The sequence below is a fragment of the Tachypleus tridentatus genome, chromosome 7, assembly GCF_004210375.1.
Source record: "Tachypleus tridentatus isolate NWPU-2018 chromosome 7, ASM421037v1, whole genome shotgun sequence".
Classification (NCBI taxonomy): domain Eukaryota; kingdom Metazoa; phylum Arthropoda; class Merostomata; order Xiphosura; family Limulidae; genus Tachypleus; species Tachypleus tridentatus.
In genome coordinates, this window is record NC_134831.1 from 54,033,897 (window position 1) to 54,178,075 (window position 144,179).

Genomic DNA, 144,179 nt, shown 5'->3' on the forward strand with positions numbered 1-144,179 from the left:
TTACAATAATTAAGTTTACATACGTACAAAGATAAATCGATTTAACGTAACAAAGACAGTTGCGCGAGAATAATTTTTTATAATATGGCTATCAAATTACATTAAAATACTTCAAAAACATTCTGTGGTCAAATAATCTATAATAAAACTACATTATTACATCACTAGCAACCAGGTGGCAATGTTTGTGTCTAAAGGAACTCAATGGTTGATAATTTATTTCATTTCTTCGTTCTGTAATTATTAAGTGACACAAATATTGTTTCATATTTAATGCTATAAAGTAATAACAAAATTCTATATTTGTACAGGAAAGTTTATAACAGCAAATAAAGAAGATTAGGTGTTATTGGAAAACCCAGTAAAATTTTAATTATGTTTTTCATGAGCTAATTTTTAGTGAACATGACCTCAGTGCACCGTAGTGAATTGCATTGCTTTCTAGCTGAAGAATACGTTGAGTTGTTTAAAATCTCTCACTTTTGTTTTTCTAAACATTTATTTTCTCTATGAATAGTTATAATGTTCTGGCTCATGTTTAGCTGCATAGGAAGTACATCAAAAATGTAATCAGACATAACTTCACACATTGTAAGCATAATATCTTGCACTGGGCAGAAAATGATATTACAATATATTCCCGCATTGTAAACCATAATATGTTACACGGGATAGAGGATGGTACTGCAATAATCTCACGTATTGTATGTTAAAATATGCTCCAGTGGGAAGAGAATGGCGCTATGATCTCTTCACATATTGTATATCGTAATATATTACAAGGGATAGAGGATGGTACTACAATAACCTCACATATTGAATATTATAATAGTAGAGGAAGGTAGTACAATAATTTCAGAACGCTAGAGCAAGGATACTTATAAATATTGTGTATCAAAGTTTCTTCCCTTGTTTAACTTTGTGAAAAATAGTTTAAACTTATATTTTTCTCTAGGATCGCTTATCTTATAATTTTACACTTATTAAATACTATACGTTTTTATACTGTCGTTTAATGTAAAGGTTAATGTTAGTTCAAGTTTAATATCATAATAACCCCTATAAAACAAATATAAAACTTATGTATTTATATCATCTACATATTAAAATATTATACTAATCAAAATTACAGACAACGAGTAGAATAAATTAGTTGTTTTTTTCCACACACATTGAATAAACAGTTACAAATTACTTATCACAATGTGCTCGTATGATAATATAGCTTACATTATCTAAACAGCTAGTATCTTGGTACTTTTTACAGGATTTGTGCCGATACTTGTTTCTTACTTTTATGTGACCCTGACAGTTTGATCCACAGTTTGAAATACTATCTACGTTTGTAGATGAATTAGCTGAAAAAAATGGAAGTCATCATCATCTGATTCAGTAGCAGTACCAGAATTAAACACACACACATATATATATTAAACACCTTCTTCACTCTTGGCCTAACAAGTAAACTATGTGGTAAGACATAATAATAAACCAAGATAATTCTCGTCAATAATTATTAACCTGACCTGAAAGCAGCTAATACGAATACACAGATAGCAAGATTTAAACTTCGATTATGACTTGAGTGTAGAAAAAAAGTGAGAAATTTTTGTTTGTTTTGAATTTCGCGCAAAGCTACATGAGGGCTATCTATACTAGCCGTCCCTAATCTAGCAGTGTAAAACTAGAGGGAAGGCAGCTAGTCATCACCACCCACCGCCAACTCTTGGGCTACTCTTTTACCAACGGAGAGTGGGATTAACCGTCACATTATAACGCCCCCACGGCTGAAAGGGCGATCATGTTTGGTGCGACCGGGATTCGAACCCGCGGCCCTCAGATTACGAACCGAACGCCTTAACCCACCTGGCCATGCCGGGCCAAAGAAAGAAATAAAACTCAAAATGCGTTAACAACAAGTAATGAAAGGAAATTAAACAAGTGGAAAATTAGAAAGAGAAATATGAGAGAAAGGAAGAAGAGATGAATATAGACGACCCTGTATCGTCTGGACAAGAACTGTACAGCCAGATTCTTTTATTTTTCATTTAAAATGAGTAAACATACGGGATTTGTCATTAAACTTTGAAATTATGTGATATTTAACATTGTCAGTTTGATTGACGGTAAATTATAATCACTTCAGACAGTAGAATTGCGTGTTTTCGTTGCAATAGTGAGTGCAATTATCTTCGCGTTGAATACTTCGTTAATTTGATTCTCATATTCACAAGTGTTTCGCTTATATATTTCTACAATCACTTCAGAAACACAGCCAACTGATTTTTCTGTTTTACAGTTGTTCCACTAAGTCCTTATTATGCAACAAATTTGAATTTTCACGGTTAAAGTTAAACGAAAAAACTTTTTTCTAATGAAACAATACGATCATTCAGTTCTTTTAAGCCGTACTCCTGGGCCAGATGTTTCCTCAAACTACTGTTCAGTAAACCTAAACCCTTCTTCCCTCCTTTTACACAGTTGGAATCTAGCCAAATCTGATTGGCTGAGAATCAGGGTGCTTGCCAAATAAGCTTGGAAGCAGACATTGTAGCGCTTTCCGAGAATTTATCGACATTGAGGTTTAGTTTGTCTTACTGTTCGGAGCGAGAGACGTCTAAAACGTAAAGTGAAATGAAGTGACAGTTTTACGTATACTTGAGTTTCTTTCGTTTCTGTATCAAGTCGAGTATTGTGTATGTAATTTTGATTTGTTTCACTTATAGCTGAGAAGGTACGACAACGCAGAGATATAGCGTGAGTATTATATAGCATCGTATTACATTAATAAATATAGACACTTAAAAGTTGAAAGGACTAAAACGCTTTTAGTTCAGTACTACACTAACTTTGGGCAGAAAGACCAGTATTATTAAAGGGTCTATCTCATGTATTAATATTCATACTCGGCGTGTTTAGATAGGGCCTAACTGTATTATTGAAACATAAAATAAACACAAAGTTTCGGTATCAGGAATTACTATCTTTTTTTATTTTCCTCGATAACTCTCAAACTTGGTAAACCTTTTACAAATTTAAATACAATAAGATAAATTCTTAAATTTTCTAATGGTACGAATTGAGTAACTAGGCGGGTGACTTGAGAAGTCAGCTGTTGTTTAGTTGTCATTCTCAGTAACATCACAGTGGTCAAACTGTAACGCGAGTTTCAACTAAAAAAAAGTGCGCAAACAACTACAGTTATCGATCTAAATAACTGTCGAAGGAGCCATAATGTAGTTGTGTATTATAAGATTTTTAATGTGTTATTTACATCGATAATGTAGAAAGTCACGCATTGATTAATTTAAAAATAATACTAACAATAATTTTTACAATGGACAAGTTCGTATTTCAATACAACGTTTTGATCCATAATGTTAATTCTCACCAAATAAAAGTTACATTTAAAATAGATAGATTCTAACAACCTTTATTTTTTCAGTAATTATTAAGCCCAGTAGGTTTCTCGTTAAACATTAATTCATGTATTGATTATTCAGGAGGTATAAATCTATATTGTTGTGGTTTTCTTTTTTCGAAAGCGTTGTTGAAAATTGAAATAGTAAAGAACAAAAATTTGGTTTTGTCCTGAGCCTCCAGTATGTATAATTTTTTTCGTTTTATTAATTTGACTAGATAGCTCGTTTTAAACAGAAGCTGGTTAATCAATGAGAATACATTTATGTCATGAAGTTTGAGTAATGTTTCCCAATAAGGCACTGACAATAATAATAGTTAACTTTTCAGGCTTTTAACGTGAGTACTCTTACTTGTATAAAGTAATTATTTGGATTATGACCACGTTTGTTTAGATTTTTTAACGCACAAGATTTCCACGCAATTATCTAAGCCTTCTAATCGAGCCGAAAGTTTGTACGTTAAAAACAAACGGGGCTACAGTTAAAATAAATTATTTAATACAATGACTCTTATCCACTTGAGAGTATAAACTTCAAATAAAATAATATGTCAGCAGGAGGTTAAAATAAAATAAATAAATAAGAACGAACACTATGGGTTTTCAACAATATTCTCTTATAAGAACTTGCTTCGGGAGCTAGAAGGCCTGAGTTCAAGTCACTGTTATGGAGTTTGGTTGCGCATTTATCGATTTTTTTTTTTTACTTAAATGTTTAAAATTAATTATTACGAGAAATAAAAATAACAAAGAAATATTAAACGTGTATTTTTACTCACTTATGTAATAATATGTCTATAACAAATCTTACAACAGGAATAAAATAAATTACTTTGTTTTTTTAATTTTGCGCAAAGCTACACGAGAGATCTCTGCGCTAGCCATCCCTAATTTAGCAGCGTAAGACTAGAGGGAAGGCAGATAGTCATCACCACCCACCGCCAACTCCTGGGCCACTCTTTTACCAACGAATAGTGAGATTGGCCGTCACATTATAATACTCTCACGGCTGAAAGAGCGCACATATGTGATGCGACGGAGATTCAAACCCGCGACCCTCGAATTACGAGTCGAACGCCTTAACCAACCTAGCCATGCCGGGCCGTTTTAAGAAGAAGAATGTAAAAATAATGAGTTGTAACCCATTGTGGCACGTGATTTTTATAATAGATTTATTCCACATGTTATGTGTTCGTAATATAACAGTCAATTGGAATTAAACATAAATACATACACAGCTTTTATGTACGAATTATTACTAATATATAATAACAAGAAAAACAAAAAGTAACAAATGAATTATCTGATATGGAATATATTTAAACTGAGAAAGAAGTATGCATTTAAAGTCAGGTTGCTCTCGACTCGTAATCTGAAGGTGGCGGGTTCGAATCCCCGTCGCACCAAACATGCTTGCCCTTTCAGCCGTGGGGGCGTTATAATGTGACGGTCAATTCCAGTGTTCGTTGGTAAAAGAGTAGCTCAAAAGTTGGCGGTGGGTGGTGATGACTAGCTACCTTCCTTTTAGTCTTTCTTACACTGCTAAATTAGGGACGGCTAGCGCAGATATCCTTCGTGTAGCTTTGCGCAAAATTCATAAAACAAACAAACAAAGGTCGTCGGAAAGGTTGTTATGTGTGCTCATTTTGTAATTTCTGGTAATATAAGTTCAAGGTTTTCTACACTAGGAAAATTTCCAGTCGAAAATACAGCTGATGAAGTCCCTAAATAAGCTTAACCAAACTGGTTTTTAAGAGATTTTGCTTCCTAATCGGCAAACGAACTTATTCAGTTAAGGGTGAATGAGTAGGAAAATAGTAAATCAATTAATAAGTGAAGATTCTCATGCTAAACATAAAAAAAAACTAGTTTATGGTAGCAACAATTATCTTATAGAATGTAGCAAGAAACAAACAGACGCTGTGAATAAAACATTAGAATAACCATGCTTGTTATTTTGTTATTGTTTTCTGTTGTCAAATGAACAACATTTGTCAAGCGTATTTGTATCGGTAACTGTTTTGCTTGCTTTAGTCGTACTAAAAATTGTATCTGCTTGCATGTTAGAGACGTACAAAGACAATGAGGAATAGAGTAGTGACAACTCAGATATTTGTCATCCTGACGTCACACAATCAACAAGTTCTTAAGTTATAAAATAGCACCGTGTGTATTTATTCACCCCATGTATCCATTCATTGTGTTATGTGAAACCTATAGACGCGTATATATATGTGTGTGTGTGTTGAATAATAAATACTTTTGTTTTCCTTAAAGTTGTAAATCATGGGTCTTTTAGGGCAGATAACGTTTTTAGATAAAGGAGTCATCTTTGATCACATGTGCTTTCTCATTAGTGGTGGTTCTCCGTATTTGTGTTCGGACAGACAATTTAGTCTAAACATTACTGTCAACAGGGGTTACTGCGCTCTTTGTTGGAGGAAATTCGGAGAGTATTCAGCGCTCAGTATCGGGTTTCGATATCAGCTGTGGCTATAGCTAACATGACCCATTGTGTGGTTTTAAGGTTTATAATAAACAAATATCTGTTTCAACTTGTAGAATATTTGGACGAAAAGAATAACAATAATCCCATTATAAAACTAGAAATATCTGATAAGAAACACATGATTTTAACTCAAGCTAAATATGTTTTTGTCCAACCCAAACAGAATGTGTTTTTATCATTATGAAGTCCTAGTAACTTTATATTGCTTTCTGTTGCCATTCCTAATATGAAAACTTCTGCAGCTGGTTAGCAGCAATGGAATGACTGTTTCACTTAATTAAACAAATCCATCATTTAAAGTGTTTTAGGTGAAAAGTTACAAAATGTTTGTTGTTTAAGACATTCATTTAAGTGCATTTTTTTTCGTTTGATAACTTTGAAAATATGCATTCAGAAGGCTATAAAAATAAACGTCTAAGAGCTTGTTGTTTTTAATCATCATTTAAATGTATTTTTTGGTATTTTCTGTTATTTTAACAGTGGTGAACATATAAATTTAGATATTATAAATGGCAGTATTTAAGAAAGTTTATTATTTGTGAATTTCATTAAAGTATTTTTTTCTGTATAATAGCAGTGAAAATATGCTTTTAAAAGGTTGTAGATATAAAAAGCTGTGTTTTGAAAATTTGTAGAAATTTATTCTTTATCATCTAACAGCGATTAAATATTTTAAACATTTCAAAACTTTTTTGTTAAGAATGGGGCTCTATTTAAATATATTTTATTTTTCGTTCTTCAATAGTAACAGCATGAGGTTTAAAGTTATTTAAAATTATTTCTATTTCTGCGACCTTCATTTAAATGTGATATAAGAGGGATTTAGTTTCGTTACGACGGTAACTTTCGAAATCGAAAAGTGTAGTACATAGTTTGAAAGGTTTTATATTATTTTTGCTTTCAAAAAGTTTATAATTTCAGTAAAATAGCGGAGAGGAATAGCAGCGTCCAATGAGCGACGTCACGTAACTAAAATTGCTTATGATTATCACGAAGTTCACCGAATGACTAATTGGTGCTTAGCTGCAGTCCGCTTGAGGGCTGAATGCGTAGTTCATTATTTTATTTGACAACGTGAGCAATAAAGACACTAATTAACGTGAACTTTGCATACAACGATGAAAGTATTATGTATTTTCTATAATTCATAGACTTTTCTCATCTGTCATGGTAAACATATTAAATATGACGTTAGCAATATCTACGTTGCACGAACTATAGTCACTGAAATAACGAGAACGTCAAAACATCTTACCTTCATTATTTTTATTTTGATATTATATATCTACATTGGTTGTATTTATAATAAGGCCCTTTTAGTAGCTAGAAATGTTTGTTAATATATTATTCACACTATATATTTGTACAACGCATATTTCAGAAGTTCTAGCCTAAACTTGTGATTTTGACTTCATAATAATTAATTTCCTCTACCGGTTTCTTCTTTTTTTCTCGCACAATTCTACGGGACAGTTAAATTTGTTGCGAGATATTACAATATTTCATTAATAAACTTATGGTTTTAACATTGTCTGTGAAGCAGTGTAAACAACGTGACTATATACTCTTGCCTAAAACATATCATTCGTTATGAACTTCTATAATTTTTTATATGGTTTGTTTCGAAAATTCTTGCAAAGCTACATACGGGTTATCTATGACAGTAATTCTTAAATGATAACTTATATATAAGGCTATGAGATAATAGCATCCATCGCTATCTTTTTGGCTATTCTCGTAAAATATTGTCTTGACCGTTCCAAAGTGCAGAGCTCACTTTTGCGGAAACGGGTCATGAACCATGGATCCTCAAATTCTTTCATTAATTTATTTTTTGGTCATTAAAGTATACAGTTCATAAAAATCAGAAAATGATGAAACAGATGTGAATAGTTCCGAAAGTTGATAAAGTTCTAGTTTTTTATGTAATGTAGTTTATTGTGCTATACATATTTTGTTTATCATATTCCCTCAGGTAATCAATTTTTCTATTATGAAAATACTATTTGGACTTGTGAAACCCTTATTTGTTTTCTCAACGACTTTTTTGTACTTTTGGATAACGCAAAATATTATGTGGAAACTTTTTCTCAAATCTCATAAATTCACCTTACATTTCTTCCTATCAAACTCCGACTCGTAATCTGAGGGTTGCGGATTCGAATCCCCGTCACGCCAAACATGCTTGCTCTTCCAGCCGTGGGAGCGTTATAATGTGACGGTCAATTCTACTATTTGCTGGTAAAAGAGTAGCCCAAGAGTTGGCGGTGGGGGGTGATGACTGGCTGCTTTCCCTCTAGTCTTACACTATTAAATTAGGGATGACTAGTGCAGATGGCCCTCGTGTAGCTTTGCACGAAATTCAAAAAAATAAACAAACCTATCAAACTCTGTTATTTTAATTTATTCAGCAGTATTGTCATCTGTCGGGTTTAATTTTATGCTGCTTGTATATGCATTTCGTACACTAAGGCTGTCATCGTCCTTAATTTTTAACTATTAATCAGAGGGAATACACAGAATTAACGGCATTCTTCCACTCAACACCAACGTTAAGGTATCGACTGCCACTCTTATAAAGCTTAAAATACTTAGAATATTTGTGGTATTGCACGGATTCGAAACAGGCCCGAAAGCTAGAAATCTGGAGCTTTACCATAGGACAAAATCGCGCCCTTTATGATGGTTATTTTTATTTAAAGATGCAGGTTTTTCTGACATAATATATAGGACATTAAAATCAAGCAAATAATTTATGGCTACACTATGCTTGAGAAGGAGCGAGAGAGATGCATCTGTAAGCTTATATTTATCAATGTGAAACATGCAGAAAAGAAAGTCAGTGAAAAACGTATAAAGTAATTTGAAAGAAAATAAAATAAACAATAATAAAAATAACAAACAGTCGAATAGCATGTTTCAAAGTGAAATTTAACATTCTTATTATACTCGTCACACAATACAGGCAACGTGTACTGTACGTTAAAGGAAGTATATAAATAAGTATTACGCAAAAATGTAACATTAAAGAATAGGGTTCAGATGGGTGGTCGTTCGAGCTACGAAGATCACGCACTCGGAGGGGGTCTAGACTGCAGAAATTTCAAAAGAACATAAACTTGGTAGGGTGTTCTCGATTCATTGAAACTAGTCAAAAGCGGACAAAATATTATACCTTCTTTCCTTCTGTCCAACTACTGTGAAGGATTTTTTTTAAAGTACAAATTTAGCAAAAACTACAAGAGATTAAATTTTCTAGTTTATTTAGTGTACTGTAAGATTAGTACTAATGTCAAAAAGATCTTAGCCATGTGGCTAATTTGTCTTAATATCAGTTAGCCACGAAAGATAACATGCATTTATTATGTTATCGCAGTGACTAATTTCCACGAAAAGGGCCGTAGGTCGTCTGAAGGGGTCATCTGTTTTAATCAGTCGCACCACTGCAAGGTAGTTTGTTAGTTGTCAGTCGGACAGTAGAGTGACGTTACATAATGGCCGCTTAACGTTACTGTTTGTACTGTAGTAACATCAGTAAAACGTGCACATACCATGAATCACGAGAAGAATTATGTGCTCCGAAGGTTACAAGACTGCATGACATATGAACTTTAAAAGCAAGAAATAAAAATATTTGTTATTCTTAAGTTTGGTTTTACTTAATCTTGAAACATAACACTTTCAGGTTCCCTGCAAAAGTGCATCTAGTAATATATATGCATATTTATTATTTATCTATGTGCGTAACTTACGCACTTGCTTTTAGTTTTGAAGATAATATTTAGAAAATACGAGGAAGAATTCTGGAAGATTTTCATTTCTTTAGATACACTCATACAACTAAGTGCACACAAACGAATAAGGGTGAACTTGTAGTAAATTAAATTTACAGGATGTAAGTTTGATGCTATATTTTAACCTTCGTTCGTACATTTTCTATTACTTCAAAAATCAGTTTACACGGAAGGGCTTTCACACACACAAATAAACGAACCTCAGTTTCGTAGACATAAACAGTCCTTCTGTCAATACATTTCACCAAATAATCGTATGTATGTAACTATTGCCATGAGCTGTGAGTGTCAGCGTGATAATCTTGTATTTTCAGGACTGTAAGAAAAACCAACAGAGTTACGGAGAAGTAAGACATATATTTTAAATATTAGGATGGTGTATGTATGGCCCTAAGTGATTTATTTTATTAATAACTAATTGTAATACTATTAAGATATTTTATGTTCTTATACGTGAAGAGAATATTTGGAATAAATCAATTTATATTTTAATGAAATTCTTGGTTTTTAAAAATAAAAACGCCTTGGGATCTGATATGTGTATATATTTATATAGTTGTGTGTGTGTGTGTGTGTGTATATATATATATATATATAATTCTTCCGTTTCTTACATTCATTTACAATGGTCAGTCTCATATACAAACACAGGACAAGTCTTTTTATATTTACAAGAACACTTGCTGCAGTTGCTTGTACTGAATTGCCAAAAGATCTCAAACAAGGGTTCCCTGAAACTGGAATATTTTCATGGTCCAGACTCTCCTTGTGCACAGGATATTTATTGTTATTGCGTCTGATCTATTAGGTAAAATTTAAAAAAAAAAATGTGTGTGTGTTATGGAATACTATAAGAACTTTGAATATTTAGATTGACTTCCTTAACATTAATAAAACAGCTTACTGAAACAAACTTATAGGTTTACAGCTGCACACGCAAATATATTTATTTATATAAGATTATTTGTAAACAAGATATTCTAAAAAGGACCAACTTTGAACTGGATATACGCTTACATATTTTGTTTCACGTAACTTCTGTGTTATGAATAAATGTTTTTCAATGTCTTCCAAGCTATCGTTTGGTAACTTTCTAGGGGCTTCTACTGCTACTTGGATGTAGAATCTTTGTATTTAGTTGTGAATTAATCTTACCTCAAATGAAGGACGAATTAAAACAAAGTGACTTTAGAAGCAAACATTAAAAGTGGTTTCTATTTCATTTTTCAATCAAACTAATAAAGAAAACAATTTATGAGCAACAGTTATAATCACCATAATCGATATGTAATAGTCATAAATCTCGAAATTCAAATTTAAAAAGAAACGGGCATGTCAAATTAAAAATCTTTTTATATGCTGTAGATCAAGAAATTACACCGTACAGCAACGACCGTTCTTCGTCTTTATGTAAAATTGGTATTAAAGCAGTAAATAGTTTTCTTCATCTCTGTATAATTCAACTTTGAAGTGTATAAAGAAACAAGAACGAAAATGCGTTTTCTCAACCTTAATGTGCGGATTTTACCTTAGTTAATATAACGCACTTTCTAAGCTGTATTATTAACGTAATGCTAGTCGCCAACTATCTTTTATTGGTCCGAATGAGAGCCCTTATTGGACGAAGGATTTGTAAATGCTTAGATTCACTGTACGACAAGCTCGATATTTATTAAAATTTACCTTCGTTTTGATATTCAAAAAGCGTATTTTGGTTTCTTTATCTAAACCACTGCGTGTTTTCATCTGGGCTTTAAAACTAAACTGTTGATATGAACAACGATATATAAATATACGGGAATAATGAAGTATGAAGTACGTAGTTTGTAACATGTAAATCTAGTTAGTTTTGTGCTCTGTTTAATAATATATATAAATGAAGTTAGCAAAGCGAGAGGGCGTTTTGAATTGTCTTATTTTATTTCTCTTAATTCAACCAAGCTGTAATCTTGTTTAACCTTCTTTATTTTCATATAAGCCCATAAACCCGCAATTTTATTTTTACCGCCAGGCGTCATTTCACCACATGATTGTGATTAGTGTCTTCAGGGGTGTAATACTGCACCGAGGACTCGCTCGTGCACCTACAACTCAAGCTGGATCCTGAAACTTCAAAACTAAAAATATGTAAATGAAAATAAGCTTACACTAAAAATTGAGTGTGTTTTATAACCAAACTTATAGAGATTAAGACAACACTGGCTATTTGTGATCATTCTCTATTTTTGGGACTACCCAACACACTGTCACGTCTCTCAGAAGGCGATTGGAATCATGTGACCATTTTTGTTCAGGAACATTAAAATGATGACTGTTTTGTTTGTTTGTTTTTTCATATGTAAAATAGCCATTAATATACACAAATACATTATTCAAATACCTGAGCCTCGTCTTACAATTATACTGCGTGTGTTTGCATCCGGCAGTTCAGCAGCAAGTCTGAAAGCTTACTACATTAAAATCTGGGTTTCGATAACAGTGATGGGCAGGGCACAGATAGCCTACACTGTAGCTTTGCGCTTAACGACAACCGAACCTAACTAAGTATATTGTTTGCTTAAAATGTATACATTTTTAAAACCTTATTATTTACATATTATATAACGAAAATCACTTTTTTTTAGTTATTTGTATTGGTTTGTTTTGATTCTTCTGAATTTCGCGCAAAGTTACTCAAGGGCTATTTGCGCTAGCCGTCCCTAATTCAGCAGTGTAAGACAAGATGGAAGGCAGCTAGTCATCATCACCCACTGCCATCTCTTGGGCTACTCTTTTACCAACGGATAGTAGGGTTAACCGTCACATTATAACGCCTCCACGGCTGAAAGGGCGAGCATGTTTGGTGCGACCGAGATTCGAACCCACGACCATCAATTTACGAGTCGAACTCCTTAACCCACCTAACCATGCCGAGCCATTTGTATTGGAAATACAGGAAGTTGGCGACACCTTATAAAAGTAAAAGGTTGTAATACTGTAATGCAATTAGCAATGTAGTAAATGAATACGATATGCATTTTAAAACTTATTTTAATGTTAGTATTTTTTTACTTTCGCTAACTCTCTGCAAAAAATTGCTTCCTGTATTATTTCTTATAATTCGAAATAACTCATACGGGATTATGTCATCTTTCGCATTTTTGAAAATGTTAGCTTTCACTCTTGAACGCACCATAAAAAGTATAAGTAGGAACAAAATATAAGTACGTGACGACATCATCTTTACGTAAATGTCATGAGGTGTGCTAATATAACTTCGAATCGTGACAGTCAGTTGTTTTTCCCTTGCTTCTCCATTTAAAGGAAGTTAAGTTGCGTGTTTTCTCTCGATAATATGTGCGAATTCAATTTATTGGTAACCTAAGTAGTCTCCAATAATTAGTGTTGCATATATTTTCTTTATTTAAAATGGACTTATAAAAACAGAAACTAAGTTTCGAATATGATATCTTTACCCAAACGGTGACTTTACGTGTCTCACAAATTTTGGCAGAACTCTGGCGTCATAAATTTTAGCACTGCACCACCGACTGTTTTGTTAGAAGATAAATCGCTATCCAATAGGTTGTTCCAGAAGGAATAACACGATGGATAAGAATCTGCTTGTACCTATAAGCAGTGAGCTTATCATCAGGTTTATATAGACCTTCACCATCATTGGCTGAGAGGCAGCCCACAGTTATATTGGTCCTACAGTATATTTCACCGTAGAGACTCCACACTTACTTACTGTATCTCTTTTTCTTAGCTGCCTTAATTACTTTTATTTGATTTGTGCTCTGGTTTATCCCTCGATTTCATGTATAAGAAAGAGACAGGAATTCCACAATGTTGCTATTTCCGCATTTGTTCCCTTCCAAAATGTTAACCTTTTCTACATCACGTATAATTATGAGCTTTTTTTCCCTTATTGTTATCGTATGATTTCTCTCTCTACCGTTCTATAAAGCTGATAAGTATCAACCCTAACAGTTGATGTATATCTGACAAATAGGTATGATATATTTTGTATTTAGATCTTACGAATAACATAATTGTTGGGCTATAAATATAAACATATATTTATGGATGCTGATGTGCTTGTCCTTTGCCAATTGTGTCAACTACGTATACTTATAGAATATACATATTTTTCAGTGTGTGTCAATTACGTATACTTATAGAAGACACGTATATTTTAATGTGTGTCAACTACGTTTACTTGTAGAAGACACGTAAGTTTCAGAGTGTGCCAACTACGTATACTTACAGAAGACACGTATGTTTCAATGTGTGTCAACTACGTATACTTATAGAAGACACGTATGTTTCAATGTGTTTCAACTACGTATACTTATAGAAGATACGTATGTTTCAGTGTGTGCCAACTATTTATACTTATAGAAGGCACGTACGTTTCAGTGTGTGTCAACTATGTATACTTGTCTCTTACCACTCTCTTCCTAGACAGAGACAAAAAGGAAACTCGCAAGATGTCACTTTTTATTTAACTTTCGCTACATACAGTTTGAGAGTCGACCTCATGGAATGGGATATTCTACACTTCCTTAAAATCACGCTGTTTACAGTACCACGCCTCCAAGTACTTGTATAACGGAAGTCCCGGACGTCTATTTGTTCGCCTGTGTTTTATTCTTAATAATATTTTGTAAAACACATAACCTTTAATTTATTTTGAAGTTTAGAAATAATAACAATGCGAAGAATTACACTTCTCAATTCGTTACTGAAACTTTATTAAAGCTGTGAAAAAATCTCCAAATTAATATTGGTAGCTTGTTATTAGAATCACACGTACACACACATATACTGTTTAAACAAAGTGTATACACATAATATGTGTATAATAAAGGTACTGGCCAGCAGTGCCAGGCTTAAACAAAGTAATGCTGTAAACTGGAGCGTGGACTGCCTCATTCCATTATTTTGAAGCGAAGTATACAAACCGTTTGTCCGATGGAAAGATACTCGTGCTGCTCGCGGCATTAAACGTCATGAAATAAATGAAGGACCTTAAAAGTTTGTTTTGTAAATGAATTAATAATTTATAATAATTACAATTCACTTACATAACATAGTTCACACCATAACAGTTGTCATAAAGTTGATGACAGAAATAGTGTCTAGACAGCTACTATGTCTGTTGTATCACACTTGGCCTCATGAACCGAAATATTGAGCGAAAAACCTCATCGGCACTGAATAAGGAAAAAATAGTATTTGACGAATTATAACATGTTCTTTACTTTTACTATCGATTTTGTTACTTACTAGAGTTTTAATTCGCTGCATTAAGGCGGTAAAATAGGAAAACTATTGGATAAAAATCACCTTTAAAACCTATGTGAGTAATTTATTTACTTAGCGACGTTTTGAGTAAAAACGCTCTTTATAAATCCCGAGTCAAAACGTTGTAATTATTCCCGCGTATATATTATACACTTAGAATAGGTTTTTCACGCAGACTGCATTCTGACTCTCATGAAACATAGACATGAGTTAATGCTATCTCGTAAGTTTTGTGATTGTGTTAAATATTATATACATAACGATGAATATGTGACTATTCTTAGTAGTTTTATTTGCTGTTAGGGTTACGCCAAACCATCTCACTGAAGTCTAATACTAGCTTCAGAGTGGTCATTTCGGTGATCACATGTTCAACCAATGATTCACTTGTTTTATATAATTTTTCTAACTATTTGCATGCAATTAATTTTCTCCATTAGGGAGTTGTATCTTAACAAAAATTTATATGTAGTACAGAAAGGAAGTGCATTTTCTTCATAAAATTGCAGGCTTAATAAGGCAGAGGACATCTTTCCTAAAACTACCATTTCATTCTGTTTGAAAATTTTTCTAGTGCAGCGATTTTCAAAGGTTTGCTTGATATTGAGGATTATACCTAAAAGGGTATATCTGAAATAATATATTCATTTACAATGATACATTAAAATAAAATGTAAGTATTTACTTACGGATGATAAGAGACTTGTTGGAAAGTGGAGTATTTTTGTTTTCACTGGTGGGTGTCATTGTACCTGTCACTTTCTGTTGCATTATATTCATAATTTTACTTCACAATTAGTTACTTTGTTCAAATAGCTCAAACTTTTCATGCATTTACTTATGGTTACGCTTCACAAGTCTCTGATAACCCAGTGGTGAAGAATCATTACTCTAACAATATATGAAACTGGAACGAACACTGTCTTGTTGTGCGGGTACTTATACCGATTTAATGCAATTATTGGTTCATAAGAATATTTGAAAGCTTTTATGAATTGTTTCTGATAGCTTTGGATTGTTTGAGCGTTGCATGAGTGTTAGAGTGTTCCGATTTTGAATTTTAGGGTGCGTGGGTTCAAAGTAACTGCCACGAAAGCTTTCCCTGTGTTTTGAACCAAGGACTAGGTGGTTTCAGCCGCCTCTTCTCAGCTTTTAATTAAAAATAAATTAATACTTGTTACAAAATTTAAGTTTAAGTAGCTCACAGGTGTAGTTTTTAATAATCGGATATTCATCTAGTTATATAAAGTATACATGTCAAATCCATTATTCAGGTAGGCATAAAATGACAGCCAGTAGTGTTGACTAGTTTCCCTTACTTCTAGCTTCTCAGTTTAGAGTTAGGGATGGTTACAAAAATGTTATAAAACGACAATAAAACCAAATCAGTTCCAGATTTTCTTTTTTCCGGATTATGAAATGATTAGTTTTGAACTGTACCAATGACAAAATGTCGTAACAAAATTCTGTCTCAGTTTTCAGTTTTTTAGCCAAAAGCAAAAATATTAAGTTTCAACAAAGCGAAAAAAACTGTATTATCATTAAAGACTATTTGAGAAAAAAATTGGGTGATTAAACAGTTTTGATTGTAGACTTGCAGGTTTGAGGATCTCTCGTCATAGTAGTTTGTTTGTTTGTCATTTTTAATTTCGCGCAAAGTTGCATGAGGGTTATCTGCGCTAGCCATTTCTAATTTAGCCGTGTAGGACTAGAGGGAAGGTAACTAGTCATCACTACCCACCGCTAACTCTTGGACTACTCTTTAACCAACGAATGTAGGATTGACCATTACATTATAAAACCCCTACGGCTTCAGATTACGAGCTGCGCGCCCTAACCACCTGTCCATGCTGGGCGTCATCATAGTAATGTTGTGGAGACTCTCCAGTAATCCACTCCAGCAAAATACCATAGTTATTTAACTTCCTAATTAATATTAATTTAAATATATTCAGCACAGTAATTTCTGTAAAGTTAATTTCTTGATATTCATTAAATTATTATATTGCAGGTACGTTGAATTATCGTTTCGTTATGGCAAGTTAAGTTTCATGTACTACCTTTTAATAAGTGAACACTACGCAGTTTTGGGATTGCTTCGTTTTAATTACTTTGGTCTCTGTTTTTCTCTTACACACTTGTGCTCTTTTCCTTCTAAACTTGTGTATTATAGGACAATCCCGCACTTTGTATAAATATAAAACAAGACTTCAAATGATAAAGAAAATAAAGCAAACGGTTTTAGTTTACTCATCAATTTACTGTGAAGGATGAGCCGGAGCTATGGATAAGATGAAATTCATTTTTGAATGTTGAAATGTTAACGTAGTAGCTTTCTCTTCTTAACAGTAAATACCAACAGCTGAGATAAATTTGCAACATCTGTGGTTTTATCAAATTGTGTAGCACATTTCGGATTGTTAGGAAACATGTTATCGATGGCATTTTCACTTTGGCAGATGTCATATGTATTTAAATGCCTGGTGTTTGTGGTGGGACAGACATAGAGACTCCATCATACCCCTCTCCTTGCATGATCTCACACATTTTCATGGCAACAGAAAGATATAATGTATTTCATATTGTGTGACTACATGCTCTTCCCAATCAAATAAGGAGCTTCTAAACAAGCTTTTGATGGAACATTGGACTGTTTTCTAAACAAAATAGAAGCTCGATGGTTTTACCCAGTTGCACAGAATATTTGTTTCCTAAAAGCCGTGTAAGTTTATTTGGCTTATTCTCTCAAACGTTAATATCAAACAACTGGCAGAAGGACAGCAGGGGGTCTAGAATACAGTCGTCTCCAAGTTTTGTTATCCAGGTCAACCTTGAAGAGAATATGGAATATCCATTTAACCAAGCTCAAGGCTCGAGAGAGGACTAGAACCAAGAACACAGCGGCCTATATGAGCAATTTACAAATCCTGCGATGACAACAGTAGGTGAAGAGGGTATTTTTGGACACTTTTGTCTAGGAACTTCTATATGAAGCCAGGAAGCATCACGTGGATGTGAAAAATATTCTCACCTTAACAAAGACAGTATCAGTTATTACGTTATAAGAAGTTGTAACTATAGAATGATTGTTAGAGAAGAAAAAGCCTCCAGTGTCAGCCTAGAACAACATTCTCAGATATGCCAACAGTTCACATTAGAATTGTAGCAAGGATTGTACCAACCAGCTGCTCACGCATAACAGCACCGCAATACCACAACACTGGTTTGTAGTGAATGGATAAAGTTGTATAAGTCAATTTGTTGGGTACATTCCACAACCAATGCCATTGTTTCTGGAACCTGGACATTTTCCAGAAGAGGAGCAGCAAATAATCTGCTTCACTTGTAAACTGGTATTGCACTGACAGATGGGCTTTACATACTTTGCTGATCAGCAAAGACAGTAGAGCTATTGATTTTAGCTGAGCAAGCAAGGTTATTGATAGTGCTTGATAGTTCAGTAAATTCAGGACAACAAGCAGCAATGCTATCACAAAGTTCTGGAAAAATAATAGATCCCAATTCGGATCTAGCCATAATGGTTAGAGTGAGCATAACAGATTGCTTGCAAAATGGAATTTAGTGGTTAGCCCAAATCTTTCAAGGCTGGTTGGAGTTTGTATACTTTTGAAGAAAAAAGGATTAAATATTGTGTTCTGAGTCAAAAGAAGAGCAGCTAGAACACTAGTAGATCTTACAATATATCAAGTTCTCTAAGTGAATACTAAATTTCCTAATAAAATATGGTAGACGAGTCAATAGAAAAGAGGTAACTTTATAACTGTCCAGAAAATGTCGTTAACATTATGAAGATAGTCAGATCCAACCTTCGATCTAGTATTGATACACTCAGAATGGGTGTACGATATAAATTATCTGCCACTTTCTCCTGTGTAACAGCTGATGTGATACAACACAGGAAAGATACCATATACCAGACGAGTTAAATCCAGGAACAGTTGACTGTATGAATCTATGTAGTAAAGGGAATAATGTTTTATCTATACATACAGGTAGTGTTCCATGGTTTACTGCAGTTGAAGTATATTGTGTTGGTACCCTTTTAATGCAGTTATAGAAGCCATGCATGAAATTAATTGTTTTCTCTCCAGAAAGTAGGAAACATTAGCTCCGACTGTCAACTGACTGACGAGAAATGAGGTCACATTGTTTGGTAATTATGTACACTGGAATGGTTGTATATAGGCATTATTAGCTGGATGAACTTAGCCAATCAAGATAACATCATCATTGTTTGCTTTCGTAAAAAGCAAAATGCACATTGAGAAAAATGAAAAATGTGACCCAGTATTCCAATCCCCGTAGAGTGCTTTAGTGGATGCTCCAGTGCTAACATATTCATAGCAAGGCTGCAAGCTCCTGTTGTATACTAATAACAGTGTCAACACAATTTCAATGATGTTATTGTAGTTGCGGTACAGAGAATAACGTGCAATCATATACTTATAGCTATCAAATGCAAATACAGTACAACGAAGAAAACTGCTTGCAGGTATGGTTTTCATAAAGCACTATCACTTCTACTAGTATGATAGTGGCTGCCTTTGGACTGACCATGTTTCATTGATAGTGGCTAATGAGCTTTAAAATTTGGAAGTAGTGGTAACATGTTGGGTAGCAATGTTGCAAAAATATGGCTTTGTTATAGTGCAGTGCACATATCCACTACAAAGAAATGCAAATAGACTAATTAGTCTTATGGCAATACCTTGTCCATTCGTAGAATACTCTAATCCTGGACACAATGTGTGAGTTTAAAAAGTAATTTCTGCTAATGCAAAGGAAATCCATTGGGTAGGAAGTTTAATGGTTTGATGGATATCAAGATTAACACGTTAGGTGCTCTGGAAAGAGTAAACAAAGGAGTCCGGAAGGAAAGCAAAGTAAGTAACAAACAAAAACCAATAGAGAAGTATATGCACAGACGTATCGCCAATGACATGTTTGTGGTTAGTTGCAACTGTGCTGCACCATTGCTATGAATCACCGGTCTATGTTTCTCGAACTTCGCTGCAGCCAGTGGTTCTCAGGGTACACTATGGCAAGGGTTTTTAATATTATGCGTCATGTGTGAATATTGTTTAGTTGATGACACTCGGAGATAGCCTATATAGTGTGGCATTTTTTGTAATGTAGCAAAGTAAAACCCAAACAACACAAATAGAAGATCATTGCACGGACACATATCATATGGCATTTGTATAGTCAGTTACAACTGCAGAAAGGTCTGCTGTTCCATTACTATATATCACAATTCTATGCTTCTCCAACTGTTCTGTTTAGTTACTTCTATTGTGAATAGTCTTGGGTATCGCCGGTCTTTTCTTGGAGAATGAGTGAAGACATGAGTAAATACTCATTGCTATCCATTATTTCATAGATTTGGTCGATCCTTATCCGTTAGGGGATATATTGGAGTAGCTCATAGTTGATTTGTTAGTAGAGAACAAGAAGAAAGCTAAATGGATAAGGAAGCCAATTTCAACAATCAACTATTTGTTGTATAATGTGTTGGATATGGGAAAATGTATGTACACTTTACTACCACCAATGTGATCGTTTGGCAGAATGGGTAATAGAGACTACCAAGCAGATGCCTTGACATTTGTTAATCTTGATCAAACTGGTTTGAACAAATACTTGCCATACATAATGATGGTGTGAAGAGCAATGCAGCAGGGATCTACAGATTGTTCACTGAACAAAATACATGTGGGTTTATCAACAGGAAACAGAACAGACTGTTCCAGGACATAAGTGCTATGACAAAGTGGTAATATAATGGACGTATCACTATGGAAATTGTGGCCTGATTGTGGTACATGTCAAAGTCATCGAAATAACTTGAATTTAGCTCGACTGGTTTCTTCCTTATACTGCAATAAATTGGTGTCCATTTAAAGTACACTGGTTAACTAGCTTAATCAGAAATTTAAGGATGAAATGAACAAGTTGGAGGAGAACGAAGATGCTGTCTCGAGTCTTACCAATTGAAGAAAAATCTGAAGATACTTATCTGACTGTCCAGGATGAGCAAGACGACTAACTGCTGGGAATAAAGGCAAAAGACAACACTTACTGTTGGTTTGGCTTCTGATATGGGTGAGGTGAATCAGCTGCATGTGCTATGACAAGCATTAGGTTGAGAAACCAATGACTGAAAGGAAGTAGTGTTCCTTGTTCTCTAAGCTATTAGGTGGTACTGACAGGTGCAATGCATGCACCAGATTATTGGTTACCATTTGACTACCGTAAACTACGACAGTCAATATGGTCTGCCACCAAAGATTAAAATGGCTTTGTAACCATAGTTTCCCAAGTTCTCAAGCATAATTTCACTAGATGAAATATACTCCAGATATCAGATGATAGCTACTTAAAAATAAGCTGGAACAATCAGTAAATTGATCAATCAATAATTGAAAGAAAGGACGCCATAATTTCCAATATCCACAGCTAGGACATTTATTTGGTCGAGAACCAATGGCTGAAAGGATATCGTGACCCTTGCATTTTGAGGTGATGACATAAAATTCTTGATAACTTCAGTTAGGTATACACTATATCGTGTAATTATCATTTCATCAGCAGAAATCAACAACTGAAATGCTGTTGGTACACCCATGCACTTAGTAATCATGGGACACTTTCCAATCACAAGAGATACTAATACCTTAGAAACTTCAGGGTTAACCCAACAAGAACTGTCAAGTTTCCTCATGTCCGGAACACTGGTAAACAATAAACTTTAATTTATGGGTTCAGCCACAGTAAACTACAGTGGTCATACCTTTTGCGATGGTAGATGATTCCAGTCTGCAGGTGGCCCAGCAGCTTCCTATTCTACCTTTTCTGATGCCACTAAAAGAAAATCCAGTGGTTGACATAAGAATGAATGGGGATTGCTAGTCAGATGTTTCTTTGGAGGGTGCGCCATCACTTACCAAGGATGGCCCTAGATGTGTTATTGCCTTAAACCTAAGAAAATCTCTCCAAAGATTGAATATTCTCAAGAGCCAGATATGAGGAAACCAGATACAGGACATGTTTCCTGGCAATTCTGGCTGCCAAAATCTCCTCTACTATCACTATAGCTACAGTTGCATATGAATCATCTGACTCAGGGGTCGCCAAGAATATCTGCAATATCTCATTGAATGTTTGAGGTTAATGAGAAAACCTCAACTTCGAGGGCAGGAGTATAAATGAAGAAAAGGATAAGAATCTATATCTCAGCATCTTCCAGTGCCCCACTAAGCAACTATCACGGGGAGCAGGCTCAGGGGAGGTTGTGGGTAAAACTTTTAACGTAACCACTTAAGTTTTTTTATGAACCGAACTAGCCTACATTATAAGAGAAATGGCCACCAACTGAAACGAAACTTGGGCTTTCTGCAACAGACGAAGATAAGGTGCAGTAGAGGGCAACACTTCCAGTGCAGACGGAAAAAGTGTAACATCTACAGATCAGGCTAGCTTATACAAAGAGAGCATTCCCAAAGCTTAAGATGATAATAAATCCCTGATAGCAATTCTAGAGAACTTGTTACTGAAGTAAAGATGATGATGAGCTAGATCTTGACATGTTATTGGTAAACCGAGTGTGTACGTGTGTGTATATATATATATATATCAATTTAAGTGTATATTAGGCATTTTTCTTTTCCTTACTTTAATTTATAGGTCTCATATATACACTTAAATTGCATTTATATATATATATATATATACACACACATACACAGGCAGTATTTGTAAAAGTTTCTATGCACGTCATCATTGTTGCTAGAAAAATATATATATATATGTGTGTGTGTATGTAAACATGTATATTTTCTACATTAAAGGTTATTTTTATCAAATCATTAACAAAAGGCTATTACTGTGATATATTTTCATTGCTACAGGGGATTGATTTGCTTGTAATTAACCACAAAGCTGTATAGTGGGCTATCTGGGCTTTGACCACTACAGGTACTGAAACACGAATTCTAGCATTGTAAGTCTGCAGATATACCGATCTTGCACTGGTGGGGGACGCAAGAACATAATAGGCTATCATCGCCTGGTATTTCCTGATGGTCACCCTTCCAAATGTTAAACAGGCCCGACATTAGGTACTAAAGTAAGATAAGTAAGCTTATTAGTTTTTTTACTGACACATCACATAAAATTGGGTTAAAAATACAAGAGATTGAAACAATTTCATTAAAATCAGTATTACAAAATTATCAATGTTTTAACTTTTTGTTTTTTAAACGTAATTTTGTCTTTGTTTGTTTTTGAATTTTGCACAAAAGCTACTCGAGGGCTATCTGCACTAGCCGTCCCTAATTTAGCAGTGTAAGACTAGATGGAAGGCAGCTAGTCATCACCACCCACCGCCAACTCTTGGGCTACTCTTTTACCAGCGAATAGTGGGATTGACTGTCACATTATAACGCCCCCACGGCTGGGAGGGCGAGCATGTTTGGCGCGACGGGGATGCGTCAGATTACGAGTCGCACGCCTTAACACACTTGGCCATGCCGGGCCATGCAGAAAGCTACTGGAGGGCTATCTGTGCTAGCTGTCCCTAATTTAGTAGTGTAAGACTAGAAGGAAGGCAGCTAGTCATCACCACCTACCGCCTTTACCTTATTTTACTGATATTGAAAATTTAAATAATTTTCGCTTCGTCAATTTTTATTTAGTTTTGACATGAACATCACAAAGCCACTGAATTGTCTTGTTCTAGATGCATTTGCATCTTTGTTCTAGAGAAGTTTGTATCTACTTTGTCTACTCGGATGTTGCTGTAACTTTTTACATCGTATAGAAATAATTCAATGACAGCAATGCCCCAAACTCGCAAAGTAGATAATAACTTAGATGTTTCAGGCTTTTTATTTGTGCGAGAATGACCAGCCATATCGTATCGTATAGGCTTATGAGTAAAATTGAGAATATTTTGAATTGACTTTGCTTAGTTATCGACATGTATAGTTCAATGGATATCCATAGTGAGAGATGATAATGTTAAAAAAGTAACAGATCTCGTAAGAGTGATGTTGTCCAGTGTGTTATAAAAGTATCTACACTGTTTTTTTATTTTAAATATAGTAGAGATTGTTGTTTACTTTGCATCACATGTCCAGTTGTTTATTCTTTTATATTCAATCTCAATTATTTAGACAAATTCGAAGATGCTCTGTGACTATTATGCACGAATCTCTCATTATAAAACGAACCTATCTGATACTTACGCGGAAATCACTTAGCCTGAAAATGTCATAAGTGAATAATCGTGAAGTTCATCACTTTTCTAGCAAATAAAAATGGTTGTAGTAAGTAATTCTTTGTAAATTTGACTATAGAACGAGGCATATATACAAATATATAGATAAAAGTATTGATTCAAATGGTAGTGGTATACTTTTAAAACCAGTATATAGGGTATGTCACATGATGATATCATTTGCATTAATTAATCACTTGTGAGTTACGCACTATAAATTAGATACAATAATGTTTCTCAATTTTAGAATGGTGGAAGAAAAAAAGCTCTATGATTCCCCAGAAGAAAACAAGGAAGATATGTCGGAAGATGACAAAGAGAAAATGGTGTCCAGTTATCTGGCTACCCACCCAAACTTTGTTAGGGAATGGTTTATCAATTTTGCACCAGGTGATTTGGTGCAAGAGTTGATGAAAACACAAGAATCTATTGGTCAGGATGAAGAACTCATACTGACTAATACTCAGATGGCACGCGTAGGCCGGAACTCTGTTACTTCAGAACTGTTTCGAGACATGCTAGCAGGACCGCGAAAGAGAAAGGTGAGTCAAGATATGAAAAATAAGGTGATTTTAAAACACCAGTTGAGGACTTTAGATGAAAACGAGTTGTTAATGGAACTCATAAGAGATATCGCCAACGAATTGGACATTGAAACACTTTGCCATAAGATACTCGTCAACGTTTCTATCTTGACTGATAGTGACAGAAGTAGTCTCTTCCTTGCTAAAGGGAGTAGGGGACAGCGCTACCTTGTGGCAAAACTGTTTGACGTAACAGCAAATTCCGTTTTGGAAGATGCACTTTCAGCAGCAGTAGAAGACGCTAAAATTCCCCCCATTCCCTTTGGAGTTGGAATAGCTGGCCATGTGGCAAGGACCAAAGAAACTGTGAATATCAAAGACGCCTATCAAGTAAGATAGCTTAGGTGTAATTTGCTTTTTTAAACCAATGTATAAAGTAGTTACGATAAAATTATTCGCTATTAATCTTATTAAAACTTGAGGAAAGAACAGGATGTCGTAAAACATTATTAAATTAATTTATTTTCCGGTATGTAGAGGAATTTATTGAAAGGAACATTTTATCGTGTGAAGTGGGAAGTCTGCCTACACACAGAATAAAGCTTCGTTGGCTAGCTATTAAGTTTTATTATCGTACCATTTTTTAATGTTTCGACGCCACTACTAGACAAGCAATTTTTTTCCATTTAAGAATAACTGTCCCGTTCATGATTATGTTGTAAAAGTCCAGAAAAAATATTTTTTAAAAGCGTTACTTTAAGTAAATTTATCTAACAATAATTAAACATACGATAAATCTCGTTGAAGAGTTTTTCTAAAGGATATTGATAAAATATGTTATTGGGAAAATCGTAAAACACTTGAGTTGCTTAATGGTTGAAAGATTTAATATTTTTGTGCAATTTGTTAGTGAGTATTGTTTATGCGATGCATTATAAACAATATTATTTTTGATTGTATCAACCTTATTTTGTAGTGCATCTGCTATGCCACTAAAGGTGAAAAACATAAACTTTTGTACCACGTGTAACACCATGGAATGTGCGCGTGTATTTCTTTTGCCCACACATAATTATAGGTGTCTCTCGAACAAACAGTACATGAGAAAAGAGAATCATGTTCCGACTTTGAAATGAACAGAAGTCCAACAGTTGCAAAAAGGATGTTAATTAACTTAGAAAAAATCAAAAAAATTGATTTATTTTGTTAGGATTGCAGCAGTGGCACAAAGGGTAAAAACGATAAACTGCTTTGTGGCTTAATCTGCAAGTGTGAAGCAGAAGAGATTACAATTTCAACAGATGTTTTTGAATTTAGAAACAAGAAAGAGATAGAAGTAAAATTGCTGCGTAATCTTTAAAGCGTGTTTTTCTGTTTTGCCACAGAAGATTATTTGTTAACATTGTTGATCTTTCTTGCCAACAGTGTAATACAAATAAAACACCGAACTAATGGGCTGTAGTGGCATTTACACCGTTGCCACGTGTTCTCCATGACATGAGATTTCTGTGTGATTGTGGTTGTTTATCCTTTTAGTTTCCAAAGGGCCCGGCATGGCCAGGTGGTTAAAGCGCTCGACTCGTAATCCAAGGGTCGCGGGTTCGAATCCCCGTCACACGAAACATGCTCGCCCTTACAGCCGTGGGGACGTTATAATGTGACGGTCAATCCCACTATTCGCTGGTAAAAGAGTAACTCGAGAGTTGGCGGTGGGTGGTGATGACTAGCTGCCTTCTCTTTAGTCTTACACTGCTAAATTAGGGACGGCTAGCGCAGATATCCTTCGTGTAACTTTGCGCGAAATTAAAAAAACAAACAAACAGTTTCCAAAGGCTCCCAGTGGCATAGCGGCATGTCTCCAAACTCACACCGCTAAAAACCTGGTTCCGATACCAGAGGTGGGCAAAGCACAGACAGCCTATTGTGTAGCTTTGTGCTAAATTCAAAACAAACCAAAAGTTTCTAGAGACAGCATTTTAAACTTTATATTAGATTTACGTAATCCGTTAAGATAGTAATTACTACCACGCCTCCAATGGCTAAGTTGTATGTCTACTGACTTACAACGGTAGAAACTGGGTTTCAATACCTGTGGTAGAGAGAGCACAGATAACTCTGTGCTTAACTTTAGGAAAACAAGTAAAACAATAACCACTACAGTTCAGGAATACACTGTAAATTACTTGTATTACAGCAAGTACTGTTTTTTCTTTCTTTAAGTCTACGGGGTCGAAAGCACTCCAGTGGTTAGCGAGCTACACTGTGGATCAGTGACTCCATGGTTAGCGCTCTGTTAAGTTGTAAAAATGACACTCAAATCCCACTATCTGATTAGAATAGCCCACAAATTGGTAGCGGGTAGTAAGACAGTCAATGGGTTATATGAAGTGCTATCAAAATGCCCTATCCGATTTTATTAGTACAAGTTATGTTTGTAGGCGTATTTCCTTTAGTCTGTCACTTCAAACTAAAGGAAGCCTAGGCTAGAACATATAGCTCTCGACTAACTTGTGCGAAATTCAACAACAGTCTGGATTTCTGTTTTGTTGGTTTTAACCTTCTATTCTAATAACATATTTGATGGTATGAACTACAGTAAATTTTAAAGATGAATGTGACTTGAAAAATTTATATATCTACGAAAAAACGTTGAACTGCCTCTTCAAGTTCTGTTGTATATGGCTGTGGAACAAGCCTGTTGTGCATATGTATAAACTCTTAATAAAAATTGTTTTAAACTAGTATGGGCCCTGTTGTTCGCTTAGCCCTGATTCATGTAAACAACATTTGAAATTACTTTTGCTCTGGTTCTTCTAGAGAAAATAAAATGTTGTTGAAAACGGGAAAGAAATTCAGCAAATTATAGGATTCTTCAATATTCTAAAACTTCAGTTCAAAATTTGGTTTTGTTTTTTTTTGTTTCTGTAAAACTAAACATAATCTTTTATCTTAGTATTCAGAAATACAAAAAGTTGTTTTTAAAAAATTAATTTCTTAAACATGAATATGTGTATGTTTTTACATATAAAATATGTGACATGCAAAGATTATATTAAAAACTACATCAGTAAACTGTAAACACACTGTTTGTTCCTACTGAAAGAACTTACTGAAAAAAAAAACAACCAATGATGCAGCGGTATATCTGGGAACTTACAACGCTAGAAACCAAGTTTCGATACTCGTGGTAGCAGAGCACAAATAGCCCATTGTGTAGTTTTATTGTGGTTAACTTCAAAACAAACGATACTGAAATAAAGATTATTTCCAACCAAAACATCGGTATCTTTTATTAAACTCACTCCAACTTAGGGCGTACTGGAGTGAATTCTCAGTTTTCCCGTCCTTTTTACTCTCGTGTTTAGTGTTTCCAATTACATTTGAAGTTAATGAAAAAGACTGGAGAACTTGATTAAGAGTATTAAGTGGCTGAATATAGATCTAATGGTAAAAAAAAATAGTTTGAAACTGTGTGAATTTGTTTCTTAAACACCTTTAACAACATTGTTCAGCATCATTCATTAAAACTGATGAAAATTCCTGAAACGGATGGAAAACTAAACTATCTCTATTAAAAATTGGATGTGGTATTTCAGTTAGCAGGGCGTAAATCCTCTTCTTCTTCTTCTTTTTTAATTAAAGTATATTTTAAAATCTTGTGCCTGGTTGCTTATGCCTTAAGGCAAAATCAATAAGCATGCATTAGAGTATTTTAGCAATGTTTGACAGAAATGTCAATATATAAAAAAATATTAAAGTATAAAAATGAAAGTGAAAATCTTCTTCCAAAGATTTAGCAGTATTAGACACGAGCCGAGTGGCACAGTGGCACAGTGGTTTGTCTACGGAATTAAAACGCTAAAAATCGGGTTTCGATACCCGCGGTAGGCAGAGAACAGATAGCCCTTCGTGGGGCTTTGTACTTACTTACAAACAATAATCACACAGAAATGAATGCAAGTACTTTGCCTTTGTCGCTTTTCTTTACTTAAAGGCATGTTAATTACAATGTATAATAATATTTTATCCTTTCATAGCTAATGTAGGACTCTATTTGTATGTATGGTCAAAGATTGCTTCTAACTTCCGTGAAGGTGTTCTGCGTCTAATTATGGCATACTTGTTACTAGGTTTACGCTGGTGGTCGCATACTAGTTGTAGTGTATATATACTACAACGATTATTCTATAGGGCTTCTAGTTGTTGGATCTGTTTCTATTTCATGCCCTCTGAAGCGTATGGAATTGGACTCATCTTAAGGGACGGTACAGAACTTGTACAAGTTAGTATGAGCTGGGGGTGTTCTTGAATGTGTTTTATCGGAATGATCATTGATGTAGGTAATCTAAAGATATTTGAATATCGCATTAGGACATTTTTCCGGACTTAAAAGTAGGATATTTGTAGATGATTCTAGATATTTTGATTTCTGCCTTTCTCTAGAATTGCATTCTACAATGTATTAAAAAGTCAACCAGTTGGTTGAATAAAGATTATGTTTAACTTAACAAAGATAATGCTTGCCTAACAGTAGTAACCATGTTTTGATGAGGGAAAAAGACAGAATGAAAATTCTTTCGTCATTTTTATCATAAGTTAATTTATTGTACAACATATCAACCAGAGGTCCACCTTAGCACAGCTTAACGATGACAGAGCTAGTTTATTTGTTTTTCTTTTATATCGTCAAATCAATAATTGTGTTACTTGTATGCGTATATTTCCTTTGCTGTCTATGCTAGAAATCATTCTCTGTGTATTAATCCCAGAAATTGCATTGTGAAGATACTTGACACTTTTACGTAGAATATCAACGTGCTTTTACACCGTATGTCGTATAATACTGTTTCAAAAACGAATCAATTAATTAATTTCTGAGTAGTTCCTGGTACGTGAAGCCCCTCTTCACGCTGCGATTTTGTTCCATCACAGCAACGGCTGTGACGATTATACGATTAACCGGTTACGGTTCGGTTACTGCTCTTAACCGGTTACGGATTTCCTAACCGGTTAATCTAAGATTTTTTCAGAGAAAAATAAACGAGGGAAAACAATACGATTATCGACATTTGCGTGTAAATATTCCATTATTTGACCTTGACATTGGTATGTTTGCCTATCGCGATTTTACGAACTGCTTGCCTTTTTGTGTGGTTGAATTTTCGTTGTTGTTGAAAGCCTTTAGAGTTTTTGTTAACGTTCGGTGCGGCCGTCACGCGCAAATTCCTAGGGCTGTGACGATTACACGATTAACCGGTTACGGTTCGGTTACGAGTCAAAGATTAACCGGTTACAAAAGCCCGTAATCGTCGCAGCCCTAGTCACAGCTTCACCCCACTCTGGTATTACACTCTTTATTGCATCATATTAGTCAGACTCCTTAGCGCTCCTTTCTTATTATTATCATAGAAAATAGCTAAGTTAAGCTTTTTACAAAAATAGAACTTAATATTTCGAAACCTCCCAACTAAGTTCCAATAGATAAGTATCAGTTTGCTCTGAGTTACGAATCGGTCACTATAATTGAATACTTGCTGGACCAATCACTAACTAGGCTCTTCCTTAGTGATAATTTTATGGCGATGGCTAGCCTCAGGGGCGTAGACAATATTAAAGAGTGGGGTGTTTTCCATAAATATATGAGCCTCTTCTTTCGACCCGGCATGGCCAGGTGGTTAAGGCGCTCGACTCGTAAACTGAGAGTGGCGGGTTCGAATACCTGTCACACAAAACATGCTAGTCGTTTCAGCTGTGGGAGCGTTAATAAAGTGACAATCAATCCCACTATTCGTTAGTAAAAGAGTAGCCCAGGAGTTGGCGGTGAGTGGTGATGACTAACTGCCTTCTCTCTAGTCTTACACTGCTAAATTAGGGACGGCTAGTGCAGATAGCCCTCGAGTAACTTTGCGCGAAATTCAAAATCAAAACCTCATCTTTTATTGAAATAATTAAGTGATTTACATAAAAATCAAGTGATTACTAGAGCTTAGTTAATTGTGGACTTTTAAGGGCTATTTTTTTTTAATTGGGGTAGTTGTTCGCGCCTACCCATCTACGCCGTTGGGCCTTAGAAAACGAAAAAGCTTAACTACATTACCTTCATATACATCGAAAGAGGAATACATATAATTGAATGCGACTAGTGATTTGTTAAGGGAGGAGAAAACAGTTTCAAATATTTTTTTCACCGGTTTTTATGTCGCGCTGTCAATGAATATCGCACTTTGGGTGTTTTAAATAAAAATAATTCATTGTAAAATGATCGATAGAGTTTTTTTATCCAAGTAGACTCTCTGTATTGAACAATATAACTACTGTTTAATTTACCAACGCCCCTCGGTGGGTTTTAACAGATAGCCTGATGTGGCTTTCCCATAAGAAACACACACACACACAAAATTTATCAACGTTTACTGTTTATTTGCCTATCTCCCAATCCGATCGATTTTTTGAAATAATCCACCTGTTTTTTGTTAGCTCACTCAGGTTATATAAAATACCAGAAATAAAGGCATGAAATATAACTTAAAGCTACATACTAATGCTTAAAACCATGTTATGCTTTAAGAAGACATCTAAGCATAGAAATTAATATAATCAGCTACAAAATACGTTTCGACTAGTATCTTCAAACTGAATTTATAGTAGAAAATATAAAGAGATAAAGAATGATGTCAGATAGTTTTGTTGTTGTTGTTTTCGGTCAGAAAAATGTTACACATTTTCCAAATCTACTTTTAGTTTACAAGATTTACTTGAAGCATAAATAATTTTTCGCAGCATGTGATTTGTTTTTCGATGTTAATGCAAAACTATTCAACGATTATCTTCGCTAGCCGTCCCTAAATTTGAACTGATAGACGAGAGGAAAAGGTAGTTAATCAATAGTAGTCATCGCTAACTTTAGTCTACTCGTTTAACAGTCACTTTATTGACGTACACCTTAGGCCTAAAAGTACACAGCGGGATTATTTTATTTTAGTAGTCTGACACGTTAATTACTGAGCGTTGTGTATAGAAAATGCAGATCAGTCAACAAATTCCAAGATTCTGTATATGAGTTGCTACCGATGTATTGTGCTTCGTATTATAGTAGTGTGTCGAAAAAAAATTCCTTTTCGTTTTGAAACATCCAAGTCTTCGTATTTGCAATCTAATTAAGCCTTAATACTATGGCTGGGGATTATGGGGGTGGATATAGCTAATATTCAAAGAATTTCACAATATGAACTATTCATACACTTTTATCAGCTTAGTCAACATGCAGGACGTATATTACACATAAACACTTCTTCACTAAGACTATAGTAACACTCCTCTTTCATTAGTTTTCCTCACCAGGGAAAGCCTTCAATAAAATAAACTTCAGATTATTGTTTACAAGTCTCGTAGGATACTTGAATACTGTTTACTTAATAACGGATTGTGTTCGGTAGAGATATAAGTAAGCTTATAAAAAATGAAACTTAAAACCTAAACGTATAGCTGATGAAACAGTCGTGTGAACTGATTTAGTAAATCTATGTTATAAATTGATTCATGCGTTAAAGAAAGACCGTAGTGTAGGTGTACTAAATAAACTTGAGAATAATAATCATAATAAACTGAAAGGAAACTAAACTGTAGCCATACAAGTAATCCTGTAGCTGAGTAAACAGTATCCTACCAAGGTCGATGCATGCTTCCAAAGAAACCGTGTTTACATATTAAGCTAAAGATGTCTGCACACTTTCATCGAACCACACGTTGTGCTATTTTCTCTTCAACCTGTCCCGGTAGGGAAATACTTTCTCCAAGACCTTCAAAGTAAAGTTGTCTCCCCCACCCTTCTACTATTGTGCCCTTCAATAGCTCAGCAGCATGTTCGTGGATGTACAACCTTAAAATAAAGGTTTCGATACTCGCGGTGGGCACAGCACGGATAGCCCCTTGTGTAGCTTTGCGCTTTGTTTGTTTTTTAAAATCTGTCAAGTAAACTTCTTAGTCTGTGCCAACGGCAGCCAGTCTTGTGGCACTTGTGGCACACATGAGCAAAATTATAACACGCCTATCATTTAGATATTTAATTCGTTTATTGTATTTTATGTAAAGTTACTTGAGGGTTTATGATGAAGTGATAGACTAGAGGAAACAGATAACTAGTCAACGCCAGCCATCGTGAATTATTAGGCTACTCTTTGCCAAGTGGATTTGTCGTCACATTATAAATCCTTACGGCTGATAGAGCAATAAATTTCGGCGACATGTTTCGACCCAGTGACCCACAAATTGCGTATTGATCGCCTTAACTACACAACGGAAATTATACTAAATTATGTCTTACATTATTAACAATTTCACTTAATTGGATTGCTTGAAGGCCGCTCCCCATTTATCCTCCGGTGGAACAAGGGTAAGTCTACAGATTTACAACGCTGAAATCAAGGGTCTGGTTCCTCTTGGTGGACACAGCAAACAGCCCAATATGACTTGTTTATAAGAAACATAAACATTCCCATCCCGATGGACTTTGGGTTTGGAATGTTATAACGAATCAGCGGCATCAAAACCAAAAGTTAACATATATACTCAAACATTTGGCTACTCGTAATCTGTGAGGTATTTAACAACTTACGTATGTAAAACACAATATAGTGAGATGGCGAATCATCCAACAAATATACTATTTTCTTAGATAAAAAAACAAAAAAGTCTCCATTAATGCAGTGATTTTTTAAAATTTCAATATCCACTTAAAATAAATCTCAAAAAGTATTTGATCATATTTTATCTCAACACTTATCATTGTTTGTTGGTGTTTTTTTAACTAACCAGTCTAAAGAAAAAAGACTATTGTGCATCTTAGGTAAGAGATAATCCAGTTGGACAAAAATCTAACATAGTGAAGCAGCTATCTGTGGTTCCAGGACTAATTAACAACTCAAATTCACTGAAATTATAAATATGCTTTAAACAAGGTCCCTTGAGATAAATAAAACCTAAATTCAACTTTGCATTGATAGATGTTAATCAAGTACAAAGAGAAAGTATCTGACTATTAAATAACTCAGGTAACAAGTTTTACTTACTCCTGACTCAACTTTTAAACACTTGTGTTTAGTTGGTTGGTGGTCGTAAATACCTGTACGGTTTGAAAGATTTATGAATGGGAAGATGAATTTATAGTTGGATTAATCAATTAACAAGTATAATAATTTTTTTATTTTATTAAGACAAGTATGGATCGATATACATTTAACCTTGTTACCTGGTAATACTGAAAGTTTTAATCCTGAAAAAAGGTATCGAAACAAAAAAGTCGTTGTAGTTATGTTAGTCTGTTGTTTTTGTAATTAGGCGCAAAGATACACAAGCAACTATCTGTGCTCTGCCCTTCACGGGTATCGAAACCCAGATTATAGCGTTGTAAGTCCGCAAATACACTGCTGTGCCACTGGGATGACCCATTCTGTAGCTTTATATTTAACTTCAAAAAACAAATAAAATGACCCAAAGTAGGTTTGTTGTTTCAGGCAACTCAGTTTTTCTACTTTTCACTTTCTTTTAATACCATTTGTAGGATAAAACTTTACATTACCATAGCTATCTAGATTACACATATGTCGATCCCAGTTGTCTTTATAAGAGTGTGTTTTCTTATAGTAAAGCCAATTCTGGCTATCTGCTGAGCCCACCGAAGGGTCTTTATAAAAATAAAACAAGTTATTATTGTTTATTTCCCTTTTGTTTGTTTTGAATTTCGCACAAAGCTACGCGAGGGCTATCTGTGCTAACTGCCCCTAATTTAACAGTGTAAGACTAGAGGGAAGACAGCTAGTCATCACCACCCACCGCCAACCCTTGGGCTACTCTTTTACCAACAAATAGTGGGATTGTCAGTAACATTATAATGCCCTCACGGCTGAAAGGGCGAGCATGTTTGGTGCGACGGTGATTCGAACCCGCGACCCTCAGATCATGAGTCGAACGCTTTAACCCACCTCGCAACGCCGGGCCGATTTCCCTTTTATTAGCTATATTTTTATGCACCAGCAACACTAAGCAGCGCAGACAGCCGTCTTGTAGCTTTGCGCGAAATTCAAAAACAAACAAATACTAAGCATTAGGCATGTTTATCCGATTAGATTTTATTACTCATCACGGTCTTTACTAACCTACCCTTAAATGTAATTGTGAGCCTAAAGTAGCGCATCGTCCGTCTTATATATATATATCTTAGCAACCACTTGGTATGAAAAGAAGGATCCATATAGATCTCGGATGGAAGAGTGATATGTAGGAATTAGAGCGATAAGGTTCATTAATTTCTCTGTATGCTTGTCTGTGAATATCATTTATTTATTTAGATGAAAATTTGTTGATATTGTGAAATTTTGATTCTCCATGTATATAGCGGTTTAGATGGTTTTATAAGTATAATAACCTTTAGTTTTGCTCAGCCAGAACTGTGAAAAGGGCAATTTTGATATTTGGATAATTTTAAAGGTGTTGTTAAACGGAGATTTTTATGGTTGCTATTTTATAAATTTCATCACGATCTCTATTATTAATGACAAATGAACGAGATGAGAAAACCTCAACATACTTTAATTAGCTATTTTCTGGTCAAAATGTGAGTGATTTGCATGTATTTATTATTAACCGTCCATTATTCAGGTACGGATTATATAATTCAAATCGTAACAGTTCATTATTTTATTCATGCTCTAGCTGTTGCAATTTTTTTATTTACTTAAAATCCTCTATAATTTTTATGTATAATATATTGAGTTAAGGGTTTTCGACTTTATTAAACTCTACGCGTAAGTGAGCGACTTGTATGTTTATATACCTCGATGAAAGTAACTGTATGTTTACACTTCTGACTAATAAAAAGATTCAACCTGCCCATTTGAACAACTCTGAGAAAAGTTGACCACGACAATAAATGACATTCTGTATTTCAGTTGAAAAAAGTTATAAATTCATTTCAGGTAATTTAATGACCATCGTCAGGCCTTTTTTTTTGTTATTTTCACTTTTTTTATAGGAAATGAAAAAACAAAATCTAAGAAAATTCCACTGTCACTCAACGTGTGTAAGTGGTGTTCGTTCGTGATGTAATTAGTTCAAAATGTTTTGCTGGCTCGTGTGTGTGTTCAGTCTGTAGCGGTAGAGCGATGTATTAGGTTTGAATGAGTGACAACATTGAAATTAACATAAGACATAAATGTTTTACGTCAATCTGGTGAAGGGCTAACTAGCTACTTTCAATGCTTGATTTTATTTTTAAAAATATTTCACGAGTTTTGGGATCAAGACCAGAGCTTTTTATTTTATTAAAATAGAGATAACAACATTTCTTTGATTGGGGAAGAAATAGGAATTGAGATAGAGGGCATATCTTGAATATTTTAAGGTGACAGTCGTCCCTGGAGACGGTTCCATTGGTGACAGCTGTCGAAGAAGAATGTAATTCTTATATAACGTAGTTCACTCAACCCACGTTCATACTTACCGCATACCCAGTCTCGACTTGAAATATATAGCGAGATTATTCTACAAATCTTGTACGCTGTTGACAGAAGATAGCGTCAGATTATTTGTGTTTGTCTGGATATTTTTGAAATCTTAACGTAAAACGAAAAACCTGCTAGTTTGTAGTCGGCGTTGTTTTCACCAGGTGGTTCTCGTTATGGTGGTGTGTCTGTTTTCATGTTCTCACAAAGACACATGAGGGCTATCTGAGCTGGTCATCAGCTATTTTTGATGTACTAGAGGGGAGGCAGTTAGACAATAGTACCAAACGCCAAATTTTGGGTTGATCTAATAGAATATTACTACCACTTTTATAAAGCACTCACGGTCTCAAAATGCGGGATGCGATTTTACGGCAAGGTGACGCCAATTGTGGATAATTGAATTTCGAGTCCGGCATGGTACGCCTAACCCTTTATTTTGTGTATTGAGTATATACGAGTGGAAATAATTTATAAAGTTATTTAATAAAGAACATTAGTTCTGCCATCAGTTTTTCAATTGTTTATTAATACATAGATATATGTCAAGCGTAACAATGTATGGAGTAGTTAATTTTCCTATATTCCAGACTTACTAGTGTTGTATAACAACTATTTATTTCTAAATTATATTTGAGACAAACAATGCGTGTTAGTTTGCATCGATACCCAAGTATAGATTAATTTCACTGTGATATTTCGGATTGATTAAAATGTTTTTGAACGTATACCTTTATTGAATTTTTCATATCATAGTACGTTACAAATGTAAAGGTATTAAAAAAAATTGTCAAATTGAGAAAGGCAAACAATTTGCAGAATGAAGCCACAGTTAGCGGTTATGAAGACCTGGCGTTGCTGTAGATTAGGACATCTAAGTTTCATTACATGATTCCGTGGCTATGCTTAACTCTTTTAAAAGTAGGTGCATAATATAAGTGACAAGCAATCCCATTTTCCGGTTCAAAGGCACATACTTGTTTTGTTGTGGAGTGTACTGCAGAGTGGTTGGTTTTCAACTGGCCAGTCGTTCTAATTAGGGATAGAATATACGAACTCTAGGGGTCTGACTTTTCCGTTTCTGACAGTTTGTATATCCCAATGAATCCAGTGAACCTCTATACCAAATATGGTAAATCCATCCACAGGAAGTAAGAAAAAGAAGCCCCCCAGTGGCACAGCGGTATGTCTGCGGACATACAACGCTAAAAACCGGGTTTCGATACCCGTGGTGGGCAGAGCACAGATAGCCCATTGTGTAGCTTTGTGCTTAATTCAATACAACAAAACAACAACAAGAAAAAAGAAAATCCGTAAAAATGCAGAACTGAAAATTTGTTTATATTTATCCATGGATCTAATGAACTTTCATACTAAAGTTGGTGAAAATACATCCACAGGAGGTGTGGTAGAGGTAAAAAACGGAAAAACGCTAATAAAAATCTCAGAAAGCGAAATTGAAAATTTGTATATACCTCTGCATAGACTTAATGAGCCTCCATACCAATTTTGATGAAGAACCATGTGAAGATTTTACAAAGTAGGACAACAGGCTGTTCTATTATATTTATATAGATTTCTTTACACAATGTTATGTGTTTACCTAGTGTTTTTTATACAATGTTGTTGAAGTCCCTGTATCATATGTTCGGCTACAGCTTTACGTTGACGTTAGTGATGGAAACTACGTAATATACGACCACAAGCCTTAAATATTTAAAAGGGTAAAAATCTGAGGATATACATGCGTATTACATTAGGTTAATAGAAATTGCATTTGTAACTTCCTCTGTTTCTTAACGCTTTTTACCGCGACAGTAAAAATTTATGATTAATACACATTTCATGTAAAAATAATAAAGCTCAACGTATATTGTGACAGCTTCCCTGACCATCGAAGGCTATGGACTGAGCTTTTAATGTTTTCCGTGTGTTTTTATCAATTTGTATTAGAAAATTATGCGTTTTTAGGGCATACGAAAGAGCCAAGTCTACGACACACTGACTTTATAAAACTAGAACAGCAACCGAATGAAACAGTTTTTCAAATTTGAATTTTAATGACAAATGTGTATCTCTTTTAAATTCAATGCTATTATAGTTATGTCAGATTTGTACATAGATAAATAACTATGTAAACACACAAGTTTTCTTCTTCCATTACAGTATAAAAGTTCTACACAGATTATTCATAATAATAACTCACAGACTGACACTCAGTGAAGGTAAATGCACTAATGATCATATGTTTATAGGGCTCTCCAGTCGTGTGTACTAATTATAAACAACACAAAAAATAATAATCTGCATATCACGTGACATGATGCTCCTACGTGTATATTTCAACATTAAAAAAATGTTACTTGAAAGGTGAATGAACGTCAGAAAAACGAACAACTTGTCATCATTTTCCCCTCGTTGCTATGCAATAGAGGTAGAAGTAATACCACAAAGTTCTTTTTTTGTCTTGTGTCTGTACAGCTATTCTGTAAAGGGTAGGCGTTTCTCTTATTTTTTTTTTTTTTCGTAAACGCAATATCGATATTTATAACTAACATTGATAGTTCTGGTAGTCTGTGAGGAACGTCTGATCATCATTAGTGTTTATTACTATAATACAGACGTAACATTGACCGAAAGGCAATACTTTTAACAAATCTTATTAATAATAAGAAATTCTTAGTGAAGGTAAAGTAGAGTATAATAATACACCAACCACACCATGTCTGCTACATTCAATACCAAAAAGGTATTTTGCCTATTTCCAGAATTTTTCATTTCGGTTAGGATACAACAGGTATTTAATGGTTGAGACGCTATTTCATATTGGCAAATTGCTTGAAAACACATTTTTCAGTGTGAATTGGTTAAGTTAATGAAATGTGTAATTTTTCGTTTTATTTATGTCACAATACATCAGCATCAGTTTAGAGATTATTTAATACTATGTTGTTTATTTTAATACCATTTTTACACTCTGCCTCTTCGAACTACCTTGTGCAAGCTGTACCATAGGACATGGTGGAGGAGTGGGGGCTCAAACATAAGACTTCCTGTGGAAAACAAAAACAACAAAGATAAGTTGTTTCTGGCAGCCAGGCGTTGTGATTCTTTGTACGAAACCAGTTTTCTTGTTAACAAAAATTGTTCTTTATTACAAAAATATTGGTTAAAATTCTTTTTCTAATTTGTGCATGATAAAATGAAAGAACGTGCGGTCCTTCTACCAAGGAGAATTGTGGAAATGTGACCATCGCTGAGTGATCCCACTTTGGGAAGCGGTGTGGGTAACCTTTTAGCAGGGCGTAGGAATAAAACACTACTTGGGCTTCATTGCAGCATTGTATGATACAGCTCATTTGTTGGACCTGAACCCGTGAATGTTCGATTCTTGTTAGGTTTTATTAATGTACTGTGTCGAAGGGCTGTCATATATTTACAGAATAGGCTGTGTCAATATTCGACCAACAATAAGCTTAATGGTAACTAATTTAACAGTTTTTTTCAATTGCATTTTGTTTCCTTGTTTTGGATATTCAAGTAAAGTTGCACAAAGGTTATTTTTGCCAATCGCTCTTAATTTTCAATTGATAGACTAAAAAGTTCGTTTGTTTCGTTGACCTTCTCTCAAAGATTGGTTTGGTTTATTTTGAATTTCGTGCAAAACTACTCGAGGGCTATTTGCGTTAGCCGTCCCTGATTTAGCAGTGTAGGACTAGAGGGAAGACAGCTAGTCATCACCACCCACAGCCAACTCTTAAGCTACTCTTTTACCAACGAATAGTGGGATTGACCGTCACATTATAACGCCCACCACGTTTGAAAAAGCTAGCATGTGTGGTGTGACGGAGATTCGATCCTGCGATACTCGGATCACGAGTCGAGTGCCTTAACCACCTGGCCATGCCGGGCCCTCTCAAAGATACTCGAGAATTATCTTCTTTAGTCATTCCTAATTTAGAAGTGTTAGATGAGAAGAAAGGCAGCTAATTAACATCATCTACCATCAACTGTTGAGCTACTCTGATCGAATAGTAGGATTAACCATTGTATTATAACGCCCGCACGACTGAAAGAGCTACCATGGTCAGCGATGTAATTTAAACCCACGATCTGTAGATTACGAGTCGAGTATCTCAACTGCCAATACCAAACTGTAATAAGTCTGGATAAGGGGGTTGCCAACGGTATTCGTCATTAACAATTAGTCACCATTCTGATAGGTTAGGTAAGTTATGACTACCATCTTTACAACGCGCCTAGGTCAAACAGTTCGGACTGCATTTTCCAGAAATGGGACGCGTACCATGGACCCTCGGATTCACAGTCTGGCTCTCGCATAACTAGTTCACGCTCAGTCCAATTACTTTAAGGATTGTTTGTGAACCATTAGTATTAATTAGGGTATTGTCATTTGGATCGATATGCAACATGTTTATGAGGATGCTAATTGTGACTTTTATTTCAAGTGATGGGAGGAGGGGAATGATAGCACTTCGAAAGTTATGTTGATGTTCTTAAAGAAATAATTCAACGAGATTTTGAAAACACAAGCATTTTTGCCTACGCTATTTCTGTGTATGTATGCTTAAGATTTATCTTGATAAAACAAAAAGAAAACCTTAAAAGAGGAACATGATTAAACCGTAAAACTATGATATTGTTGTACAATATAAGTTCTGTATGTTGTAAATAGTAATAGTTACTTGTGGAAGCTTCGTTATCCATTTGTTTGTCTTGGAATTTCGTACAAAGCTATTCGAGGGCTATCTGTGCTAGCCGTCCCTAATTTAGCAGTGTAAGACTAGAGAGAAGGCAGATAGTCATCACCACCCACCGCCAACTCTTGGGCTACACTTTTACCAACGAATAGTGGGATTGACCGTCACATTATAACGCTCCCACGGCTGGTAGGGCGAGCATGTTTAGCGCGACTGGGATGCGAACCAGCGACACTCAGATTACGAGTCGCACGCCTTAACATGCTTGGTCATGCCGGGCCGCTTCGTTATCCATACTTAAAAACAAGTATATCGTGTGAATTATTCTTGTATTGACAGAGGTTCTGAAACAGTAGTTTCACGGATCACACAAACTAATTATTTTTCATTCTCGTTTTCCAAAAGGGAAGTTAACAAAATCTTTGGACAGTAAAAATTCATTATTGCTTTGTTTTATTGAGATGTGATGTGAAAGGTCTATTGTAAAAATCTAGCAAAGTATTGGTTTGGTTGTTTTGTTCTATGCTGTTAAATTTTAGTCGTTTGTTTATTGTTGATATATTTCACTGGTTTGTTCCTTGTTGTTGCTAGATTTCAATGTTGTTGTTTTTCTAATTGCTGCTAGTTTTTTCTTGTTTCACCTATTCCGCAGGCCCGGCATGGCCAGTTGGTTAAGGCACCCGACTCGCAATCTAAGAGACGCAGGTTCGAATCTCCGTCACACCAAAATACTCGCCATTACAGCCGTGGGGATGTTATAACGTTATGGTCAATTCCACTTACTAGATTACATATTACATTATCTAATGAGAGAGTTTAAAAAAACCTGACTCTCTGACTGTGTGTAAAAAAAATAATAAAAGAGAACTCGCTGTACTGGTAACGAGGCTGTATGAAAGTGTTTTTAGGTTTATCTTTTAGTGAAGTACATTTTAATTATCTCGTGATGGCGAATATGATAAAAGTGACTGTGTACGGACAGTTAATATAAAGCTACAATTTTTTGTTGGTGTTAGACAAAAATAAGGATTGAAACAACTGTATACACATTACTGCATGTAGAATATGTGCCAACTTCTACAAAAACACAACAAAATTTTTCTTGTGTTGAATGTCTTCGTTTTCTCTCCCATAATACTTTATGTTTTCATTATTTATATATATATCCTAAATCTTTTTTTTTCTTTCTACGGCCCTTTCAACCGTGGGGGCTTTATAATGTGACACTCAATCCAACTATTCGTTGGTAAACGAGTAACCCAAGAGTTTGTGGTGGGTGATGATGACCAGCTGCCTTCTCTTTAGTCTTACTCTGCTAAATTAGAGAGAGCTAGCGCAGATAGACCTCGTGTAGCTTTGCGCGAAATTCAAAACAAACCAAACCAAACCAAACATATTCCGCAAGGAGTTTTAAAAACCTGTTCTGCAAAGCTGGACTTCGATACTGTTCTAAACACCTATGAATGAGAATTAAGAAGAGTATTATAATAAACAACCCACACTCTATCTACTATATCAAGTGTCGATGATGCTCTACTACTAGTGTTCATTAGGCCGGCTGGGATACAATAGACATAGTAGTAGTTTATATATAATTTTTATGGCGGAAATAGCCCTTGAATAGCTTTGCGCGAAATTCAATCAAACTATAACGAGTGTTATGTTTTGAAGTGGGTTAAGTAGGTGAATTGTAATTATTATCAATTTCTATTTAAATCACTTCCAGATCAATTTTTTTAGAGTAAGAATGTTAGTAGCTGTTATTTTTAGCAGGTTTCTATGTAATGTTATATTTCAGCCGGTTGACTTGTGTAATTGGACTTCTGTACTTTAATTCGTACTGTTGAGATCCAGTTGTCTGCAAAATGTGCTATGTGGTTTCAGTTGTCTACTCTGTGCTAAGTTTCATAAGTTCGGTTTGAAAAATAATACACTTTCAATTCCGTGTTTAAGCTTTGGATTTGTCGTCAAATTTGTAAGTGGGTATATATCATTATAGTAATCAATCTTCCTGAAAGATTCGATAACGTATTAAATTTCAGATTAAAGCATTTGTTAAGCATCTAGAAACCAGAAATGCTCTTTTCGCGTGTGTTTTATTCTAACAACTGCTCAGGCTAAAAATATGCTTTAATAATGGTTCTTTAAATTCTCACGGTATCCTAACAAAGAACAACCATCGCTTTTAAAGATATACGAAACACGATGTGATCGTAACGATCTTTATTATTTCCATTTGTTTCTATGGAAACAACCCATGCTTAGATAATGATTTAGAAGCATGCAACGTTAAACTTAAGTACTCGCTACTGTCTTGTAATACAAAAAAAAACAACGCATTTATTCACCTTGAACTACAGTTTTTCGGAGATTTAGCACTATTGGTAAAATACGTTTTTGTACGTTAAACTGCAAACATAAAAATCGCTTACTTTCTTCAGTGTAGGGGTCCCTCCCAGTGGCACAGCGCTATGTCTGCGAATTTGTAACGCTAGAAACCGGGTTTCAATATTCGTGGTGAGCAAAGTACAGATAGTCCATTGTGTAGCCTTGTGCTTGACTTCAAAACAAGCAAATCACCGATTCCTTAACGTGGAACTGCATATATTGGATAAAACGGATAACAACATTACATTTTGTATCATGTTTGGTTAGGGCGCTCGACTCGTAATCTGCTGGTCGCGGGTTCGAATCCCTGTCACACCATACATGCTCGCCTTTTTAGCCGTGGAGACGTTATAATGTTACGATCAATCCCACAATTCGTTGGTAAAAGAGTAGCTCAAGATTTGGCGGTGAGTGGTGACGACTAGCTGCCTTCTCTCTAGTCTTTCACTGCTGAATTAGGGACAACTAGGGCAAATAGCCTTCGTGTAGCTCTTTGCGCGAAATTCAAAACAACCAACTTAGGGTTACATACGCATAAAGTTCGCTTTGGGAAAATGTCCTTAAAGTCTTAACGCAGTTAGCAATCGATCAACAATTCTAGAGTACGATGTTCAGTTCCACCTTTCATAAGTAGCTCTGTGATGTGTATTTGTATAAAACATTACGTGCAGAGATCCACGTTCACTCCCCAACCCCACGTCTGCGTAGCGCTCTTTTCTAAAGACAAATAATAGCAAAACTTCATTAGTTAATTTTTTTGGTAATGGATATTTACATCTCTCTCAGACAACAATAAACTGGAATCTGGTCTCTAAGTAGCTTACATTTATTCTTGGTAACACAGTGAATTAACGTTGTTTCAATAAAATTAGATAAAATATAAATTAAAAAAAACTATTGTAAATTTATTAATTTTTGAAACGATTTTATGAAGAAGGCCTTAAAATTCGTCTGTTACATTCTGATTCGAAAGGTTATGGCTGGGTAATTTTAAAACTTCATTATTTGATGGTCTTTTTGTATATTGATCTAAGCAATTCTAAAAATGCTATACTTAATAGTATTTTGTACATTACGCTGAATAATTTTAAAATTTATTTAATGAAATATTGTATATGATGAACACTTTAGAAATAGCTTTTTTGAAATCTATAGGTAAATTGAGGTGGCTCATTCTACATAGCATGAATGTGTTTGAAGTGTGAAGAACATTTAAGTTACTAAGACCTCAAACGTATTAATACCACCTGGATGGTTGCTGTTATCGAGCACGTGACTGTAGTCACTTTTATTATGAATACTTCTTCATCGGCGTTGCTGAGTAAATACATGTAGCATTTAATTGTAGTCATGTCATCCATAGAGCTGCTCGTTTGTTTTGAAATACACTATAGAAACAACACGTACACCAAAAATTGAAGTAAGAATATTACTATCTCTACGAGACTAAGACCAGCGCGCCATGAAATTATTGTAATATATACTCACGGAGGTGCCCTAATACTTGAAGTCGATTAAAAAAAAATGTCTACGACAAGTAACGTAACCTACCTTGTGTACTAAGAGACTGCATCTCATAAAGAGGCCAGGCATGGCCAGGTGATTAGGGTACTCGCTCGCAATTTGAGGGTTACGGAATCGAATTCTCGTCACACCAACCATGCTCGCCCTTTCAGCCGTGGGGGCATTACAATGTAACAGTCAATTCCACTATTCGCTGGTAAAAGAGTTGCCCAAGGGTTGGCGGTGATTAGTGATGACTTGCTGCCTTCTTTCTTGTCTCATACTGGTAAATTATGAATGGCTAGCGAAGATAGCCTTCGTGTAGCTTTGCGAGAAATTCAAAAGCAAATAAAATATCTTTAAATAATTAAAATAAGCTTAGAGGATTTTTATTTCAGAAAAAAAAACTATATATAAATAAGATACGTGTGTTCTCTCCATTTGTGTACAATCACAAAAAAGTATAGCTTTTGAAGACATTTACTTAAAAATCGAGTTTTTAAACGAGTAAGAAAATAGCTTGCAGGAACTGGACATAAATAATAAAAAGAAATACCTTTATATTCACAAACATCCAGAAGATGTATTACATAGGAAGAAATATTGTTTGAGTTTTAAGTGTTACGTTAAATGGTATTTGGTTTGTTATTACGTTACGTTCTTGGATTGTTTCCTCAAGATAATAATTTAGTTACCAAAATCATATATTTTATAAGTGGGGGAAATTATTCACTTTTAAATTTCGTTTCATTTGTTTATAACAATAGATTTCAGGAAATGACAAAAAGTCATTAACACAAAGAAATTTAAGTTTCACCTTGGCGTATTTGGACAGTTTTTAGTTTTATCAGTTTAATACATCAGTCTTCAGCATTTCTCTTGGAATGAATTTTGATTTGGGTGAGTAACAGTCTATTTTACAACACACATTTTAGATTCTGTACCGACGAAGAAATTGTTTGTCTGTTTTTGAAATTCGCGCAAAGCTACACGAGGGCTATCTGCGCTATCCGTCCCTAATTTTGCAGTGTAAGACTAGAGGGACTAGTTATCACCACCCACAGCAAACTCTTGGCCTAGTCTTTTACCAATGAAAAGTGGGATTGGCCGATACCCCCACGGCTGAAAGGGCAAGGATATTTGATGTGACGGGAATTCGAACCCACGATCCTCAGATTACGAGTCGAGCACCTTAATCGCGTGGCCCCGACGAAGAGAAAACTTAACATTTATAAAAGAACCACAAACACTGCTTTAATACAATTCATTTGAACATTTCAAACTCATTTATTCTTGGTGTATATTTTGAACACACCATCGGATTTATACCAAGTGTTTATTTTGATCATACCATCTGATCTTTTTATGAGTGTACTTCTGAGTTGTGTGTGCGTGTATGTTTTGTAGCAAAGACGCATCGGGCTATCTGCCACATCTACTGAGGGTAATCGAACCTGATTTTGGCATTGTAAACACCTACCGCTGTTTTACGGGCTGTCTCAAGTGTGGTTGCGATCACACCATTTGGTTTATTCTGAGGCAAAGCCTTATTCAGATTTTTAATGTTATATTTCGTACTTTTCTCAACAATGTCTCATTAGTACAGAGAAGAATGGTATAAAGTAGTGAAATAGTAACATTGTATATCATAACATTTAACTTGTATAACACAAGTATTTCGTAAATTTCACTTGAGTTTTTGTTTTCGCGCTATAGTCCTAATTTATCAGCAGTAATACTAATTACAAACTCTCATGTAAAACTCTGCGCGCCTGTGAGGATACACGAGAGATAGCGAGGAGATGGCAACGAGTGTGTTGTAATAAGAGTATCAACCACTTGAAAGTAAATGACCTCATATTTCAGTGTTAGCTGAAGATAAGTCTTTATAGTGTCGTTTAGAATTAATAGACCCTTGAGTTGTTCCTTTATCACGCAAACTTCAGGTTAGAAACTTACAAAGGTTTACAGTATTTGTCTGTTTTTTTTAAAATTTCGCTCAAAGCTACACGATTTAGCAGTGTAAGATTAGTGGGAAGGCAGTCATTACCATCCACCGTCAACTTTTTAACCACTGAATAGTGGGATTAACCGTCACATTATAATACCACAACAGCTGAAAGGACGAATATGTATGGTGTGACCTTCATATTACGAGACGAGTGTCATAACCACCTGTCATGCCGGGCTATCAGTCTACCCTAACTCGATGCTATAACTAGGGTTAAGTAACAACAACAACAATAATAATATTATATTATACTTTTACAAATACAGAAATACTAACTGTGGCTTTCAAACAATTGAAAGACAAAGCTCGTAAATTACAAAAACACAGTAAAATATATATATATATATGTAGCTGGCCAGAACATGAAACTAATGTTGATGAGCAATATACATTTATAAATACAAATTAATAAATGTTTAACTCAGTAAATAAATGCACAAAAGAATCAAGAGAAAACAAACAAACAAACGAAAACTAATTACAAAATTATATTCCGTATTTCAATCACAAAAATATCAACATCGAGTGATAATTAGCCATAATACTGTAAAGTATACCTCGTGAACTAACATCACAATGTACACGTTTCATTAACTTGTTAGATCACGATATTACAAATCATATAATCGTAATTTATATAATCCTGTGTAAAATATCTCTACATTATTTGCATACTTTGATGTAACATCAACCCCTCACTGGCACAGCGGCATGTCTGCGGACTTACAACGCCAGAAACCGGGTTTCGATACCCGTGGTGGGTAGAGGACAAAGAGCCCATTGTGTAGCTTTGTGCTTAATTCCAAATAATAATCTATTTTTCTTTTGAGTTTACTTACTGGTAAAGTATATTTTATTACTATTGACAGCTTCTTACAGTAAGACTAGGGTTTTAGAACAGATGCACAAGTTTTTACAGTAAAGAACCTTTTTGTATTTAAATTAACATTCAAAATCCAATAATGTATTTTAATTCTAGAATGAAGTATAGTTACTTATTCATGTAATATATTATTCATACATGGCTAAAGAAAAACTGAAATATGCACAAAATATTCTAAATATATATATTATATGTATTCAAAATATTTGCAGAAGTTTAGGAATGTGTGGGGAATTAACGATCATAAATATATATAAAGATGTGTCTGGGTTTTGTTAATTGTTGGATTATTTGGTTTTAGTAATAAAGCTTCTCCGATTTTTATTTTGTGTGTGTGTGTCAGGCTCATGTTTTAATATGTGACCTTCGGTTTAGAAAATTGTTTGTGTTTACTCAAATGCTCATGGACTTGGTGTTCTTTTAACCTCATCTTCAAGTTGCATTCTTTCCACCTATGTAAAAAAAAAAAAACTGGACAACTGTTATTTATGTAAATGTTTCCTGGTGAGTTGGGTTCCTTATACAGTTTTCTTAACGTGTTTAAATTTTATTTCTTTATGTTAAGGTTATATTTATGTGCTACTCTTTTCGAAATTTTTGATGGAGATACGTTAATATTTCTTATATGTGGGTAGGAACCCTTAAGTAACACACAAAAAAGTCTTATTTTTAATATTTTAAAACCAAATTCATAATTTAATTTCCGTATCAAAAACCATCTAAACCTAAAATTACCATTAAACAAACTGAGCCTCCCGGAAGAATCCGTCTATCTTATGGCAAGAGAGGAACAAAGTCTATTTTATTGCAGAAAAAATAAAAAAGTAATTGAAAAATTTGATATTATGTTGATCCTTTCTGAAAACTTGCAAAATATAAAAATTGACACCAACTTTCCTAAAAAATAAAGTGAGCCTTCATCCTAATATAAAATTCAAAAGTATTATAGAAAAAAACTAAAAACTTTTAAAAAGAACTTCAAAGGAAAACAGAGAGAGTTAAATCATCCAGAGTACCCTTTAAAGTTGAACTACCCCTAAAGATTACAATTTACTTTCATCATAATACATAAAAGAACCTACTGTAAAGGCTTAAATATCAAAAGAAAGTCGGACAGAAAACTAGAAGAAATTTCGTCTGTCAGTCAAAAAATAAACGGACACTGTAAAGAAAAATACAAAATATACCTCACGAACTTTCGACTCGCCGCGAGCCTCAAACCACAGCCCTAAATAAAGGTGTAAACTACACAGTAACTTCTCTCATCATCCCGGTATTAGATTTAAAAAAAAAAAACAGTTTTGAAGATCTCTGCAGGAAGGTAATAATAGCATCAAATTACAACTAATCATATCAGGACAGAGAAGAGTAATCAGAAACATTGAACATTGAACATATCAGGACAGAGAAGAGTAATCAGAAACATTGAACATATCAGGACAGAGAAGAGTAATCAGAAACATTGAACATATCAGGACAGAGAAGAGTAATCAGAAACATTGAACATATCAGGACAGAGAAGAGTAATCAGAAACATTGAACATATCAGGACAGAGAAGAGTAATCAGAAACATTGAACATATCAGGACAGAGAAGAGTAATCAGAAACATTGAACATATCAGGACAGAAAAGAGTAATCAGAAACATTGAACATTGAACATATCAGGACAGAGAAGAGTAATCAGAAACATTGAACATTCCAAGAAACAAGAACAATTTAACGAGTAGTTTCCTTACCAAACCAAAAACAGGTCCATTAAAAAAAACAAAACAACTTTCTAGATGAATTTAATGAAAAAGCTTGAAAAATACTAAACATAAAGAAGCCCTTAAGACATAATTTGACACCAGCGAAAAGAAAAGGCCTAAAACATCTTAGGAATAACGAAACATTTTCATTCAAAGAGTCGATAAAGGAAACTCGATTATTATTTTAACAAACACACGGTATCATTCCTTAATGGTAAATATATTGAATGATACGTCTAAATTTACTCAGTCAAATACTGTTCTTAACCCAACATACAACAAAAAATTCAGAAAGCTACCCTAATGCTATTAAAAGAAAAATCAACTATTACCTTTAAACTCTGTAATTTTCCAAGGTTCAGCTTTTATATAGAGTCGAGAGCGCATTCAGTGTCACCTAGTGGCGATGTTTTTAACTTTTGTGTTCTATCTAACAAGGTGGTCATAACTTGTGAATTTCAAAGCAAGGAACGCAATTTGTCTTCATTCATAAGGTGTTTGACCTAGTTAAATCCAGATTTCACACGAGTTGTAAGTACAAATGTAATAAAGAAACGGTGTCTCATGTTATAACACTAGGTCAGGGTCCTTTAGCTTTTCGTCCAGTGGAGACTTCTATTTTATGATTTACGCTATGTCTGTTTGTAATAATCGTGGTTTCAACTCCAACATGATGTTCAGCGGTAGTCAACTTTGATTAACCTCAGTCATCCACACTTCCCTTTCGCCAAGTTTGATTCTCAGGACTACATTTGAAGTATGTTTGTCTGTTTGAATTTCGCGAAAAACTACTTGAGGGCTTTATGTGCTGATCGTTCCTAATTTAGAAGTAATAAATTAGGAGAAGCCCGCTAATCAACAACACCCATCACCAGCTCTTGGGCTGCTCTTTTACGAACAAAAAGTAGGATCGAGTGATACATTATAAAACCTTATTGCTGAATGGGCGAACGTATTTGATGAAGGGATTCTTATCTGCGACCCACCCCTCGTGAATCAAGTGCCTTAACCATCAGGCCATTCCAGGCTTTACATGTGAAGCACTATCCTTTGGAGGTGTCCATTATGTAAATTAAAAACCAAAATACAAACATGATATTTCAAGTTATCATATAAATAATACTAAATGAGTATCTTGTGCATGAGGTAAATTTAGCAAATTTATTTTGTTTTTCTTCAGGACCCCAGATTCAACAAGGAAATTGACGATAGAACTGGCTATCATACAGTGAGCATTATGTGCATGCCTATCCTCAACTTTAATGGTGACGTCATCGGAGTTGCCCAGTGTATCAATAAAGTGTCTGAAGACCACGTGTTTAGTCTACAGGACGAAGAGGTAATAGATAGTGCCCTATAGCATGTGGCCTAGTGTCTACGTTTTATAAATATTGTTGATTAATATTTCTGTGTATGTATAAGTTACTAACGTATTATTGTCACCGTGGCTTAGCTAGTGACAAAATCTTATTGATAGATTAAAATGTATCACTTAAACACATTTTTACCATTTTTCTCATTGCTTTATATGTTTTAGCCTTCCAAATCGGGTAGAGCTCAGGTAAATGAGTTGGTCTATGTGGAATGTTAAATATTATTTTTACCTTAAAAGTGATTCGAATAGTAAGAGTAATACAATTTGCAGTAAATTATTACTGACTTCACTTTTAGGAAGACTGATCTTGTAATTCAATATTTTGTTCAACGACATCTTTCACAAAATATAATGTTTAAAAATTAAAAAGTATTAAATATGACACGAAACAGTCAGTCAAAACAGAATACACATTGACTTTATTATATATTCTGTTTAACCCAGTTTTGAAATATTTTGTTTTATAAAATTTGGTTAACTGCCCGTTTTTACTGTTTTCACTATTTTAGTTGCTATTTCGCATTATCACAAAAAATGTTTTTACAGGAGTTTCTTCATTAATAGAGTCAACATGATTTTTTCTTTGTGTTTTAGTTTGTATTTGCAAGAAACTTAATACCAAAAGAATAAACCGTACTCTTGGAACAAGCAGACATAGTAGTCGCGAAACCACTTTCCTTGGCTTTGTTTGTTTTATGAATTTGGCGCAAAGCTACACGAGAGCTATCTGCGCTATCCATTCCTAATTTATTAGTGTAAGACGAGAGGGAAGGCAGCTATTCATCACCACTTACCACCAACTCTTAAGCTACTCTTTTAACCAACGAATAGTGGGATTGACTGTAACTTTATAACGCCCACACGGCCTAAAGTTTGAGCATATTTGGTTCCAATTACGAATAGAGTGCTTTAACCACCTGACCATTCCGGACCTCTAGTCTTTGCACTGTTATTTTGTTCCAAGAGTATGGTTTTCATTAATTTATTTACCATTCACGGTGTTGCGTATTATACGATAAAAGTTAGGACTTCTTTGAAATTAGAATGGTTTAGTAAAGAATACTAAGAAACATGGGACTATTCAGCTGTCTGGGTCGGAAGCTGCAACTATATTTCCAGGAAACGCTAAGAATGTTAAGTTGATAACTGTAACTGGGTTTACGTTCTACCTACAGTAATTTTTCCCAATAAAACTTTTTTTTGAAATGTTGAAACATTTACCCGCTTTATATTCATTTTTATCACCTCATTAAAGTAGGACACTTTTGGTACAAGGATGGGATTCAATATAATATCAAATCATTCGCTTCTAAACTAATGTTACTTCTTTTTTTTCAATGGAAGTGATAAAAAAAATTATCCCAGTAATTACATACCTATGAGCTTTGCATCAGTTGTGAGAAGCTTTTTCGAAAACTTGAAAGACCATTGAATTATTGGAAAAAGTTCAGAAGAGAACTGCTGAAATGTTAGGTGGGATGGAAATATTATCATATAAATATAAAGATAGTTTACGATTTCTGAACCTTGAAAAATAAGAATTAAAGGGAATATTATGGAAGTGTTAGGATTGTTGAGAGAATTAATATTAATAATGCATCATCGTTTCTCGTATATAATGGTGAAAATATCCAACAATAATAGAGGACAAAATATAAATTTTGTCATAGAAACGTATTCATCAGCTAATACAGTTTTTATTTTTACAACACAACGGTTGACCTCTGGAAGAGGTTGTCTTCGGATATGGTAGATGTAGGTAATAAAAGTGAAAACCTAATAAATATTTCTATGATAAGGGCAGGCTTTGAGGTGCGTTTTTTGATCATTTGTTTGGTAGATAGGACAGTCATGACGGTGGGTGGTGATGACTAGCTGCCTTTCCTCTAGTCTTACACTGCTAAATTAGGGACGGCTATCGCAGATAACCCTCGAGTAGCTTTGCGTGAAATTCAAAACAAACAGACAATTATACTATTACACCCAGAATTCTACTATCTCGTGAATTAGACAGGATTAGAAGATTTTGCTACAAAAATAACTATTCTTGAAAGTTTTAGTTAATCAAATAAACCCACATCTTCTTATGTCACTTCAAATTAAAAAAAAACTCGTGTTTCCAATTCTTTCGACATTCATGAATGTACAGGTAATCAAGATCTTTTGTTAAATGACGAAATCTCTCCATCACCATCTGGAATCCACCGTTACGTATTACTTAAAGAAAATAATCAAGTTTTTTTCTGTTCTACACGCTTTTCGTTCATGAATTTCCAATCTTCTGAACAAACCTAGATCGCTACAATTAAACTTTTCTCTAAACGAATAAAGCACTACTACTATTAAATTTTGATTAAAGTATAAGTTTATTGAACTTTGTGAAAGATAATTCTGTTGTCACCGATGGATAGGATAATATACCAGCAAAAGATGCATACATTCCTCGATTATTTACTTCATTTTCAGAGAAACAAAGGGATTCTGACTTAACGCTGTCCGAAAAACATGAGTTAAAATAATTTTCTTTAGAGTTATAAAACTACTTCTCAATTTATTTGTCCCTCAGCTTCTCAAACTTGACTTCCACATATGTTTCGGTGTATCAAACTTGCAATTACAATCTAGAAACGTTCCTCGCTTGCATGCTTTCTATATATCTTTTTGTACTTTCTTTTTCGTAAAAGAAATTCTGAAATGTTTGTCAAAAATCTCTGATAATTCACGCACTTAGTTCGGTTAGCCACGTGATGTAAAAATTCTGTTCACTCAAATCCTCGTCCCTGAATCAATAAGTGCTGCCCTCTAATATTATCTAAACGACACTATTATAAAACTGTTCCAGTTTGAAAGCATAAATTATATCCAACAAATATGGGAAATCCTGTAGCTCCAGTACTTGCTAGTATATTCATGGTAAAAACTGAATTCACTTCACAAATCAAATTTTCTGGTTTCGATATGTTAATTTTTCAGCTTTCGTTAACCTCATTTTCTTCCAATAAGTTTTCTCTCATCTTAACCAGATACAACCAAACATAAAATTTACAATGAAAAAAGAAATTGGTAACAAATTGCCTTTTTTAAATGACAGAAATACATTTGCAGTCTTCCAAACCTCTGTATTTTATAAGAACACTCGGAGTGGATTGTATGATCTTTCTAATTTTCTTCTTGACCAGTGCTAAAAGTTAGGTATATCAAAAGGTGTTACTCGTGTAAATGAAATAAAAAGTACTGTCATCAGTTGTTTCAAAAAAGAAACTGAAACCTGCGTACCCCCAGTGGCGCATCTGTATGGTTGCTGACTCACACCGCTAGGAACTGCGTTTCGATACTCGTGGTGGGCAGAGTACAGGTAACCCATTGTGTAACTTTATGCTTAATTCTAAACAAACAAATAGTTTTGTGTACTAAACAATTTCCCTCCAACTGTTGTTTGTTTTGGAATTTCGCGCAAAGCTACACGAGGGCTATCTGCGCCAGCCGTCCCTAATTTAGCAGCGTAAGACTAGAAGGAAGGCAGTTAATCATCATCACCCACGATAAACTGTTGGGCTACTCTTTTACCGACGAATAACGCTCTAACAGCTGAAAGGGTGAGCATGTTTAGTGCGACGGAGATTCGAATCTGCGACCATTAGATTACCAGTCTAGCGCCTTAACCACCTGGCCGACCTAGCGTTACTGAAATAACTGCTTCCGTTGAAAATAAGGCACAAAATGACAGAAAATGATTCTTCCCAATATTATCTTGTCACTTGTGTCTTACCATTCATCTCAAACTGACCTTATGAGATAAAAATATCTGGTTGATAAACACCAGAGAGTATAAAATTGAAATTAGAATAATATATACATTTTTAATTGGAAAAAGTTAGGTCAACTACTATTTGCAAAGAATATAGAAAGGTGTATGTAATTAAATGTATGCGAATTAAAGAAACCTGTTGTGTTGGTGAGGCAGAACTTTCTTCGTGTTAGCATACACATTTAAAATATCCGACACTTGTTTTTAGGGCATGTGCATAAAAACAGTCACTCTTTTGATTATTCTCAGGTAAAATTCCCCTGCAGAGAAGACAACGTTAAGAGACAAAAAAAATAAAATAGTCCCTATTAATAAAAACATAACCCTATTCTTAACAAATACAAAATTGTTCATTTATATCTATTTTAACATCCTTTTCTCTTTGATATAGAACGAATTTCAATACTTAGAATAAGACCTAAAAGTTTAATTTATTATACCTAAATTTGACAGTTCATTGACTTTGTAATTTGGTTGGTTAAAAGCTCGTTGTTATAGATTGTCACGAGAGTTTTAAAAATTAATTTCTTTTAGCTTAATTTCTTCTATCTTGCCTGATGGTGCCAAGTAAATCTGATGAATGAAACGCTGTTGACAAAATAAACAAAAGTTTTACAATGTAAAACTGAAACTTGTGTGAATTTAAAGAAATATAATAGTTTCTAAAATTTTATAAATATATTTTATAATTTTAGAAGTCTGCTATATAGAGGTATAATAAAAACAACAACTTTGGTAACAAAAGTTTGCGTAATTTATGGAAAGAATTAATATAAATCTTACGATCAGAGCTTAGATCAAACTAAAAATCAACCCGATAATGAATGCAGCTAATTAAATGTACTGTTCTTACTTAACAAAGATTAGAATGCATTATTCACGATATTTTCAGCAGGTGAACCTAATAATATCTCACGAGTTTAGGAGATTTAAATTAGTCTTAAATCCATACTCTAAGGTCTAAAAACAATTTCTGTAATGATCTAATAATAAAACTTATGTATGTGTGTAATTGTTTGTAGAAATCCACCAATATTGTTAAGGAAAGTGAGAGTGTACAAAAAACAGTATATACCTCACCTACGGAACACACAAGTACAAGAAAGAACGACTTGTTTCTTTAAACTAAGAAAATAAAACCATACAGTTTACTGAAATTTTGTACGGTTTTTAAAATAGATTATGACATTTTTGAATATTCATAGTTAGGACAATAAAAAGGTATCTTAAGATTCCTGTTTGTCTTAGGTTTTCAGGAAGTACTTGACATTCTGTGGAATCGGAATCCAAAATGCTCAGTTGTTCGAGATGTCTGTTCAAGAGTACAAGAGAAACCAAGTAAGTATTAGCGTCCTCTGGTGATATGTTGTAAATCATGGAAAGTGAGCCCTTTTTATTATTTAAAGAAGATAGGCTGGTTATCATATTCAATAGCAAATTTAACTTAGGAAAAAAAAACAATTTGTTACACCTTCATAGTATAGCTTTATATATATTTAAGTAGGTATTTATGTAAAAACTGTAGCTCAAACAGAACGTATCGATATACGACACGAATGGTGAGGAGTTCTTGAAAGTACGTACATATATTTACCGTGTGCTGTGTGCCAGAAGCACTTCACTTCCAGTGATTTATTAGGGGTTGACGTCATGATTTAAAAACCAGTACAGGCATAAGTGCGTTTTGCAATAAAATTCGCTCATGATTTAGATTTGATGTACATTTATAGGAACAGTAAGCAAAATGTTACAAAGCTGAAAAAAGTTACAATTTCCATGACACTTAAAAATACCAGGTCAAAACACTTAAACAATAGCACGTTATTCGATATCCTTAGGAATTAATACAACGCAACAAGTCTCTTGTTTTTAATAACACTTTTTAATCTGTCACCATATAACTTTTATTAATTATTTATTTACAGTTAATGATTTTAAATAATTAATACAACACAACATGTCTCTTATTTCTAACACTCTTTAACCTGTTACCATATGACTTTTATTAACTATTTATTTAGTTGTTGTTTTTTTTTAAACTACACGTTGGTTTATAGTCACGTCGCTAGTGAGCTAATAAGTGTAATTAGTTTCGTTTCTATAACATATCAATGTTTTTAAGTTCTGAACGAGTTTCTTTCGAAGCAAACACTGGAAAAAAAAAGTTGCCTTGTAAATTAATACAAACACTGTTATTTTGGAAAAATGGAATTTGAGTTTTCCAACCACAGAATTATTGTAAGGCAGTATGCACACCAAAGATGAATGATGCACGGTTTTCAGTTCAACACTTTGTATACTTAAATACATATTTGTGCTGTGAAAAATCACATTTTGTAATGAATTTCAACAGTTCAAGAGTAATACGTAACAGAAACGAGTAACATTTTTTATTTGAGGTAATTCCTCATATATTGTTTTTTATGAAGTGTTTGGATTTCAACTTATTTTGTAAATCGTTTTACCTTATTGTTATTATCATGTTTGTCCATATATTGTATAAAATTCAACACAAATAATGTATATTAGCCAACATACTTGTGTTCTCTTGTGTTATCCTACATAACTTGAACTTGTGTTGAAGCCATTTAAACACCAGATTCTTGTTCGAACACGTGATGTTACTTTCAACATAAGTTTTTGTTTTTTACAGTATAAACTATATTCTACGTTTCAAAGGCAGCACTGCTAGATACACATTCTGAGCTCATGAAATTTTATTCTAACACTTTTTTTAATAGGCTTGTTTAATATTTACTGCTAAGTATCGATTTCCGAAACACGGAAAAAACTTCTAATTTGAAGATTTACTACATTCAATATATAATATTATTAAAGGTTGTCCATTTTGCCCAACAAGATTTTACGGAGTCTATATAGTACTTAGGTTAATAGCACTTTATTAGAAATAACTCAGGTTTTTAGATTTTTCCTTTGTTGTCGATAGCGATGATCATGATTGCACAATATTGCTGAATCCATAGATCCTCCACTGTATGTAAACTTCAATTTCCATGATCGTGTTTAGTGCACCAAAACCAACTGAAACTGCAACGACTGGAATTGCTGCAATTCCTGTACTTCAGTCACCATTCTTATGAAAAATCATTTTATTTCGAGGTGTGGTTAGAAACGGATTACCTTGACCCTTCGACAACTATACCAGACTTTGTTTATTATTTTGTTAATGATACCAGTCAGGGATATCGTCTTGAAACAAATTTGAAGGAGTGAGGAACTGTCAGAATATAAAACATTCTGCGTCCCAAGTAGCAATAAATGAGAAAAACTGAGCAATTATTGCATTCCTAATATTCCTACGCAATATTTCTTCTGCAAATGAACCTTTTTTGTGGACTCAATGTTATTTAATTTCTACCGTTTCTTACTTTATTTCAGAAATGTAACCGAACGTTCTTTGACTCGTGATATTTGCAGCAATCACGTAACAACTATGAAATATGTAAATGAATAAACGCCCATAAACGTGTTAATATTCAAATCTTGGGCGATTATATCACGTAGCAACCGCCAACATATTCAGTTTAGATTAGAAAAGAATGGTGTTTGAAAAATTGTACTTTTTTATTCTTTCGTAAGAAACTCTCGATCATCTTATATATAATTATGTTAAATTTTACAAAACTGTATAGGGTGCAACAGTTTTACTGCCCACACAGTAAATAGCGCTGCTTCTACCAGGAGATATATATTTGATTTCTTCGCAAAGGCTTTTTTGGATCAAAGAGCAAATGAGAAAATTGCTCCAGTTTAGATTAGATCTGTAGTTTCGGAGCCCTTTGCTATGCTAAGCCACCTGCTATGCCAGTGGTTCACCTCCATACAGAATATAGATACCAATATTTTTCGAAACGTATGTCTCTATACTGTGTAACAATTTCTATTGGTGAAAAATTCTGTGACGAAGTTCCCTAGTTTTCGGTCTAATCCTGGCAGTATTGCACAGTTAAACGTTTAAGAATTTACTGTGAACCAAATAAATTGGTGTAAAATGTGTAGCCGTAGAACTATGAACAGATAACAATTGTTCAAATGAAGTGCAGTTAGGTCTCTGCATTACTGATGTTGTTCACTGATTTCCGAAATAAAATTCTACATTTCTGGAGTACCGAGCAAAGAATAAAACAAACAAGAACAGTGAAGACAAATAAACAGAAATAAAATCAGCAAATTAACAAAATATTTATTCGCAGATAAGAATATGCAGATGTTTTTTTACTGCTACCCAGATTTTTTATAATGTTTTAAACTCTGGTTGCTACAACTGAAAAAGAAAACAAAAACATGTTTGTTACAGGATGAAGATATGATCAAAAGGAAGTGTTAGTTTCAAAGGGAAGTGTTAATTTTCCAACTTTCTAAAACCTGTAAAGGTTGTTATATTTTTTAAATATACATATGTTTAGGAATAAGTTTTTATGAACTTAATATCTAAGCATTTTGTTAGCAGTTTCACACACATGCATATTCAGTTTTCCACAAGTTAAAAAATTCTTAAGGTTAGTAATGATTTCTGAGCATGTACTTTATACATGACACTCTCTTAAGGGTTGTATGTGTGTGTTTGTACCTATATCGAATGCTTTCATCACGTTTGATTGTTGCAATTATAGAACTTTTATTATTTTAGTTGTTTCTCTGTCAACATAATTTCTGGGCACACGCAACCGCGACTTGTAAATACTTATATCATATATCATCCTCTTCAAAAACTACTCAGAACTATGTGAACGCGAGCGGTTAGACGTCCGCAAAGGGGTCGCATTAATTTGTAAAACTGATCTAATCCTAACTATTTTATTCGATTACAGACTCTCCATTGTCTATCAATGCTAAAGAGTTAGATTTAGCTTGTATTTGCCCTTAGAAAAAACAACAACAACAAATAAGGCCTGTTAGGTAAGTAAAGTTATAGATTCAGTTCCTATGATAATAACTTCAGTACGTAGACAACAAATTTTGTGACGCCTTCATTTTTTATCTTGCACTCGTCTATCCTGTTAGATCCTCTTTGCTTCTCTGAACTATATTTAACGTCATTACTTCCTAAAGCTTTAGTCTGGTGTCATTTTACTTGAAGTTTTTCGTTGGATCATACTTTGCACAACAAATGAAAGTCCCGCCTTGTTTAATACTGTCCATTTTAGTATCTCTGTATGTCGAGAAGAAAACAAATACTATGATTTCATTGTTGCTGTATTTAGTTCATTGTCTGATTTCCTATCGTTTTGGTTTCTTAGTTTGTTGAAAACAAATTGTGTCATACACATGTGGAATCTTGTAAACAAGTGCATTGAAAGTTATCTCTCGCTATGAAGCAAAAATATATATATTTATTAATGTATTTTTATTCAAAAATAGAGCAATTTTTATAATAATTTTTCACATTAGGAATAAAAGGTTTTAAAACTATCCAATAGAATACTCAAAGATTCAATGATTTTATTTATGCCTCCAATAATAAGGCGGTTTGACATATCTATAGTGTGAGTTAGTTCTTTTGAAAGTTATATAGTTAACGTATTACAAGAACACAGAAGGAAAAATCATTTGTTAGTGTCATTTGATGTTCTTACTTTATATCAGAATACTTCATATAATTTTAGACTGAAAAGCGATTTAGTTATAGTTGATTATATGAATTGTGCTTACAAGACATTTAATAAGGAAGTTGTTTTAAAAGGTCCGCATTTAGTTATATCTAATTTTCTTTTCGTGTGTATACGTGTGTGTGATTAAAGAGGACATTTTTCACCAAATCTCGTGAACTCTTATGGGTACTAAAGTTGCATCAACCTATTCAACGCTAGTAACGGATTTTCTACAAAGTAAAATGTTTGACCTTCTCACAAACTATTTTGATATTAATTACGTCAGCTACTTAAAGATAATGTAACAGATTTTTGGTTTACAGTTGTATTACTTTGAGCAAACGTTTTTTTACGAGTTTAAAGTAAATTAAATGTAACAGTCAAATTTCTCTATGAGTATAGTGAAAACATCATATCGTTCTTAGATGTATTTCTGTTGGATAAAGAAAATTGTGAAGTTGTATCTGAATATTATAAAACAGCCGATTCACATGCGTATTTATATATTTTGGCAAACATTCTAAATCGGTAAAATCAAACACCTATGTTAAATTGACACGTTGATATCTAATCGGGAGGTAAGAAATTTCATATACAAATGATTTTTGATAAAATATTATTATCCAGAAAAAAGTATTGCTAGAGGTTTTAATTTGTTGAAATGCAAATTGGAGAAGAAAGTTTCTAATGGAGTTAAGCTACACACTAGGTGTCTGTGCTCTATGCACCAGGAGTAACGAAATTCGGTTTCTTGTATTGTAAGTCCGCAGACATGTCGCTGTGTGAAGAAGAAAGAATTAAGTATGAATATATTAATGAACGTGTTATACTAGTATTCACGACTAACTGAAGTATCGATTAATGTCAACTTTATTTAAAGCCAGACTGATTAACTTGTGGATAAGAATGTTTCAAAAATTGTGAAATAATGTTGTCCAAATGACAATCTTTGAATTTATGTAGTTTGTTAGTTTTTAAAAACTATGAAGCAAGGAACAAGAAAGGTTTTGTACTATAGAACAAATAAACTGTTTAATGTGTTCAATGTAATTTTGAATTAGGAAATTAAATTGTTGGATCGAAAGGAGCAGGAAATATTCAAAATGTAAGGATCTTTTGATTTAAGTACCAGAAATGTAATTTGTTTTAAAATTTCCTATTTGTGAAGAACTGTATGCTAGAGAAACTGATAATTTGAGATTTAGTAGTTAATTTATATAGATTTTATGTTAAAAATCTGGAAAATTGTCTCATCCAAATAATTTCAAATATTTTAACGGATTACATTAACCTTTTTTTCAAAGTCTTTTCCTTTTGGAATTGCAATAAAAAGAAATAACTATTAATTTTTGAAAGATACTATAACTGCCGTTTAATGGTTCTCTAAAGTTTAATTGAAAATCGTTAGGAGGCGAAATGTTTAGGAGTACAGGGGTTCGGATTTGTTTTGTTTTGTTTGTTAGAAGTTAAGCACAAAGCTATACAATTGGCTACCTGTGCCCCAGCCTCCACGGGTAGTGAAACCCGGTTTCTAGCATACTACAGGCCCGGCATGGCCTAGCGCGTAAGGCGTGCGACTCGTCATCCGAGAGTCGCGGGTTCGCGCCCGCGTCGCGCTAAACATGCTCGCCCTCCCAGCCGTGGGGGTGTATAATGTTACGGTCAATCCCACTATTCGTTGGTAAAGAGTAGCCCAAGAGTTGGCGGTGGGTGGTGATGACTATCTGCCTTCTCTCTAGTCTTACACTGCTAAATTAGGGACGGCTAGCACAGATAGCCCTCGAGTAGCTTTGTGCGAAATTCCCAAACAAACAAACAAACAAATTCTAGCATACTAAGTCCTCTATCCCACTGTGGGGGTGAATATGAGGACTTCTAACGCTAAAATATAATTTTTTTTTTACCCACTGTGGTCACAGCATAGATAAACCATAGTGACGGACAAATGATTTCAAAATGTGTTAAGTATTGTGTGAATAACTATGTAATTCTCAAGAAACATTAAGGATATTTTATATTTAAAAAAATATCTGTACTTCTGTAAAATTTACATAGAATTTTTTGTCGTTCAAGTTGGAATATTTTTATATTAGTTTCAATCTAATAAAGATTTTAGTTAATTTCCATTTTAGTTTGAAAATAATATGATTATTTTCTAACCTGTGTGTTTTTAAAAGAATTAAACATATTTTTAGTTTATACTTTACTTTTTGTTTAAATTGTAGATTTTAAACTTTGTTTTCTGGTTTTTATATTTTTATACTGAGAAGTAAGTCTGTGATGTTACAAAACCGGTGTGTTAAAAACATTTTGGGAAAAGAGAAAGGAGTGGAGTTATGTTATACAATATGTATAATTACTTTCAGCTTCTATTAGGTTTAGCCAAATCGATTTTTGAGGAAACGTCGTCTTTAGATGGATTAATCAACAAAATCATGGTCAAGACGCAGGGGCTGTTGACTTGTGAAAAATGCCGAGTATACCTTATAGATGTGGAACAGAGTTCAAGGGTGCGTGAGTAGTTTTCGATGGTTAATAATTGTATCTGTCTCTCAGTATTTCTGAAGGTTTGTCTGGTTTTGGTTTTCTTTCCATAAAGTATTTAGAGATTCTGCAAATTTACATGCTATAATATACCACGTTATTTTCATCGACAGAACATAGTTGATTCAGTTCATTGAAGTGGGAAAACATGAATAAAAGAATTTTTTTGTATAATGTAGAAGAAGCGTTATTCCGAGTTTCGCATTAGTTAATGTATGAAGACGATAGGATTTGTGAAACTCATTTTAAGAAAAATAATCAAAACCTGTCTTTCTTAAATACAAGATTCAAATTCAATTGAACGAGTAAGCGAAAACATGTATTATATGAAATTATCAATTATTTGACAAGCACATGGATCTGTCTAGCTATGCGATTTTTTTTTTTATTTCACTTCATTGAAGATTTGGTACGTTTCCTGGAGAACGTAAAACATGCTGGTTATTATAGAGTTATAGCCGAATGTTCCAATTGGACCAAAATTTGGTGACGTTGGAGGCTAACGTAATGGGGATTTTCACCAAATGATTGATTTTTGTGCACCATCAATAATCGGATTCGATTTTATTTCTTATTTCGATGTCTACCAACTTGCCCTTCAGGCTAATTAAATCCCAAAGTAGTACATCATCCGTTGTGTGTGTGTGTGAATAGTTGTTAGTATTATAAAAAGACAAATGAGCTTGTTGCTGGCGTTTGATGCAGATTGCACACACACACACACACACACACACACGCTTGTACCTGATGGTTAGGGCACTCGATATCAAAGCTGAGAGTCCAAAACTTGTTCTATATGGTTGCTTATTGGATTAACCACTCGGGTTTAAACATCGCTAGCTTACAAATATCCTGGTCGCCATATAGTTGATAGAACTAAGGTTGAAATGGGGTCAAAAACTTAACGAACAGTAAATACAACACGTTTACAGCTAAGATAATGGAATACAGGATATCGATAGATGGTTGTATTTGTTTGGTAAATTCTGTTATCAGCTACGGAGCAGAAAAAAAAACTTTAGGAAAAGAAAAAAAGGAGTTGGAGGGAATGGGATATTATAAGAAGAGAATGTTCTAAGAGAATGGAAACCCCCAAACATGTGGGTTAATAGATGAGGTGTAACAAGTTAAAATTATAGAAATTATTGTTTTGTTTGTTTTTGAATTTCATGCAAAGCTACACAAGGGGTATCTGCCTTATCCGTCCTTAATTTAGCAGTGTAAGACTAGAGGGAAGGCAGCTAGTCATCACCACCCACCGCCAACTTTTGGGCTACTCTTTTTACAAACGAATAGTGGGATTGACCGTAACATTATAACGACCCCACTGCTGAAAGAGCGAGCATATTTGGTGTGACAGAGATTCGAACCCGCGACCCTCGGATTACGAGTTGAACGCCTTAACACACCTGGCCATGCCGGGCCTATAGAAAATAAAGAAGCAATAATGAAAACAAAAGGAAAACTCATAATTATTTCTGTAGTGCATCGTTGTTGTTGTTTTGAATTAAGCACAAAGCTACGCAATGGATTATCTGTGCTCTACCTACAACTGGTATCGAAACCCGGTATTTAGCGTTGTAAGTCCGCAGACATACAACTGAGCCACTGGAGGACGTGTAGTTCATATTAATGTATAAAATTTTAATGCAAATAATATACGACATCATAACACCGAATGGTCAAATAACACTAAACGACATCATTCCACTAACACCAAACCGTAACGAATTGGTCATTCGTTTGTTACTAATATTAACACAGGAAAAGTTGTGGAAAGAAATCTGAGTATGATTGAAAAGCCTCTATATTACGACACTATAAAATATATATAAACAAAGGGTGCGTATGGAAGGATATAAAATAAAATTATTGAATTTGGTATTCGGATGTTCGCGCAATACTATTAAAGACAATCTTTATTAGCCGTCCCTAGTTTTGAACTAAACCTAAAACGAAAGAAGCTGGTCAAAGCACACATCGCCAACTATTTGGCCACTTTTATATAACCAAAGAGCGGGATATGACTGTCACCCTTATAACATACTCTTAATCCTAGTGTGTATAGCACGATTTTTTTATCTGCGGTAAAGATACGCGAACTATATTTTTATGTCACTAACATTATTGATTTTTTTTAAATCAAATCAAATATGTGAATAATCTTAGCTTATCAGATATAGAAAATTATAAAATATGATTTTTTGTTTCTAAGACAGATTAAATTGAGCGGAAAAATAAATTAAAACTAGTAAACTGTAGTTAATTTATGTTGAAATATAATTTTAAGATTCTGCTTTTTAGGGTAGAGAGTGGTTTCGTGGCTAATGTGCTTAGAATGTGTGTGTTTTTGTTGTTCACAAAAAAAAAAGAAGTAACGAGTTGATCGCTTTGTAGTCATAGCGACAATAACATCTTATTACTCGATTAAAGTATCCCTAGAGTAAGCGGAGGATGTTGTATACACAATAACCTTTTATATAGCTTTGTGTAAAAGGTTTGAAATAAACAAAACCTATATTATGGTATGGACTATACTCTCTGTTCTTGCATCGGAGATGAACACATTGCTTAGCAATGACTATTGAAAACTTCGATAACTACTTAAGCCCACGATTTTCATGAATAGCATCCAGTGCATATTTTTCTTGTCATCTGCAAATTTTAATAGCTTTGACTGGCATGAACAGATATATATTATTTATAGTAATAATTAGAATAATTTATTCACTCGTAAACAATGCAAATCAAAACAAAATTCCGTTTTCATTGTGCGTTTTTTTGTAATGAAATATTGTAAATGTTTTTTTTTTTTCCTTTTGTGATGGTTTTGTAGGTAATGTATCAAACTCAGTTTTCAACAGAAAAGGTTCCTTCAGTGATGAAACCCAGAAAATTCTCCAAGCCACAAGTAGGTATATAGGTTGATTCTATTGTATAAAGTAGTATAATTGAAATTGGCCTTGAAATAAAAACGTTAAAATAAAAGGAATTTGCTTATATTTTTCAATAAAATTGTGTTTATGTGAATACTGCATTATTTTGCACAGTTAATAACATAATGTACATTCTTTTACGCTAATGGAGAACTAAAGTTGCAATAACAATAATGCTCTAATACAAATTTGTTCGTATAAAAACAGTTCTGGTAAAAAGTACAATTCACTGTAAATTTTGTTATAGAGCTTCTTCTGAATTTCGGGGTAAGCTAATATAAGGTTTCTGATCTTACTAAAATGAAAACTGTATATGAACTTTCTCACTTGTTTAAATAACAGTAGTAAATTAACTTAAACGAAGATGGTTTTCATATTAAGTGGCACAGCGGTATGTCTGCGAACTTACAACGCTAAAAACCGGGTTTTGACACCCGTGGTGGGCAGAGCACAGATAGCCCATTGTGTAGCTTTGTGCTTAATTCAAAACAAACAAACATACTGTTACATCAAGGTCATTGCTGTATTGAAAACGACCAATGGTAAATCCCTGAAGAAACAGTGAAAAACAAAAATGTGGTACAATAATGTATTTTCTCAAATATAATTTATTGTTTTCGACACAGCAATAGAGCAGGCTCTTTTCTATTAATGTAATACCAATAATGTGTAGAGGTATACCTACTCCAACTGCCTGTGTAATAATAATTAATATATATTTCTCAGGTTTCTCAGGTTACAATAATGTAGAAGTACCTCGTTTGTTGCTCAGATAAAATGAGTGATGAAAGGTTGGTTTCGTAACTTAAGTAACACCAATAATGTTTGTCTGGATCATATATACATGTTATTTATTTCATCTTAAGGTGAAATACACTTCTCTGAATTGCTGTATATCCATGAAATAACATATTTTAACAAACACATTAAAGGTAACTAATGTGTATGAGATGCATGTGTTTATTTCTGATTTTATAAATACGATTGCTGAGTTATAACATAGAATTGCTACTTGATTTTTACAAAGTCATTATTCTTAAAGGCAATTTTACAGAATAATTCTTTGAATTTTGTTGTTCAGAAATATACCCGCAAATGTATTTATTTTTCAGAAATTTGTTTTTTAAACTATTTTGTACAAGTGTTATCTTGTGTGTGTGTTCATGGAGTAATAAATATTTTATATTAAAACGATCTTAATATGCAAAACAGTAAGTCATGTGACAACCACATCATAAATCAAATTGCGGAATGACAGGTATCAGAACTACATTTTGACATTGTTTGACATTTTGTAAGTAGTAGTGATAACACTAGAAATTCATCCTTTAGAGAAAGATAAGAGTAATAGCCCTTTTTGAAACAAAATATTCATCCGCTCGAATAATAACAATGCTCAGAAACCTGGAATTTAGATTGCACTTAAACGAATTGAAAAACAAAGGAATATTGATCAACTTACTTTAGCAGGACCATTAATAAAAATCTATAACAAGTCGTATCCCACAGACATGATCAAAATGTGACATTTTATAACAGGTACACGGTCAGGTGGTTAGGGCGTTCAACTTTTAATATGAGGATCACAGGTTCAAATCCCTGTCGCACCATACATGTTTACCCTTTCAGCTGTGGGGGCGTTATAAAATGACAGTCAATCACACTACTCGTTGGTAAAAGAGTAGCCCAACAGTTGGCGGTGTGTGGTGATAACTAGCTGCCTTCCCTCTAGTTTTACACTGCTAAATTAGGGACGGCTAGCGCAGATAGCCCTCGTGTAGCTTTGCGAAAAATTCAAAAACAAAGTATAACAGGTAAAATGAAACGAACAGAAAGATTAGTGGCAAACCCGACTAAAGCCCTAGGTATGGGTTCACCAAGAATAAGGCTGACAACCATACTTCCCATCAACCATTGGATACCATAAGCAGATGAAAAATAAAACAGCCGTTCATGCTATTCCATACGAAGACACACAAAAAGAGTCGCAGGACGCAACGCCTATGTATTTCAGTGCTATCGAATTGTTGAAACAAACTATGGGAAACAGTTATTATTGTACATTAGATGGATTGTGGAAGGTATGGATGGAGTGGTGTACTATGGACATATGATAGCCTCAAGTCATGACCTTTTGCAATAGAGTAGAGAATGTGGGTTTATTGTTAAGATGTCACGTTCAGTCTTTCTCTAGCTAGTCATCGCGCAACATGAACCAATGACGAAGTGCGGCTCCAAAATAGTTTTAATATAAGTCGTCAACCCCCTGTGAGGATACAAGTTTTACAATTGTAAGTCTGTAAAATGATATCTGGTTTCTTCTAGGACGTTGTGTTCACAAAAATCTTTGAACTATGGCATGGTGAAGAGGAGATCCGGACGCCTAGGTAAATATTTTTGACGCTATACGTATATATATTTATTTATTTATAAAATCATCAGTTATGTTTTACCTCAGTTTATTTCTTTAGCAGCCCCCAGTGGCTCAGCGGTATGTCTGCGGACTTATAACGCTAACCCGTGATGAGCAGAGCACAGATACCCCATTGTGTAGCTTTGAGCTTAATTCAAAACAAACAAACAAACAAATAAATTTCTATAGCAAAAAAGAGAAAAGCAAACGATTGTACGTTGAGCACTTTTTAAGAGTTAGAAGTTTTCATACATTTCTTCCTGAAGAAAATATAAGAAAATGGCGTCTTCACGTGTACTTAAATGACAACATTGGTTTTTAAGTTTATAACAAGCGAATTTACCGTTACTGTGGCAACGTCTGTTGCTTTGAAAGTCTTTTTTACGTCATATTAGGTATGCTTTTTGTGTGTAATAAGATCTGTATGTGTCTATCTTATCTCAGTTATTCAGGTTAACATTGTAATAAAAGCCTGACTGTACTCTTTTCTTTAGCGCAGTTATTAGAGAACGAACTTAAATATACAAATATTAGTTTCTTTTCTTCTATTTCAGGCTGTTCCATGCATGTAATTATAATTAACTTTTTCGGCATCATATGCTTTTGTTATAATTACTTTACTTATTTCGTACAGTTCTTAAGAGCGATTGTTAATCAATAAATCCAATTACCTAAATATATATTAACTACATATTCCATTCGTATTAGTCGAATTAACCACTGTCGTTTTTACGTCCTCAAACATGCTGTCTGCGGTTGATAGTTTTTACTTATCATACATTATATGTCATAATTATATCTTCTGCAGTAACAATAGTTGTCGTTGCAAGTTTTCACCAGAAAGACGGCAAGACGTTGGAGGAGCGAAGCATGCGCGCGCGTGCACACACACACACACAAAACAACCTGTAACCAGTTTGTTAAAACGTGAGTGTAGAATTTTATTTTTAAATTGTTAGACTTATTAGAGGCTTGGTATTCATAAGATTGCCTGCATAAGGGTGAATTATGCACATTGTGTTATAACGTTTTAATGTCAAATGTTTAAACTCTCAAACCTGTCTCATTGGTTTTATACAGTTTTCAGTAAGAATAATATAGCATTTCACATGCACACTTTGCTTGTTGCACATCGCTGCCAACGGAACTTTTCAGTAAATATTAGAGCTCAGTAGGTCGTTATTTATATCGGTCATTTAAAATATAGTAATTCTTATGTTATATATTCGTCTTTAATGGTATATAAATATCATGCCAATAACAGTGAGTGATAGTGGGACCTCGTACGTCGTTGGTTCTAGCACCCAGATCCTAACCTTTCATTCAATCTGTGTCTTTGTTTTTAATTTTCAGTTTGTTTCGACTACGTCTGATACACGGATTATCCCTAATTTTTTTTTTTTTTTACTGCAGACATTTTTACCTCACAGTTATACCACTTATACTTTGGTATACGAGTTTTACAATATAGTTGTGCTGGCGTGTACGTCTAAAATAAAAATTGTTGTATTTTTACATAATTATCTCGTGAATGTGCAGAGCTGAGTAATTACTGTCCGCCTTTGATGTAGTGCAGATAACTGAAATATTACATATACTATGTGTTATAGGTAGCGCTTCGATCGAGGCTTTGTCTGTTGTAAACCCAGCCAACCTGATGAGATATGGTATTGTATACGAAAGATACCTTGGTACACATAGTGTGCAGTTAAAATACCATCGTGTTATTCTTACTGGATAAGATTTGATATAAATTATTATCAGTCTTATTATGATACAATACCACACAAATCATCGATCTACAAACACATTTCGCCAGCGCAGTCACTGTATACCATGAAAACAAATAAAAGATGTTATTTATATATTTTTAGATTTAGACATTCTTACCTGTTATTTGTCTAACCAAAAGTATGTAGAGGTTTATCAGCTTTTTTCCTGCATGACTAGAAAAGGCGACCTCCGTAATGTAATTCTATATTAATAACTACAGACAATTGTTTGTTTGTTTTGAATTTCGCACAAAGCTACTCGAGGGCTATCTGTGCTAGCCGTCCCTAATTTAGTAGTGTAAGACTAGAGGGAAGGCAGCTAGTCATCACCACCCACGGCCAACTCTTGGGCTACTCTTTTACCAACAAAAAGTGGGATTGACCGTCATATTATAACGCCCCCACGGCTGGGAGGGCGAGCATGTTTGGCGCGACTCGGGCGCGAACCCGCGACCCTCAGATTACGAAGCGCACGCCTTAACGCGCTAGGACATGCCAGGCCTGACTACAGACAAAGAATCGTTTAACCATATGTTCTCCATTACGGGTTCCGGTCTTATTTCGTTTGTTTTGGTTCAGCTTACACTTGATAGGTGTAATTCATTGAAATCAGTCTATCTTTGCATATTCAAGAATATAGTGGGCCAAAGCTTTCCTTTTCAATAAAATACATAAATCATATACTTAATGTGTACTGTAAATTTGGTTATTCTACTTTGTAATTAAGTATAAAATTGTTCTTAGGTATTAAAGCATGTGTTTGAATAGGACAGACAAACTTTAATAAACAACTACTTTATCTGGCAAAAAAACAAACAGATTAAACTATATGCTCGAGCCTAGTAAAATCCATCTGTTTCGCTATTTTTTACATGGAAGACATCCTCAAACAACCCTTGATTAAGGCATGGGATTGCAGGCTGAAGCCCAGGGTCTTACACTAATCAGGGGGTCTCAAGCTATAACTATAAATGTATTACACGTAGAGGTCCTATTTCGAGGGGGCTTTTATAAGTTGAAAAGCCTAGAGCCAATAAAACCCTTAATTCGGCCTTGCCCTCAAGTTTAAAATTAAATTAACCTTATTACATATTAAAACACCATAATCAGCGACTATAAAACACACAGTTAAACCGGTAAATAATAAAGGCTTTCGATGATTTTATTGTCTTAAAATGTTTGCATGCTCTACAGTAATTCCTGTACGCTGAATCCGCAAATGATACACAATTTTTTCCATCACATACAGACGTTTCATTTCTTGTGTACTTTACATAAGTGAATCATTTTCCTTGAAGTGGATGCTTAAAATGTTGACAACCACAGGACACAGATTTCTCTAGATCAGTCGTCAAACATAACAAACATAGTAATAAAAAATGTTAATTGTGGTAAAGAAAATAATAATTTGAACTAAGTAAGAGTTTTTTTTATTCCGGAAGTCGATACGTTATACACGAATGGATGTGAATTAAAGTAATGTCTGACTTTTGTTTTCGTTTCTTTAAGTCTTTCAGAACTCTCTGGTGATGAAGCCACTCACGTCTGCTTTGCTCGTCACGTGGCAGCTACGGGTCAAGTAAGAGCAATCATTTTTGAAAGTGTGTTGTCTGCATGCATTAACTGTAGGGCCAAGTACCTTTATTTAGTCATTAAATACTTATTGAATGAAGATATAGATGTGTAGTAAGTTTGCATATTTCCTGAAGAAATTTTATATTTGTAAATATATATACTAATATGCTAGAGGATAATTTGACTAATTTCTAATTTCAGTTTAAGTATAGATAAAGTATTAGTTGAGTGTACTGTTGATTACAAAACGTCTTTTGACGCACTGTAATACAATTATGTTTGTGTCGTTTAGCGTGTGATTGGTATTTCTAGCAAATGAGCATGTTTAACACTCACCAAGTGGTATGAGTTTAATTTAAGCATTACTATTGGATGTTGTTGTTTTTTCAATTAAGCACAAAGTTTAAGCACAAATTAAGCACAGACGTCCATGCTACCATAAAGTTCAATATGCTCTAAATAATACAACTTATTGTTTATTTTTGATGGGTCGCCGAATGAAGGTAAGGTACAAATGTTGTTTTCGCAAAGAAAGGTTTTCTTGGCGTACTAAAATTTATTTTTGAGGAAGCCACCTACTTTATATAACAAACAAGTCATATGCGTTTTATTTTAGCTTAAGGCCACACAGTGGGTTATGTAAGCTCAATCTAAACCCGGATTGTAGTGTTGTAAATCCGTAAATTTACCGATGGACGTAACAATAGAAGAGTCTAAAATGAAGATATAATGAAGTTGGTATGCTTGTGTTTTTTTTTCTTCTGAAATAAAAAATGAAATTATATCAAATTATGATTGTCAAACATTTGATTTGAATACAATACTTTTTATCTTATTTGTTTTTTTAAATACTGTAATAAATTGATTTGTAAAAGTCAGATGTACAGTTGGGCAGTCGGGTAGTAATTAGCTCCGCAGTGGCTCAGCGGTATGTCTGCGGACTTACAACGCTAAAAACCGGGTTTTGATACCCGTGGTGGGCAGAGTACAGATAGATAGCCCATTGTAGAACTTTGTGCTTAATTGAAAAAAACAACATCCAATAGTAATTGTTTAATAACCTAATAGTAGGAAAAATTATTAATTATTTTAAAACTATTTTGCAGTCTTTTTTAAATTCCATTTAGTTTTTAATACCCAATTCATCAACGAACATTTAACAAAAGTTGTGCTGGGCGTCTTCTCTTTTATTGAATTATATTTGGTTTAATTGTCGTATGAGTCAAGTCCCCAGTACCTCAGCGGTCAGCCTGAGGACTCAACCCGCTATAAACCGGGTTTCGATAATCGTGGTTGACACAGCACTTTGTGCTTAACAACAAATAAAAAATAAATATATCAAAATCAATTACACTGTTATATTTTGTAAAGACAAACAAAAAAAATCGAACATAACTGGCATGTACCGCTTACAATGTATAAGATTTACAACTATTCCCTATGGCACTCACAATGTGTGTGTGTATTTTTTTATAGCAAAGCCACATCGGGCGATCTGTTGAGTCTGCCGAGAGGAACACTTACAATGAATAAAATTTACAACTGTTTACTGCGCGTTATTAACAGTAACATTTTAAAAATTGGGAATAATTTTGAAATATGCTTTGCTAGCTAAAGTACTCACTATTCACGATGCGTATTTATGAATGTTTTCTTAAGAAAATTTCGTAAAACGTTCATAGAAGTCATGAAAATATTATGTTCTTTTCCTATTTTGTTTACAGCAGAGAAAAAGACAGCCAATTGTGTATGTTATAATTATCAATACTTTGCAGTAAGGGCCCGGCATGGCCAGGTGGTTAAGACCCTCGACTCGTAATTTGAGGGTCGCAGATTCGAATCCTCTTCACACGAAACATCCTCGTACTTTCAGCTTCTGGGGCGTTATAATGTGATGGTCAATCCCACTATTCGTTAGTAAAAAAGTAGCCCAAGAGTTGGCGGTGGGTGGTGATGACTAGCTGCCTTCCCTCAAGTCTTACACTGCTAAATTAGAGACGGCTAGCGCAGATAGCCTTTGTGTAGCTTTGCATGAAATTAAAAAAGCAAACAAACTTTGTAGTAAATGATAACCTATATGTAATCTTGTTATTTTATAATCATAATGGTTTATTGTGTAGAAAAGGTTGGAGAAAAGAAGGTTTGTTTTGGAATTTCGCACAAAGCTACTCGAGGGCTATCTATGCTAGCCGTCCCTCATTTAGCAGTGTAAGACTAGAGGGAAGGCAGCTAGTCATCACCACCCACCGCCAACTCTTGGGCTACTCTTTTACCAACCAATAGTGGGATTGACCGTCACATTATAACGCCCCCACGGCTGGAAGGGCGAGCATGTTTGGCGCGACCGGGGCGCGAACCCGCGACCCTCAGATTACGAAGCGCACGCCTTAACGCATTAGGCCATGCCAGGCCCGAGAAAAGAAGGACTAACTCCTCAACTTGAATATATGTATATATATATTTTTTTTACAATATGTACAGTAGAATATAAAGTGGTGCGGGGATCACCAGATTAATATGCACAGTATAATATAAAGTAGTTCGGGGATCACCAGATTAAAATAATTGTATTGATAAAACATAAAACAACGTTTCGGTCAACAACCGTTCATCAGGTTTCTAGTGAGAATAAAATTGTTAATGCAAGAGTCAGGTTGAAAGAACAAATAGCACGTGACTCCACAACAAGGCCCTAAGCTACAAAAGAGCTTAGTGAAGTAACATGAACCCAAACCAAAAAGAAAAGTCTGTACAAATAAATATAAGTCCGTGTTACTTCTTCTTTCAACCTAACCCTTATATTAGCAGTTTCATTCGCACTGGAAACATGATGGGCTGTTTCCCGAAACTTTATTTTCGTGTTTTATTAATAAAGTTATTCACCACTACCTTGCATCTTATTTTTCATTCTGTGATTTCCTTGCCTACACAATTATTTTATTATTAAAGCTAATTTTTTCGCATAGCTTGTTTTGTTATGTATTAATACTGAACGGTCATAACTTGCATGAGAAAATTAGTGTTAAATCAGATTTTATTACGTTTTACTTATTTTAACGTTTTGTAACTTTTTACTTCTTTCTTACAGACCTTCAACTGGACGGGGAATGAGACAGATTTTAATGCTATCAACACTGTTCATTACTCCTGCTGTGTTGATAATGTAAGTTGTAGTGATATGTTTCAGGTGGCAGATATCAGATAATACGAAAAAATGTATTATTCTATTGTTTGAATTCTTGATATAGTATTTCTGAGAGATGTTTGAAGTATGTAGCCTTACTTGTTTCCATAGAATGAGCGAATATAGTTAACAGAACGAACAAGCGATCTTTTCCATAGGTCAACAACACAAAGCCAAGGGTTCCCGTTTTGTCTCTGCCAATCTTCAACAATGAAGAAAACGTGATCGGTGTAGCTCAACTGGTTAATAAGATGAAGGGTGAACAGTTCACCAACGTGGACGTAAAAACAGTTGAGGTATGAAACGTATTTTGATAAATGTCATGTTAGATATGCTCTCTGATCTCTCTTACAGTGGCGAGGTTTTGTATAGACTTTACATTCTCACATTTGTTTTGGACCAGGTGTGTCCCAGCGGTAAGTGTGTCGGACTGTAGATCGAGATTCAATATGCCGCTCTAAACACGTGAAAACGTTATAATGGTAACAGTTAATACCACTTAGGTTAAAACTAGTCGCGTGACAGTGAATTCCACTATTCGATTACCAACCCCACGGGTCAACGTCGTTATATTAGGGATAGCTATGCCAGAATCATAGAGGTCTCTTAACCTGACTGCTTATACTATGCGTTGACTAATGAAAAAAACAAAACAAACACCACATTCGTTTTAGCTTACTATCTTTAAAATATACAAGTAGTATATTTTAATAATATCTACTGATAAACATTCGTGTTAATGTTTAATAATTAATTTGATTTGGTGGGTATAAATGCTTTTAAAAATAGTGCTAACTGAATGGTTTGCTAAAAGACTGGTAGTGTGGTAAAGACGTCACGTAATTTGAGCGTTTTCAATATTTTAGCGACACAAAGACTCGACAATTGCACAGAAAACGTATTTGATTAGGTTCATTCTATCTTTAAACTTTAATTGTAAACAATACCTGTAGTGACTGTATCTAGTGGTTAGTTGGCAGTATTCTCACGTATCATTACCCTTGATGTCTATCCCGTAGACAGTTGGCCATCTTTCTACAATATGCGGACAGTTGCTCTAGTGACTTTATCCCGATATAAGACGATTACCTTCCCACGTTTTATGAATAATAACTAGTGAGTGACTGTATCCCAAACTAAGTTCGCTGTCTTCCCTAGGTTTATGATCAGTTATATTATTGTTGTGAGTGTATCCCTTAGTTGATTATCTCCCCACTCAGGTGTTGTTACTCAGGTTGGACATGAAAAATAGAGAAGGTGTTATCCTTAGACCGTTCTCGTCGATTAAAGAATACAGTTTGATATTAAACGTTGCGTCTGTGTTTTGCTATTATTATTCACAACATATTTGTGGGTCATACACCATGAATACATTTTATCGCTATACCCACGTTCGTATATCCTGAATATTTTTTATCTCTCTCTTCACGTACACACCCTGAATGTACTTGATCCACGTATTTGTCATTTTTCTGTTGTTCTGTGGAGTCGCATCGGAAACATCAAGGTGTACTGGTTTGCATTATACATTTCATTTAGTGTTACCGTTAGTTATAGGACAATAATGTACTATAATGTACTAGCCAAGTTAGCTGCATTAGCCTGAAAGTGAACTGTCACAAACTAACTAATGTACTACGAATTTCGGTTTCAGTAAACACTTTCAACTCTTTGCTAACAAACTTATGATGATTTTAATTTTCTCAGTAGTAATGAAAAGAAAGTATCCTGTTATCTGATTCTTTCGTAATCTTTAATGAAAGTGTTTAAACTTACATATAGTGCTTGTTTAAACTTTTGATTTGTTGTCTAAATAAAGATTTAAGGTGTCTATTTTCACAGTGAAGGCAAATCAGAATTTTCTCTTCCTATTTTTATTTGTACGTTTACAGTTAAGCACAAAGCTACAAATTGGACTATTTATGTTTGATCACCACGGGTATCGCAACCCAGATTTTAGCGTTACAACTTCATAGACTTTCCGTTGTACCTCTGGAGAGCAAGTTCCTGTTTAAAGTTGCTAGTATTTTGTTGCATGTCTAAGAAGAAAATTTAGTTGCTAAATAAAGAGCAGGTTAATCCAGAAAAACAATAGTTAATATTATGTGGTGCTAAACTTGATAAATAAGTGGTTAAAAGATCCTAACCCTAATTCTAATGTGTTCTTACATAACTAAAATTTATGCTTAATTACACTTCACAAACTTATTTCTCTTCACATCGTAATAATTTTTATCAAGCAATTTGTTAATGTAAATAGTGTTTCAACCAGTACCGTTTGTTATATTCCAGCTGGCTTGAGTGCTTATCTATGGATATGAGTTACAAGCGTGATTAAGATATTATTGTACACCGTTCTTTAATATCACTCGGAAGTACTTATTTATATTTATTACACCTAAGGTAATTTTAAAGCCCCTAGCATAGTTTCTTAAAATTGTTTTTTTTAACCAAATGCTAGAAAAAAACCTAAAATTATATTCTGCTGTGTGTCACATAGAAATATTCTTAGCGCTTAAAAACAAAATTACATTTATTTTTCTGTTTCTCAACTTAACTGTAGCTTCCCATACAGTTGAAAGGTAATGGCTGCTGTTATAAATTACCTAACTAATTGAAGGTTTATTTCCACCTTCAAGGATTCTTTTGTAATAAAAGTATAATATCAATTGAATAAAAAATTCAGTTTTCAAGTATTTTATTAACTTAAATAAAAACATATTTATACCTTACCCTTAAAAACGTTTGCGAAATCTCATTAATAACAAAGTGTTTTACAGTTAGAGAATATTTGGTATCTGAGTATTTTGCTTTTAAAGCAATGTGAAAATACACTTCGAACAAACTAGTTAGAGAATACTTAGTTACACTTTATTAAACATGAATAAAATAGTTTTTTTCCCGTGATGACGAGAAAACCCACTTGTAAAGAATTATATATTTAAAAACGGCTGGTAATAGTGCTTTCTCTACCCATACTAGCCGTTTTTAAATATTTAAGTTTTTTTTTCTTAATAAACTGCTGACAAGGTTTGTACTCTCAGAACCAAATATCTTGAGGTCATTTATCTCTGTTATTTCGAAACCAGTTATGAAGTGTTCAGAAATTCATAGTCTTATTGATGTATTCCATACTGTAAGTTTTTGCAATTTATTTTTTCAGGCTTTTTCGATATTTTGTGGTTTGGGAATTCACAATACCCAAGTTTATGAAAGCGCTATGAAGTTAATGGCCAAACAACGTGTAGCTCTAGAAGTTTTATCTTACCACGCTTCTTCATCAGTGGAGGAGACCACCAGACTAACAGTGAGTCTATTAAGTTCTGATTGCCAACTGTTTAAATATTAAATTTATTTTAAATGAAACTCCAATCACAGTGTAATTTCTAGCGAGCGAAATGTGTATTGGTCAGTTGAGATACGTGTTCGTAACTGCGTGATATTATGATTTGCTCGAGGACGAAGCGTTGTACAGGTTCTCACTTTGTTTTGCAGAATATGTGTATTTTTTCTGGAGGCTGGAAGCAAAGGTGTTATTTGTTTCCTTTTATTAATAATATAACATTCTAGTTTTGATCAACGGTATTTACATTATATTATGATAATCTGTATTATTGTATCATGTTTTCACCTAGAAGTACTTACGAGTCATTAGATAGGAAGTTATGTGTATATTGTAATTGAGCTTTCAGATATGTTGTTTCTATGGCAACATGGAATGAATATAGTAAAACATCAAGCATGGCTGTTGTCATTTCCCAGGTGATTACATGCAGATTATTCCACTGTTAGAAAAGAGGAGATTAATATATATATATCTGTGTGTGTGTGTGTGTGTGTGCATTAATTATTACCAAGTGATACCAACAATAATTTTGATGTCGGTGTTTCATATAACACTCCCTTCACGATATAATAAATTATTTCAACTTTTAAAGATATTGCTGTAAACAGCCTCATCACAACTCACTATTAAATATTTATCATATCACAAGATTTGCCTGTTGTTGTTGTTGTTTATTGTTAAGCACAGAACTATATATTGGGCTGTCTTTGCTATGTCCACAGTAGATATAGAAATCCAATTTCTAGAGTTATAAGCCTACAGTCTTACAGCTGATCCACCGTAGCTAGGGAGAAGGTTTTATCTATACATAATTATCACTTATGATGTTGATTCAGAATTTCTGTATCTATATATGCTAAGGTCAAATATTTAGCCTTTATGAGTTTGATGTTACCATGTGATAAGCATGTCGGATTACGGATGGAGTCTATTAAATATAATCCTCAGTTTCATCTATCATCGTGTTATAAAAGTGACACTTAACATCATAATTCGTTTTTTTTAAAAAAAACAACAGACAAATTCCTTATGGTGATAGATATTTCTACCTCTCTGCCTTAATCTTAAGAGTTTCTCTGGTCAAGCCGTTTAACCAATGTGTGCATGAGATATCGTTTAGGATAAATTTTCCATTTTTTAACCTTTGCAGTTTTCATCATTAATATGCTTTGTTTACTTGTAATATGTTAATGATAATATGTATTTATATGTCAGGTTTAGCAAGTAGAAATTGACTATTCAAAATTAAGGCATTATGTCACCACGTTCGGTAACATGACGCTATAAATGTTATTTCTTATCTGCAAGGGCATCAATAGGTGCTATCGAAAAGATTCTTATCCTGGACCACAAGAAGCTGCTGGTACTCAAGATAATTAACCGTAATTTACACATAATATGACTAAGATAAATTATGGGCACTGTGAAATACATTCGAGGCATGAATCTCGTGGGAAGTGCCCAGTAACACTCCTGTTCAACCAAATCAGGATAATCATCTGATTTGAAAGAAATTTAGGCTTAATGCTTTAGAACTCAATAATATTGTTCATGATAATTTTAGAATAAATTTAATATGTCATCCTTACAAAATGTTTCATTGGAACCTATCATCGACCATATTGTCCTCCAGAAGCATAGCAGTATATCTGCGGACTTACAACTCTAGAAACCGGGTTTCAATACCCGTGGCGGGCAGAACATAGATAGCCCATAGTGCAGCTTTGTACTTAACTTCAAAACAAACAAATGAACCACATTTATAGATTTGTGGATTGAAATGGTCGAGTTATGTATAACCGTTATCTAAGTTTGAGAATCAAGTGCTGTAACCACCTACCCACAATCTAAGGACCGTGGGTTCGAATTCCCTTCACGCCAAACATACTCCCCCTTTTAGGTGTGGGGACGTTATAACATGCAGTAAACCACACTATTCTTTGGTAAAAGAGTAGCCCAGGTGTTGGCGGTAGGTGGCGATGAATAGCCGGCTTTCCTCTAGTCTTTCACTGGTAAATTTAAGAGGCTAGCACATATAGCTGTTGGTGTAGCTTTGCACAAAATTTGAAACAAACAAATCTAAGTTTGTACTGGATGTGGACCATCCAGATGATAGTTATAACTCAAGAATCGCGCGCATGTGTACAAAGAAATATTTGCATAAAATGTTAAAAGTCTACAACCCGAGAGCGTCGTTATAGAATTTTTATTAATTTTTAACTTGGTAGATTGTAAGTCCGCAGTAACTGAATAGATTTAAACTTTCTGTAGATACTCATTTCTTATAAAATACACTTTCTCAAGTACTTGTTTCCGGTAAAAAAATGGAGACCACGAAAATTTTGGAAGATTTGAGGAAATTGTATGGGTTACTCATATTTAAGATGAAAAAAAATTTAGAAGACAAACTAAATTCGTTGAGCTAATTTTTTTTCTGGGATGAGAGTAATTTTTGGAACGTGGAGAAAACAGAAAAGGGTAAATAATCAAATACTCAATAAACGAGGTACAGATTGGATGCCAAACTGTATCTTATATATAAAGTATTCAAGTCAGCACAGGGTAAAGGGACAGCAGGAAGCATTTCCTTTAATCCTAGCGCTGCCGAAGGAATCCATAATTATCTCTTCAGCTTTTTAAATTCTTTTTTAAACTGGTTTTATACTGAAATGTTTGAGTGCATACAAATCACGAAACAAAAATTGAGTTAAAATCCTATGAGTACTTCTAGTTAATCCTACTAGTGCTGCTAGAGTTGTCTATGTATTTTACACAGAAAATAAGTAATTTGCCTTTTTTTTTCTTGTATGCCAATTTCTTCTTTAACAGTAAGTGCTATAGAAAGTATTATAGAATACTGAAGATATCCCTTTAAGAATCAAAAGTTGTTTATAAATTGCAATGTTCCCTTTCTTTATTTTTTATTAAATCCTTAATAACGTCATAACATGGTAATTAGATTTGTGGAAAGTAATATTGACACATTTAACTGGTCAAATACTCGTGTTTTGTAAATTAAAAGCAAAGGTCCACGAAAAAGTGAAAATGTGTTCTATTTCACTATCTTTTCCAGCTTTGTTATGGGGGGAATGCTAAAATCAAATGGCCCTTGTATACCTTTCGACAGTTTCCAGTAAACATATTAAAAATGACTGTAATGGAGCCAGCCAGCAACTTCAGGTGATGAATGCTAACACACACCGAATCTTCTTTATAGCAGAGCAATACAATAAGTAAACGCTACTGGTAGTAGATGGTATAAAAACAAGTCGGTAACTTGAATATTAACACGGGTTGTGTTGTTATGAGACGCTTACATTAATATATTGCTTATAAGCTAAATAGAGGTAATGCTAATTCAGAATATAATCCTTAAACAACTAGCACCATAATTTGAGACGAGTCCCTCTTTGGTGGTCAACTCAGGCTCTTGGATTGTATGGAGATTGTAGACGTACAATAACAACATTAGAATGTAACCAATGATCTTAGCGAGAACGTGCGTGATTGACAGTATCTGAAATTTCACTGCAGTCAATTATTTGTTGAGGACGTTTTTCAAGAGCTCTTTCTAATCCATTCGGATAACTTAAAACACTTTTCCATAATAGTAAAGAAACATCAGTTTTGGATAAAATAATTGGTAATTTACTTTTAAAACAATAAAACATTAAATATTATTAAATGTTAGCGTTTTAAACAGGTGGATCTGGAATAAAGGCCTTTTACCTCTGAAAGCAGATACACTTTTCGAAAGCTCTAGGGTTTATTTCGTTTGTTTTTTTATCAGTGTTAAAATTTCGACATATTTTGAGAAATTGCCGTCTTATTTTTGCGCGATAACATAACGACAGAGCATGAATTTATTGAAAATATCGAAAACTTACTGGGAAGAATTTTTGTTATGTTAAAATCTAAACACCCATTTGTGTTCTAATACGTGTGTGTTTGGAAAGGAAAACGTAAGTTAATTTCCACTTGCTATGTGGAAGACCGTAACTAACACGTCAACTTTATTTACATGCTTTAAATTAATATTTCTTGTGATCGTATTATACGGTGAAACGGTATTATAATCTGTCCAGTGGTTGTATATAACTTGAATACAACAAGTTTAAAGCTGACGTTTCTTTCGGGGTCGTCTGTAACATTAAACCTACAAGAACTAGACCATTTTAACAGAAAAGTTTCTCAGCAGGTTAATTGAATTCAAAATACGTTGTGTGACATTTCCTGTGCTTTTAGTCTCTTGAGATTTTCATTTACATATTTTAATTCGAAATAGGAAGAGTTGGAAAGTGAAAAATTTAAGGAAGTTTCAAATTATTAATACGGAATACGCGTGTTCAACATACATACACACGTGCACTCACGCGCACACTATTTTGCAACGATCCTGAAAGGTTTATTTCTTTGTTTCTGTGTTAATGATAATTAACATACAATTTCTGACTCAACGTCAACAGAAAGGGCAAGACACTTGGTAAGAACCATATTTAGCATTTAGTCTGTCTTTCTTTCCTAAAGGCCCGGCATGGCCTAGCGCGTAAGGCGTTCGACTCGTAATCTGAGGGTCGCGGGTTCGAATCCCGAACATGCTCGCCCTCCCAGCCGTGGGGGCGTTATAATGTGACGGTCAATCCCACTATTCGTTGGTAAAAGAGTAGCCCAAGAGTTGGCGGTGGGTGGTGATGACTAGCTTCCTTCCCTCTAGTCTTACACTGCTAAATTAGGGACGGCTAGCACAGATAGCCCTCGAGTAGGTTTGTGCGAAATTCCCAAAGAAACAAACTTTCTTTCCTAAAATCTGCAGGAATATTCATTATATTGTATGAGGAATTCAGAAATGTACACCGATCTATAACTTTATAATATTCCAAGAAGTTATTATTATTTTTTGTCAGTTGAGCTAGTTGATTCTTTTATTTATGTATTTTTCCTTTGGTCAGATAATGGCTGTAGTACATTGTGTATGAAACAATTACCATTCCCGAACGTTTTGTGAAACGTATAAAGATCTGCTGAGGCAAATATCTAGAATTTCTGAATGACTGATCTTTTCTGAATGCAAACGAAGCTGGATTCGAAACTAACATAGAAGCATAAAGAAACAAAATATCTGAGATATTACAAGTGTAAAAAGTGTGGATGTGATTATGGTGGCACCCCAGTTAATCCAAAAGTTAACAATAAGAGAGATCAAAGTACCTTTGGCAGAGGAGATGCCGTCAAGCAAGCACCTAAAGAGAAGTACATCTGCGTAAAAGATATAAATTATGGATGTATCTCACGATTTGACATCACATAGGCAAGAAAATGAAAACAATTCGACGTGATGTGACTCTCAACAATGGAAAGGAAGATATAAGATCTCGTAAAAACGGAAAATACGAAGACTCTTACTAAACTGACAAGGGTAAGAGAAGTAATAAAACAATGATCAAATATCATAACCATGGTGTGCAGGTGGTCCACTTTAGTAGGATGAACGTCTGAATGACTACTCGGATCAAAGAAAACAGCATAATGAAATGATCCTCGGAAAGCCACATACTTCACTCTAGGCTTCAGATTTTCCAAACCTGAAGGATGCGCAACATCCACCGATTTGTTTGGTTTGTTCTGAATTTCGCGCAAAGCTACACGAGAGCTATCAGCGCTAGTCGTCCCTAATTTTGTATTGTAAAACTAGAGGGAAGGCAGTTAGTCATCATCACCCACCGCCAACTATTGGGATACTCTTTCACCAACGAATAGTGGGATTGACCATCACGTTATAACGCCCACACTGGTGAAAAAGCTAGCATGTTTGGTGTGATGGGAATTCGAACCCACAACCCTCAGATCACGAGTTGAGTGCCTTAACCACCTGGCCATGCCCGGCCACATCCACCGAAATAGTCTAATTTTGAGTCAGAGAATTTGTTTTAAACTAGCAAAGAATTTGAGCGTAGGGTATTATCAAACGTGTTGATTCCTTTTGAGGATTGGATGTAACCAACTGTTACTGTGTTTAGATTGTGAACCCCAAGATTTATGGCTTACATCCCATCGTCGCAAAAACATGCTTTGCATTTTGGGTCCGTGAGTTTACTATCAAAATAACAGTATTTGTTGGTACAAAAGTAACCCAATAGTTGATGTTGTTTGCTGTCAGTTCCCAATTAAGCAAGGCTATGCCTTGATGAGCTTTATGCGATGTTCTTAAAAAAAAAAAGACGACCTCAAAGGTTAGTTTTCTTTCTTCTTAAATTCAATATATTCAGGCCCGGTATGGCAAGGTGGTTAAAGCGCTTAACTCGTAATCCGAGGGTCGCCGGTTCAAATCTCCGTCGCATCAAACATTTCAGTCGTGGGAGCGTTATAATGTGATATTCAATTCCATTAGTCGTTGGTAAAAGAGTAGCCCAAGAGTTGGCGGTGAGTGGTGATGACTAGCTGCCTTCCCTCCAATTTTACACTGCTAAATAAGGGACGGCTTACGCAGATAGCCCTTGTGTAGCTTTGCGCGGAATTCAAATTAAAAAACAATCAATTAGTTCATTAGACGTTTGTAACTTAATATATTGTGGCCTGGCATGGCCTGACAGTTATGGCACTCAACTTGCAATCTGCAGATCACGGAATCGAAGCGCCGATTGTGTTCATCCTTTGTACTTTAAGGTCGTTGTAATTTATGGTCAACCCCACAATTCTTTGGTAATGAGAAGCTCAAGAGTCAAGGCAGCAGAAGCCTTTAGTAGCTTTGTCATAAACTATCATTTAAGTTATATACTTTTACATTGCAAATAAGTGAAATGAGTTAATTTTGTATAATTTAAAAATATATCTATGTTTTCTATCGATGTTTTTCACGCCGCTTAGAAATGTTCTTAAAAATTGCTCTGAATTATAGTCGTATCCGCAAAAAATTACCGCAATGTGTGTGTGTATTGGATTTGGAGATAGCAGTAAAAAAAGATTTGTATTAAAATAATATAAAAACAACACACTGCAATATTAATCACGAATAATTCTCTTAACTATTCGATTATTTGTTTCATTTTGTAAGTAATATTTTCCTGTTAACAATTTATTTGAAAACAAATATAATTATACGTTCGGATACTTTTGACAGGACAGTGCAGAGGATTTACTTAATGAACAAAGACATACCACTCCCACATTTGTTACTGACTGTGGATTGTCACTTCACATATTAGTACGAATATTCATAGAATTTTATTCCACAAAACGTATACCAGCTATTCTCCTCCCCTTCCCTCTCATCTCCAAGCTTAAGGAACCACATTTACATTTTTAGGATCATGCTGTATATGTTCACTGAGTTAGGTGAACATAGATAGGTGATATCATAGTTCTTATGACTATTATCAGTGACTCAAAGAAAATTATACTGGTGTAATTATACGTAAACATGAACGTTGTGATAGAACTTATGTTTTTATTAACCTTTTACTTCCTCCAGAACTTACCGATCCCTTCGGCAGAGAGATTTCAACTCTATAGCTTCGGTTTTAGTGACTTTTCGCTTTCAAATGAGCAAACCTACCAAGTCACGCTAAGGATGTTCAAAGATCTGGACTTAATTTCCAAGTTTCATATACCTTACCAGGTAGACTAGTTTGTTTTCCGGAGTTTTTTCTATGTATATATAGGGTGTTCCAAAATAACGTTTACACTCTTTGGATCATTATAACTTGCCTTCTATATTGATTTTAACAATGAAACAAAATACATATGATAGCCAAAGGACATATTTAAAGATTTAATACTGAAATCAAGAGAAAAATAACAAATAAAATTCTTCCCAAGGAAAACTCTCCTTGGTTGAAATTGTAAAATGTCACAATTTGCTTGCTTCACTTCAGGTGTTCAAACTGAAATCCGTTCTGCTCCAGACACTTCTCATAACGGGAAGAAATGGAAGTGCACACATCAAACACCATCTCATCTGTATTAAATGTGTATTAAAGCACATTGTTCTTCAATTGCAACTCTCAATCCGTCAATTGTTGCTCTTTTTGTGCTGTAAACTTTGTCTTTCAGAAACCCCCACAAAAAAAAATCCATGGGTGTCAAATCTGGTGATCTAGCAGGAAATTCTACACTTCCTCTTCGTCCAATCCATCTGTCTGGCATAGATGCATACAGATAAGCTCCCACGTCGCAATGGAAGTGGGTAGGAGTGCCATCCTGCTGGAAGAAACACTCTTCTTCTCCAAATTGTTCTTGGATGCGTGGCATGGCAAACTATTGTATCATGTTGAGATAATTCAATCTTGTTACGGTGTCTTGGAAAAAGAATGGTCCGATGAGTCCCCTAGCGGACAGACCACACCACACAGTCGCTCCAGACAAATTCAAATGATGTTCCTCTGTAACATGTGAATTTTCTGTTGCCCAGTAGATGCAGTTGTGTCGATTTATTGAGCCATTCAGCTTAAACGTTGCTTCGTCACTCCAAACAATTTTGAGTGGAAATTCATCATCGCCTGCACATCTAGCAAGATACCATTCACAGAACTTAACCCTTCGATCAGGGTCATCTTCATTCAGAGCGTGAACAAGCGATGGGATGAATTGGGAACGCTTCAAAATGCGATGAACGCTGGATTTAGGGATACCTGTTTCACGAGACAGTTGGCGCACTGATTTTCTTGGAGAATTCAGAACATTATCAATGACCTCTTGCTCTCTTGTTGGGCTTGTTGATTATCGTTTTCGACCGGAGCGACCCTTTCTCATATGGTGGAGAGTTCCGTCTTCATCAAACTTGGCGATGATGCATGAAATGCTGGGGCGAGATGGCGCATCCATATGGAACTTTCTAGTAAAACGTCTTTGCACTTCAGCTTTGTTTTCGACTTTCCAAAAAGTTTTGAGAATAAATATTTTGTGCTCGATTGTAAGCTGATTATCCGCCATCCTTGGACACAAGTCAAATCTGAAACAAAAGAAATGGCTTATTAGCTTTTCACAGTCAAAGAGTGTAAACGTTATTTTGGGACACCCTGTATATGCTGTAACTTTACTACTGGCACTATTCTCTTCGTGTTTTTACCTGTCTGGTTTTAAGTAAGATTTAAATTACACGTGTGTATGATCTGATGAATTAAAGAATACGTGTATATTGAGAGTGACAAAATTTCAGGTTTATTGGGCTTTTTGTTTAGTAGAAATAACATTTATTTTCAGCTCGTATTAAAAAAAAACCACACTAAAACATTTATTATATCCAGGTTCTTTGTCGGTGGGTTTTAAGTGTTAGCAAGAACTACAGGCCTGTCATCTATCACAACTGGAGACATGCTTTAAATGTGTCACAAACCATGTTCGCCATGATCACGGTAAGATATTTACTTAACCTTTAAAGTGATTGAACAACTTCTTTTCAGAATGTAAACATGGTAAAGTAGAGTTTACAAACGTCAACAATACGGTCGGTAACATAACCATATAGGTTCCGTCCAGTGAGGGTAAAGGTAAAGAAAAAATTACTGGTCAGGGAAAATTCTGGGCATTTTTACAAAATGATTGATTTTATACATTTTGTTCCTGCCATGACAGCTCGTGCTAAACATGCTCGCCCTCCCAGCCGTGGGGGTGTATAATGTGACGGTCAATCCCACTATTCGTTGGTAAAAGAGTAGCCCAAGAGTTGGCGGTGGGTGGTGATGACTAGCTGCCTTCCCTCTAGTCTTACACTGCTAAATTAGGGACGGCTAGCACAGATAGCCCTCGAGTAGCTTTGTGCGAAATTCCCAAACAAACAAACAAACAAATTTTATTTTTATGTATCGAATGTATTATAGACGCACAAAGATTTATTATATTAAAAAAAAAAGGTCATTTTGATCAAGGTTTTTGAGTGATTTTTAATCACTCAAGTATAGGTCCAGCATGGCCAGGTGGTTAAAGCACTCGACTCGTAATCTGAGGGTCGTGGGTTCTAATCCCCGTCACGCCAAACATGCTCGCCCTTTCAGCCACCGTGGGGGCGTTATAATGTTATGGTCAATCCCACTATTCGTTGGTAAAAAGTAGCCCAAGAGTTGGCGGTGGGTGGTGATGACCAACTGCCTTCCCTCTAGTCTTACACTGCTAAATTAAGGATGGCTAATGCAGATAGCCCTAGTGTAGCTTTGTACGAAATTCAAACCAAACCCAAGTATATAAGACCTATAAATGTTTTGCACAACTAGTATTACATCTGTTTTAATTAAATAATTTCTGTTTAGTAGGTAAGTTGAACAAACGTGAGATAAAAACTGATGTAAGATATGATAGGAGGCTGTTAAAAATAATTTCAGGTGTATCGCGTTTTGGTGAGAATACTTTAAGGTCAGAGAAAAGATAAGAATTTTTGTTTGTTTCATGAACCCTAACAATATCTGAATTTCTGTGTACCAAAACTTGTCGACTAGAAATCTGAAGTGCATCTCTTTCTTCACATTCAGCAAAAAAAAAAACCCATAAACATAAATAAATCTAGTTAGTGACGTAAAGCTGATCATTTTTAACTTTGTAAAAAACTTGGTTAGTTTTGTGGAGTTTGAATCTAATCGATATTAACCTTATAAGGTACTTGAGTGTGATGAAGAATTTGTAGCTGTAAGGTACTTGATTATTTTTTTAGTTTGGAGCTGATCAATGTTGATTTTCTGAAATTTTTGATTCATGAGATATTTTGGAGGTGATAAGTGTTAAATATGCAACACGTTTAAAACATAATATCTTAACTGCATTTTCAGAGTTTACAGTAAGTTCATCTAAATGGTAGATGATTACTTTACAGTAGTGACATGCAAACCTGTTATTAGCATTTGAAAATTAATATATTTGATTTAACTTCAGACAGGTAGGATGGGCTCTTTAATGACAGACTTAGAAATTCTTGCTTTGCTAGTAGCTTGTCTTTGCCATGACTTAGACCACCGGGGGACCAATAACTCATTCCAAACCAAGTAAGTATTCGTACCGCTTTACTGACACAAGATGTTTGATTTAACCAAATATTTAAATAGTGTATTTAAGATTATAAAAACAAATATACGAAGTATACCTAGATAAGCATATAAATATTTCTGTATTCACTTTCCAGAACAGATTCTCCTCTCGCTGTATTGTACAGTACTTCCACCATGGAACATCACCATTTTGACCAGAGTATTATGATACTAAACAGTGAAGTAATTTATTTTTATCACAATATTATCATACTGAATATTCAATGTAATTCATTTTACGACAGTATTGTAATGTAAATCAGCAATATAACTAAGCTCGATTTAACAGAAAATAAAAAGGGAATACAATTACTCATAAATAGGCTGATAAACATCTTTAAACCCAATATTTATTTACTACCTACGGATTAAACAGTTGGTATATGTAAATAAAAATAAGTTAACATTCGAGTATCTTTATATTCATTATAAGTTAGTGCAACTCAAGATCACATTGAAATCTAATTAATCAAATTATTCCCATTATGGAATAAGTTTCTAAATTTGCATACAAATTATTATAGCTTCTAATACTTGAATAATTAATTCACGTATAATGTATTGACATTATTTGTTTAAAGTATCAAGAATTAATTACACTGTGCAAGATAATTTTATTAAGAGAAGCCGTAGAAGCTTTTGTTTTTCCCTGAAGAGCATCAAATCTTATTTCGACTTCATTTCCGAAGTTCCTGTACAATATAAGTCATTATAGACACATTTTACTAGCGTTTCAGCACTTTTTGTGTTTTGTTTTGTAAGTTTTTTGTTGTTTTTTTCAGGGTAATAACATTTTTCAGTCTTTGTCTCCAGAAGAATACAAAATAGCAGTGAGTGTGATCGAATCGGCCATCTTGTCAACAGATCTTGCCTTGTATTTCAAGTATGTTTATAAATTTTCGTTTCTGGATTTTTAATTCATAGTTTATAAATAGCTACTAGTATTTACCAGTTCACTTACTCTTAAAGGTTGTTATTCATCTAAACAGGTTTTAGGATCTTGTATTAAATTGTTCGTTCAGAAGGATTCTGATAATAATTATTTTTTATAGCTAGGGAAGTTTGTGTTCATTATGCTCCCTCTAGTGGTGAAAAGGAACTTATGAAGTTGATATGTTGCAATGATATAGTGTTGTGTTAGGTATATAATTTCAAATAATCTTTTAGAAAATTGCCTCATGCTACTTAGTTGTCACATATTGCAATACATATTGCAATACAAGGAAAGAAAACTTAGTCAAAGCAAAACAAATGGTATATTAAAAATAAAAATGATTATCTCCTATGCGCCCTCCAGTGGCATACCGGCAAGTATGCGGACTTGTACCGCTAGAAACTTGGTTTCGATACCTGTGAAGAACAGAGTAGTTATTTGCTTAATAATAATAAAACGTACCTTCTTAGTTACCCGGCTTGGCATGATTAAGGCACTCGACTCGTAATCTGAGGGTCGCGGGTTCGAATCGCCGTCACACCAAACATGCTCGCCCCTTTAGCCGTGTGGGCGTTATAATGTGACGGTCAATTCCACTATTCGTTGGTGAAGGAGTAGCTCGAGAGTTGGCGGTGGGTAGTGATAGCTAGCTGACTTCCCTCTGATCTTACACTGCTAAATTAGGAACGGCTAGAGCTGATAGTCCTCGAGTAGTTTTGCGCGAAATTCAAAACAAACCCAAGCTACCCCTCGTAATGTGTGGCTTTGAATACTTGAACGATTCTTTTTAGGTAACTTTTGCTATCATTTATAATTATGGTAATTTTTAAGGTATTACACTCATAGCTTTCACTATTTGTATTGTTGGATATAATATATTTACAGTCATGTGAAAAAGTTAGGACACCCTATGAAAGCCTGTATATTTTTGTAACATTTTTAGATATATAGATATTTAATCTCAATTTCAACAATACTGAGAGATTATAGAAATATAACTAAACAATTAAAACTGAAGGAAAGACTTTTCTTTTCAGCCAGTCCTTGGTGGATTTACTGGTATGTTTTGGGTCATTGTCGTGTTGCAGAGTCCAGTTCCGCTTCCGCTTTAATTTTCGTACAAATGTTCTCACATGATCCTCAAGCATCCTCTGATACACAGTAGAATTCATGGTGGATTCTATGACTGTGAGCTGTCCTGGTCCTGCTGCAGCAAAGCAGTCCCAAACCATGACATTTCCACCTCCATGCTTCACAGTTGGTATGAGGTTCTTTTCCTGGAATGCTGTATTTGGTTTACGCCAAATATGTCCTCTGTTCTGGTGTCCAAATAATTCAATTTTGGACTCATCTGTCCAAAGAACATTATTCCAAAAGTCCTGGTCTTTGTCTACATTCTCTCTGGCAAACTTCAGTCTGGTCTTGATGTTTCTCTTAGAGAGCAAAGGTTTCCTCCTTGCACACCTCCCATGCAAGTTAAACTTGTGCAGTCTCTTTCTGATTGTAGAGGCATGCGCTTTCACATCAACAGTAGCCAGAGCCTGCTGTAGGTCCCGTGATGACACGTTAGGGTGTTTGGAGACCTTTTTTAGCATTGTGCGGTCTGCTCTCGTAGTGAACTTGTTTGGACGATCAGACCTGGGCATGTTGGCAGTTGTTTTGAAAGTCCTTCACTTGTTGACTATTTCTCCGGACAGTGGAATGGCTGACTTCAAAATCTTTTGGGATCTTTTTAAATCCCTTACCAGACTCATAAGCTGCTACAATTTTCTTTCTGAAAGCCTCAGTTAGCTCCTTTGCTCTCACCATGGTGCTCACTCTCACTTCAACAGTCAGGAGCACACCAAACTAAATGTCTGAGGTTTAAATAGGGCAAGTCTCATTCAAATTGCTGAGTAACGATCTATTAATCATGTGCACCTGGTGTGATACACCTGTGTGTGAGTTGAGCCATTTTAAGTGGGAATAAATGTGGAATGTTTTAACTTTTTCCTCTGTTAAAATATGCATTTTTGTAGAATTACATTTACAAAAGATCTTGAAAAGTCTTTTCTTCAGTTTTAATTGTTTAGTTATATTCTTATAATCTCTCAGTATTGTTAAAATTGAGATGAAATATTTATCTTTCCAAAAATGTTTGTATAGTGCTGTGTGTTTGTGGGTATAATAAACTTAAACAAGATTTTGCACTAGTCTCTGTTTCTGCAACGCGAAGCCAAACATTAATGTATAAAACTGTTTCACTCGTTAATCGTACATTTTTTAAAAACAAACATGAGTAATCGACAGATTGTTACTATTAAAATAATAATATTTGTTCTTTAAGCTCTAATTCCATCAAGTATTAATAGACAGAACTATAAAGTATTATGTGAGCAGATCAAACTTGTGTCTCAAAACGAAAATTGTTAAAGTATTTGAAACTAGCAAGACCGCTGATAAAGTTGTTAATTTAGTGATACCTAGTCTTAACATTTTATGTTTTTGGTCAATATGCTGTACTCTTCAGGAAAAAGTATAGGTTCTTAGAGCTCGTTCAAAGTGGAGAAGAGGACTGGTCCGAACCTGCTAAGAAAGATTTATTGAGGTAAGAACGATTCACGTTTAATGCCATTATCTTGTGAGCTAAAATAGTTTTTGTGGACTTTTATTATCTCTTATATGGGCAGCTATTATCAGGTGTTTGTTTTTTTTATCACGTATGTTACTGTGAAGAAACTAGCATGCATTCAAACAATGGTTATCAGATAACTTGTATATATGTCTGTTATAGTTAGAAGTGTTACAAGACCATTATTAAAGTATTGCATATAGACAATTGACTTAGCAGGCACATAAAAACACTCAAGATGCGATTTAAACCGCAAAAATGTGATAGTTTCGTGGCAGATGTTTAGGAATAAAATAAATGGTGAAGATAAAAATATGTTTTAATAACTTTAATAACATTTATAGATTATTAATGTATATTAAGGTTTTTTGTTCAAGACTTATTGCAGCTCTAAAGCCAATAACTAAACAAAAAATAGATATTTTATTCAATTTCTATAATATTAAACAAAGCAATCGTAAGGTTGAAAATGAATATTGTTTTATGAGGATAAATAATTCCTTTGAGAGAATAAGCAATCTTATATCGTCCAAACCATATGTAACATAAGCGAGCAATATCTATTTAATTAGTCGTGAACAACTGAGATTTGAAGAATGGGGGGGAACCAACCTACAGTGAATTTTTCATTTCATTTAAACTTCATCAAAAAGGATTAACTCAAAAATCATCCAAAAAGTAGTGTTCTTTAACATTCATATGCGTGTGACGCAAGTTGTAGACGCCATTGCATTTTCGTTAAGTTTCTCTTGAGAACTACATTATGAGTTCTTGATATATTTGGACTGTTGTTTCATTTGATGCACTAGTTAAGGATTGCTGAGCTTTACTTAAAATAATTTATTTTAGAATTTTCTTAAAAAAAGTTTTTATTTACGTTTAGAGGAATGATGATGACAGCATGCGATGTTAGCGCCATTTCTAAACCATGGGAAGTTCAGAAAAAAATTGCAGAATTAGTTGCCAGTGAATTCTTTGAACAAGGAGATTTAGAGAAAGAACATTTGAAAGAACGTCCTAGTGTAAGGAAATTTAGCGTAGTAAACTTAAAGATTTTTGATGAATAGTTAATAAAAAAAATTAAATGTTGAATTCACGTTCAAGAGTTTCAAAGTCAAAATACAACGGTTTTCTTGATTACATTTGAATAACCAGGAACTAAAATAAGTTATCCGACTATAAAATATGATCTAAATAAGACAAAAGATTATTTTGGCATCAAGCTTGCTTTGTTCTATTCATGTACCTTTTTTATATATTACATAAAATCCTCATGATAACTGTTATGTTTATAATCAAAACATTGTATTCATCTTGAGTCCATACATTTATGTTTCAATATTTGTAGAATAAACGAAATTGTGCATAACGTACAAAATGCCGAGGTGAATTTATCCTATTATTCGTTAAGCCCCATTTTTGTTTACTTATTTTTTTTGTTCCAAACGTAAGTGAGCCTGATATCATCATATTAAAATAAACGGGCTTAAAAATGAAATGGTAGTTGTATTGTTGAGAGTTGCTTGTTTGAAAGATAATGCCTTTTAGTTTTACAATGTAAATATGTGAAGATTAAACCTGTAAAGTTTTGAAGTAAGGTTTATAGGATTCTGTTTTGAATAAGAAAGCCTCGACAGTACCTTTTGAAACTGTAATTCTTTTTTTACTTTTGACCTTCATATCCACAAAAATTTTTATCGGTTGTACGTAGTAAAACGTTAGTTCATTTTATTCACGACTTGGTGAAACGTTGTTAATAGAATAAACAAGTTTTACTAGGTACAACTGATAAAAACCTGTGCGAATTTTTAAAACACAGTTCTTTCTAATATTTCATTCATGGTCTATAGGTTATTGTATCTCGTCCCTTCTTTTTATTACTACTAAGTCTAAAATGAATCTACAGATTTAATTTTAACATACATTTTAGGCAATGATGGACAGGGAGAAAAAAGACGAACTGCCGCAGATGCAAGTAGGATTTATTGACAGTATATGCATGCCAGTGTACAAGGTTAGCAAAAACTGTTTACTTCTTGAATAAGTGTTTTATAGTTATATTAGTTTTTTCATTCTTATTTTGGAAATGTATTTGTGCCATTGTTTTTATTTATACGCCATTTTTTTAATAACTTACTGGAAAATGTAGATCACAAGAACAAAAGTTTAGAAAGAAAATTCTGGCCCGGCATGGCCAGGTGGGTTAAGGCGTTCGACTCATAATCGAAGGGTCGTAGGTTCGAATCCGCGTGGCATCAAACATGATCGCCCTTTCAACCATGAGGGCGTTATAATGTTACGATCAATCCCATTATTCGTTGGTAAAAGAGTAGCCCAAGAGTTGGCAGTGAGTGACGACGACGAGCTGCCTTCCCTCTAGTCTTACACTGCTAAATTAGGGACGGCTAGCGCGGGTAGCCCTCATGTTGCTTTGCATAAAGTTCAAAAACAAAAAGAGAGAACTTAAACTTTCTAGCAGACAAAAAATCAAGAATTTATGAAATGCTATTTTAGTTTATACTCAAAGTTCTTCACTTTAATTACATAAGCTGCTATAAACAATAAATTAACCAAAATCTTAATTTATAAACCAGTTTTAATGTTATAATTAGGAAAAAGTTTCAATTTCTCTTCCACCAGGGTTTAACCCAACTACAACCAGCTCTCAGCTCTCTGTTGAGAGGCTGTGAAAGTAATCGCCAGAACTGGCAATCCTTGGCTGAGGCATTTGAAAGACAGAAAGCTTCTACGTCAGAAGAGACTAGAAATGGTAAATTATTTATTTCATACTTCTGTTTTAATATGCAGCTTTATGTTTCAAACCAACCAACCGGAATACAATATGACCAGTCAATTTAACCTGTTTCACTGGCTTATCTAAATAATTGTTGCATTGTTTATAATTTCAAGCTGAAGAAAGACTTTTCAGAAACGAAATTAAATGTAGAGATGTCTAATATTAACCCTTCAAAAATAATGCAAACAAGGCAGTGGACATGGTATTTGCATTATCCGTATATAATAACACAGGAAAGAATTAGCATAGAGCAATATATATATATATATATAAACACATCCAATCACAGTTTAGTTTAATTTATCCAATTTTAGTCTGTTAATATAATACTAAGTGACTGTGCTATTATTTAGGGGTGATTCAAAAGCCATCCCTACATTTACTTCCTTTTTGAAAAGTTTTTCTCTTTACTCGTCTGCTTGTTTTTTTGTTTTTTTTTTGATGCAGTGTTTCAACAGAAATACGAAGGTTGTATTTATAGACAAGTTCTAAATACATTGAGGTTCTAACTGTTATATTTGCTGTTTATCTAGTACTGACTGATAGTTCCTGTCTCACCCGGTACTTAAGCTTTATAAAAGAACACCAAATGTTTGTAAGAAAGCTAACTTTGAGGGGTAGTTCTAGCATCTTTAACACTAGATTTATGATTTGTTTTTAGTTATTAATATTTATAAAAGCAAGTACTCCATTTGAAACTGTTACCTCAGAGAAATTGGTTGACACCACTATTTTACGTTTTGAGTTATTAAATAATAAAAAGAAGTAGAAAAAATAGAGCAAGAAATTCAAATATTTTGTTAGGATATTTACAGAACTTGACTATATCAATATATAGATATTGTTATAAAAGGAAACATTATATATTATTGTAAAGTTTTGATGATCTATTGAGAGATATTTAAAATACCGTTTCAAAGAACAATCCGAGACATTTCTGCCTGCCTGATGAACAACATACATTCCTGAGAGTTTACGTATAAAAAATGGATCAGTATGGTTGAGTGAACTTTTAAAGTAAACTCCACTAATATTTAAAAGCTAATAAACATGTTCTGGAAAAAAATGTTTGAATTTCCAAACATAGCTGTGAAAATCCATATTAAAATTTGAATGATAAAAAATAAATGAACTTATGCTTCATAAGCATGTTCCATATGTACTTAATGTTGTAAAATGGATTTGTAATTTACCTAAATTTAATTAGTTTTATGATAATGGTTTTCTTTAGTGACCTTGTTTTCTCTAATATTGTAAATATTTATTCATTTATTAATGTTAGGAATTCTGAAAATTGAAGAAGAATTTAATGACTTTGAAGCAGAAAGCTGCCTAAAGGTAAATATAACAAGTATATTTGTTATAGAGTTAGCTTTAGTTATATTATACTTGTAGCCCGTATATTGCAAACAAAAGAAAAATATAATGGTAAACATTGTAAGTCTTGTCAAAACTGGCTGAATTTTTTTTTTTTTTTCACTCCAAGCCCTATTTATCAAATACTGAACATCTAATTGAATTCTCGAAGAGTTGGTGTTCTGTTTGTGTTTGCACATAGCACTTTGGTCATTCATGACTAGATAATTTATAAAGGATTATTTTCGTTTTATTCTATACAAAACTAACATTTTATATATAAGACTTACCGTAAAAATTAACAGTTTTTTTAATATAATTTAACACTGAAAGCAGTTGAACATAAGCAAAATTAACATACTTTCTTAAACTATACTGTGTAATTTAGACGTTGATCAAAACTATGCACATCTTTCTTGTACAAAGTGAATGTTCATCTACTGTGAACATGTATATTCACACCAAACAATTAAAACTGGTTTTACGATTAAAACATATATGTTGTTAAGAGTCTGAACTTCTGGGTCTGATATCTAATAAACTTCAATCTTACAAATATGCACTTACATTTAAGAACATACATTGGATGTCCTATATGTCAACCTGATTTCTGGAGCATGGTCGAACTATGTACTGAAGTACGACTAATAAATTTTGAAAAATTGACTTACAGCAGCAACTGCTTTTTAAATAGGTTGCATAGTGTGTATTATCCATAGAGCTTCAAATTTATTAAACAAGATGTCCTATCAAATGGATAGCTGTAGTTGTTCACATGTTTTATTTAAGATGTATGGATGGATTGGAATCTTCTTGAGGCACCATAACAATTTGATGTATATATATATATATATATATATATATATATATATAAATAAATACATTTAAATGAAGTTAAATAAGTAAACAAAATCGTGAGGAAGAACTGCATTAGAAACAGCAAATCCCAACCTCTGATTAATTACATTATAACCATCATTTTTAAGCAAAAACAAAACACATTAAAATTAAACAAAATATGCTGCATTTTTTAAAAAGATCCTAGGGTACAAGCTACAATGAGGGATAATAAAATGTATCCTAGGTTTTGGAGGTGACTGAAGAAGTAGGACCCACATTGCAGGTAAAGTAAAATGGGTTAATTTTCCAAAATTGTGAAGTTATTTAGATAATAGTTTTTATTCTAGCTTTAGTATAGACAAACTATTTTTAAAAAGATTTATGAACTTAATCTTCCCAAAATAAAAGTATTAATTAATGTAATAAATAAATATAACTTTTGAAATGAGCATGCATACAACTTACTTACAGACATTATGAAATATCAATTAAAAGTTAATAATGTTTCAAGTTTGGAAAAAGAGAAATGGAAATTAAAACTTTCGTATTTTATAATTAATTTTAGACATAAAATATTCAATTAGTTATAGATTTCTAAAATTATTCATCAGTGTATAAATAATAATATTTTTCCTTGTAAAAACTTAAGATCTACTGTAAGTTATAAATATGAAGTTCCAATTGGTCCATTAATCGATTATGAAAGTTTTTAGCAAATTCAAATATAGATGATGTTAGTAATTTAGCTTGTGAATGTGAAAATAGTTTATTTGTTGATACTTTCATAAACATTTTATTATTGGTAATTTAAATATTATAAAAGACAAAATATTACGTGAAATAATAAAAGAGCTAAAAACAGAATAGCAATAAAATGTAATAAAAATAATATTCTAAAATCTCTTGAAAAAATGTTGATGAATATATTTTAAAACTTGACTATATTACAGCTTATCCACCTAGATTGTTTTTAAAATGGAAATTATATATACTTAAAAAATTAAAAATAAAATTATCCCACATAAATTTTTAAAAATACTATACAGATTTATCAATTCATTAGCTAAAAAATAATATTCAGTAACTGCAAAAAAAAGTTTAGTTCCTATTGATAAAGCTAACTATAACATCGGTATAATTTGCAAAAAAATTTGTGCATTAATTATAATAAAAGAAGTTAATAATACACAAACTTTTAAACTTGTCAACCAATCCAAAGATATAGTAATTAATAATTTCGTTAAAGCTTATCATAAACTTTCTTCCAAACATAATTTCTTTATGCTATTCCAAAATTACATAAATCTCCAATTAAATTTAGATTTATTTCCAATTCAATAAAAACAACTATCAAACCATCGGCTATATTATTAAATAAATTACTTAATATTTTACTTGATAAAATAGAAAATGTAAGTATTAACAATAAAAGACATACGTTTTGGATAATAAAAAATAACCAACTTATTTTAGGATGTCTAACTCTTTTAATGGTATTGTGGTATATATATATATGTGGTATATGTGGTAAAATAAAATGTGTGAATACTATTTACCTACTCACACTTTCTTAATCTTTGTTTTAAATTCAATAATAGAACAATATTGTTATCCTTTTATAAAACTAGAAAAAAGAAACTATAGTTCCAAAAACATAAAAGATGTATTAAGTTTCTGTATTTATAATAATTATATATTTTTCAATAAAGAGGTTTTTAAACAAGTGATAGGAGTTCCAATGGGACTAACTATTCAACTTGTATAACAAATTTATATTTGTACTATTATGAAAATGTATTTGTTGAAAAATATGCAAATTCAGATATCATCTATATATCTATAACATAAAGTAAAAATTTAATTAACATAAATAATTCTGAAGTATATAATGTTATTGATACCGTTTATCCAGCAGAAATAGAAATTGAAAATACTTCAAATTCTAATACAGATACACATTATTTAGATTTAGAAATTAAATTAATTAATAAAAAGGATATCAATATAAATATTCTTGACAAAAGAAAGGATTTTGACTTTACAAATTATGGTTTACCATCCTTAAATAGTAATGTGCCATACCAATCTGTTATGAGCATTATAACTTCTTTGTTATTTAGATATTCTAAAATTTGTAATAAATTACAATATTTTATTATTAATGTTCAAATATTGATACAAAAATTAATAGTTAGTGGATTTAATAAAGAAATTTTAGACAAAATTATTAAATTATGTAATAAATACAAAGAAGTAAAAATCAGAGAAATTTTAATAAAAAATTACTAATAATTATCGTTAGTTAAAAATAAGTTTATTTAAAAACTCGGCACAACTTTATGCAGATATACACCTTGAACCGCATATAAAAGCACGACAGTCACAGTAAACTTAGCAAATTGATATGGTACAATGTCGTGCCAATTAGTGCCCCTACCATACTGGGGGCAGAAATGCTAACTTCAAGAGGTAAGTTTTATCTTACTTACTCTCAAATGGTAGTACCTTTTTTTATCTTTTACTTATTCTTACTTTAGCTTGGGAGAGCAGTCACCTTCCCACAACTGTCTGCAGGCAGTGAAGGGTGATAGAGATGTGGGACGTTGTGGGCTTGAGCACCCAGGTCTCACTCTCCTAATTTCTAATTCAGTTGTGTCTATTTCTTATGTGAGATTAGCAAATTGGAGGTTAAGACTGATAGACGGTGTGTTCTTACTGCAATGTGGGTCCTACTTCCTCAGTCACCTCCAAAACCTAGGATACATTTTATAATCCCACGTTGTAGCTTGTACTCTGGGATCTCTTTTAAGAAACTCTGTGTATTTTGTTTAATTTTGATGTGTTTTGTTTTGGCTTAAAAAAGGATGGTTGTAAAATATATTTCTTCGTTTTAAAAATTAGTCATATGACATAATCGCATTATGCTTTAACAAGAAATATAAAAATCTGAACTTGGTCTTTTTTGTCCCATTAATTACTTTAACAATACACCCAGCTTAGTTGCATTTAACTACTTAATAATTTGAAAGAATGAGAAACCCATCTTTAAAACCACTTTACTGCCGAAATGAGTGACGTTACTAACTTTCTTTCCTTTCAAGTTTTGAAATGTTTACATTAAAATTAGTATGACAACTGACCATATACATATATTTCAGGAAAACTGTGTTAGTGACTGTTGTTTCATGGAAAATAGGAAAAATGAAGATAAGTCGAGAAGAAACTCGGGCGGCTCGAGTGAGTCAGGAGGCTGTATTAAACATTTTGATGGGAGTCAGTTCTGCTGTTTGCTGTGATGTCAGAGATGAATAATTGACTGAAAAATCTTTAACATCGGGCGGTTCATAGTGAAGAAATGGAAATATTTAAGTTTATTTATGACAACTTGTGTTTCAAGGAAACACTTTTTGAAGGTAATTATTAATAAACAAAAGAACGTTGATTCCATTACTATTTTTGAGATCATAATTGAACGGATTTTAAAAACGTAGAAATGTTGATGGTAATAATCAACACTAGGTATAGATTCGCTGAAACTAATTGCTTTATTTTTTAAACAAACATGTGATGTATTGGTGTAACTCGGAAAAATATATCATAAAAAAAAAAGCCACTTCGTGTTAATGGTATCGACTTGCATGTTTATCAGTATGGCTGGGATAACTTGAGTAAATGATGGAGACTATCATCATGTGATGTATTCGTGATAAAAAGTATTTTTCTTCCTTTATTTCATTATTTGCAAACAATTAACTAGGATTTCATCGTATTGTTGTAAGCCTGTATAATTACTTGTTGTAGTTTTACGAAGATTAGTAGGAGTTTAATAGGTGCTTTTTGAATAAGTTTGAAAACTGTTTATAGTAGTTGGCTATAATTTTATAGAATATTAATTTTTTTGTGGAGGACTGAAACAAGCTTACTTCACAAGGTATTTTGTATTAAGCAGAATTATTTGTACTTGTATTTCATACTGTGCTACTTGTGGAACATACATTTATGTAAATAACATGACTTTATATATATAACACGATTTGTCTTTTAAGTATGGTAGTAAGTAAAAGAAAAGTGAAGATATATCTAAGATTGTTTGAAAGAGTAATTGATGGGCACATTCTGAAAAGATATGAGGCTGCGAAAAGTTTAGGACTTCCTGGCCCCATTTCTACGACACGTGCAGAAGATCTGGGTTATGAAATATTTGTTCATTTGAAACATTATTAGAGAACGTTTGAGATGTAACTTTGCTGATTAACTTAACCTCCGTTTGCAGTATCTATTAAGTGTTGCTCACGTAACAGTTAGTTCGTGGGTATAAGGAGTGAATGCTAAATCTAAGCACGTTAAGACACCTACGTGACTTATCTGTCTGTACCTTGATGTTCATGCTCAGAAAAACACATTAATATTAAGGATATATTTATTACCAATTACTTTTTACCATCAAAAATATATAAAAAATGTTATCTCCAATATATATATATTTTTTACTCTTCCTTAAAAATAAATATGTAGAAAAAACAGGTTTGCAAGTAACACATTTCTGGCTTCGCTGTTATCTCAGATGTATTGACACCGTGAGTTTAACGTGTGTATATAATTAAAATACAGCCATATTTTCATTGTGTAACTTGCGAGTCACGCTGATCCAGTTTACATGTAAGTGACATAGCTACATCAATATTTTTAATAAATGTATTAAGAATGACCTCATACTTGTTTTTACACTTTTATGTTTTTCAAATATTCCACATAATGTCATACAAATAAATATTTCGTTTTTCAGTATTACCGCTAGGCTCGATAGTTGGTTCTTAAAATAATATATGCTAATCGCGGGCTGTTACAAAAAAAGTACATAGGTCACAGTTCTTTACAATACTTGAAAATAGGAGATTTTTCACTAATAATAACACTAAAGTCATAGGTCAGCTAGTATCTATATGATTAATACATGCCAGTATTTTTCAAATTTTATTTAAATTGTTTATTATAGTCAATCAGTTTTGTCTCTAAAGTTTCTGCGGTCTATGTATTATTTTAAAACAGTTTGTTATACTTGTACTGTTCAATCTCACACACTCGTTTACACTTGACGTTTGGTTTTCTTAATGAGAAAAAATAGTATCGAGTTAACTTACCATTCGAACGTAGCAGCCGTTCTTTTTGCTCAATAATTTACCAAAAACTTAAAATATCATGTACCTAAATTATCATTCCGTAACATTCGCCGCATTGCTACATGTTTGCCTATAGGTGTGACACATTCGATACTGGAACAGAATTTTTGAAGTAATTTCTGTAGAACACAGATGTAGAGGTTTATACTTCGTGATGACTAGAAACCCACTCGAGTAAAGGTCTACTCTTAAGACAGCTGGTCAAAACATTGTTCTGCACTTTATTTTAATTAGTGTTAATACCCATACCAGCCGTCTTGAGGATACAGAGCTCAGTGCTCTTTTACATTAAGATACAACTAGTGGATATTATAGAATAAAAATATAAATATGTGCTTCACAGAACACGATAGACTTTACAAATTATTTGCTTTTAAGCTTTACAAGCGTTCAGGCGCGCGCGCGCACACACAGATAGATGCATGAAAAAATCGAACACTAATTCGTGATAATAACTTAGGTTACATTTCTGCATGTTAATTATGGATTTCAAATTCCATAATAAACACGCACTTGTTACATCAGTATTATTACTCATATTAAGTGTTTGTTTATGTCAATAACGTTTATGACACATTAGTTTAAAGAATTTCATGTTTTTTTTGTGTGTACGTTTTGCAAAAAACAACAGTATATATAGTAGAATAATGTGGACCAGTAAACCTTTTAACCCATTATAGAACAAAGAGCAGTGAAAGAAATAGAAAACACAGAAATAATTGGAAATCCTTATGAAAAAACTATATATGTAGTATTCCGATTACAAAATAATAGGGAAGTTTCAAATTTTTAAGTTAAGTAAATGTCACAAAATTCAACATTATGTTCCTTCTTGAAATCGTTAGTTTTGATTGGAGCAATGTGGTAAGAAACACCCCCCTCTACTGTCTACAAGACTACTATTGAATAACAAATAAAAATAACATTTGTAAGTTCAGTAATGCAAAAATAATCGTCTGATAAGCTTTTTTTTAAATATGCTTTTCTAACAATTTTCTGATTTCAACATGGATCAGGTCATAGAATTAATTATGCTTCTTTGTTGGTTCAACCCCGAAGATTCTGTGTTGTCTATCACATGATTCTAGAAGTGCGTGTTTTCAAATATAATTTTAGCAGATAAACCATTTAGGTTGAATCTGTATCTATTATAAACAAGTTAATTTTTAAAAGAAAAATTCGCATACCATGTTTATAAAACTGCACACATGCAGATAGGAATTCTTATGTTGAAAACTTAAAACAAAAACATCACTTATGTTCAACACAAATCTGAGTTAATTACTAAAACTTTTTGTTATTGTTTCTATTTCATTTATTTTTATTTTTAATCAATTAATTTTAAGCTGTAATAAACTATTTCCATCTTACGTAGTTGCATTCTGTATGTAGTTATTGTTATTCGCACGTTGTTACGAAATATACTTTTCTGTTTTGTTTCATACGATTGAATCTCGTGCACGTGAGCGAAATACATTGTGCATTATACGTAGCATTACTATTCACTCCAATTTCTGTTATCAGATTACGGGTTTATTAGCTGTAAAATATTGTGCTATTTAGCGTATGCTTCCGATCTTGCGTTGTTGAAGAAACGGAAATAATACATCCTGAAGTCTATCTTGAATTTTAATTAAACGAGCGGTTTCTCCGTCATCTTAAATTAAGTTACGTCGTAGTTACAGCTTGTGGTATCATTTTCATGTTTCAGTTGCATTTTTAGCTAGAAAACATCGTAGATAAATTAAACTATCAAGATTATAAACACTGATATAGACACGTTATCTGTTAAACTTTTGTTTAGTTGGTTTTTAATGAATGAGCATATAAAACTTCGTTGATAATATCACTACTGTAGTTGTAACGTTCTCAACTGTGAAGAAAAAAAAAGTCTGGAGGGAGTATTGTCACAAACTTCTATCAATAGAGGGCGGAATATTCATGACCAACTTTTCGGTGTCTAAGCGTGAAATCTGATGTATAAATCATTAATTCCGGAATGATAACAGTATGTTTACAATGGGGCTTTACTGAAGTTTTATGTTAGAAAGACCTATCAAATTATTAATTATATTTAAAAAATAAAATCGTACTAAGCAGTAACAACGAAATAAATTTGTTTATGTTTGTCTTTGTAAGACGTTGATTGTTATTCTCCAAACAAAAAAAAAGGCACAACTGACAGGAAGCTTATTATTTATTTTGTTTAAAATGTTTCTCGATTTACTGGATGAGTATAATTTCGTTTTAAGCACCCTTTTAATTCCTACAAAACGTATAGTTTATTTGTGGACATAATCTGCGTGTTTATTTATTTACACATTTATCTCTTACATATTATTTTATCCCCTATATTTTTCTGTGTTTTATGTCAAAAGTGCCTCATCTGTATTTACCTCTTCATTGTTTTCTAATTGTATTGTTTGTTTTTCTGCATTTGTTTATGCTTAGCATGATAATTATGCCTTTCTGCATTTTCATTTTTTTTACGTTCACCCTTAACATACCTATTGTCATTATTTTGTGACGTAGTTTTGATTGTATACAGAAGTGTTGGAACTATTAAGACATTCTGTGATTATCGATCCAGTTTCATAAATATATATGTCTAAAATCCATTAATATAATTTTAAATTAAATTTCCTTTTTTCAGTGTGCATAAAGCTTACTTTGACGTATTTAATATATTTAAGTGTTCAAATAGATATGTTACTCATACAAGCAGCTTATTCTTTGTAAAAACCACTATTCCATTAAAACTGTAATTTCTACATCATGTAGTGTCGTTGCAGTGTATTTTCCTTCTGGCTGTTAACATTTCATACTGTAAATATATATTTGTCTAAGTCATACCTATCAGATAAAGTAAAACACTTAGCTACCGTACTACATGTGAGCTTCTCATTTGCCTTCTCAACTTAAACAGAAAACAATGCTCTCCAGTTATAACGCTGGAAACTGGATTTCGATACCCATGATGGGCAGAGGACAACGAGCTCATTGCGTAGCTTTGTACTTAACTTTAAATACACAGTTATCGCCGTCACTTTAGCAAGTACAGCTAACACATTTCAACATTTACAGCCAAGTGTGGTTTTCAGCTCTTACTTGTGTAAGACTGACCATTGTGGAAGAATTTTGAAGAGAAAGCAAAACAAAATCCACAAAGTGATATTTTCCAGGTACATTTTGATGGACTTTTGAGGCTTAGATCTTGTTTACCTCTAAGGCTATATCATATATCAGTTATGGTTAATGCTGTATGTTTATTTTATAAAATTTCGTCCAAATTGGCCCGGGATGACCAGGTGGGTTAAGGCGTGCGACTCGTAATCTGAGGGTCGCAGGTTTGAATCCCCGTCACACTAAACATGCTCGCCCTTTCAGCCGTGGGGACGTTATAATGTGATGGTCAATCCCACTATTCGTTGGTAAAAGAGTAACCCAAGAGTTGGCAGTGGTTGGTGATGACTAGCTGCCTTCCCCTGGTCTTATACTGCTAAATTAGGGATGGCTAACGCAGATAGTCTTCGTGTAGCTTTACGCAAAATTCAAAAACAAACAAACAATAAATCTGCATACCGTCCTTTACCAATGGCCGAAATATCAACACAGACAGGTAAAGAGATCAGACATTAATTCAAGGTATCTTAACTGCGAAGATATCACAAGGGTGACAAAAATATATGTAGTAAGAATAACATAAACTTGGTTTGTGAGAAGAGTTAAACCATTCATAACATTAAACTGTCCCATTACGAAACTCTGGAACCATCACTAATCTTGAACACTCAAACTTTCTGGTTACATGTAAAATAGTAAAAGCCACAATTCAAAGTGTTCAGAAACATCCTATACTTTCCTGCGATTTGAAAATAAAACTTAGGAAAATAATTCTTACATTATATGAGTGGAAAATAGATGGAATAGCCAAGTACACATGAGATAACCAATATATAGTCAACGATGCTTTATACACTATAGTATAGTAAAATATAGGCATTATCCTTTTAAAAAGTTGTCAGACAGAGTTATATTTTAAAAGCTTCCAATTCCAGTGGTGTAGGGGCCAGTACAACCCCTTCTTGCATCAGATATCAAGATTTAATCTTAAGATTTTTAAATTCTCCCTACATTGTGGCTCTCACTGACATGAAAGTTTTTTGAACGGGTGGGGAAGTCAAGTAATGTAAACTACGTAATTTGAATTAAGATAAATATATCCAATCAGAAAATACCTGGAGGATCGGTTTAATGGTAGTTTGGAAGAGCAACAGTCCACCGCGAAGCTGCAAAGAGAGCCTGGAGGTAATTTTTGGTTTTTGATAGTTAAAAAAGAATAAAGAGTCGTATTTAAAAGCAAAAATCTATTTTGTATTTAATAATACCTGACCCCCTCTTGTTCCCTTTAACTGTATAGTATACCCCTAAATAAAAAAAAATCTTAACTCTACTATCAATTTCATTCAGTACAATGATGTATTGATGATACATTTTTGAACAAATATAAGTTTATAACAAGTAAGTGTTGTAGTGATGTTACATACACGTCAGAAGAAATGTTCAAGTTTGTATGCAAGTGAACAAATTATTAGAAAGAAGCGTAGCAAACTTCATGTTGCATTATCCTGAACTTTTCTTTTCTGATAAAGCTTTCATAATAACGAATAAATTGCTTGTTTGTTTAGAATTAAGCACAAAGCTACACAATGGGCTATCTATGCTCTGCCCATCACTGATATCGAAACACGGTTTTTAGCGGTGAGAGTATGCAGATGTGCCGCTGTGCTACTTGGGGGCGTAATAAATAAATAGGCGTAACCATAGATATCATATAAATATGTAATCAAATTCAAAAGTTGTTGTGTTGGTTATCAAGTAACCTTTTAGTAACTTGGAAAAGACAAAAAACATTCTTACAACACATTTCCCTATACAGTAGAAAATTAAAATGCACCGATTTCATTAAAAAATATATATAAAAAACAAAATGTTTTTCAATCCTAAAGCAAAATGAATGATAAAAATAGTTCATGTACTCATACGTCTTTAGTCAATCAAAAGACGTTAAGTTATTTGTATCAATTAAGGTGCTAAATACTCACGAATAATGATAATATAAAATAAAAAGACAATTGATTCTAAATTATATTTCTACATTTGTACTAAAAGCCAAATTTAACACGTATCTTTACTTTTAACAGTTTATGATCTGATATAAATGTTAAAGACAAATACAATTAATATAGTTTTACACATCTGCATTACCCTAATTAATCGAGTGAGACAGTGGAGCCTCTAAAATTTATTGTTATTGGTAAGAATTACATGAGTGAACTGGACCACAACGAAGAGCTTATAAAAAGAATTAGTGGTAATGATCTAACGAGTGAAATGAATGACAATGAAAAGTTTACATATCTAGTTATTTGTAAAAATCTAATGAGTGAAATGTATTACAATAAAGAGTTTATCTGGCATATGATGTGTCTGGTATACTTTACTGGTAACTCCTAACATCTAGAATTCTTGGATTTGAACATATTTTTTTTGGTTTACTGAGAAAGCAAGTGTTTGTGTGAAGCACCAGTTTTTTTACTGTTGATTAATATGGTGAAACAAAGAATTTTTATAGAGATTTACTTGCACTGGTATGCTTCCATAGCTGTAGCTTGAACAGACAAGTTCAATATTCATTTGGTAGGTTGGGATTTCATAAGGATATCTTATATGCATCAAGATCTTCAATATTAATACAAATATTGGTAATTATGCTACTTTTATCAAGGTGACATTAATGGATCAGAACGATAATAACCATGAATTAGTTTTTACCTGATTGACGTTTAAAATATGGTTCTATCAGTTAATGATTTTAATGCCGTCAAAGCTATTAAATTTCTTAATGTTTTTGTCTCATCCCCTCCATCTTCCGCTAGTACAGCGGTAAGTCTACGGATTTGCAACGTTAAAATGAGGGGTTCGATTCCCCTCGGTGGACTTAGCAGATAGTCTGATGTGGCTTCGCTAATAGAAAGCACACACTCATCTTACTTCCTATGTGATCTAGCTGTTCCGTACTTCCAGGTAATGCACACTCATCCCCTTCCCATCTTAATTCCTATGTGATCTAGCTGCTCTGTACTTCCAGGTAATACACACTCATCCCTTTCCCCTCTTACTTCCTATGTGATCTAGTTGTTCCGTACTTCCATGTAATACACACTCATCCCCTTCCCATCTTACTTCCTATGTGATCTAGTTGTTCCGTACTTCCAAGTAATACACACTCATCCCCTTCCCATCTTACTTCCTATGTGATTTAGTTGTTCCGTACTTCCAGGTAATACACATGCTTGAGTAGAATAAATTGAACATAAACATTCGTAAATGAAGAATTAATTCCTCTTCCTTTGACCTCAGTGTGCTGGGCTGACCATTTATTGTTAAACCTAAACCTTCTCCATGTTCACTTGTCCTTGGATTATTTGTCTGAGGTATTTTGAATAGTAAATTCCATCTCTATATGTCCTCAGCAGTTTGATCATCATGCACTGACCTTTCTGGTCCCTATAGTATTGACCTTAAGCCATTCTTTCAACTTGTTTATTAATATTTTTAACGAGAGTTTAATATTTTTTTAAAATTTTCTAAAACTTCCCCTTCAGGTCTCAATTAACATTTTCATTGGTTGCAATCTCAGATAAAGTGTCCTTGATGACGACAAAGATACACCTTCCACTTATGCACTCTAGTGGAGTTGGAAACCCAGATGGTTTGATTTGAACTTCGCACAAAGGTACACGAGGGTTACCTGCCCTAGCCGTCCTTAATTTAGCAGTGTAAGATTAGAAGGAAGTCAACTAGTAATCATCACCCATAACTCTTGGGCTACTCTTTTACGAATGAATAATGGGATTGACCATCATCTTATAACGCCCCCACGGCTGAAAGGACTAGCATGTTTGCTGTGACAGGGACTCGAACCCGCCACTCTCAGATTACGAGTCGAGCGCCTTAACCACCTGGCCATGCCAGGCTCTAATGTATGGGAGTAGATAAGGTAAATTAATATAATTTATCCTTGTACATGTTCTGAATCCAAATACATAGTAAGCTCCATTTTGCCCCTTAAATAACCATCTTTCTTAAATTTAGTTGGATGGGTATACTTCTTCGAATCCATTGAATATTTCACGTCCTCAACAGGTTCAGCCTCTTTTTTATTCATCGTTCCTAGGACTAGCTTGTTTTATTCCTTTTATATATTAATATACCAGGAAAAACGACACTAAATTATTATAATAATTATTCTAATACCACTCTTTACGTTCTCTTGTTTAATAACTGTCTTTTACGCATTTTTTTTATTTAATGTTTGAGAGAGCTGCAATTATTTTGTCCCATTCTAGGTTGTTTCTAAATTTATGTTGTTGTTTTTCTGTTTTTTTTTCAAGACCTCTCAACTTCGCACCACGTTGTTGCCTTCGTGGCTCAGAGGTAAATCTAAATGCTCATTAACTAAAAACTGGGGTGGACACAGACAGTTTTTTGTTGTACTTAACTACAAAAAAAAACCCCAAAGTGACCAATGTTCTTTCTTACTATTATTCCTAGTTTTCATACAAAACTTGGTATTCAACGTGACATTTTTAAGAGTTCGCTAGAATCTCTTCTCCAAACCTCCTGGCCCGGCATAGCCAGGTGGGTTAAGGTATGCGACTCGTAATCTGAGGGTCGCGGGTTCGAATCTCTGTCGCACCAAACATGCTTGCCTTTTCAGCAGTAGGGGCGTTATAATGTTACGGTCAATTCCACTATTCGTTGGTAAAAGAGTAGCCCAAGAGTTGGCGATGGGTGGTGATGACTAGTTGCCTTCCCTCTAGTCTTACACTGCGAAATTAGGAACGGCTAGCGCAAATAGCCCTCGTATAGCTTTTCGCGAAATTTAAAAACAAAGAAACAAACAAACCAAACCGCCTTCACAGCTTACTGTATAATTTATCAAACTGTGGCGATACTGTCAATAATGTTTCAGACACCAGTTGGTTGTTGCTAGATACTTCTAGGACTGAAAGAAGACCATCCTCGGAGTAAGGCATGAGCTCACCGGGCTGAAGCCTAGCGCCTCACAGTAATTAGGGGGCCTCAAGCTATGACTATAAATGTATTGAACGTAGAGGTTTTGTCTCGAGGGGTCTTCTATAAGCTGATAAACCTAGGGCCAATAAAACCCTTAAGCCGGCCTTGCAGAAAACTCACAGATTTGAATTCTCACGAACTCTGACAACCTTTATATTCCTACTAATTAATTTTGTTCTACTAATCATTCACACTTTCCGAAACTTCTCCAGCGCTTTCGACTATTGTTGCGCTTCAATAAAAACCAGTTTTACATTCGCAATAAATAGCTAAATCTATTGTCAAAATATCTAACAAAGAGAGAGAGAGTCACATACGCAATATGCAGGGTGTCCGAAAAGTTTAGAACTATAGATATTTCAGTGAATCTTACAGAATGGGTTCCATATGCTGTCTTTGTAATTCAAAATACATTTGGATGTTAAATTAACAGTAGGATTAATTTGATCTTCTCATGGTTTGACAGCACCATAATCACTCACATATCTGAAATTGACAAGAGCTGAAAATCATCTATGGTTCCAGATTTTTGAACACCCTGAATATTCAAATAACAAAACAAAAAATATTTGCATAGCATTGTTCCGCATAACCTTTAGTACAGTACTGATATTCAGGATTTTAATGAAATTATTATTGAAATAGGCAAATAATTCACAAATATGTTATAAATAAAAATTTATGATCGTTTATCTGCGCTAGCCGTCCCTAATTTTTCAGTGCAAGACAAGAAGGTTGTTGTTTTGTTGTTTTGAATTAACCACCAAGCTACACAATGGGCTATCTGTGCTCTGCCCACCACGGATATCGAAACCCGGTTTTTAGCGTTGTAAGTCCGCAGACATACCGCTGAAACACTGGGGTACAGACAAGAGGGAAGGTAGCTAGTCATCACCCCCTACCGCTAACTCTTGGGCTACTCTTTTGCCAACGAATAGTAGGATAGATCCTCATATTATAACACCCCCACGGCTGAAAGAGTAAGCATCTTTGGTGGCACGGGGGATTTGAACCCGCGCCCCTTAGAGTAGTAGTTGAGCGCCTTAACCCATTTGGCCATGCCGAGCCTAAAACTTACGAAAGAATTACGAAAGAAATTAATTATAATAGCTCAATTGTATAGATAAATGGAATAAAATTTTGAGGTTAAATTCGTCCAGGTAGTACATCTCAAAATAATTACAATTTCAACAGTAGGTTTACTTTTAATCTTCCATATTACTGTAAGGTTATACAATAATAAAATTACCCATCGCTACTTGCTCATATTTATCGCCCCCAATGGCTCAGCGGTATGTCTGCGGACTTACAACGCTAAAAACCGGGTTTCGATACCCGTGGTGAGCAGAGCACAGATAGCCCATTGTGTAGCTTTGTGCTTAATTCAAAAAACATCATATTTATTTCTACGTGATAATATTTGAAAGCTAAAACAATGCCTTAACTCGATAACTACTTTTATAAATTCTTATGCGTACAGTTTCTCCCTATATTCTGACATTTTTGCGTTTTGTTTGTTTGTTTGTTTGTTTTTAAATTTCGCGCAAAGCTACACAAGGGCTATCTGCGCTAGCCATCCCTAATTTAGCAGTGTAAGACTAGAGTGAAGGTAGCTAGTCATCACCACTTACCGCCAGCTGTTGGGCTACTCTTTTATCAACGAATAGTGGGATTGATAGAAACATTATAACGCCCCCACTGTTGAAAGGGCGAGCATGTTTGGTACGGCGGGGATTCGAACCCGCGACCTTCAGATTACGAATCGAGCACTCCTTATCACCTGGGCATGCCGGGTCAAATTGTTTGAAACATTTTTAGTTGGGGTAGATTTATCTTTGATTATTCAGAAAAAAAATCCCAACCTTTCTTATAACATCCATCAACCAAACCTGTAAACAAAAAATAACCCAAGAAAACAATGGAATAAAGGACACTGGTATTTCAAATTCACCATACTATTACAAGCCAAAATCGTAACATATCCTTCTATAATACCTGAGGTAGATTACTTTATGATTTTTCTTATACATTCCGATTCATTGTAACTGTTCCAAAGATTTACAGCTTTTAAATCAAAACAAACCAATTATGTTGCGATATAAATATTGTTAAATAATTCCAAATGTGTTAATATTTTGTGTCAAAAAGTTTAACATACAACGTTATTCCAAAGAAAAGTTCATTTTAATCTGTTTGAACTATCAGTTATAGATCAGAATTATATCCAGCAACGACAGTTTTACCTGCAGAAACAAAACCAAGGGTATAGCATGTGAGACAGCAATTTCTTTTATGATTGTGTTTATCGTTCATTTATTATTTCCTTCTCTCGTTTAGTTTATCTGTGAACGTTTAATTGCTTTAAAACAATAACTTACCTTTTAATTAATCACTTGTACTCTGAGAAAACGTGTATGTATAATGAAATTGACACCAGCTTCTCTTGTTGTGACGTACAGGTATTATTAATGAAGCAGATGATTGTGTAAATTTATCACCGTATGGCGTGTACTCTCGTGGCCTGCACAGTGAATAAATACCTTATCATATACTTCTCAAGAGAGTCTAGAGATATTTAGTGAACGATACACTTAGTGAATTATTGCTGTTTGTCACTCGATATTTTTATCAATGTTAAAAAGTAGTTTGTGCTATTATTGTCTTTTCTGTGTTTTTGAATTTTTTTTTGAGACATTTTCTTGTTTCCATTATTTGAAATGATATTGATATTTATAATATATTTGTATTAACATTAGTGTCAATTCCTGACCAGACATGCTTATTAACCTATTTTGGTAAGTGTTTAATTTATTTCTAAGTGTCATCATTCTTGGGTAAATTGGCCTTTGTTATTGAACTCTGATTATTGCAGCGTGTTAATTTTGGACCATTATAAACTTTCCTCTTGTCTTGGTGAAGTACAAACAAATAACTTGTCCATTGAACTTCAAACGGGGAAACGGATATACATTCCATCGAGGTTGTAATTAGTTAAGCCAATTGTTTCTTAAGATCAATCCTACGTAAACTATTCAGGGTACAGCTATTCAGTAGATTAAAATTTACGTCTCTGGATGCGTAATATTGAAAATACTTACAAAGAAGTTTTGCAAACAACTTTATCAATAGGAGGAATCCAATAGCCGTAAATTTAAGATCGTGGCTTGAAATACCACAACTCTATATATTTTGTCGAATTTCGACGCGTTCTTTAGCATAACATCACGTAGGAAAACGCAAGTCTCTCCTCCCATCGCGTATGAATATAAAGAAGAGAAAAAAAAACACGCAAAACTCATTCATGTGTACTAAGAACGACATTAAGAATATACATTAACTTTCGTGTGTATGAAATCAATTTTTAAAACCAAATATTCAGAGTATTATTTATTATTACAAGTTTCTATGTTTTAAAAACATATATACGCACAATAAACTCATTTGAAAATGTGTTTTATTTGAGTTTCAAATAAGTTTGTGTAACTATATATATATTTTTTTATAAATTTAAGGTTTTACTGCTTTATGAGGATTCTGCTAACAAATTGTCGAAGGCGAGTTCTCACAGTATCAACATGGCCGGAGATGGTTTTAAAATAGCTTTTAGAAAGAACGTACCTTAATGGTCAAGTATTCAATTTTGTGAGGTTGGAGAAGTTGTGAAGTATGACAGTTGTAGTTATTTACTAGCAGGTATAAAATTGTGTTATATCCGTCCATATATTTAATCCAACTGTTTTTAAAGAAAAGGCATATGGTGTTAAGGTAAACTATGCAACGGTTTTTCTAACTACTTTTATGACTCTTCTTACACGCTTTTACAATTATCATTTAAAATCATTTACGAAGAGAAAAAGAAAAAACAAGAGGAGGAAACCCTGTGTGACAAACCGATAAAATCCCATTTCCTGTAACTTTTCGTGGTACTTCCGCAGTACGTGTTGTTCTACTTACTCTTAAGAAGTGTAATATAATAAGAAACTATGTCAGCTGTACAGAAGCACTATTGAAATGGTTTTTACGAACCATATGTACATATTTCATATAACGTGTTTAACTCCAACACATCATTAATCTTACAATTAAAAATAATTTTAAAACAAACTTCGTTTCTTTTCAAAAATTTATCTTTTAAGTCTATTTATTTACGTGACTTTTTTAACATCTGACCATTACCACTATAATTACTGGAAACGAATATTAGATGAATCGATAACTCCCGTTGTTGAATCTCATGGTACTAAACTAATCAATGTTAATTTGTCTTGGCTAAATATTTTGTGTTTTGAAATAAAAACTTCATGAAGGACTATATGTGATGCACCCAATTCGAATATGGAAAGCAGGTTTGTTTTTTTAACGGTGTGAGCTTCTTGTTTGAAATCAAAGAAAGCAACTGTGATACATTTAAGATGAATTCATCTTTATGGGAAAACCACCAACAGGAATTTCTAGTCCAGCTTCTTCAATCTCCTTCTTATGAAAGCCCAATTTAGTTAAAACCATCAGAAGTTTGTTGGTACGTGTCAGATGTTTGTCACAGAAAGCTACATAAGACTACTATTGTATAATCATGCCCATTCTTTAATTATGATCGACAGACTACATGAAAATCAGTTATACCGCAGCACCTACCACAGTCCCTTGCTCTTGTAACTATTATTTGAACAGCGCATACATGTGCCCAAACTGAAACGGTTTGTGCGGAAAAGGACCACGAAACAGAAATCCTCTGATTTTCAGTCTAAGCATGCTAACAGTAAGCCACACTAGCCAAATTTAAAGGATATGTAATCTACCTCGGTTCGAAACAAAAATTCCCCGTTTGCCTAATATCATGATTAAACTTGTATTCTCCTAAATAATTATTAGGGCAGCATAGCTACAAAGTCACATTTCACTAATTATTTGTTTATATTGTTTAAGAAATCTCCTTATAAAAGAAGCATGTTTGGCGGAGCGAGGATTCGAACCCGCAATCTTAACTACCTGGTCTGCTGACAGAAAAATGTCACGGCCTCCGATAATCAAGTTAGAACTCTAATAAAAGGCCTGATATGTATTAAGTTAAAAAAACTTGCTTCACTGTCAAACGAGCTTGCCTCTCATTGGTGCTCTTTTATAAAAACACGGGGGTTAGCCGGATTGTGTACTTCGCACAAAATAATAGAAATGTCCATGTTGGTGTCCCCATGATCGGTCAAATAAAAGGAACTTGTATCTTAATTTGTCGAAAACAAGATAAAATCATTGAACAATTTTTGTTCTCTCATATTCATGCCAGTGATGCTGTCCTAGTGCTGCTGCTAGTGACTGTCGCTGCTCCTACTGCTATTTTATTAATCACATACAAGATTAGTTTTTGAAACCAAATGGCGAATATTAATCCTCCATTTTAGGCAGAAACCATCAGAACAAATACAATAATTAGTTGAAACACTACAGTATTTCTTTTGCATCAGTTAGAAAAGTGTGAATTCCTCGGCCATTTCCATTGACAGAACTAACCAAAACAGTGTAGAAAACGGAATTACAGAGTTAATAAACCATATTTTGTATTAGGTAACATGTGCAGTGTGTTTTGCGTGTGAGCTTAAATGGTGGGTGATTTTGCTCTTTCATAACCCGAAAACTAATGAAAACTCAATCACATGGTGAGCAATTCAGATTAATGATATTGGCTATGGTTCGAATCTCTATTTAGAATTTAGAAACTAGAGTACCAAAAAGCTTTGCTTAGGAATCAATTCACCAAAATTTCTTACTTGCTTATACACTGAGAGTTAAATATTTTAATGCTCATAAAAATAGGAGATCCAAGCTGTAGCAATGGTTTTGCATATAACTAAATAGCTATAGTTGAACATCGTATTTTAACTTTGTCATTATTCTTAATAAAATGTAAATATACGACATATATCAAAGCAAAGAGTGTGTGTAATTGTAATTTCGAAAGGAGAAAAATAGTACTTTATTGTAAATGTGCGAAATTATTCATGTAATCGTCTCTAGACGGGGGCTGTGTAAATAGAGTATAATTATATTGCAAACATAGGACAAAGGAAGTGATCTGGGTTTCGGATGATTGCATCATAAAGATATTGAAGGGAGGATGATGATGACTGATTAGGAGATAACATTTCTACAAAAAAGAAGAAGAAAATACATCTTCAGAGTAAGATGGTACATTGAACAGGTAACCATAGATTCGAATAAAGGACTTGTGAAAGCATTGGAAACTAAACTGAGGTTCCAGCCCATAAGAGGAACTATACAAGGAAGATCGCTGATTAGAAAAGCCCAAATCTATACGAACCAGAGAAAGAAAGCAAGAATGACCTGGAAAATATGGAAAGTCACCAACAAAGCTGTTTTGTATCTACCACTGAAGAAACTGATAGCATCCTACTCAAAATGTCAGGTTTATATAAAAGAAAGTAAAACGAGGAAGACATAAATGAGCTGGAAGATGGGAGTAGTGGATGGACCAACAATGATAGGCCTTCCATTTGCAGTGATAGATCACAAGGATGAATGGCTGACAAGTGTGAGAAAGAAATTCAGCTATTCTTCAAGAAAAATATGCTCATCTTGCAAGGAACCAGATAAAAATTGTGGGAATATAAAGGTGTGGCACATCGTGGTAAGAAATGGATGTGTAAGGGTGATGTAAAAGGGAGTTCCACAGTGAAAGACGTTGAGGTTCGTAAATCACCAAAAGGTAAATAGTTTGAGCTGGATGATGGGTAAAGAAGCAATGAAAACAATTCAGTAAGGGACGCTTTAAATTAGAGACAGCACCGTAGGAAGAAGTCAAAGAAAAATAGTCATACAGAAAGAGGATGGGATAATTCTGACTTGGTGCACCCCCTACTAAGATCCCAGACTATGAAGCCAGTGACCAAACAAATGAAAGCAAGGTGTTTATGGAAGTCACAAATGTAATAGTAAGATGAATTATGTATGAAAGAATAAACTGAAACACCATAGGATGTAAAAACCAATCTGTTGAGCAGCCAACTGATCACCAAGTTTAAATCTCACAGCATCTGAAAGAGAAGCCTGAATGAGTAAAAGCAATGGTCTTAATAGTGGCCATCTCCCTTTTTATTGACATAATAAAGGATGTTAAGCTTTTAATGGACCATAACAGGAGGTCCACACATATGCAAAAAAAGATGGTAGCAGATGCACTGAACTGACATCTCAAGGATATTAATGAGAAGACTGCTCTTTTGGACATCAAATGCAAAAATGAAGATGTCCAGAATTATACCCCACCAGTTAGAAAGAAACCATGAACAAATATAAGTTGGAGTGATGTGAAAAAGAAGGATGACCAGGGTCATGGAGGAAAAATCAAGCAGTCATAACAGAGAGAAGTGAAAAAAAAAGAGGATAGAAAAATGAAACAAATCACTGGATAGATCCTACTGACCTTCCAGAGCACTGAAGGGATGTAAATAGTCATATTTAAAAGAAAAATAACTTTTTTTAGTTTCTCCAAAAAAAAAAAACAACAGAAGACAGAATTTCTTGAATAAGAAATAATGTAATACGAGAGCCTTGGAAACAAAAAGCCCTATATCTTGGATGTGTAAAGGAGGAGGCTTAGCACACCCACCATAAGAGTTGAGAAAAAACCTTAAATGAATCATATATGAAGTGGGGGTTTGTTTGTTTTTGAATTTCATGCAAAGCTACTCGAGGGCTATCTGCGTGAAGTGGGAATCAATACTAACTTAAAAAGTCTGACTACCTAAACCAAAAAAGTAGACTCTTGAAGGATAAGGCAGGCTGCACTAGAATGCTTCCCAGGATAAGAGTCTGTATTGTTGTGGAAATACAAGCCTAAATGCAAAACTCTTAGGATTAAATTAAAAACAAATAGTTTTAAGCCCTGAATGACAGAGGAAGTACCTAAGAGACAATCTGCCCAAGATTTTTCTGCAAAATGAGTCAATAGATGCACAATGTGCAAGAGCTGAACTCCCACAGGATCAAGGCCAGGGAACAGTTCCAGAAACTGGTTATTTCTAAGTTTCTTAATGGCTGGCTAGTCAGGAGAAGAAACATCAGAAAGAGACAAACAGGAAAAGAAACATAAGAGGTGAAACACCAAACAAAACTTCATCTAGAAGTAAGGGTAGCTAACAGAATTCTCCAAGATATGAATGAGGGATTCAAACTTCAGAAAGTAAAGCATCCTGGTTAAGCAAGCCTCAGAATCAAAGAAATCAAGTTAACTGTGCAACTGCTGAATATAAAATTAGAGTGTGGAGAACAGGCTGGTGCAATTTTTCCCAGTAAAGCTGTAAGTATTGTAATACATAGCTCCATCAAGAAGAGGTAATGAGAATTGAAGAAGTTTAACAAGCAAAAGATGAAGTTAAGCAGAATGAAGACAAGACAAACCAAACTAAAAGAAAAAGAATATTCCTAAGTTGGAAGAAATGATTCAAGTATTGGAGATCTATGAAAGAGAATTTTGACTACAGGCTAAAGAGAAGGGATTTTGAGTCAGGGTAAGCAAGGCAATTGAAAATTACTATGAAACTGTGACAAGAAAAAAAAAAATTGCATGAACACAAAAAGCAGTCCCTTAGGATTCAGGTGTAGTAGCAGTTCCTAGTTTTGAGCTGCTGATCAGAGGGAATGCAACTAGCCAAAAGTATCTGCCATTTCAAGTGCCTTTTATGACTTTCTGAAATTAATTGCCATTTTTAGAATGAACACATAGCTGAAATTGCAGGGAATTTCAACAGCATCAAGTCTCAAACCCATGATCCTTTGATCCACATCTCAGTATTAACCACTAGGACAAACAGCCCTACCAGAAATTTTACTGAACAGTATTCATGTTTCTTAGTTAATCAGATCTTTGTAGAACCAACTCTTCACACCTTCTGCAGCTAACCATCACAGTAATGTTATATAATAATGAACATGAATGCCAGCTAGTTTTGATAATTAAGCTCTCTTAATCAAAGTTAGAAAAACTTCAAATAAAATATATTTCAATTTTTATTTTCATTGCAAAATAATTAGGTATCATTTAAACAACGCAAAACATTTTTTGAAATTGTCCAATGACTATTTTATATAAATATTCCAGTACTTTTAACTAGTACATACAGACTGGTACTTTGCAATCCTGAATTTTTAAAGGCATATTCTATACTGAGTTATAAAATAACTTGTACCTGAAAAAGAAAAAAAGAGCAAGTACTTTTACCAATACAAGTTCTAAAATTAGTTTTTTTTCACACTGAATGTGTATAATTAAAAATGAGTACTGCAATCCTAATGGTTCTAAAAGCACATTGTTATATCCACTGGAATTTTACACATTATTACATAAATATAAAAAAATATTTAATACAACTGACTGCATTATGTTTTGAAATATCAATATTTAATACTTAGTGCAGTTTGAGCATATAACAATGTTTTAACGTACTATGAATGAGTAGAAATCATTACTTAGTTCTTTACCCCAATACACATTACAACATGTGAACTTCAAATGCTGCTCATGCATCTTTGTTTTCAGATATAAGTTGAAAACACACACACACACACATGAAATAGATGAAGTTTGTAGTTTCACATTCACAATTATAGACTAAGAATTTTAATCAAAAAGGGAATCAAACTAACTAATGGGGCAGCACTGCTTCATTAATTACCTTAACTTATTTTATTCTACATCTTACCCTGTATACATACTAATACTCATGTTAAATTACTTCAAACACAAGATATTTTCTGTAACAAGCAATTAAAAATAGTTTAACTTTATAAAAGTTCAGTATAAAATAGTTTGATAAACATTTTACAACACTTTTAAGTACAATGCAAAGAATGTTATAAACATTTCACAATGGTATCAAACAGAATACAAATCACATCTGATTATTACCAAATTACTGTATTTTGAAGTACAAAACAAAACCCACTATAAACTTTTAACAATAGTATCAAGTAGAAAAGAAAACATTTAATTGTTACTGTTACAGTGTAGTGGCATTCAAAATAAAACTTACTATAGACATTTCATAATAATTTCAAGTAGAAAACAAAACCATATTTGATTGTTACTAAATTACAATATTGTGAATTACAAAACAGACCATAATAAACAGTTCACTATGTTGTCAGGAACAAAGGATATTTGATTATTAACTTTATGTAATATTATAGAATATAATACAAGACACTTTACACTTAACAGTTAAAGGATGTATATTACAAACTAAGATATATCTTATTACATCATTTAAAAAGTGCAAATACTTTAATACTGCTTTCAACTCTTGTATGCATGTTAACTTATACAAGATTATTGTTCCAAATTAAACATATTACACATACAAAAAACAGAAATGCATCACATATTCTACACTAACCATCGATGAAACTATGATATTACACATGATTAATCTAAATATGATTGAAATCACTGATGGCAGTGTTGAAGGAATACTGTTGTATATATTTCAGTTACAAATAAATCACACACAACACTGAACTTGTAAGAATATCATTATTCATTTTATGTTATAAAATGATACTCATGAACAAACACTGTCAATTGTAACTTTCAGTACTAGTACAATAATAAATGTACATTTGTTACTTCTAAAAAAAAATTTTTTTTTTACTAACTTTAAAAATCTGTGAAGGTTTTAATAATACAAAATTCATATAAAATACAACAGAATAATGCTAATATTTCTTTAAATCTATTGACTAGCTGATGGAAAGCTATTATTTCACAAATAACTTAAGGATCTTATACCTATTGAAAACTTACTATTTCACAAAAGACTAATTTAGGACCTGTTAGAAATCTCACAATTTCACTGGAAGTTGGGGAGGATATTACAAGGAACCATAAGATTAGTTACCTACTTTAAGTCTTCCTATTCAACAAGGCTGCAAGATTCACTAACTGTTGGAAATGTTACTCTTTCAGAAGAAAATATAAGCTTTGGTACCTGTTTGAAAACTGTTTAAGAAGGATCCATAAAACTCGCAAACTATTGGAAACATAATCCACAAAAGACTATAAAAGTCATTACCTTTGGAAAATCTCAAATGTTTACAGTAAACTATATGAACATTTGTAACTTCTAAATGAATCATTTACCATCTTTGACAATCTTTAAATATTCTAGTAATAAGAAATTAATCTCAAATACAACATAATAATACTGTTAGAAGCTTACCATAGTGTCTTGCTTATACTTGCTTGAAAATTTACACTTTCATGCAAGTCCAAAATATTTATTATATAGTAACTTCTACTATTTTAAAATAGTACATAAAATTTAGTGTCTTTTGGAAATACAATTATATCACAACTTACCATTAAGATTTATTGTATGAAGTAAACATTAGTATTTTTTATTTTCCAAAAAGTGGGTAAAAAGCATTACCACCTTGAAAACTATTTCACAAAAAACCATAAAATACATTACTTTTTGGAAATATCAGCAACACATAAGAGATCAATAGCCATTTAAGAATGTTACTATCTCACAAAGAAACAGAAAATTAAGAAGTAGTCAGAAAAATCTTTTTATTCCACAAGTGAATGGAAGATTTAGAACCAGTTGAAAACCTTACTATTTTACAATGGAAAAGATTTAGAACCAGTCAAATATCTTATTATTTCAAAATGGAACATAAGATATAAAATTAGTCAAAAACTTTATTTCATAAAGGAACAGAAAATTTTAAATTTGTTGAAACCTCACTATTTCAAAACAAACAAAGGATTTAAAATTAGACAAAAACATTACTATTTCACAAAAGACCATAAGATTTCCTTCCTATAAATACTTATGTTTCACATAGCTTTACCTTTTCAATGCTGCTCTCTATATTCGAATTTTTTATTTGCCACTAGCCTTAAGGCTAAACTCACATGTATCTACATAATATTGTCACTTTTGTATTCAAGTCAGCATGTGACAACCTATCACCAACAGAAATGTGACACCCTCCTAGTGCAGCTGACTCCCTCTATACTGATTATTCAATCAGAACTTCAAGGTTAGGCAAGAAAATGTGCACTCAAGTCTCAGAAATATGAACCCTAAGCCTGAAGAAAATTCCAGAATTTGGGTGTCCAGAAAAGGAAAACCATTTCAATGATAAGCTAGGGCATATTTATTAACTAGGCAAGAAGGATGAAGCACTCTCGTACCAAAACAAAGCATGGGCTCAAATATTAGGAGGAGGAACCATAATAGTCAGCAGAAGAGATTGAATGAAGAAGAGAAGACAAAGAATTACACAGGTAGAAGAATATTCATTTTAGGCTCAGAAGAAGATCCAGGCTACAGGAAAAACTCCAACTCCCATTGCACAATGTCAGTCACCTCCTCAAGAGACAAAGAGAAGCCTGATGCTATAGCTGTTGTTTATCTAACATAAATAACTTCTTGTTGTCTCACACAAGACAAAGTGGAAGTGACAATAACTTGAAAATTCTTAACGTTGAAAGAAAAAAATTGCAAGTACAGAATTATTTAACTGTGAAGTTAAAAAATAAATATAAAAAGTTAACTTTGACCAAAACATTTGTGAAGAGTGGATAATTCCACAGGGGAAGAAATGCCTATCTTAAGGAATCTCATGAACTAAAGAAAAAATGGACACATCTTAACTCGTAGGTGCCAAACTGAGAAGTGGTGACTGAACAAACAGTATAGAGGGTGCCAGCTACACTAGGAGAGTGTGTTGCACTACTGTTAATGCAGGGTTGTTACAGGCTCATCTGCATGCAGCAACACAGCAATATCACATGAATACACGAGAGTTTAGGTGAGGGTTTTGTGGTTAGTAGGAAGTAAAAATGTTCACATATAGAAAACAGAGTTGAATCCAAAATCTGTATGTGAGAAGAGGTTACATATCATATAGGAATTTGCTACCTGAAATAAATATTACTATTTCACAAAAAAACTATAAAATTTACCACCTGTTGGAATACTTAACTTTTTATGAGAAATTGGAATGACTACCTATCAAAAGTCAAACTATTTCACAAAAGGCCACAATGTTTAATACTTCTTGGATGCCTTACTATTTCACAAGAGATTATGTGATTTACAAGTTAAAAAACATATCATTAAGCACAGGGACTTACATGTAGAAAACCTATTTCACAAGAGACCATACAATTTACTTTAGTCTATATCACAAAAGGCCACATGTTTAGAACCTCAGTACTAGATAATGGACTACAAGATTTCTACTAGTCTGAAAGATAATTCAATAGGGCCTTAAATTTTACTACCTTTTGGGAATCTAATGAAGAAGTGACCAAACATATTTCTACTTGATGAAGTTCTTAATATTCCACAGATATCTTAAGATCTACTACCTCTCAGAAATCTTGAAATTTTGCAAGGGAATATATGATCTGCTATGATGTGGAAATCTTTTTATTTATCTTTCCAGATATAAGATTTACATGTTGGAAGTCAGTTCACAAGGAACCATAGCATTTACTATATGCTGGAAAACCTCCCTATTTAACAAAAGTCTAAAAATTACAACCAGCTGGGCAACAGTTTAACAAAGGAATAACATATTTACTGCATATTGGAAATCTTACAATTTAAACTGGGAACACAGAATGTATTACCTATTGGAAACTTACATTACAATATTCTGTAAAAGTTTCTACCTTACAAGAATCTTGCTATTTCAGAAGAAAACACAAATTTACCACTTCACCTCCTATAGTAGGAAATTTTATAAAACTAATTACTTTCTCCCTAACTTACATAAAATGCTAGGTTTAAAACAAAATGTATCTTCCATACCAAAATGTCATTCTACAAACAATGAAAAAAATAATACTACGTAATATCATGGCAATTAATTATTTGAATTTAAGATTCTTGAAGTGCTTTAAAAAACAATTAAAAACAGGATGAATCTAAAATAGTGTATTATACATTTTACATTTAATTAAAAATGCATTATACAGATAGACTAAAGATATGTACTCATAACACAAAGTAGAATATTATATAACACTTTTCATACAGAATATTCAAGGGTTTTAAGCTCAATTATATTTTTACATTTTGTTACAGAAACCAAACCTTTTTAGTTCTTTTGATGGAGAAATGTTATTTTAATCTTCAAATAAAAGTAATTCTTTATTGCCAATATTTTGTTTGACTTGATCTGTATTATAGTATAATGCAAAATAAAATAATATTAGGCTTATTTCTCAGCTGTACTTAGAAGAATGACACTGAGAAGCTTTGCAATAAACAGCAATGAGAAATGTGACTGACTGAATTTAAATTGACTTTAAAATGACACAATGATCAGAAATAAGTTTTGTGACTGTACTTGTAAAGATACATTATTTTTCCCTAAACATCTAACCAATCTAACATCTAACACCTCAAATAAACATATCCTTTTAATCTGTCTCACTTACACTAAAAATTTACTGAAAAGTTTACATTTTCTGATTAAAAGAGACTAATGACATAAACAACTCCCAAATACAAATATCTTTCAAATCCAGAAAAAGAAGGGAAAGAAATTTAATCTCTAAATCACATAAGTAGATTTTAATAACCTTTAACTTATAAAAAGTTACAAGGCTGAAGAAAATATTGTTCACTTGAGGAAATGTAGGAATCTTCCTGCAATGCTCCCTCACATTTCTAAGCTTAACTTACCAAATCTAAATGACATCTACTTAAAGATACATCTCATTTTTTTTAAACAGATTAATTAAAGTTCTTGATGACTGACAGCTACAGTGCATTAAGTACATGTATAAAAACTAAACTATATTCTCATAATAGTAAGATAAAACTATGATTTTATATATCATTTATTTATTAGGAAATAAATTTACCCTTTGTCCTTACATATTGTAAAAATCTCTCACAATAAAAAAATATTATAAATATTCCATGCCGACTAGATTTATTGGCTAAACCGTTTTCTATTTTCCCCCTTTCCCCCCCTCCCTCAGATAAAGGTTTGATAAATATAGTTTTCCTTTCCTTAATTCTGTATTTTTCTAGTGTACTAGATTCAATGTGTTGCTATTAAGCAAACTGAAAAATTATATAAAGAACAGAACTTCGAAATTCTTTAACTATAAAAGTGTCTAAACTTTTTAAGTGAAACATTTTAAACTGGAACATCATAAAAAAGTGAAACCCTTAGTAGGTAATTCTTTCCAACACTGAATAATATAATGAGGTGGACTGAGAAGACACTGAACAAGGGTAAGCCAGAGAAATATGTCATAAATACATACAAATAAGAGGATTAAAATTCACATTTTAATGCATTAAATCAAAAACCCATTCAATACACAGTAAAAACATAGAATTCAGTTAGTAACTTCTGAAACTCCTTGCCTCAAAATTAATGAAAACTATGTATCAGGTTTATAAATAATGTAGTAAGTGTATATATTTTTAGCTAAAATCACAGAAAATTTGACTTGTTTTTACATCTTTTGACTAAAAAATAAACATTGTCTGACACATCCAACTTAAGTTTGCAGTATCTTAATGTACAATTATTACTTTGTACACAAGACTTATGACCACCCCTGAATTTGAATAAGGGACTACAAAATTTAACCTGATGTACCTAGGAAGTACTGTGATCACAAATTTACAGCAAATCATTTATTATACAGAGCATAAATTGTGTTATTTGTGTAAATGGTTATTATAATATACTTATAAAACACAATTCTCTTTATCAGGTTATTTAGATACCTATATATATGGTTTTAAAACTGAAACAAGTCATTGAAATGCGGCATTAGTTAGCTGATCCACTAGCATGACTAGTTGGATGTGGAACAGCATTGAAAATTACACATATCTACATTAGCGTAATCAACTTCTTCATCAAATCCTTTAGAATCAGGTTGAAAGGGTGATGGGTGTTTCACACTATCAGCAGAAGATACTACAAAAGGGTTTGAACTGTTTATATTTGCATAATCAGGTTCTGTGGATGAAGAAGACATTTTGTTACCAGATGGAAAGTACAGCTTACCATAGATATGTTGGTTGTTTGGGTTAAGAGTTGGAAGATGACTGGCACTTCCACCTATTAAGTTGAGGTGATCATACTCATGTTTATTATTCTCTCTATCAAAATCAGTGGAAGGTGAAAAACTTTTATGAGGACTTAAATCAGCAATTGCATGACATGGACCCATGCTTTTGAACTTTAAAGTTGATTTATTACTTGGTAATTTTGGACTTGATGGTTCTTCCTCAAAAGAAGCCCACAAAGGCTCACAAGCTAGATTTTCTTTTGATTCAATTTTTCTTGCTACCTTTTCTGTAGATGGTATATTATATGGGTTAAGATTAGAAAGTGTCTCTGATTTCTTCTTTATCTGTATAGGTTGCTCATACTGATCTTCTGGAACCATTGCCTGTTTGCCTGGTACCATCAGACCTTCTTCAAAAGAAAATTTGTTATTGTTGTTCAATTTACTTTTTCTGGGTGGCTTGCTGACTGGTGGTCGTGGCTTGAGATTAGGGGGCTTGTCGATAGTTAAAGTTTTAAGATCTTTGGCCAATGTTGGTACTTCAAAAGCAGAGTAATTAAAAAAATCATCTTTCTTGTTTAAAAGTGAATTTGGGTAATCCAAAATACACTTCTGACTGTAAACTTCTGATGTGAGCTTTGAATCTTCTATGGATGATTGAGGTTGACTAAGATTAAAACTATTGTTTCCACTCTCTGGCCCAGGACTAGGGCTATGTTGAGAGTCACTCTCACTTGCACTGGACTTTAAAGCACTCATGTGAGCTGTAATACTCTGAAATATAGCCAATCCATGTATGGTTTCAAAATTGAATTGCCCTTCTCCTGATTGGCATCTCCGTCCTGCTTCAAAACAAAATCCTTTGGGGGTTTTTCCATAACGTCGAATGTACCTGTACGGCCACGTTTGAATCATTTTCCCAATAGATCCCAGTTGTCCTTGTTCTGCCAGATATACTGAAGCCGATTTCACTATTAACAGGTAATTTCCTTGCAAACCACAACGATTTGCAGCTTCAGACTCAATAACTTTCACTTGATAGACTTCAGCTAAGGAATAAATTAATGATAAACAATGATTAATTAAATGCTGTTCCAACAAAATTGAGGACAAATAAAGAGCAACAGATATTTTTTGACTAAAATGGAAAAAGTCAGACATAATTATCCTATACTGAAAACTTATTTCCATAAGAACTTCTCAGATAAACAGCTTTTTCACTCAGTGCTGCCCTCTATATTCAATTTTTTCATACTCCTAGCCTTGATCTCACTTATCCCAAGATCAATGTAGTTCAATTGCATCTTGCATGCAGATCATCATGCAAGAACCCTCTATTCAGTTCTACCAAACTATCACTTTAGAGATTTGGCAGAAACTGGAAGCACTAGTTTGCAGTGGAGAGGAAAGGTGGGAAGTTTGAGGGGAGATAAGTAAGTACCTATTGGAAATAAATTTTCAATAGATGAAAACTAACTTCTGATACGGTACATTATCTCTGCTCAGATAAATAGCTAGAATCCCACACCGAGTAGATAGAGAGTCTGGTGCAAAGAAAAGAGCATCCTTCAAATGCATCTCAAGAGATGTCCTGAAAGAGTAGCTTTTCACAACAAAGGATCAGATGCAGGAAACCATAATACTTATGTATTAGGTATCATCTTCACTTAGTGTGGAAGGAGGTGTTAAATACATGGGCATAAAATGGGAAGGAACACATCCTAAAGAAAAACAATAATTGTTGGATAAGAATCCGAACCACATAATTTTCTAATCTCAATCCCATAGAGCACATAAATGCGGAAGAAAGTAAAAGAATATGCCTCTACATGTAGAATGACTACAACATGATGGACTGCACACTACTTGAAACCAACATCCAAGTGGGTGTAGGAAAGAAGAGCATACTAGCAGCAAGTAAATTACAATCTAAGACCTAGCCATCTGGTGGGGGTAAGAAAGAGGATCATACTATCTTCACCTCAAGTCAGTAGACCAGAGGGAATCTTATACACCTCCCCAATCTATGAATAGGACATATAACAGCAATGAGATAACTTGTTTGATCAATCTAGAAATTCAATATCCAGATGATTGATATGATAAAGATGTTTCTGTAATTTAAGCTATCTCTCTCAAAACTAATCTAACAGAAACTACCCCTAGTACAATAATATTCTTATAAGAATATTCAGGGATAATGCGACATTAAGAATCATTTTAATTTGCAAGTTCCACCATGGTGACCAACACTGGTGGAGAGAGAAAGAAAAAATAAGTAACTGAGTAGGAAAACAGAGACACCTTTACATATGTATTATATCTTTGAATACAAAACACAGCCACTGAGAACTAACATCCATATTAGTGTAGGTTGGGGATTCCAAATCAAAAGGTGTGAACTTCAATTTTGAATGCTCACTTCAAAAGGTATAACATCCCTTCAGATAAACCCATATAGAGATGGAGCATCAGAAGGGAAAACCTTTCATCATCTACACCAGCAAAACACCACCATTCTACTCTAAACTGAATGGCTTTATAATTATTTGTGTTGTATATCATTACACATTTAGATGGATGCTTCCCTTGTCCACTACATCAGTGGCTCGGAAGTGGAAAGTGGTAAGAACTCCACTAGAAGAAAAAGGGGGATAATCTTGATGGAACGTCTGAAGAAATATCAACATCAGTGCAATGGGACGCCATAAAAAACCTGATTTGAAAAGCAGACCACTCCTGATTTATTACGTCTATGGAATGGACAGTTATTTCCTCCTGCTTTCCCCAAGAAATCCATGGGTTAGTATGGTATGGAATGGGCACGTAAATGAAGCAAATATATCCCAAGGAAAACTTGTACAAGTAATTTTATGGTACAACCCATCTCAATAGTGTGTGTTTAGTGGTAGTCATGGAAATTATAACTGTTAAGTCATCATGGCCTTGCAGTGTGAACTTGATTAGTTTAAGTATACATGGACAGGCACTAATTGCCACAGAGCAGGACCCATACAGAAAAATAAGATATATATAAAGGTATCTTACCCAGTCACAGTCTCAGCAAAAAGTGAAGGATGGTGACAGGAAGAAACAGCTACCTACAGCAGATAATTGAAGATAAATGTCTTAAGTGTAGTCCCAGTGCTTGAAAAAAGCAGTACCTCCAAAATACAATGAAGATGAGATGCACACAAAAGGAATGGTGACTAATCAGAGTGAAAATGCCAGGAATTTATTAGACAAAAAAGGAGAAAAGTAAAAAACCAATTTCAGGAAAAAAAACTGAATCAAAAGAACAAGAGAGAAAGGGAAAAGTCACAAACAAAGGAGTGGTGCCAGGGAATGAAACAGCAGAAAAAGAAACTAACAAAAAGAAGCCTTAAAGACAACAAAGCAACCCATAACAGGCCAACTGGATCCAACTGGGATTAAAATGTGGGAGGAAATTAAAAAGAAAACAATGTTCCATGAGATGCTAAAGTGGAAGGTAGGAAAAATCAATCCAGAACAGAAAGGGTACATTGAGCTGAAGCAGCTGAGAAAAACAGATCTGTATTGGCCAGGAAGGAGCAATCAGAAAGACATGACACAGAGCAGCAAGGATGAACAAAATGATCCAAGGAAGATGATGAATTGAATGCATAAATAGGAACCAATCTTGTCCAAACACATTGACAACCAAGGCAAGTGAATAGAAACAGCTCGAGGAGCAAGGTATGAAACTAGTACCCAACCCCACAGTAAATAAACTTAAGAGAATGTCATGAAGGATAAAAAATAGAAATATGTGCATCAAAATATATATATATATATATGTGGGTAACAGTCACCCTCAGTCCTCGAGAAAAAACCCATCACAGACAACATAGGTAATAGGGAAAGAACCAAGAAGTGAATGAGATGGGACATAACTACAGAACACCAATCTGCATTAAGAATAGACGACTAATGGAGGAATGCTTTGATGTAGGACAGGTATATAGGGGAAGGTACAAGACATGGAATATGAATAAGAAATGCAAGGGCTAAAGAAACAAATTAGCAACCAAAAAAGGAAAAATTGAACATAGCAATACAGATACTCCACATAATGCTATATAAAATAGTCAGTCACTAATGCTTTTCAAAAGTTAAAAAAAAACAACCAATAATGGTCACTATAAATAGAGTAACATTTCAATTATAACTTACGTGCACTTATGGAGGCATAAAGTAAGTTTTCTTCTTCTGTAGATTCTTGGAATGTGTTTGAAAAAGGGGATACTTCAGTTGAACTGTTGGATGATAAACAAAAGGCTACTTCTTGAATACTGGACACCCAATCTGTCATTTCTTGAAATGTTTCTGCTGATAATGTGTATGTATGATTTATCGTTCGAACCTCAGAAGAGAGAAGAAGAACCAGATATAACATTTCTTCCGACTATGAAATATCTCAAAACTACACTAAGAAAGCATGAGAGGCGATGCATTCCATATGTCATGTTTATACCACAGTTTCAATGAAAGAGATTTCTTATATAAAATACACAAGGATGTTATTGTTAGATAAAAGTTTCTATTTCATTAAACTATACTGAATACTTATCTCACAGAGACTATCTTAAATATGAAATACAATGTGCTGCAAGGCTTACAAACTGGTTTTAACAAAAAAATTTCTTGCTATAAAGTTGAGCCATAGCCTTAAATAAACAAGTACTACAATAAAACTTGTTTAGAAGATTTGTAAATATACTTCTAGTTTAAAAATAATGTGTATTTATACATTTTCTTGATATTAACTTTCAAGTATTGTTATGAATTTCTTGCAAGAACATAATACTTTGATAACATCTCACTTCTTAATAAATCACTTAACTCTTAACCTCTAATGTAAGCATATCTGAATGTTCTATAAATTCAAAAAATGCCACAATTATTTTACTGCTGTAAAATATTAAGTATGGTTCAGGAGAAACAATTTTTGCCATTTCTGACTAAGTTGTTGAATTTAGATGCAGGAAATATCAAAAAACATTATTTAATACATAAAAACATTAAGGTTTCCAAACTGCTTTTTAAATGTATTAGGTTTACATACAAGTTTTTACTGATGGTAAGAATACACAGGCAAAAGTGTCAAATTTAAACACCCACAGTTTTTAATAAAATAAAAAAAAATAAAAACTACCCACAACATAAGACTGTAAAGTACTCACAACAACATCATTATAATTATTGTAAACCATATACAAATATGGAATTATTTAGGATTTCTTTAATGGTATCAATTCAGCAATGTTTAAAACTTAATTCCGAGTTTTAAAATCAAGGAGCAAACACTGCTTTACTTCAGCTACTTTCATATATTTTAGTAATATGTATAGTTCACATTAAGAAGTATCTTAACTTTGATTCTGTGTTTATGAAATTTCTATAAAGAAGAAAAAACTAAGAATGACATTTTTTTTAAATATCAACTCTTATAGGTTGTAAATTCCAAGTTTGATGTCTACATCTTAGTTTCTCTTTCTTCTCGACATAGTAGTGACCTAGTATTGTTTCAGTTTTTCTTTTGCGACACTTTTTGTAAAAGGTTTTGTTGAAAAGTATCCCATGGGTTACAACAAACTGTTTCCAATTATTATTAAATTCAATCACTTTGTAAATTTATAATTGTGAATATTTTTTTACAAGTAATATAAATTTTAGTAGTAAATAATATACATGAGACAACGAATACCTGGTGTATATTTCTATACATTTTATAAAACAGAAAAAATAACGTGCAACAGATCCAGTTTCATTACATAAGTAGAACTGATACTTGAAGTTATTTAAATGTAAATGTCTCCTATTGAAATTATTCAAATTTCTTTCATTTTCAGTTGCATTAAAATCAGATGTTTTTGATGATTAATTGCTACTGAATGAAACTTTCTAAAACTTGTTAACTAGTGACAGTTTCAAAGATTTAAGTTAATAAAAGTTACATTCACAATAAGTTCTATTCTTAGGAGAGGATGCCATTTTTTTTTTTTTTTAATTGTTTAATGTACAAGGTATGTCTTAGATGACCTTAGGTGAAGATCTTTTGCACTATTGGATTAGAACAGACATCAACTATTTTAAATTGGTAATATTTAAAATGGCATCATCTGTTTTTATTTTAGTATATTACATTGTTTCTATACACACTCATGGAATAGAACAATTTTAACAAAACTTCAGTTATCAACCATGCTATAATACCACAAATAAACTATTTTTGAGCTCTTGTAACAAACCGTGATTAAAATGGAACTTTGGTACTTAGTGTTTAAATCATCCTTTCAGCAAAGAATGTTATCAAGTTACTTTGTTATATGCTACATTTATGTTAAACTTTAACCTCTAGATGCAAGATAAAAATTTATATTGCAAAATATTTGTAGATAAGTATGTATATCTTAATGCTTTTGTACACCTCTATTCAAACCTTCCAAAAGTCCCAATAAACTCGCTATCATAAAATAATCCTTTTCATCCACAGTCACAACTAATATGAAAACAAAAATCAATTTAAAACATACTTTTCTATAAATTTGTTTAATATTTTAAAAGTAATAACTTTGTACAACTGAGCACAAGTGGATAGAGATCATGTGCAGAAGTGTTTTGATGCAAACATGTCTTTAGTTTAATTTTAAAAAAAATCCTGATTTTTCCCTTGTTTATTATATTTTGTTGAGATTTTTCTTTATACAGATACTTTTTCTTACATTTAGATTTTACTAAACTTTAGTTTCACATTTTGTAGCTTACACATCTTTGCTTTGTCTTTTATTTTAACTCTGGGTTTATTTTTATGTTGTAACTTTGTTTTAGTTTAACTTACAGAGGGATACACACTAGACCAGTGAGAGAGAGAGTCCACACAACTTTCAGTTCCTTTGAAATTACCACAAACATACTTTTGTCTGTTTTGTTTTGTGTTAAAAATTGTGGTTGTGTTCATGTGGTATAAATAAAGACTGTTCTACTGCACCATCCATGTCCGATTGAAAAAATAAACCGACAGATACAACATAACTTAATACCATTTGAATCTCCAGTTAGTGGGCCATTTTGAGTGCAATACAATTTACAAAGATAAAATAATAAGTTTTGCTGATTAAACAATATTGATCTTGTCTTCCATAAGGATACTTTTGTTTAATTTTTGTAATAAAACAACCTTGTCAGTCCTCACCTAAAAACTACAAAAAATTAAGAATTTTATTTTTTCTAATTCATAAAGAAGGTAAAACTAGTTTTAACAAGAAAAAAATCCAAAATTTGGATGTCTTCAACTAAAATAAAATTCAAATAAGGTCTTCATAAAAAATTACCTCAAAACCAAATAAGCATCAAATTACACATCAATTACTACTAATGTTTAATTTTCTTGACTATTTAGAGAAAATATTTGCATATTTGCAAAAATGTTACAGAAATACAATTACATTTAAGTACTTATGAGAACACAGAATCTAAAAATTTTGAAATATTATGGAGAGAATTAATTTACAGGACATGCAACTGATAGAAACTGTTTAGATCATTCTCCGTTTTAATAATTTTATAGCATACTGTAACTTACAGTATAAAATAACAAATGAGAATTATTGTACTTAATATGAGATAATATTTTAAATATAATTTGTGAAAGTGAAAATTATCAAATTAAGTAATACTGTAGCATTAAGATATATAGTTTTTGAATTCCACAAATACCAATAAAATTATTTAGTGCATAATATCTTCAAAGGACTAAATTAATAAAATGGACATTACAGTAAGATTTGATTCTTCACTTGTAATATTTTTGAAAAATATGCAAATTATGGATATGTTTCATTATTATACATTTACTGTATCCTACTGATAAGACTTTATATACTCTACTGTAAATATAGGTGTAATTTCTATCAAATAATATTAATATTAGGCTTAAACTTGAAAGTTTGTATCATTTCAAAACCTTTGAAAATTATGCATTAAAAATAACTATTTTTTTTCAAGATGCATTTTCCCACTTTGTCCACAAACATGGAGCCACATGCCTGAATATAAACACATTCTAAATTCAAATTAGAATTGCAGAAGTAAAGCCTACTATGGTAAGTTTAGGAACTTTTGTATACTGAACTTAAGCTTTAATTAAACAATGGCCTTAAAATTTCTCACAATATTGTCAAATTTTACGTAAAAGAGTTGTAAGTAATCCAATATTCAAATAACTTTGAAAAATATTAAGACATTTATTAAGAATAAAAATATTACTTGCATTCAAAAGCATCACTGCAAGCAAGCATATACATTTTTACACAAAATATATCTCAGGATGGCTGGTTTGGGTATTAACACTTTTACTAATAAAGTAGAGAACAATGTTTTGACCTTATGTCATTTTCAGGTTAACAATGAGCTTTTTATATTTTTACTTCAAATGGGTTTATTGTCATTACAAAATGTATACACAATTATTATAATTAGTTAAGTAACCCAAATTCATTCTTACCTCAAATACATTGGCTTGTTGTTTCTGAGAAGCTGGCATGACTTTGATACAGTCAGTGAGAGGAATAATTTTGCTAGGTGTTTGACGCCAAAAATTATTTTCACCATCAAATATTTCAAGTCTCCGGATGCCATTAATGCTGGTTTGATAAAGAGCAACGTATCGCTTACTCCAAGATTTCTATAAAATGTTTCACATAAATGGCAACACATGTTACTACACATCTTTGAGCATGATTTAATAAAGGCATTAAATTACTTATTTTAAATGTCACATTACACATAAAAAAATAACTGAAGAATAATAAACAATAATGCTAAGTAAATGTTTTAATAAAATATGAAAAAACAAATGGAAGCATTATGCCAAGTCTTTACTTGATTGTTTATTACTTGTGAAAAGATGTATCTGTCCTTAATTTTCAGATTGATAGATATTCCTTTTTCAAAGTTTACAGGTTTTTATCTTATACTTTGAAACCCTTGTCTATTAATGTGATAAACAAAATAAATCTTTTTGTTTCTTGAAAAAAAAATGTTTATTATATACACAGTTCACTTATATTTTAGATACGATTTTTAGTTATTCTGAACTATATGCATAAAAATCATTAGTAATTACAGCTCTTGTTACAGTCTTAAAATTAATGTCAAAAGCTTGCAAAGTAACAGGATCAATACTTGTGTGATAAAAATTAAGAAAAATGAGACCATAACTATCTTTATGGAAAAATTTATCACACATAATAAGATATTTTATTTGTAACTGTTTAGCAATAGTACTCAATAATTCATTTCAATATCACTTTACATAATAAATATTTTTCAATGTTTATTCAACTTTTAAGTTCTCACCTTTAAAATTCCTTGTCGTTGTGGGGCAATACATAAAAACCCAGTTTTGAGAGCTACGTCTTTTTCTATACATGCCATCACAGAAAATGTATTTGAATTAGTTATCTTCTTAAATTTGCGATTGCTAGTGAATAGTTAAGCCTAATCGTAACGCAAAAGAAAAAAAGAAACCAAAGTAATCATGTACTATGTAGTTTACGTAGAGGTTTGCAAACAAATTATACTACATAGATGCATTGTTGGCAACTAGCCAAATCAGTTACAAATGTTTCACTTCAATCACTTATAATGGAATAAAGTACGTTTCTATCTTTTATATACCATTAATCCGGAATAATGGGAAACTTTCAAATTGCACTAATCAAATACTTATCATATTAAACAAAAGGCCAGTGGACTAGTTCATTTCTTAAACTCAGCTCTTGTTTTAAGATGTCCTTGCTACTCCTAATTTTATATTCGACTATCATGATTACCATTTTCACAGAACCGTACCCAATTTCCGATTTCTCAGAGAAGTACACGATATTACCGGATGTTGATACAGGAAACATGTGTAAGACTTATGGTACGCTACTTATTGTGCAATCAAGCGGATAAAATAATATAATATTTAATACATTTTTAAAGTTTTCTAAAAATTTCGTAAGCATCAAAATTATCTCACTTCCGTTTTTACTTTTTTGTAAATGTATGAATAATTGCTCATCAATACGTTGTATTTCTTTAATGTTCCGATAAGTTATTTTTGAAAATAATTTTCATACCTTTTCTGAAAATTTACATTTGTCTTTCAGTTAGACCGTGTATGTTACGATATAATGAATATAAAACATTTGAGGGATGTAGCACAGCGAATAGTTACTATTAATCGGATAAAATAGCAAACTAAGACAGGTATTTTTTCAGCTTTGCAGTTGTATTTTTCAGCCAGACAAGATCTTATCACAGGGCAATAGTAAACAAGAACGTCAAAATAAAAAAAGCAAGAGAAACTTGGCAATAAAGTACCAGTTTTACCCTTTTACTAAATGTACTGTAAGGCTAAAGTACGTTCCAGTAGCATGTTATATATTATTGCATTCTAATTTTCTAAACATACAAGAGCTTTTAGTGTTTTGTTAAGGTACACTGCTATCCACTATATAAGTCTTAGATATTCGAAAGAACTCAGATTTCGGGGATACACTTTAAAGAATACTTTCGAACATGTTCAACACAGTGGTTACATTGGGGTGTTGGAAGAAATGGAACTTCTGTGTATGATATTAACTACGATATTCCAATCAAAATACCAGGAATGCTAATGACCTGAATTTTAAAGAGGCAGAACCGAGGGTCGCGGGTTCGATTCCCCGTCATACCAAAGATGCTCGCCCTTTCAGCCGTGGGAGCATTATAATGTTATGGTCAATCCCACTATTCGTTGGTAAAATAGGTAAGTGGTGATGACTAGCTGCTCTCCCTCTGGTCTTACACTGCTGAATTAGGGACGGCTAGTTCAGGTAACCCTCATGTAACTTTGCGCGAAATTCGAAAACAAACAAAGAAACAAGATGCAAAAGCAGTATGTTTCTGAACCAGGAAGCTTAAACTATTTTGGTTTGGTTTGTGATATGCAAACAACAAAGGTAGAGAGGAAAAACTAAAAGGAAAATTCTTTCAGGTTGTTTGTTTTTTAAATTTCGCACAAAGCTACTCGAGGGCTATCTGTGCTAGCCGTCCCTAATTTAGCAGTGTAAGACTAGAGTGTTTGTTTGTTTGCTTGTTTTTAAATTTCGCACAAAGCTACACGAGGGCTATCTGTGCTAGCCGTCCCTAATTTAGCAGTGTAAGACAAGAGGGAAGGCAGCTAGTCATCACCACCCATCGCCAACTCTTGGGCTACTCTTTTATCAACGAATAGTGGGATTGACCGTCACATGATAACACCCCCACGGCTAAAAGATCGAGCATGTTTGGCGCGACGAGGATGCGAACGCGCGACCCTCAGATTACGAGTCGCATGCATTACACGCTTGGCCATGCCGGGCCACTTTGAGCTTACTATGTCACAAAAACAATTAGAAGTTTATAGTACTGATATTCATACAAACAATTATGTCAGGTTTGGCTATTAATATTAATCAATTAAATGAAAACTGAGTTAACACGGGTATTTTTCAGTGGTTAAAATCATTAACATTATTATTATGGTTCATTCTAACAGTATTATGGAGAAAAAAATCAAAGTCATTAACATTCAATATGTTTATTGTTCTCCATTGGTTAAGAAGATGTATTAAGAAAAAAACAACAAAAATTGCTTTATATTTTTGACGACACTTCATCAGGAAGCATGGTCATTACAAATAACAACCGACGTTAGACACTCCATCAGGAAGCATGGTCATTACAAGTAACAACCGACGTTAGATTGAATTGAGATCCAATTATACCACCATATGGCGATACATAATGTCGTGGGATCTGCCCCTATAATTTGCGTGATATCAATGTTAACAATACTTATTCCTATTTTCACTACCATTTTTCCACTGCCATATGTGTCACTTTCCTCTATGAGCAATGGGTTTGATCCGTTTCTGGTTCAAGTGTAGGCTTGTTGTCTGATTGAATGATGAAGTGTACACATCTTCGAAAACAACATAGGCCTGCGAACTTAAACGCCATAAAACTGTTTTTGATTTTAATAACGGATTTTACATATTCAGCTAAGCAGATTATGAAAATAATACTATTTTTTATCAAATAAGGATTTTTTTTACAATCAGGAAGAGAAAAAATATTACTTCAATCGCATTATCATTTTGTTTACTACAATGAACAAAAATTAACAAAAATACAAACAAACTGAAGGAAATTGAATGACATTGATGTCAAACGAACATGAATCTTTAGTTGTTATGATTTTAGTGGTGAAATTAATGTCTTTTATTCTCAAAACTGTGTGTTGTGGTCTTTATTTTATTCTTGCATTTGTAGCATCTCTCTTTAATGACCAATAGTAATCAACCATCTATTACCCGTTGGTACAGCGAAAGTCTACTGATTTACAACGCTAAAATCAGGGGTTCTATTCCCCTTGGTGGACTCAGCAGATAGCCCGATGTGGCTTTGCTATAAAATGCACACGCACACACACACTCCAGCCATCTTGTTCATGTTCCACCTGGCCTAATACATCTTCTACATTTCCTTGATGTCTGGATGAAACCTTTCCCCTTGTTCTTTGCTGATGGCACTGAGATTTTCAGGGAAATAATCAATATGTGAGTGTAAGAAATAAACTTATTAAACAGGAAATAAACATCGTTCTAGAACCCACGAGAAACACACCGCTAGTACAATCGATAAGATTATTACGATTGATCTATAGCTTGTGGTTATCAAAATTTTAAGCATAAAAAAAACGTGACTGATTTCAGTTAAAATGATCCACTTACGTAACAATACATATGACATTTTGTGAAATGTGTTAGAGAAAAATGGATATCGTTTTCAGATTATGCGTACAGAAATGACCGAAGAATGTGTCAAAATTTTAAAACCATCACAGGTCTATGTAAGATATTTCAACGTGTCATTGGGCCACTATATATTTTCTTGGACCATTGTAAGTTAGATGTTTTGTTTCTCTAAGCGTCTGAAATATACCATGGTCATGTGAAATCCGTCCTTAAGCAGTCGTTTAAAACTTGTATAGTGGATATTGTTCTGTTTTATCTAGGTATCTAAGCAATTGTACCATTCTGTTATCGACACTTTGAGACGCTTGTAGCGTAATTCTTGACATTTTGTTCGTGGTTGACCGGCTCCTATTCTTCCAATGCCTATTTTCGAGATTTATTTGTGATTCATGAACAGTTTGTGACTCTCTTCAAATTAAGAGCTGAGACAAGACTGTGTGAGACCTTAACTTTCTGTTTTACATATATACGTATAACATAACCACATTTGCAGAGCAGTGAATTGAAAGGGATGATCCACACTATTTTATAACAATGGTTTTTACTTCTTATATATTTATATATTCTACATTTTCTTTCGTTCCTCATCAGCTCAGTGACAAGTCTGAAGGCTTATAATGCTAAAAACTACTTTTCGATACATGTAGTTGGCACATACGGGTAGTTTTTGTGTAACTTTGTGTTTAACAACATACAAACAAAAACTATCTTTTAACAATTTCTGTTGTATTTTATTTTATCTGGCTTTCTCAGATAACTTTAAAAATTACTTCAGTTACTTTTTATCCAGAATCCCCCATCCCCAAGTTATTTTAGTTACATTTTCTCATAAAAAGTATTGTGCACCTGCTGTAATTTCTCAGATCTTCTTATTTCAATTAGCCTACAAAATGATCTGATAAGTTTCTCTGAAATTGTGGAGTCTTAGGAATAAAAAAATTGATGTTATGTAATGACCAGGTCAATAACCTGATAGCAATCCGATTGGATATTTATGGGCTGAGTTAAGCCGATTAATGAAAGATCGCAAACCAAACACGGAAGATAAACTTTTTTGAAGTACTCAAAGCAGAATGACAACCAATCACTCAGAAATATCTGCACAGACTCATGTGAAGTGGTACTGACATACAAGGGAATGTTGACTAAGTGTTAACTTGTGAAACAGGTTTGTGTTATTTTGAGTTTCATTTTTAAGTTTGCAGAGAAATGTCTTTGATTATTTTGTAGGCTAATTGTAATAAGAAGATCTAAGAAACTGCAGCACGTGCATAACACTTTTAATGAGAAAATGTAACTAAGGTCATAAAAGGCTCAGATATTTACAAAAGCCAGTGTTACGATTAGAATTTGTGATCATATTTGAACAGATCTGGTCGAGTACGTTCTAAAAACACACAGTTTTATACATGTTCCTGTTATCTAATACAATATACAACAAATTAACAACATTTTCATGAAGGCACTTGTTGTCTACCCTCTGCATATGCTTCTACTAAGAAGCCTGTATAGTAATATTTCAATTACACTTTTCCTCGACTGCTGTTGATAAGGTCTTTCATTCAGTACATGTTGTATCTGGCCTTAGTTAAAATTACTTTTATAGAAGCCTTTTAAGTTGTAACAGTGAGACACTGTATTTGTATCTTTGACAACAAAGCGGTGAAATACATAACTCTACCTGCTGCAACAGACAGGCATCTTTGAGCTAGAATCTAGTCTCCTGACATCATTGTAAAATTTAGTTTCTCGCAGCCGTTTGTTTACTGAACAAAACTTAGCCCTATGCAAGACTACCTGCATGACTGAATGGATAAAGTCCACATACGCCCCACCTCACATACACACACACTTTTTCCTCAGCTTATTAGGAATCCCACAGCAATTCTTTCGTTTTGCACATGTCCAGCATTACAAATGAGGATAGAATTCCTTCAAACTGGTATAACTTAGCGACAAGTAGTAAATCAAGTGGTTTGTTGGGTTTCACATTTATTTTCATTATTTTAAAGAACGTGTCCGATGAGTAATTTAAATAAAGCAGTACCATCGATACTATATATTATTCAAACCCGCTGTAAATACAGGTTCACTGTAGTTAGTAACATATTCTCAAAACACGGTACTGTTTGTTTGTTTGTTTTTGAATTTCGCGCAAAGCTACTCGAGTGCTATCTGCGCTAGCCGTCCATAATTTAGCAGTGTAAGACTAGATGGAATGCAGCTAGTCATCACCACCCATCGCCAACTCTTGGACTACTCGTTTACCAACGAATAGTGGGATTGATCGTAACATTATAACGCCCCCACGGCTGAAAAGGCGAGCATGTTTGGTGCGACCGGGATTCGAACCCGCAACCCTCGGATTGCGAGTCGAACGCCTTAACCCACCTGGACATGCCGGGCCTAAACATGGTACTGATAAAAACAGTCTTGAAATGCCCTCTTATAATTTTCCTCCAGAAGATGTATTTGTATCAACGGTCTCTACTTCGATAATCTGAAGTTCTAATTACGTCAATCTCCTAGACAAAATTTAGCATATTGCTTATCATCTCTTTGTTTGTTTATTTGTTGTACTGTGCCTACCATGGGTATCGAAACCTGGTCTTAGCATTGTGAGCCCTATTTTGTTTTAGTCTTAGTTATCTGTATTACTTTATTTTCTGTTCACTTTAACACACTTCAATGGTCTTATCCACGACACCTACAGTTTGTAGTATTGTAGTGGGAATTATACGAAAACAAACAATGTTAAGTACATTTATAATTTGACATTCATAAATAGTTTTATATCATTCTTTGAATGAGCGAGATAATATATTTCTTTCTCTTTTTTTTTAAATATGAAATATCAAATATTTATTACTCCAAGACACACAAGAAATTCTAATGATTTTTTTTTACAAGCTATGTTGTCCACAATATTCCCCATAAAAAAGGGCAATTTAAAGTGGAGGTAAACGAGTCCGTTTTTATATCACACTGAGGGTACGTTAAATTATATATTATGTTTATGAATTGTAAAAGAAAAGTGTTGGAATCATTCTATAACACTGCTTTACATACATAACGTTAGAATATCATAATATTAGCTCTTTCCAGTTAATTTATACAATTACTTTTAAATCTCGGTATTCTTATTCATGAATTAGTTAACAACAATTATTTTCCATTTCACGAAACGTTTTATTTGTTATACGTATGCTGAAAGCAAAGCTGAGGCAGTTTGTGGCTGGGACAATATTTAAATAAAGTACATTTGTGTTAAATACTGAGTTTTTAAGTTTACATTTTCCATAGAATGCTCTGGAACATTTTCAAATACACTGGAACAAAATCAAACTGTGCATGTAAAACTCTTTAATATAACTAGAAAGTTTTTTGTTTGTTTCAGAAAGAAATCATGTACTCATAAAAAAAATAACAGAAAGACACATTAAAGTTCGTAATATCTACAAAAACTTTGGAACCACAGACCTAGTACTGTAAAGATTTGGTGATCTTTAAATACTTGAAAATTTTAATCACTGGGAATTTTATTTATTGGAGCAACGCGATCTCGTACGTTGTTTTGTACTTGCAGCTCGGTTTTCAGCTCAGTTCAATGTGCAACTAAATATGTACTTATCTAATATAAATAATCTGTTTCGCTAATAACTTCCCTCAGACGATCTGTAATTCTGCAGGATAAGTGGTTGTTTGAAGATTTTCCTTATCACGATGACAACATCATTCGAGAAGATTAACCTTAGAAAATATGAACTCTCATGTAGACTCACTTAAGCTTGAGATTAATTGGTTGGTTTAGTGTTTTACGGCGCAAAGCAACTAGCGTATCAATGGAAGTGAGAAATGTAATAATTTTGCAATGTCTTTTTTTTATAAGGTCCAACATGGTCAGGTGGTTAAGATAATCTACTTGTAATCCGAGGGTAGCTGTTTCGAATCCCCATCACCCCAAACATGCTCGCCCTTTTAGCCCTGGTTGTTATTATCCCACTATTCGTTGGTAAAAGAGTAGCCCAAGAGTTGGCGGTGGGTGGTGATGACTAGCTGCCTTCCCTCTAGTCTTACTCTGCTAAAGTAGTGACGGCTAGCACAGATAACCCTCGTGTAACTTTGCGTGAAATTCAAAAACAAACAAAACTTTCTTATAAAGCACTTGATGATTACCCATGTAACCATCAGTGACCTCAAAATATTACATAATGCAGTAGAGAAATACCT

The 144,179-nt window shown here is 33.6% G+C and overlaps 2 protein-coding genes across 3 annotated transcripts; one reads left to right on the top strand and one right to left on the bottom strand.

The window, feature by feature from the left end:
• The first annotated feature begins 2,547 nt into the window (after window positions 1-2,547).
• On the top strand, window positions 2,548-105,657 carry LOC143255678 (cGMP-specific 3',5'-cyclic phosphodiesterase-like). 2 transcript variants are annotated; one of them, XM_076511726.1, is made up of 22 exons: window positions 2,548-2,757; window positions 24,559-25,225; window positions 50,770-50,928; window positions 56,021-56,110; window positions 62,751-62,894; window positions 65,765-65,839; window positions 68,190-68,251; window positions 71,559-71,628; window positions 74,713-74,787; window positions 74,967-75,104; window positions 77,972-78,115; window positions 85,623-85,769; window positions 87,397-87,504; window positions 89,012-89,121; window positions 89,259-89,346; window positions 89,946-90,046; window positions 92,607-92,684; window positions 93,592-93,730; window positions 94,639-94,722; window positions 95,349-95,478; window positions 96,788-96,843; window positions 100,860-105,657. In XM_076511726.1, exons 2-22 carry the CDS (start codon window positions 24,560-24,562, stop codon window positions 100,995-100,997), a joined length of 2,802 nt encoding a protein of 933 aa, XP_076367841.1. In that variant the 5' UTR covers window positions 2,548-2,757; window position 24,559; the 3' UTR covers window positions 100,998-105,657. The 2 variants fall into 2 exon arrangements, with proteins under 2 accessions (XP_076367841.1, XP_076367842.1); XM_076511727.1 differs by lacking the exon at window positions 85,623-85,769.
• A 14,372-nt stretch (window positions 105,658-120,029) lies between these two features.
• LOC143255680 (uncharacterized) lies at window positions 120,030-136,977 on the bottom strand. The gene is made up of 4 exons (XM_076511728.1): window positions 136,480-136,977; window positions 135,626-135,805; window positions 131,293-131,482; window positions 120,030-128,147 (listed from the first exon to the last, which is right to left on the bottom strand). The coding sequence occupies exons 1-4, from the start codon at window positions 136,555-136,557 to the stop codon at window positions 126,880-126,882; spliced, it is 1,716 nt and encodes a 571-aa protein (XP_076367843.1). The 5' UTR covers window positions 136,558-136,977; the 3' UTR covers window positions 120,030-126,879.
• Between the last annotated feature and the right edge of the window lie 7,202 nt (window positions 136,978-144,179).

Coding starts and splice junctions, on each gene's coding strand:
- LOC143255678 (XM_076511726.1), top strand. CDS start 24,560: ATGGTGGAAGAAAAAAAGCTCTATGATTCCCCAGAAGAAAACAAGGAA. Junction 85,770..87,396: donor AGTTTCATATACCTTACCAG/GTAGACTAGTTT, acceptor TATTATATCCAG/GTTCTTTGTCGGTGGGTTTT. Junction 96,844..100,859: donor AAGCAGAAAGCTGCCTAAAG/GTAAATATAACA, acceptor CATATATTTCAG/GAAAACTGTGTTAGTGACTG.
- LOC143255680 (XM_076511728.1), bottom strand. CDS start 136,557: ATGGCATGTATAGAAAAAGACGTAGCTCTCAAAACTGGGTTTTTATGT. Junction 135,806..136,479: donor AACGACAAGGAATTTTAAAG/GTGAGAACTTAA, acceptor AACATTTTATAG/AAATCTTGGAGTAAGCGATA. Junction 128,148..131,292: donor TTATGCCTCCATAAGTGCAC/GTAAGTTATAAT, acceptor TTTATTCCTTAG/CTGAAGTCTATCAAGTGAAA.